We start from the raw sequence: 102,233 nt of genomic DNA on the forward strand, positions 1-102,233 counted from the left end.
ATCCAGCCAAGGTTGCAGCCGTTATGGAGTGGGGACAGCCTACCTCACCGACAGAGATTCGCAGTTTTCTGGGATTGGCGGGGTATTATCGCAGGTTCATCCAGGGATTTTCCAAAATTGCGGGTCCACTTACTCAACTGACTAAGAAGAATGTACCATTTGTATGGGATGATTCTTGTCAGGCTGCTTTTGCTGAATTGAAGAGTAAGTTAACTTCTGCACCTGTCTTAGCCACACCTCAGAGTGGAATCGAGTATTTAGTATTTACCGACGCTTCTCTGAAGGGTTTGGGTTGTGTGTTGATGCAAGAAGAGCGACCAGTTTCTTATGGGTCTAGGAAGCTTAAGCCTCATGAGCTTAATTACCCGACTCACGATCTAGAACTCGCAGCAGTGGTTTTTGCCTTGCGTATTTGGAGACATTATCTTTTGGGGGAGACTTTTCGATTATTTAGCGATCATAAGAGTCTACAGTATTTGTTCACACAGAGGGAACTGAATATGAGACAGCGCAGATGGTTGGAGTTCGTGAAAGACTATCATTTCTCTATTCAGTATCATCTAGGGAAGGCGAATGTTGTAGCAGACGCACTCAGTCGCCGACCCTATGTCAGCCTTTCAGCTTTGTTTGCAACAGAGTGGGATGCTTTGAAGACTGTTGATGAGTTAGCAGACGCTTTTATGGCATGTGTGGTAGTAACTCCTTCTATCATTCATCAGGTCATTCAAGCGCAACTCTCAGATCAACAGTGTATTGATCGGGTTTCGGAGTTAGCCTCCGGAGATGTTCCTTTTTATTCTATAGGGACTGATGGAGGATTGAGGTACAAGGGACGTTTAATTGTGCCTTCAGCTGACAATTTGAGAAATGTTGTGATGAGAGAGACACACACTTCTCAGTTCTCTGTACATCCAGGGGGAGATAAGATGTATCAGGACATGAAACGCCAGTTTTGGTGGGCCGGCATGAAAAGAGATATAGCTATCTTTGTCTCTAAATGTAGCACCTGTCAGATGATTAAGATTGATCATTAGAGACCGCCAGGATCGTTACAGCCACTTCCCATACCAGAGTGGAAATGGGAAAGTATTTCCATGGACTTTATAGAGGGATTACCTACTTCACAGCATAATCACAACTCTATTTGGGTCATTGTTGATAGATTGACCAAGTCCGCTCACTTTCTGCCTGTTCGTTCAAACTTTACGTCAGAACAGTATGCTAAGCTTTATATTGCAGAAATGGTGAAACTTCATGGTGTACCATTGTCCATCGTATCAGATAGAGATCCGAAGTTTGTATCAGGATTTTGGAGAAGCTTTCAGCAGGCTTTGGGTACAGAACTATATCTTAGCACTGCTTATCATCCTCAAACAGATGGACAGATTGAGCGAGTTAATCAGATTTTAGAAGACATGTTGCGGGCATGTGTTCTTGATTTTAAGGGCAATTGGGAGGAATATTTGCCGCTTTCAGAGTTTGCTTATAACAATAGTTATCAGAAAATTATTGGTATGGCACCATTTGAGGCTTTGTACGGTAGACCGTGTAGGTCTCCTGTCTGTTGGCTTGGAGTTGGTGAGAACAGCTTTTTGGGTCCTGAATTTATTAAGGACATGTCAGAAAAGATCGCTATCATTAGGGATCGGATGCGTACAGCTCAAAGCAGACAGAAAAGTTATGCTGACCGTCGAACTCGTGCTTTGGAGTTTAAGGTTGGTGATCAGGTTTTGCTTAAGGTTTCTCCTATGAAGGGAGTAATGCGGTTTGGGTCAAAGGGTAAGTTATCGCCTCGTTTTGTGGGTCCTTTTATGATTACAGATCGGATTGGGGCAGTAGCTTATCGTCTGGCTCTACCAGATAATCTTCATAGGGTACATAATGTTTTTCATGTATCTATGCTGCGAAAATTTCTACGGGAAGAAGATCGATATCAACACATTGATGTGGGTGAGATTGAGTTGCAACCCGATGCAACCTATTTGGAACAACCTTACTGTATTCTCGATCGTAGGAATCAGATACCGCGCACGAAGACTATTCCATTAGTACGTGTACAGTGGAGTCATCATAATGCTACAGAGTCTACTTGGGAACGGGAAGATATTATCCGTGCCAAGTATCCAGAACTTTTTAATACAGGTATGTAGTGAATTTCAGGGACGAAATTCCTTTATTAGGGGGGGAGAATGTAATACCCCGTAATTTTAAAGAATGTATTTAAATTAATTTTGTGTTAGGTTAATTAATTTTATTTATTTGTGCATACTACATTATTATATTAAGTTCATTTAATTGTGCATGTAAATTAATTGTATATGTTAAAATAGTAAATTTATTCATTTAATTATGCATGTATTATTATTAATAATTTTATTTGTTGGTTATGCTTATATTAATCATTATTAGTTAATTAAAGTATTATATTTGTGTTATATAGTATTATGATGTTATAATGTATTCTTTTGTAATAATAATAATTATATTAGTTTAATAATAATAATAATAATAATAATAATATAATCATATAATAATAAAAAAGTTTATTAATAATAATATTAGTAATAATAATAATAATAGTTATAATAATAATAATATTAAATCAATGTAATGATGGAAAATTAAATATTAGGATAGAATTTCATTTACTATGGTAGAATGGTGGATCAAATATCTTGATTAAGATTGCATTGTCTTAAAGCCATATAGGTAGGGATATGAGAAATGGGTGAGAAGTTAATATAAATTAGATATTTGTATTATATATATTATATAAGTTTGTATATATATATTAGTAGCCAACTTACTCTAAAGGCAACTTACTTAAGTTAGAAAGCTTAAACATTCTAGTGAACTATTTTATAAGAGTGAAAGGAAAAGAGAAAGAGAAAGAAGCTTGGACCGGTGTAGGCAATTTTACCCGACTACGCGCAGACCGGCGGATTTATTTTAAATCCAAAAAGGCAAGTTATTATCTACTTTTCCCCTTTGAATCCATAAATTATTCATTTAATTTATTTCGGGTTTCTTTTTGAGACTAGAAACCATGCTAGAAGTTTCAATAAATTATTTTAGTTTATTAAAATAATGTGTTTTAATTATTAAAGTGGTTAGTTATTTATTTATTTAGCCTATGTAATTAAAATATAGCTGAAAATAATTAAATAAGACTTTAGGGATTTTTCTAGATTTTTCTAGATTTTTCCGGGCATTTTCTGCAATTTCCGGCGAGTTTTCCGGTCGCCGGCAATGGGGGAGACGACCGGAGTGATCTGGTGTGATGCGGCGCACCATAGGAGGGTATGTGCGTGCATCTGGACCATTAAATAGCAGCGATTGATCCGGTGCACCGCGGTCCATGTTACCGCGGTACACCCAGATCCGTGAACGTTGGATGGAGGAGATGTAGGTGGATTGATCCGGTGTGGCGCGCATGTAGGAAAGCTGATGCAGCCAACCAACCGGAGGACGCCACGTCAGCAGGAAGCCATCAACGCGCGCGTGGGAGCGCGTGCGCGCGCGTGGAACGCTCCAGACGCGCGTGGGAGCGCGTGTGCGCGCGTGGCTGACGCCAGACGCGCGTGGAGGCGCGTGGGAGAGTGGGAAAGCTTGGCGGCGCGTGTGGGGAGCTCTGGGAGGCGCGTGGGGGCGCGTGAAGGGCCTCTGCGGCTGCTGAAAAAGTCCAGAATACCCCTAGGGACTGTTTTGTCATTACCAGGACCTTCACTATACATTTTGGGGCCTCGGGTTGGCATTTTTGGAATTAATGGGACATTATATTATTATTTTATTTCTCGTTAATTATTATAATTGTCCGATTAATATTTCTAAATATTAATTGTATCAGTTAAAGTGCGAATCGCTAGTAAACATATGTAATTGATTTAACGACTATTAATGGTATTATTTTAGTAAACTGTAATAACCATTAATGTTAAATTAATTAGTGCTTGGTTTTATTCATATAAATAACCCATTATATATTATGGAATATTTATACTGATAATCGTATATAAACCATGATGATTATGCTGTGTGCATTTCAGGGAATAAATGGACTGTTTATTATGTCGCATTTATATTATATGGATGTGTTGCCATATAGAACCATGTGAGCTGACTAATAAGTTTAGACTCATTTATACCTTATGCATTCGTTGCGATAGACAGATGTGTGGCTGTCGGGGTATGTGGTTTAATATTATTGGCATGTGTTGCCTAATTGACATACTCGGTATATTTATTAATATTATTGGCATGTGTTGCCTAATTGACATACTCGGTATATTTCTCAATATTGTTGGCATGTGTTGCCTAATTTATATGCTCAGTATATTCATTAGTACTTTGCGAGGTGTTATCACTGTGTAGTTCGTTATAGTCTGTGTTGTCAGTACCGTGCACCATGTATAATAGCTGATTTCCCGGGTAGGGAAAGGCGACACTTAACCACCTAGTGTGAGTCTAAGTGATCACCGTCTATTCTGGTTGAGGTCATGTTATATATCGGATAGTTCCCGTAGGATGTATACAGATATAGTACTCATCCGATTCATAATGATTAATTTATTTGATTCTCTGATTTGGGTCATAGTAGAGAGGACTTGCTCGTGGGGTTGACCCACCATTGTTGTTATTTCAGGATACGGTCAGTATCCGTTTCAAGGCTGAGGTTAGCAGTGTGGGACCATCATCCGAACTCATCTACTCTTACGATCCAGTGCAGGGTAGAAGTTTTATGTAATACTTCAGTTTCAGTTTTTATTTACTTTTGACGTTGAACTCTCAGGGTTATATTTAGGGATCCCTGACGTAGGATTTCCAAGTTGTAATGAAGTACTGTATTAAATAAAGGATGGATGGATGTTGTATTATTTAATGTTTCTTTCCTGTCTAAATTCTTTTATTTCCATCATTTTGTATTCCATGCTTGTATATTGCCAATTGTTTTTGATATCCCTCGTTTTTCGTGTATAAGCCTGATCAACTTATGTGTGGAAAATGTGGGGGTGTCACAACCATCCACCTGTAGTTCAAGCCACGTCACTACCCATGCAAATTTATCAAAAAAGGTGTCAACAATGCCCCCCAATTTTAAATGTCTTATCAGTTGTCGGCCGCCCAAGCTGATAAGATATTTGAAATTTAAAGTACATTAGAAGGAAATTTTGAACAAGGACTGCGCTAGTCACTTGGAATAAGATTGCAAATCAACGAGCTCCAAAATTTTATTTCTTCTGAATTACCCTTAAGATGATATTTTTTTCATATTAGCCAAATCTGCCGATTTAGGCTTCTCCCTAGATTCTCAGAAAGTTTGCCGATATCACTTGTCCATCAACCCAGGAAGGACTTGCCCACCATGCATTTTCTAACTCCATTAGCAAATCATAATCATGATCGGCAAAAATTAAATTATTGTGAAGCGTCATTCTAGCCGATCTATCTATTATCTTTATAACATTGTGGAAGGAGTTTTCTTAGCTGATTTCGTTTTAGCCGATTGTCTTTCAATTGATTTTGCTTTGGCCAATTTTGCCTTAGCCGATTTTACATTCAGCTCCATTGATAGGATTGCATTATGTCCAAAAGTCCTTTGATCGGCAAACATAACCTCATTATAATTGGCATGTTGAAGTAGAACATATGGATCAACTAACTTTTGTTGGGGGATTGCAATCACATGCCCCCCGACAGCCGCTAGTTTTTTAGCCGATTTTGCCTCAGCTGATTTTCTTAACCGAGCTCTAAGTAACTTTTTGAAATTAACATTGGCTAATCTTCTTCTTCTTTTTTTTTTTTTTATTTTTATTTTTATTTTTTAAATTGGGTTGAGGACAGCGAGTTAAAACAATTCTTTGAGCTGATGATTGTTTTTGCCGATTATTAGATATCACAATCAACAAAGAATTTTGGTACATAGGTCACGTTACTTTCAGCCGATTTGTACCCTTCCATTCATCAGTACTAGGCTGATAGCTTTTTCAACTTTGTTATTAATAAATCATTTGTTGTGACTGATTTACTATCTGCTGATAATTGGCTGCTGGAAATTGCCGATAATTGGCAGTTGGTGACTGATAATATTCTGGTAAACTTTGCTGCCGATTTTCTGATAAAATTCCTGCTGAGATCAACAAAACTGGCTAATTTTGATATTGGTTATCGGCAGCCCCTCATGTAATAGAGGTTATGATACATGGGTGACATGTTGATTTACTACCTGGTCAGGATAAGGTTTCCTGTACACAGACCGAGCACGTCTACGCCCTTGAGCTACCTCAGTCTTGATTAGGGCTAAAATCAATACCCTATCGATTTCTGCATTATAAATTGGAGAATCATCAGGCTGAAGTGGAGCACACGGATCAACCCATTCTTGTTGTGGGTTTGCAATCACGTGCACCCCAGCAGTCGTCGGTTGTACTTGTGAATTGTTTCTTGTGATACCCCTCGGATCCGAGACACGGGTTGATCAGGCTCAGGCCCAAACCCGAGGGAATATCAAACAATTAATATTTTATAACGAATACGGAATACAAAATGAATTAAGAAATGAAAGTTTAAAGCTGAAAAGAAAACTAAAAGATAATCCTTAAATAATTAAATACTTAAATTTGATAAACCAAATATCCATAATTTGAACAACTCGGGAATCCATCTCTAGTGGACCCCTAATAAAAATCTCACACTGAATGAAAGTAAAATGAAAGATAAAATCCAAATCCAAGATCTGGAAAGAAACCCTACATCGTCGGTAGAATGGAAGATCGTCTCTGCTCAGCACGAACAAGCTCAAGCCTGGAACTGACGTACACCTGAAAAATAGGAGTGGGTCAGGCCCACGAACAAGTTCTATCCTACTACAATCCAAGCAGAGACTCGATACGCATGTACATACTAAATAGTTCAACAATAACTAATAATCCGTACATAAATATATCCACACTACTGGACTCTCGCTAGGCCATGAAGGGGGTCTCAACCTGGATAGAAGGCATCACACAATACGCACCTGAGTGGGCATGAGTACCTAAACCTAAACAGGGTATACCTCAACCTTCACAGTCAGCTACACATCCAACTGCATATATGCACCCTAACCGTCGACACTGAGACTCAAGCTCATGACACGGTAACATAAAAATATATCTAAACTCCGTTTCTAACCATCCACAAGAAATCCAGTAAGTCACTCGGCGTATTCAACCGTACCGACTTATATATATAAGGAGGATTGTATTTTATAACCCGTGCCCTTACTCCAAAATAGGTAGGACTTAGCAATTTGAGCTAATCCAAACCTAGTATGTTACCGTCCCATACCGGTACATACAATCCAATCCGTCCAATAGTTGATAAAGCATATACAACTACATAACAATATTAACGAGTCCATATCAAGCATATCAGAATGTATTAACAACCGTTCTTGAATAGTCCCAACAAATTGATTAACATTGGAAACATAAATATCAATATTAATTACTCTATTCCACACATTTAAATAATTTATAAATGCCAAAACCAACAATTCCAACCTAACCATGTTAGAATAGATTAACCATCATGCTTTAATAAATCCAACCATTGATTAAGTACTAACAGTATCGGTGTCAAAACCCACAGTTCCAAACTAAGCACATTAAAGTATACTAGAAAAACATGCTTAATTAATCCAACAATAAGCCATTACCTGATCACCCACAGGACTGTGTCTGTAAATATAAGTTTATTCCCGGTATCCATAATTAACAGAGCTTAAACAAATGTTATAATATTTATTTCCATGGCATGCATAATAAATCTAGACAATTTATCATACTGTTAAGCTCCTATTCAACAAAATTGACGAATTAAATGTTAAGTTTAATCATCAATTAATCTTTAGCAAAAATACAGATTCCTTGTATGTATGTATATTCTAAGAATTTGCAATTAGCAGTGCACAAACTCTCACAAGAAATTTTACACTATAATCTAGAAGTTAGAAACTCCAAATCCACACAAGTCTACAAGACATTCATAATTAACTCCATGTAATCCTAATGATTAATGCTTTGTGTCCAATTCTATGTTAATCTGATCTTTGAATATTTATGTTTACTCTATACCACTCCTAAACCATCCATTACAGTATTCATTCTCCACTAAAACATATTAAAACAATCACTATGAAGCCTAATCACTGAAAAGTGGAAAAACAAACAACAGAACCAAAAACCCACGTAGAAAACAACCTGGAGTCGGCTCCAGAATATTGGAGCCGCCTCCAATGGCCTTGGAACCGGCTCCTAGACCATTGGAGCCGCCTCCAATCCAAGGAGAGCCGGCTCCAACCCAATAGGAGCCGGCTCTCTCCCTCATCTTCTTCGTGTTCTCCTCTCCAGTCATCGTTTACGCCTCCGACACTTCACAGTATAGGTTTTTAGAGAATTTAACTTAATCCCAGAAGATTCCAACCCTTAATTTAGTCCTTATTATGCTACTAATATGGATTAAACCAAGAATTAATAAGAAAGTTCAAAGTTAACCAGTTTAACAATTTTAAAACAAATTCAGTTTCAGTTAAACTCTAAACATGAAACAGATAACGTTTTTATTTTTAAACATGTAATTCATCCTGGAACTATTGAGTATGCAAAGAACACGAGTATAAGGGAGAGAGTAAGGTTAGAACTTGCCTTTGAGATCTTTGTCCAAAAATCTCTACGCCGTCTCTAAAGTTCCGACGAAAACCAACGTGAACACTCTCTGTTCTTCCTTTGTCTCCACAGTCGTATACTTGGTTTTGTTATGTTTCTCAAACCCTAACCAAACATCTAACATATATTTATAGGATTTTACTAAACCCTAAATTAATTCAAGCCCCAACTGAAATCCTAACCGGCCCATCCAACATACTGAGAAACCTACGACGGCTTACAAACTGATTAAAAGTAAAACCCTACTTATTAAATCAAGACAATTACCAATTTAATCCTAATTATTAAATCAAGACAATTACCAATTTAAATTTACAATAAAGAATTAAATATAACACCATTACAATTAAACACATAACTAAACAATTAACTTAAATAATCACAATTATCACAATTAATGTAAATAATTCAAATAATTAATTAAACCAAAGAAAACAAATAAACCAACTAATTAATTCAAATAACACAAATAAGTCAAGTAAATCAAATAATTAAAAAGTCAATTAAAACATAATTCAAAACAATTAATGAACCAAAAACAATTAATGAACAGAAAACAATTAAACAAAATACCGAGACTATCCTTTTGAAAATTAGGGGTATTACATTTCTTCCTCGGTTCTGATTACCCCCTATATCTTGCTGTTATCTCTGAGGGGGAATCGGCAGTACTGGCGAGTGTTGCTGATTCTGATTTTGTTGACGTAGTACCGATGGTTAAGGACGTCTACGCCCTTGAGCTACCTCGGCCTCAATAAGCTAAACCATCAATTCTTTAATCTCCCCCATTTCTTACTGTTCTCTCTGAGGGGGAATCCGCATAACTGGTGGGCATTGTAGAATAACCTTTACCGATTTTATATTCGGCTCAATCGGCATCAATGGTATTTCTGTTATTATCGATGGATTGCCGATGGGTATACCAATAGTTGTGTTCGGCGGGACAATTCCTGCCGTAGTTGTTTGTGGCTTTGAGAAATGTTTGTCAACAATAAAGAAATACATCGAAAAATTAATTCATGAGATGTCAAGATTTCGGCTTGATCATGGCGACTTTGGATAAACGATGTTTGGGCAAGTACCTCATGTTTAAATTATCCTATTATGAGATTTATTTGGGATCTTAGTTTTCCCATATGCTGATTTATTACCTGCCGATAATCGACTGCAGGTGACTAGTTTGTCACTTGCTGATAATCGACTGTTGGTCGCTGATAACTTTTAGGCCAACCATATGACTGATTGGCCATCGGCTGCCCCCCGAGTACCAGAGATTGTGATACGAGGGTGACATGCTAATTTATCACCTGCCGATAATTGACTGCTGGTGTCTGCTGATAATTAGCGACTATTAGCATCTGTCGACAATTAGCGACTGTTGGAACTTGCCGATAATCGACTGTTGGAACTGTGACGACCCTGGTTTTTAGGCCAGCGTGTCCTATGATGAACTGAAGGTTGACCCGATAACGGATCCGAATGCGGAAGCGAAAATAGAAAACAAGACTCTAAGAAGTCAAAATGACCTTCCATGAGGTCGTGGAACTCAATAAGAACTAATGCGGGAATGAATGATCAGAAAAAGACCGAACAGGCCCCCAAGGGCAAAATGGTCATTTCTGAAAATATAAAATCGGATGCTACTGAGCACACCACTAGAAAGACAACAAAAATTTAATCAAATTAGACCCAAGAATCACTTGATTTGGAGTCCGGATGAAGAAGATATGAAACTCCAAAGTTTCATAAAAATCACATTTTTGGGTTTGAAATCAATGCAGCAAGGGTACTTCGCAAGGGGTAAAAAGGTCTTTTCAGACAAAATTGGATGCAACTGAGCATACCGTTAGATAGACCGGGAAAAATTAATGAATCTAGACTCAAGAATCACTTGATTCGGAGTCCGGACGAAGAAGATATGAAACGTCAAAGTTTCATAAAAATCAACTTTTGGGTTTAAAATCAGTGCGGCAAGGGTAATTTACAAGGGGTAAAATGGTCTTTTAAGATATAATTTGATGCAACCGTGCAAACTGTTATATAGACTAATAAACTTAGACTCAAAAATCATTTAATTTGGAGTCCGGATGATTAAGATATGAAACCTCAAAGTTTCAAAAAATTAGACTTTCTGGGTTTCAAGTATGAGCAGGGCCTGCACACATTTTCCGAATTCAAATGGGATTTTGAGGGCTTAAATGACATTTTTTGGCAAAAAGTTGTGAACAAACCCCCCCCCCCCCAAAAAATCATGTTTTTCACATGACCATGCTAAGAGAAGATTTTATTTTACAAGTGAAATACCCGAAATGCCCCTTAGATCAGCACTTTTTCTGAAAAAAACCTGGAACGACCAGATTTTCCAGATCTACGAGTTGTTTTCGGCATCAAGATGATTTTTTTTTTTTGTAAAAATACGAAGAAGAAACCCCCCCTAAAATCACGTTTTCTACCAGGTTGACGGACGAAAACGAAAAAGAAATACTATGAAGTACCCAGAATGCCCCTAGATCAGGAAAGGGCAAGAAGTTATAAAAAAAGATGCTATAGCATAGTAGAAAAACTGAACTTTGCACGGGATTTCTGGTACCAAGACGACATTTTCTGGAAAAACACGAAGAAGAAACCCCCCTTAAAATCACGTTTTCTAAATGACCATGTCAAGAACGGAATTTATTTCCTGAAAGAAAACCCCAAAGTGCCCTAAAATCAGATTATGCAACAAAACTTCAAAATGAGTTCATAGGTAGCTCAAAACACAAACGATAAGGTTTTGCCCAGAAACGACCATGCACGCAAATGTAACTTACCTATTTGGACGTGCTACAATGGTCCACGACTTAAAAATACCACTGATGCAAAATCCGACCCCCCAACGGGCAAAAAGGCAAAAATGGAACTTGGAATAAAAACTCGGAATCCAAAAATGTAAAATGGAGTCAAATGACCATTTGGCCCTTGGCCACACTTCATACAAAATTAATAAGACCCTATGAAATAATGAGAATAGAATTCCCACACCCGATGCAACCATGGAAAAGCATTAACTTGCGATTTTTCAAGGTTTTCATAATATTTCATGAAGTTAAAACGTTGCATAGAATACAATATACATGTCATTGGCCTCCGGCCTCATCTCATACATATCAAATATATTGAAAGGAGTGTACTTAAGTACATATTACATACATGGAATCAAATATACATATTTTGACATATAAGCCTACAAAATGACATTTCATGCTAACATTTGTATGAAATGGAAACTTGAAAGCTACACGACATCCAAGGAATGTTAGGCTTCACGAACCAAGTCTTCATACCTGAAATATGTCCCAGTATCGTAGGGGTGAGTAACATAAAGCTACTCGTAGGAGATGAGCATGCATCGACCTAGCATTTTACAAATTTATCACCTTAAGGTGAAACATGTTAAAGGGGTTCATGTCACCTAATGTCTATATCGAAATGAGACTCAGGGAGCATCATAAGCTATCTTAGAGTGTTTCTAGCATAAATCACATCATCTATGCCATTTAAACAATATGGAAGCACGTTATACAAAGCAACAAGATATAGGTTCTTAAAGGTATTAACTTGCAATCTCGAATACGGAAACAACTAAAGTGATCATGTCACCTAACGTTTATATTCTAAATAAGTCTAACGAATCAACCTAGGCCATGCTAAACAATCAAAACTCAAATTTCAACTTCAATGCAGTCTAACCACATAAAAGCATATTATACAAGGCAACAAAATACAATTTCTTAAAGCTATCAGCTTGGAATCTAAAGCACGAAAACAACAGAAGTGGGTCATGCCACCTAACGTCTATGTTATAAATGAATCAATAGGATCAATCCTAAGTTTTGTTAGAACGTCAAAACACGATTTTCAATATCGATGCAATTTAACCAACATTGGAACTTCCAATACAATGCATAAACCACAATTTCGTAAAGTTAACATCCTGTAACTTAAAATGGAACGACAAATAAGAAACAACAAGTTACAACATCATCTAGTTATCAACTTGAAAATGAAATGCGAAATCAAACAAAGTGGATACTCGGACATCACGCAGGATCAAACCGACAACATAGTTACTTTAGGGTTACTAGCCCATGGGTAACTTCCCTATGTGCGCACTAGACTATATAGAGAAACTATCTCCCGTACTAGAACCACGCCCTAGCCATAGTCAAACAACGACATCCCCAAGTTTCCAAAATCAACAAGTTGTGCAACAACGCATATATCAATAGGAATATGCAAGATAATCAACTATCTACCAAGCACAACTAAATTTGGAAACCTATACAATACATGCTCTAAGTCCACAACTAATATGATGTGATGAATGTCGAATTTTCAGTGTGCGATTCGTTACACGCTATGCATGAATGATGTTAAATACGAAATATGCAAATCATTACACAAGGCAACAATATATTCAATAAAGAAAACATATTCTCATGAGTATAAACATATCAACTATGTTATCCAATACTCAAAACATAACCAAATGAATATACAACAAGTCCATGTTCAGGATTTTGATATAGAAACAACTTTCAAACACAATTAAATCCATGGCTCAATTCGATAGAATTTAATTAAATAAAAATAATTAAATTCCTTAGATTCTAATTCAATTCCAAATAACCTCAAATTAATACATATTAAAAAATATGGCATGGTCATCACCTATATCCATTCTAAAACTCAATTAGGTTATTGGAACAACAAAGTAGAACTCTAATTAAATCATGCTAATTTAATTACCAAGGTTCTAAAGCAACTTCAAATGGTCCACAATTAATATATACTAGTAAACAAGTCATGGCCAATACAAATATCAAGTTAAAATCTTAATTAAGCTAATGGGACCACAAAATAGATTTTAATTAATTCTTTTAATTAAAATCTCTAGATTTTCAAACTTAACCAAATGCTCTCAATTTAACATATCTTAGAGAACATGCCAACGACTAATGTAATATCACATTACAAGCTTATTTCATGCAAGTTATACCTATGTAAATTAAACTTTCACTAAAGTTAAATATAAAATAAAGGTTGCAATTAATCCCAATTTAATATATGTGAACAACCATACCAAAACTTAATTTTCTAGCATGCCACAATTCAATTCCAAATTGTATACCACCATGAGGATTAAATCTTAACCAAGGAAATTAATTAAATGAGAGGTTTCAAAACCTCACCAAATATTCTAAATCAAATATATGTGAAGCTATATGGCATGTAGATCAAGAATATCAAGTCGGAATTCAAATGGAGTGAATAGTGCACTCGGGGAAAATTAATTATCAAATTAATTAAAAATTACTAATTTTCAAAACACCTCCAATTACTTTCAAATTCAACTATGTTGGAGAGCATGTTAAGGCCTAATTTAATATGCAAACACATATTGATTTTTATCTAGTTAAGGCCACATGATTTAATATTTTATTCAAGATAAATATTAAATAAAATCTTTATTACTTGTTCAAATTCCCTCAATTTAATATATGCTAATAACCATATTATAGAGTATTATATTACCATACTACATGTTTAAAACAAGTAATAAGCAACCGGGAAAATCAAATCCAATACAAGAAAATTAAATAATAAAATCTCTAGATTTCATATTTAAGCATGCAATCAAGTTGTATAAATATCAATAGCATGTTATATAACAAGAATTAAACCTATAACACCTCCTACCTCAATTTGAGATGAAAATCCCAAATACCCACCGAATTGAAACGGTTCCGAATCCGACGAAACTCCTAGGTTTTGTCGTGGACAACACGATCTATATGAATCCCCAAGAAGCCCCATGAGAATCCAAACTTGACCTCAATCCTGAACTCAAAATTTGGTCAGAAATGGTTTCTAATAAGGGGTAATGGTAGAGCATGACTAGGCGAACAACAAATGTTAAGGCCGAAGGATTTCTACCAAGGAAATCAAGTGGAGGAGAAGAAAGAGTGAAGGCAGCCCCTTGGGCTCCCATGGCTGCCAGAAAAGAGGAGGAAGAAGGTCTGAAAATCTGATTTTAAAAATTTGGGCAACCTATTTATAGAAATCTCAAAAAGTGCCCCGAAAGAGCCCCGCCAGGTCTGGAAAAGTGGATTTTGAGCAAACGCGCTCAAACGGCAAAACTCCGTGAACAAAAAAGATTTAAAATAAGAAAATATGAATAACGGAAGAAATGGCGTCAAAAACTGAGTCCCGAGCAGAAAGTTATGCCCCGAACAAGTTAGGCGACAACCGGGTCCAGAAACTCTGAAACTGGAGAAAAACGACCAGAACAGAATTCTAAGAGTTCACGACTCGACGAAATGTGAAAATGAATCCCGTACGAGGATCCAGGCTCCAGACGAGGTATTTTGCAATAACTTTCATTAATTGCACAATGACCCCTACAAAAAGGGTTAACTGCGAAATTGCCCCAGAATGAAAATATATTCCAAAAGATATTTTCTTAGATACCCCTGAAATAAAATATCTTCAAAAGATATTTATGAAAAACACCCCAAGAAATGAAAAAGATTATGAAGAATTGTACATCCATGCCCCTATGGACACCAAGAGTAACCAGAGTACTTTCTTGCAAAAGTGAAGATACGTATTTCGAGGAAACCACTCAAGATGAAAACATGTGAAGTCAAAAACTAACTCTGAGCACGAAAAGTGAGGTTGTGCCAAAAATTGACAAACGGAGATAAGACGAAATAGGGAAAATGACAGAATAGTGAAAAGACGAAATAGCGCATAGTGTCCAAAAACAAAAAATGCGAAAATGATTCGGTCCTCAAAGGAGGTTGTCAATTCATTTGAAAGAGTCTCAGAAACCAATTCCGAGCACTCGAGATGACACTAAGCGACACAAAACAGAGCTCAGAAAGGAAAATTAAACGAAAAAAATTCATTCGTAAAATTTCAGGAAAAAGGAAAGGAAGGCAAATGACTCGGTCGTTACAGGAACTTACCGATAATCGACTGTTGGCGTCTGTCGATAATCGACTATTGGCGTCTGCCGATAATTAGCAACTGATTGCTGATAATTGTCTAGCTAACTATATGGCTGATTAGATTACTAGTACATCGGTTGATATAACTAATCAGAATATTCGTACGTCGGTTGAGAAACCGACTGCATATTTTTACTATAAATCACTCATTAAGTAGGGTCCCACCTGGCGTGCTAACAATGTTGATGCTAAAATCGGTTGGCTTAGCCGATTTAAAATTAATCTGTTGCGGGCGTGTTAGAGCAAACAATGTGGTTCGAATGTGTTTAGTCAATGCTAATCTATTTGAGAATTTTGACTTTCGGGCAATGCGAAGAGAAAGAGAACAAGTATACTCTTCTGTGAGTTCAGTATTGCCTTAATTAAAAGGACTTTAACAGTGAATAATTATAATAACAATTCGAGAATAGAAATGAGAGAAAATATAGATATAGAAAGAGATAAAGAAAAGGAAATAGAGATAGAGAGAACAAGATTGAGAGAATGACATAGAAATAGGTGCTATTCTGGGAAAAGGCTCGAGAAAGCAATAATGAAGTGATTTTGAGGGTATTAGACCTCTATCACAGCATGCCTCTACAATTATTTATAGAATAACGTAAAAACAAACTCATACATATACATATATATATATATATGAGATAACAAATATGACCAACTCCATCAACTAGCCAGTCTAGACATTTGTAATCCCACTAATAATCATATCAAAATAAATGAATTTCGTTACGTATTTTATTTATTTTTTAAGCAACTGATGCTATAGGTAGCTGAATGAAGTGATATTGATCAATTGGTGTTTTCTAATTGGGGCAAAAAAAAAAAAGAACAATATTAACGGTAAGATTATTAGTCTATGTTGAGAAGATTAACTAAGAGATTTCTCAATGTATTAAGTCATTGACAAAGATAATTTTGATTATGTTCCATAGATGAAAGAGAAATTATTATTTTTTTTCTAGTTGGTACTCACACACGCTTGTTTCTTCTGAGACTCAAACTCCTGACCTCCCTTTGGAAGATAAGAGTCTGATACCGCTAGGCCATTGGCCTGTTGGTGAAGATGGTCCTATTTTGTTGATACTTGGTGGAACAGTTAAATTCAGACTTTCGAATTGAAAAAATGATCTTGCAAGAGTATATTAATATATTACAAAAAAAATTGAACACCAGTTTTCATTGCATTAGCTCACCATGTGTCAAATGAATCAGAACCGTTTAATAATTCTCATACACCGTGCGTGTCAAATGTGCGTTTTAAATAAATCAGGAACTATTTAGGGTGTGTTCGATTACACAGAATTGAAGTTTTAAAATTAAAATTTATGAAATTTTAAAAAAGTAATTAAAAAAATTAAACTAAAATTTTATCAAATTGCACTAATTTCATACAACCGAAAACACCTTAATAATTTCTCAATTTCTCTCCAGGAAGGACTGCAAAATCCTTAGTTCGCCTTCTAGATTGGATTATTAGGTTCAAATAGCATGTCGGTTGGAATTTGGGATTGGGCCGAATTCGACTGGTTGGCCTACAGGCCCATTGTATCTGTCGGCTTGGTCTCAGACAAATCTAAATTAAATCCAACAATTATCGAGTACTCATAATAACATTAATTATTATTGGCAAATGATATTCTCTCTTTCAATTTTGTTTCAGATAAGACAAGAAGCTCAAAAAGCAAGTCCACCATTGTCTTCGCTCAGGTCTAGAAAAGTATTAACTCACTTTCTTTCACTTTTCCCCATCCAAAATCCAAATACACCCAACCAAAACTAAGAAAGAAAGAGAAATTATTTGCAATCGGTCTTTATGGTATCACTTTTCCGATTGATTTTCCGGTCAACCAAACAAGCTATAGAGAGACAGAGAAAGAGGTCGGCTGAGGCACTTGGCGGCTGACACCTAACTTTTAACAGTGAGAAAACCACCGTTATCACGTTAGATCTGTTTTTTTTCCCCTGTCTACTCACCTAACTTGTTTATTGAAATTCTTTGAACCTGATCAAGTAGCTTCTTCTTTCTTTCTTTTCCCTTCCATGTTCATGCAAATGGAGCCCTGATTTTTGTTCTTCTGATCTGGATGTATAGTTGAGTCTCGGAGGACTAAGAATTGGAGGTTTTGTTTTAATGGGGGCTTGCTGGAGCAATCGAATCAAGGCCGAGAATCCATCTTATGCAGGTACTCATACATACATGTATGTCTGTATATCTGCTGTGATTTGAGTTTATTTGCCTAAACACTTGGACTACGTAGTTTGGTAGCAGGGAAAAATGATAAAATGATGAGAAAACTAATTTTGGGTCTTGTCAAATATGTTGTTGGAAAATTGACAACTTAGCTCAATTAAACCTTGTGTAGGCGTATTGAATTTAATTCAATTGACTTCTCTTTAATTCCCTTTTAAATTATGAAAAGGCACAAGCTGGAAGAGGAAAAAGATTTGAGTTTTCTTTTTTTATTTTTTTGCTTTTTCGTTCTTTTTTTTTTTCCCCTTCTATCAATATATCAGCAACCAAGGGATCATTGTGTTTCTGCTGTACTGAATCTGTCATCCTGACCACACAACCCATTAATTTGTATATGAGTTTGATCCTTTATACACACACATTTATAATTCAAGTTCATTTAATGGAATTTGCTTCACTTAAAAATGTATTTCTCGCTATTATGGTTTTGTACAAACAAAACCATAATTACTAAATTTGCGGCATTATTTTATTTGAGATCTCTGAATCATTGTTTTAAATGCGTTTGGATTGAGATTTACCCACAATTTTATATAGTAGATTGATTTCCTGATATAAAATTTGTATGAGTTGGAACTTGTGATTCTCCATAAGGACTATTGAGAAAGTTTTATGATTAATTGTTATTTTTGTTTTGACTGTCATATAGATAGCATAACTACAACTTGATTTGGAATAATAATACTTGGAAATCACGTTTTGTATAGGAATGAATTCAAGGAGTAACAGCAGATATGGGAATGATCTAAGTAATTTGAGTGGCAAGGTATCATCAGCTTCCCTACCCGCGACTCCTCGTAGTGAGGGCGAAATCTTGCAGTCATCCAATTTAAAAAGCTTCACCTTCAACGAACTCAGAACGGCCACCAGAAACTTCCGACCTGATAGTGTATTGGGAGAAGGTGGGTTTGGTTCAGTTTTCAAGGGATGGGTTGACGAGCATTCACTTACAGCTGCAAAGCCTGGAACTGGGTTAGTGATTGCAGTGAAGAGGCTTAATCAAGAAGGTTTTCAGGGTCACAAGGAGTGGTTGGTTAGTATAAATTTTTTACCTTGTGAAGGCTCAATTTGGATTGAAGGATTTCAAATGAAGGGATTTAGGTTCAATTATTTAAGAAGTATAACTTAAATTTAGAATAAGTAATTTAAATTTGAACAATATGCATGAGTTGATCTAGAGAATTACATGTGAGGATTTCAAGTAACAAGTTACAAGAAGTTATTTAGATCTTGCTGGCATGGTTTTCAGTTGCGCAATAAAGTATCCCCATACCTCTAATTTAGCATCACCTTCTACTTCTGATCCAACTCTAATACTCAATTTTTTTAAAATAAATTCAAATTCATTGGTTTCAAATCTATTCGTGAATGAACTTTAAACTTCTATGAACTGTTGGAAACCGATTCATCTTCCTGCTTTAAGGTCTTATACTGGCTTGTAGGCCATAGTTGTAAATTTCTGTGCACAGTAGGGAGACTTGGTCATATGACGGTGTTTATTATGTGGTTATCCATAATTCAGCGGTCTGCAATGTCTTACTAAATTCTGCTATGGAAATTGATGAATCTAACCGATGTAGCAATTCGGGTTTTTGTAAATCTTAGGTAATTTCTGTTTGGGGAAAATATATCTTTCAGGCGCTTAGTTTCTAGAATATTTTAGATGAACCGGATAGCTAATTTTCTGTTGTACTTTTTAATATACAGGCAGAAATCAACTATCTTGGGCAGCTGCATCATCCCAATCTTGTGAAACTAATAGGTTACTGCTTGGAGGATGATCATAGGCTTTTGATATATGAGTTCATGCCCAAGGGCAGTATGGAGAATCATTTATTCAGGAGTCAGTTCCTCATATCCTCCTATTAGTTGACATTTCAAATTATTATATTACACTTCTTTCTTTTTAAAGCACATATTTTACAAACCTCAACGCTCCTAAACTCCTAATATAATTTGTAATTGACACATCAGAGTATTGTTGAAACAGGAGGGTCATACTTCCAGCCGCTTTCTTGGAGCACCCGTATGAAAGTTGCTCTTGGCGCTGCAAAGGGAGTTGCGTTTCTTCATAATGCTGAAACAAAAGTTATATATCGGGACTTCAAGACTTCTAATATCCTGCTTGATTCAGTATGTCACTCCCGAAGCACATATTAATCACACTTCAATATTATTGTTGAATTTGATGTGTTTAAGGGTTATCAGGACTTGTTTGATTTACTTTTCCATGCCCTTTGCTTAATTACACAGAATTTCAATGCGAAACTTTCTGATTTTGGGTTGGCCAGGGATGGGCCAACTGGTGATAAGAGCCATGTCTCCACTAGGGTCATGGGGACCTATGGATATGCTGCTCCAGAGTATTTATCAACAGGTATTTTTCCTTATGCTGTTTCTTCCATGATTTGCTACAATCCATGCAGACTTAAATACTTTTATGCATATTTTTCTACCTTACCAGATTGACAGATTACTGCTTCTCTATTTTTTGTTACGTTTCTTTTCCGCTTCTATTCCTAGGTTGATTTAATGTACTAATTAAATGTACATAGTGTCTGAAATAAAAGGTAATATGAAAAATTAATAATGCATGGATATGCTTATAGAGTTTTAGGTTTATTGCACTATCAATGTTGAAGTGTTTGGCAGGGCTTCATGGATGTGTTCGGATAACTTTGAGCCTTAGCAGCCCTTTTTTTTGGGTGAAAATTGACACTTTATAGGTCATTTGTCACTTTCAGAAGCTTATCAAATCTTTTGAATTCAAACTATCCATATGATCCTTCGTAAAACACCCAATTGTCTATTCGTGTATAAATTGCGATTCCAGCAAAAAGAGAAAAAAATGAACAAGAAGTAAAGCTAAGCAAATAATTCTCTCCATCAAATTGCGTCCCTTGAGTTGTGATGGCAAGGACAGCCTTGCATAGTTATTCTGTCTGTCTCTCCTTGTTGGGAGAAATGTCGGCTCTCATACCTCATATGCTCAATTTTCTGGATTAATTGGATTACCCTATAATTGGTTAAGATTCATAGCATTTTTTCCATTATTATTGATTCAATAAACAAAAAGGGAGGTAACCTATATTCTGATCACTGTCTGCACCCTCTTCTGGCAAGGTCATCTAACTGCAAGGAGTGATGTATACAGCTTTGGAGTTGTTCTCTTAGAAATGTTATCTGGTAAACGAGCAATAGACAAGAATCGGCCATCTGGAGAGCACAACCTGGTGGACTGGGCAAAACCATATCTGACCAACAAACGTAAAATTTTCCGTGTTCTTGATGTCCGTCTCGAAGGCCAGTATTCACTGGGACAGGCCCTGAAGGCAGCTAACCTTGCCTTTCAGTGCCTATATACAGAACCTAAGTTGAGGCCAAACATGGATGAGGTGGTAACAGTTTTAGAGCAGCTTCAGGATCCGAAGGATATGGTTAAAAATACACAAAAAGAGCGCCAATTAAACTGCGATGGGCATTCTAATGGTGGACCTAGGTCCTGCAGAAGCAGCGCAAAGGAAGATCCTAAAGCGCCTGCATACCCCCGGCCTTCAGCTTCTCCTCTCTATACTTAAAGGTTAGGTTCTTTTCGGGCAGTGATTTCTGGCCTCTAGGAAATCAGGCATATACATTAACTGTATTTTGGTAAAGCACTGTACAGTTCTATAATTTACCTTTGACATTTTTAATGATTATACTTGGAATCATGGAGCAAACATGAATTTCATCAGTGTTTTGGAGAATGTCTATGCTACATGGCAATCAAAGATTTTCTTAATTTGTTAGTTGTAAAGTTCGTTTTTTTTTTTTTCTTCCAAAATTTTCATATCTGGCCCCGGTACACCATATGGTAAAAGGTTGTGCAAAAGGCCTGCTTAATCTATTGGAACTGAAATAGAACTATATTTAAATATTTTCAAGTGGAAATATAAGAGGGTAATTAACGGGATAGTAGTGGTCGTATATCTTCGAATTGGAAGGTTAAATGGTGGCTACACAGATTTGCAAAAAATCGTATTGTGAGATTTTTTTTTTTTTTGTTCCATTACTTCACTCCTGGGAAAGAATCATATCCTTCCAGACCTGTAATTGGATTTTGGCAGAGAACTACTTAGCTCGTTCAGCTCATTCTGAGTATATTTTTGTTGGAGTGGATACAACTGTTTTTTGTTTGTATAATCTCTTGGTTGAGAACATTCTTGGATATCTAGGTTAAAGTCGAGTGATGAAAATGCTTAAACAATTAGATCATTTTTTTCTTTTTCATTTATATTTCCCTGATGTTGCATTATAGGTTTTATTTGATTATTTCTCTTAAAATGGTTTTCAAAATTGTAAAAACAGAAAATAACTTATTTTCTTATTATTTTTCTTCTGTGCAAATTTGTTCAGATAATGATATTTTAAACGATTTTGGAGACCATAAGTTTTACCTTTACTAAAGAGGGTGGAGGAAAAAAGAAAAAAAAGAAAAAGAAAAAGAAAAAGAAAAAATGATATCGTCACATGAACCTGAATCTTTGTGAGTTGCGCCGTAGGGAGTGAATTGATTCAACTGGCTTTTTTATCTGATTTTTGTTTAAACTAAATTTATCAAAATAAAGGTAAATTAAACAAGCAAAAATTAAGTGCAAATAAAATAGAGTAGAGTTTGAGAGATGGCACTGACTTTTTTAATGAGAAATCCTGATTGGCAGAAAAGATCAATGGTCTAGGAACTTCTGAGATTGTCACGCGGTCTAAGCGAAACAATCCACTGTGTTTGAAATAAAGTTATGTTTGAAGTACTCTGATTCAGGCTCACTCACACCCTATCGTTCTCCCAAAAATCAATTTCTAAGAATCTTTGGCTTTGTTACTCCCCCGTCCAACAACTCTCCACCTCATGCTTACTCTTGATCTCTGCAGAAGGATTATTGGTAGATCAAATAACACTTTACAAATGTTTTGATTCCTCTAAAGTGTAACGAATCACCTATTTTCTTCAAATTTGAAGTTGATGCAGAAAAGTAGAAACTCGATTTTTTCTGAACGGTATTAATGAATCTTCAATTATTTGAACTCCGATTAAATAAAAAAAACACCATCCTAAATCACTCGTGTGTATAATATGTGTGCCCTCAAGATGAAAAATATATACTTAAAATCTCACAATTTTGGCTCTCTAAAAATTGCAGAAACTTATATGTAAAACCCGTAAAAAAACCTAATTGAGGAAATATTTTTATGTAAGAGTTTTGAAGGCCTAAAAATACTTGGAATTCAAGTCAATTTCGTGCATGTATTGTTTTTAAAAAATCTAGCAAAAAATATAGAACCAAAACATATGGGAATTCAACTTACTATTTTGGTGTGCAAGAGTGCAACCGATCGGACGCGACCGGTTCCGCTTGACATTCCCAAAAACGTATTTTGAAAAACACGGGCGCAACCAGTTTTACTATGCCAAATTTTGAGTTACAAGAATCGCAACTGATTGTGTGACACGTTTCGCAACCGGTTTCGCTACGCCAATGAGTTTTTGTTGCAAACAAAATTTTGAGTTACAAGAACCGCAACTGATTGCGTGACAAGTTCTGTAGTGACAGTGCATTTATAAAAAATGAAACAGGAAAATTTCAACAATAATAAAAATAACATCGTGATGTTCTTAACCGAATTAAAATAAAACGCATATTGGTTGCACGTGTTGTTCCACTTCCGTCATCTACACACACAAAATTAAACAAAAATTACATCTCAATCTGAATGACACCGAAATTTGCCAATTAAATATTTAATATCTAACAAAGCTTGCATAAACAAATTGAAATTCTGCGAATTAAACAATTAATATCTCACAAAGCCTGCATAAATATATATTCAGTTACTTTCTTCTATGAAACATTCTTTAGTCAGACAAAATATATATTCAGTTACTTTCTTCTTTGATTTTTTTTTTTGTTTTGTGCGTGTGTGATGGCCAATAGAATCATACTTCGTACTTGATAAAAAAATAAAAAATAAATATTATTTATTCATATTAAAATTATTATAATGAAAATCTTTAATAAATTAAATTTATGTAGGTTATTGATCATTAAGGAATTGAACTTTGAAATTAAAAGATTAAATTATCAATTGTTGTAAATTAGATTTACTTACGAGCATCACATGTGCTCTTTTACCAGTATGTGTGTGTGTAAATACGGGAAAAAATTATACGAAATAATCAAGACAGAAATATCATGAATTGCCTCCACTCAACATGTGTTACCTTAAGGTGTAATTGAATTTAGATTAAAGAAACACAAGAAAGTCCCGTTAAAAAATTTATAAATATTTGTGAAGTGGAGATTGTTGAATAACACAAGCAATATGAGAGAGAGCAGAATATTAATAGACAGCTTGTAAATATTTACAGTGAATGACACACCCTCATATCATAAAGCTTGTGTTATTTTTCTCTCGAAAATTCATTTCATGCATGATGTAAGAGCTTTAGTCCCGGCAGCTCAGATATGATGTCCTATTTTCTTATACTCGACTATGGACCATAATTCCAATCAAGCAAAAAAACGAATCCAACATGACATCGAGTTACTGCCCATTTTCACTTTCACGGCGCCTCGCATAACGGGTTCGGTCATTCCTCATTCCTGTGAATGGCATAATGGTTCAGGGTCTACGGCTTCGCCTTCGGCTTCTGCAATTCGCCTTCGCCTTCGTCTGTCTCCTCGTCTTCGTCTGTCTCCAAGTTCCTCCTATAGAACAATTTTCTATATTTCTGGTATGCGTCCATTCTCTCTTGCCTCTCAGGAGACCTTTTAACTATCTCTCCATCCACAAACAGCTCCCCTGCAAACCATGAAATAACACACATATTCAGAATCATGGAACATAACATTTTTAACATCCCATTTTTTCAAGATATGGGTAAAGAAGTACTTAAGATATTGGATTGTCCGTAATCGGTTGTATTTTTTGATATTACACTGGTTCCAATGTGGACTAATACCTCTTTTGTACTAATATACTAGTTCAAAACATAGGCCAATAACCAATAATGATGACTTTAGACTATTACAGCTATTCTTTGGTAAAAATCATTAGGGGTATAGTTGGATAAGGTTTGGTGGGAAGCCGAACATCCTCCTTCCTTTTATACCGGAGACAAAATCCCGATACAACCTTGCACCCATGGCCCAGAAGTAAAAGCCTAGTATTAATCCAACAAACAAGTAAACAAACACTGCAATAAATGTTACCAATCTATATTGAGTGTGTGCAATCAAACATATTCCCTCCCAAAAAGCTTTAAAATTGAAATAGTCTGAGATAAAAGATTGTAGAATAGACATTCCCGACTATACTTGATTGAATTAACACCAGAAGAAGTATCTAGGAGGATATGGCCATTTGCTATAGCAGTATCATTGCCAGCTTTGGGCTTCAGAGACTAATATTTAGTCGGAATCTCGTCACAAGTTAGGCTAAAGTCATCATTCTAACTAAGATTCAAGTTTATGGCTTATAGTTTCTAAAATGTACAGTATGAAATTTCATGTTTCGACCACTCTCATTTTATGAATATTTTGTTTCTTAGTTGCCGCCAAACCCCAATACAATAACATATAGCTTGTTTAATAGTTACTTTGTACCCGTTTGGCTTTGCTATTAGAATGAAAAAAAAAAAAACGATCTTGTAGTAGAACTATCATCAAATTGCTACTGTATTAAAAAAAAAAAAAAAAAGAAAAAAGAAAAAAAAAAGAGGTTATGTGTTTGATAATAAATTATATAAAGTACATTTCACAATCAAAGTACTTTTTTAATTTGTTTCGTAACAGTATTTTTTAAAACATTCCTATTGCCAATTTTACAATAATATCCTTTAATAGAATGTTACTTATTTCATAAAAAAGTAATTTATAAAAGGGGTAAAAGTGTATTTATGAAAAAGAAAAAAGGATAAAAGTCTCCAAAGAAAAACAGCTAAATTTTAACTTCACTCAAAAGCTCTCCTGAACTAAAATTGGTAACCATTAGACACATCTAAAAGCAATTTTCTTAAAATAAAAGCGTTTTTAAGCGACAGAAAAGCAATCCCAAACAGGCTCTTTATAGAAAAGAATAATAAAATGAAATCTCAATAAACATTCAAATAGATTACAATCATGTAAGGATCCCAATACTGAAAATATAGTGTATAAAAGGAATGCTCCTAGTAGGAATGAAAAGGTAAACACCAAAAAATATATAGAGGAAACTGGTTAATCATTTTAAATTAAAAAGTGAACTCATAATTAATACAATAACTTTCTCTGTACTTTTACAATAAATTTGAATTGACACTGTTTTAAAATTTTCCCAATCCATAAAGATTACTTAGTTAGCTTCGTTCTGTGTTCCTTGTAGTGGAAAGTATAATGGACTGCTTATTCCCTTAATAGGGAGGCCTTCAGGCAAAAGCAAGAGTAGGCTGCGTTCTATTGATTTTTTTGTCTATAAGTTCTTTAGCATATAGAAATATTATATATAAATATACATATAATACAAATAATACTTAGGGTAAAAAAGAAGAAACATATATGACAATAAATACAAATACTATAGACATTATCATCAATGACATTCACATCACTTTTGACAAGCTAGTCCTAAGATAAGAATAACTTAATTCAGAAATGACAAAGCTTCTGAATTAAAAAATAACCTTTCAGACATGATGAAGTAATACAAACATGAAGAAATGTATTTGGCAAAAAACTATCTACACCAAACTCATGCATCAACAACGAATGGAAACATACTCTAAGATAGTTGGCATGTACATGATAATTGCACTCTTAACTGGAAATCTTAATGGAAATTTTAGATGGCATATAGATAGATTTTCAGGAGACTTACCACCATAATCCTTATTCTCTACAAGGACATAAGAATCAGGTACGACAAACAGAACACCGGGCAGACCTATAAAATTAGGAAAATGTTACCGACCATTCAAATTAAATCAATCATCTCACATAAATAATTACAACTAAGAAACCAACACAGCCTACAAAGCTCACACACCTTCAAGCTTTTTCGATGTCTCTTCATCAATCTCGCATCCAAACCCAAAATACTCCTCACAAGATACTTTGTAAATCTTCTTTTTTGCTTCCTCTTCGCTGATATATCATAACAAATACATTTTTTTTTACCATAATGATGAAACCCAAAAGTAAAAATGAGTTGTAATAGACAACATAACAAAACATATAATAAACTCTTTGTATTCTTCATTACCTAATTAGAAATAGAGATATCCATCAGTCCTAATACTAACCTACTAAAAAGCATAAACCCTAAAATTTAGTAATTAGGCAAAGTTAAAAAGCTAGGGCTAGGATCTCTCTAACATACAAGAAAACTCTCATACAGAACACCAAAATCCTCTCCCAAATAATTTATCTCAGGGAGAGACACACAAAAACCCTCTCTATTCAATCTCTATTTCTCTCTCCACAATCATTTCTCTCTATCTATAAAAATATATTCATATTTATAGTATATATGTGTGAGAAAATTTACCTTCCGAGAACCTTAGCAAGTGTTTGGATGTAACAATCGATCATCTGCCGCTTGTTGGCGTCTTCGCAGCCGGGCGTGTGCATGACAGTGAGCCAGTGTTCGTTATCCAAGCCTGGAAATGGCAGAGGGAATTCCATGGGAGGCCGTTTGCTGAAATTCACTATGCATCGTATCTGGTTAAACCGGACGGAGTGATAGAACAAGCTCGTGGATCCGATTGATCGAACAGGCCATAAAATGAAGGTGCTTTGGCTATGGAAGAAGAGGATGAGAAGAGGCGTTTGGAGAAGAATAGATACGACGACGATGATCGCACGGCCAAGATTCTTCCCGTCTCTGTGGCCGCCATGTGAAACAAAATGACTCGGTGGGCAGGCGTGTAAATACCAGAGGACTAGTGTGGGGGTGTTTTAGGTTTACGTACAGTCGATGACGTGTAAGTGGATGATTGGTTGTACTCTCAATAGAAAAGTGATACAAATTTTAGAATCGAATTGGAAAATATATCCCTCTGGACCTGTAAGTAGATTAAATTTTGGTAGAAAATTACTTAGGTGGTTCAGCTTATTTTGAGTATACCTTCGTTATTGGATTTGCAGTGGATGGATACAACTGTTTTTGCATGTATAGTCTCTTAGTTGAGAACATTTTTGGATATGTAGGTTAAAGTCAAGTGATGAAAATGCTTAAACAATTACATCATTTTTTTCCTTTAGATTTCCCCGATTCTAGCTTTGCATTGTAGGTTTTATTTGGTTATTTCTCTTTAAATGGTTTTTAGAACTGTATAAACAAAAAATAACTTATTTTAAATGGTTTTTAGAACTGTATAAACAAAAAATAACTTATTTTAAATTATCCTTTCTTGTTGTGATACAAGCACTTATTTATTTTTTTTCTGTGCAATTTTGTTAATAAAATGATATTTTGAAGGGATGAAGAAAAAAAGAAAAAAAGAAATAGTGAAAATCATAAACCACTCTACTATTATTTAAAAACTCCACTAATTTCAAAATATTAATTATAGCATCCTCATCCAGTGTGTTTGCCTATGCCCTAATTTTTAGCATTACTCCCGAAGTTGCAATGAACTCAAAATTTTTGAGGCTTAGTAGACACTTACGAAAACCATCCTGCAAGTTTTGGATTATTCGGTTCTAAACTTCAATCAATTTGGGTAATTAGTGGCAAGAATTGAAGAAAAAATAATTAAAACTCGGTTGAAATTTGCTTTTGCATCTAAAGTACAAAAACAAAAAAAAAAAATTTGAGATTAGTAAAATTGGTCTAAGCTTTCAAATAAATAAAAGGGAATGAAAATGAAAGTACACCACAATTTAAAATTACCAAGAAGGAGTTTCACATTTCAAAGTTAAAATCATCGCAATATCATGCATATTTATATACGAGTATATATTTTTTCACTTTCATAAATACTCTTAGTTATAGAATTGCTTGACAATAGTATATGGTAATATCATGAATTGCCTTTACCGTGGACTTGTGTTGGACGAAATTGAATTTGGATGTAGTGAAAAAGGGAATGATCGAATGTGGATGCCAATGGTGTCATTTGTACGACAAATTTTTATACCTTGTACGTTTGTACAACAATTAGTCAGAGTGCTTTGGCAAAACAAAAAAAACATCCTAAAACATATGCTGCTTCCTATCATCTAGTTATTGGATCATAGGACTAACCTGGTCGTACACTTCTAACCGGGGGGGGGGGGAAAGAGGTGAAAAATAATATGTATCATTCGGATAAAAATAAAAACATAGATAACATGATATAATTAAATATTTATGGTGAACGACACCAAGATAAGATATCCTCCTATTTTCTTATATTCAACTATAGACCATAATTCCAATCATGCAAAAAATGACACCAACATGACATGGAACAACCATTATGGTTTACTGCATATTTTAACGGCGCTTCTTCACTTCGTCTACTTCTTCACTTCTCGTCTAATCTTCGTCCGTCTCGAGCTCTTTCGGGCACATCATCCATCCAAGAACCCTTGGGGGGCCTTTCAACTATCTTTCCGTTCACAAACAGTTCTCCTGCAAATTATCAAATAACATACATATTCAGAATCATGGGACATTTGAACTTTCCTTTTTTCAAGATATGGGTAAATAAGACTTGAGCCGTAATTGGTTGTATTTGATATTACACTGGTTCCAATGTGGACTAAGAGCTCTGTTGTACTAATATAGTTCAAAATATAGGCCAATAACCGAGAATGATGACTTTAGACTATTACTGCTTTTCTTTGGTTAAAAACATAAGGTGTATAGTTGGTGATTAGTTGGATAAGGTTGGTTCGGTGGGAAGCCGAAAATCCTCCTTTTATACAGGGGACAACAAGATCCCGATACTACCTTGCACCCATGGGCCAGTAGTAAGCCTGGTATTAATCAAGTAAACAAACAGTGCAAAAAATGTTGCCATTCTATCTTGAGTGTGCAATGAAACATTTTCCCTCCCGAAAAGCTTTAAAATTGAAATAGTTTGTGATAAAAAATTGTAGAACAGACATTCCCAACCACACTTGATTGCTTATCCAGGGAATCAACATTAGAAGAAGTATCTAGGAGGCTACAGCCATTTGCTATAGAATGATGTAGATGCTAAGGAAACCCCCTTCTATTGATGGAAAACTTTTTTCTTACACCAAAACATTCTCCCTTTCCCTTCCTTTATTTCCTTATTTATATTACATTGCTTGCTACCCTAATCCCCTTTTTTGGACTCCAAGTTGGGAGTAAATAGGCCCGGTTCTCCCCTTGGGCCGTCCCATTTTAAGGGTCGGGCCTGATATGAAAGTGGTTGGACTGGGCGGTTGGATAGGGTCACTCCCAAATGGGCGAGCTAGGCCGCGTTCGGCCCAGTGAGGTTTCTGCCCCTTCATCTTGTCACGTGAACAACCTTCAATGGCAACCATGGTGGCCCTATGCATTTACACGGCTTCCTCCTCTTCTATTTGTATGTAACCTTGTGCTTTGACACCCAGGTCGCCCATATTCTTGGGGTTTTGCGAACCAATGCACCGTGAAAGATAGTTCCGAGAATGAGGGCCAACTTGAAAGCTTCAACTGCCGCTCTTTGATCACATTCCTCGACCATGCTCAGCTCGAGGTTAAATCTAGTGAGGAACACCCGCAACCTTTCTCCCTTCTATTGCTCCATGGTAAATAGACTTGATACGCTCTTCTAAATTTGCTGATTGCCGAAGCATAGCGCAATGAATACTTCGCACAATTGGCGAAAACTTCCAATAGTCCACTTTGGTAGGTGCTTGAACCACTTGAGAGCTATCCCGGCAAGACTTGTTGGGAACACTCGACACATTAGGGCATCGTCATCGTTATGCAGGGCCACCTTCAGCTGAACATGGTAAACTTGATCCATCGGATACCTTGACTCGTCAAATGATGCGAATGATCGAATGATGTACTTCTTCGGTTTGGGACATTTCAATATCTCCTCAGTAAAAGGTGAATCGACCATGTCAACAGAGGCCTTTGCAGCCATGTCAGCCGATGTCGGTGCCTTCAGGTCCTTAAGTCGTTCTCCCACTTCACGTTAAACTTGCATTTAGATATTTGCTTTGGACATTTCTTCGAACACCTGGGGTGTATCTGACCTCTGAGCAACTGTCTTGCTGGTGCTTTCTTGCTCGGCCGCTTGATCCTTTAGCTCGCCTTCAAACTCCTTTTGACAGGGGGTCAAGGTGCACGGATCCAGCTCAATCATTCTGAGGGTTTGCCTCGTTTGCCGCCACCTGATCTGTTAACGGTGGCAGTGGACGAGGCACCATCGCGCGCTCTAATCATGATCAGAGCTCGACGTTTTCTCAGCACAATATTTCCACAACCTCCGCGTTTTCCTGTCAATCGTTCCAGTCGTCCCATTAGCCTCCTGATGTTGCATGCTTTGTCCTCCGACCATATTCCCAGAACGCAGCTGTGTCATCAATCAGATCGGAAAGCAACAAGAAAATCACTCGTCGCTTCCCACAGACGGCGTCAGCGCCATATGTAGATGGTAAGAAAATCCCCTTCTATTGATGGAAAGCTTTTTTCTTACACTAAAACATTCTCCCTTTTCCTTCCTTTGTTTCCTTATTTATATTACACTACTTGCTACCCTAATCCCATTTTTTGGACTCCAAGTTGGGAGTAAATAAGCCCGGTTCTCTCCTTGGGCCATCCCATTTTAAGGGCCAGGCTCGATATGAACGTGGTTGGACAGGGCAACTCCCAAATGGGCGCGTTCGGCCCAATGAGGTTTCTGCCCCTTCACAGTATCCTTACGAGCTTTAAGCTTCAGAGACTAATATTTAGTCAGAATCTTGTCACAGGTTTGGCTCAAGTCATCATTCTAAATTTCTAACTTAGGTTCAAGCTTACGGCTTATAGTTTCTAAAATGTACAGTATGAAATTTCATGCTTCAATCACTCTCATTTTATGAATATTTTAGTGGCCGCCAAAACCCCAATCCAATAACATATAGCTCGTTTACTAGTTACTTTGTGCCCGTTTGGCATTGCTACTAGAATTAAAAAAAAAAAAAAAAAAAAAAAAAAGAAAAAAAAAAAGAAGAGATTTTGTCGCTATCAAAAAAATGTTGTTAGGAAAACAAAATAAAAAGAAAAAATAAACATGTTAGGCGATTGATAATAAAATATATAAAGTACATTTCACAATGAAAGTACCTTTTAATTTGTTTCCTAACAATATTTTTTAAAGCATTCCTATTACTAATTTTACAATATAATGATGACTTTTTTTTTTTTGATAAGTAATAATAAATTAAAAAGGGCATTCAATAGGGGAACGCGTCCCGTGGACAAAGGAACCGGGGTCCAAGGCCCCAAAGAATCCAGAAAAGAAATTACAATATAATGATGACTTTATAAAAAAGGGGGTAAAATTGTAATCATGAAAAATAAAAAAAGGATAAAATTGTCTAAGAAAAAACAATTACGTAAAATATACCACCTCTACTCAGCAACTAAATTTTAGCTTCACTCAAAAGCTTTACTAAACTAAAATCGGCAACCATTAAAAGTGTTTTTTTTTTTAATAAGTAACCATTAAAAGTTAAAAGTGTTTTTAATGGTTAACAAACACATCTAAAAGCAATTTAAAAAAATAATAATAAAAGTGCTTTAAGCGGTTGAAAAGCAATCCCAAACAGGCTCTTTCATTAAAAATGAAATCTCAATAAACATTCAAATATATTACAATCAACATGTAAGGATCCCAATATTGAAAATATAGTGTATAAAAGGAATGCTCCTAATAGGAATGAAAAGGTAAAACACTAAAAAATATATAGAGGAAACTGGTTAATCATTTTAAATAAATAATAATAATCTAATGATCTCATAATTGAGAATAATACATATAACTTTCTTTGTACCTATACCATGAATTTGACACTATTTTAAAATTTTCCCAATCCATAAACATTATTTGGTTATGATTACGTAGGGCATGTTCACTAACAGGAATTAAATCCTACTACTTTCTGCTGTCAATTCCTGAAAAGTTGCTTTCTTTGATTCCTCCACTTTGCATAGGAATTACTTTCCTTACTATAGCGCTACTTATCCCCCCATAAAAGTGATGCTAAAGCCACTCGTTTATATCACAAGATTTACAATTTTCTCACCCTAGAAGACAGCAATCCTAGAATCAACTAGCGACAACCAGTGATCGGCGACAGAGACGACACCAACGGCGGCCGATGGCTGGCAAGTGTGCAAGGTCTTCTTTCTATCTCTTCTCAGATTTCTTCTTTCTCTATCTATATTGGGGTCTGATGTTTTTTTCATCAAATTTGTTTTTGTTGAATTTTCTTTTCAGATGTTGGTTGCCCTTTTTCTGTTTAGGAAAATAAACATCATTGTTCTTTACTTGATTTGAATCATATACATATATGTGTGTGTGTGTGTATTATATTAACATATATGTGTGCCTATATATATACATACATATACATATATATAACCTTCGTAAATCTCAAATCTTTCAAGTCCTGTAAGGAATCGGCTATTTCTTGATGTTTATTGATCAAGAGTGAAGGCAAGTTCATCTTCTTCACATTCATTATGTGAATGTGGTCATTTTTTTTTTACTTGTCAAAAAAAAAAAAAAGAATGTGGCCATTTTAATCTAGAATTTAGGTTTTTTTTTTTTTGTTGGTATATTCATCTTTGAAATTGGGGTTGGTTTGGTAAACATTGCAACCACCTCATTCTTAGTCTCTCTAATAGCCCAATCCAGCCAATCCCTCTCCACTCTCTTTCCCTCTCTCCAGCACCCTTTGGTCGGTTGTGAACACAAAGAATTTTGATGAGCTTAATGTTGGTGGGTATATATACTTATAAGCTTATATATATACGATTTTCTATATGGGTTTCATTGGTTTTGTACTGTGCATGTATATAGTATTGTGTTTGTATATCAAATTTCTTTGGTTCTTGTCGCCTTCTATATAAATATTATATATATATGGTGTAACATTTACGATAATCTTTAAACAAAAAACTGATACATATTTAACACTGCTATATATGGATCCAAAATTGCATGCATGCTTATCAAAAAGAAGTCCAAATTTACAAACGGGTGGCCTGGCGGTATCAGCCTCTTACTTTCCAAAGGGAAGTCAGGGGTTCAAGTCTCGAAAGAGACAAATGTGTGTGAGTACCAACTAGGAAAAAAAAAGAAGTCCAAATTTACATCCTATACAAGCTTCAAATACTCATTTTCATGTTTGGTCTTGGGTCAGTTGAAAAGCAATTATGAAATATCAAAATGTTTAGAAGGGAATAACAATGCCTGATATTTTCCAAATTCAATATGTTAGAACTGAATTTCTTTTTTTGTTTCTATTTTGTTCCCTCTTGTATGAAGATTTCAGCTAATTTTCTTACCAGTTATAGTTTGTGTTGGTAGCACGAAATTTAACTTGACGTTCCGCCTAACTTGACAATTTTGTTCCCTGTTGTTTATGATGCATATATACAAATTTGAACTTATCCACCCCTGTAAAATAAATGTCAATGAGTTTGAGATTTTCACTGCCTTCCTTGACATAGTGTGTGTTTGTACGTGCCTATGAATTGTTCCCTGTTTTTGGATTTCATTAATGGATTAATTGCTAGAACCAATGCTGGCAGCTTTATTAATCCCTAACCTAACTTTACTGTGTGTTTCTGTGTGCCTATGAGTGGTCAATTTTGTTTGATAGTCAATTAACAACTGCCTAATGGTAATGGGATTCCTATTCCTTAGCCACTAGTATCTGTAACAAGATACAATATTTAATGTCATAGTAATGGATCAAAGTACTCAATTATTGGATGGGGATACGTGGCTGAGGATCAAAGTACTAAAGTTGTATGGAGTGACAAAAATGAAAAGATCTTCATAACTTTGATGGAAGAAGAAAGAGAGAATGGAAATTGGAAAGGCACCACCTTTTCTTTGATGGAAGAAGAAAGAAAAAATGGGAATTGGAAAGGCACCACCTTCTCAAAGTCGAGTAAATGTTACATAGGAGCAAATTCAAGAAATGAGTGGAACCCGTGAGCCAATTGCAAATGAGTTGTGAAACAACTATCATTATAGATGAATCACTTCTATTTGAATAATGTAAAATTGCCACTTTATTTGGATTAATTTTCTATTTGGATGCTATTTGGATTCATGTTATAATATGCTCCATGTTACTTCTATCATGCGATTCTATCGTATTGTTGTCCTTAGTTGTTCTTGCCAAGTCTTGCAATACAGTTATCATTATTCTTGTGAATTATTAACTTCAAATGTAATTGATATCTCACACCCCTTATCATATAAAGATCTAAAAACAATTATTTCATGAAGGTTGCATCATATAAAGATCATTTTTTTTTTTTTTTTTGAAAATTTCCAATTTCTAACAAATGCAATTTTAGTATTTTATGTCTCTAAACGCAACTTCGAAGTTTTAACTATTGTTCCAATTCAAGAACCAAAAGCAAAAACACATTTTTTTATTAAACACATTTTGTGTGTTTTGCTTTCAAAATTTGAAAATGAACATGATTTTAGTTTCTGTTTTAGTTCTAAGAAATCAAAATCATGATTTTACTTTTGAAGAAAATAAAAGTAGGAATTAATTCATGTTAGCGAACAGGTCCTTAGTGATAGCTTTGTTCTGTGTCCATTGTAGTGGAAAGCATAATGTACTGCTTATTGCCTTATTAGGGGAGGTCTCAAGGGAAAAGCGTAGGCTGCATGGGCAACCCTATTGATTTTTTTGTCTTAAGCTCTTTAGCATATAAAAATATTATATATAAATATACATATAATAAAAATAATACTTGGGGCAAAGAAGAAGAAACATGTACAACAATAAATACAAATACTATAGACAAGAGCATCAATGACATTCACATCACTTTTTAACAAGCTAGTCCTATGATAAAAGTAACTTAATTCAGACATGTCAAAGCTTCTGATTAAATAAAAAATAACCTTGCATAGATGATGATGTAACACAAACATGCAGAAATGTATTTGCCAAAAAAGTATATGTATCAACGAATGAAAACAGAATCTGAGATAGTTCGCATGTACATCATCATTGCACTCTTAACAGAAATCTTAATGAAATTTTACATAGCAGCTTGATATATTTTCAGAAGACTTACCACCATAATCCTTAGTCTCTTCGTCAACATAAGAATCAGGTAGGACATGCAGAACACCACCTATAAAATTTGGAAAATGTGATCACTCAAATTAAATCAATCATCTCACACAATTACAACTAAGAAACCAACACACCGCACAAACCTTCAAGCTTCTTCAATGTCTCTTCATCAATCTCGCACCCAAACCCAAAGTACTTCTTACAAGAACAAGATACATTGTAAATCTTCTTTTTTGCTTCCTCTTCGCTGATATACCATAACAAATACATTTTTACCATAATGATAAAACCCAAAACTACAAATGAGTTGTAATAGACAACATAAAGAAACATAACAAATCTTTGTACTCTTCATTACCTAATTAGAAATAGAGATCTCCATTAGTCCTAATACTAACCTACTAAAATGCATAAACCCTAAAATTTAGTAATTAGGCAGGGTTAGGGTTAGGGTTAAAATTAGAATCTCTCTCTAACATACAAGAGAACTCAGAACGGCAAAATCCTCCCCCAAATAATTTATCTCACGCAGAAACACACAAAAACCTTTCTCTCCGTTTTCGATCTCTATATCTGTATATTTCTCTCTCCACAATCATTTCTATATATGTATTTATATTCATATCTATACTATATATGCGTGAGAAAATTTACCTTCCGAGAACCTTAGCAAGTGTTTGGATGTAACAATCGATCATCTACTTCTTGGTGGATCTTTCGCCGGGCCCTGTCCATGATAATGAGCCAGTGTTCGAAATCGCAGCCCGGAAATAGCGAAAGTATCTCCGGGGTAGTCCGTTCGCCGATATTCGACCCGGAGTTGAGCGGCAAGTAGGTCAACCCGACGGAACTGTTCACTTCGCACCGTATCTGGTTAAACCGAATCGCCGCTTCAGCGGCGAACCGGTCGGTGTGAGAGAAAAAGCTCGTGGATCCGATTGATCGAACAAAGGCAGAAAATGAAGGTGCTTTGGCTATGGAAGAAGAGCATGAAAAGAGCAGTTTGGAAAAACATCGATAAGATGACGATGATCGCACGGGTAAGATTGATCGGGCTACTGTTGCCGCCACTGTCTGGGTCGGACTTGAATCCTTTAACTTAAAACTCCCCAAACTTTTCATACTTTTATTCATAAAGCGATTTTTAAATCATTTTAACTAATTTAATAAAGGTTAAGAAACTACACTGTTTGAAGATAGAAAACCTTTTTACTCCAAGGTGTCTCACAAAATATGTAATATGCTGAAGAGGAATATTTCTCAGTTTTGATGGAGTGGCAATTGAGAAACAAAAGATTCATTGGGCTAGCCGGAAGAAATTGACAGAGAATAAAGCAGATGGGGGGTTGGAGATTTAAAGATATGGAAGCTTTCAATACAGTTTTGTTAGCAAAACAAGCATAGAGCCTGCAAGTAGACCGGAAAGGTTTGTTTTTTCAAATTTATAAAGTAGATATTTCCCTCATTCTGATTTTCTCCGAACTAAAAAAAGGGTCAAATTCTTTATAAGCCTGGCAAAGTTTTCTCTCAGCTAGAAAAGTGATTGAGAATGGGCTAGTATGGAAGATTGCAAACGGTCAAAATGTTAGAATTTGGAAGGACAAGTGGATTCCTGATAAAAACAATTCCACTCTTTGTACTCCAGAACCTTCTAATTCTAGCATTTATAGAGTAGTTGAATTGGTGGATCAACATACAGGAGGATGGAATGAGTTCCGGATTAAACAAATTTTTAAAGAATAAGATTGGAAAAGAATTTTATAGATCCAATTGTTGGTTACAGAAGGAGTGGATAAACAATGGTGGCTTTTTTCAGCATATGGCTCTTTTAGTGTAAAATTTGCATATCAGGTTGCGCTTAAGTTAAAAAGAGGTGGGATGCGGCATGCCAACAGAGGTGAATGTGGAACAAGTGGGATAGTAGAACGTCAACAGCAGTGGAAACATCTATGGAAGTTGAAGGTTATGCCAAAAATTAAACATTTCATTTGGCATTGTTTAAATGAGGATGTGATTGTACTAGAAAGTTTGGGTAAGAGGAAGATGATGGATGATATTATATGTAAAGTATGTGGGTTGGAACCTCAATCAGTTAGTCATCTTCTCTATAGGTGTCCAAGAGCCAAGTTGGTTTGGAAGCTTTCTACGCTTAGATTAGATAGGGAGGAAGTTGGCCATGGACAATGGGATAGATGGGGGAGATCAAAAATGGAGAATTGGTCGGGCTTAAGTGAGGAGCACTCGATGAAGAGTATGGTTGCTTTTCTTTGTTGGTAGATTTGGAAGGCATGTAATGCTTGGGTGTTTGAGCAAAAATGGTATGATGCAATGGAGATAGTTAGAATTGGAGAAGCTTACTGTTTTGAATTTTTAAATTGTAATGTTGCTCCTTTTGCTACTATGAGATCACACTATTCAGAGCAAAATAGTTATGGGAATCCTGTTAGGTGGCAAGCTCCTCTAGTGGACGTGATTAAAGTTAATACTGATGCATCATTTTGCAAAGTATTATGTGAGGCTGGAGGTGGAATGGTTCTGTGTGATCATAAGGGAAAGGTGTTGCGATTGGCGTCTTTTTTCTTTCAAAGAGTTTCAGATCCATTAGTGGCTGAAGGTTTGGTGCTTCGAAAGGTTATGGACCAGGTTATTCGTTGGGGTTACAGCCGTATTGTGTTTAAGATTGATGCAGAGGTCATCGTCAAGGTTGCGATGTTGGATGGGTCTTCATCTCTTTTACTTAGCTCTCTAGTAGAAATATTTGTGAATGGCTTCATCATCACCCTGATTTTGATTTGGTGTATACGCCTAGAGCAGGGAATGAGTGTTGGGTTTATTTCCTTCTATATGGAGGAAAGCCCAAGTGGGTTTTATTAAAGCCCAAAGCCCAGCTCTTTAGGGTAAATAACCCTAAGGAAGTCAGAATAAAAAAAGAGAGAGACCAGCAGTAGCTTTCACAAGAAAGAGAAGAAAAACGCAGGTTTTTCCTAGTCTGCCTAGATTTCATCAAACATCCGATCCTGCTTCGTCCGTGGTCCAATCGAGCTGAAATTTAGAGGAAAGGTTCACGACTCAATTATTTAAAATCTGAACGGTGGAGATCGGATATTGAGCTTGGAAACAGTGATTCGTACTCGTGAACAGTAACCGGGTTTTGGTTTTTTCTATTCTGCCCAGATTTCATCAAACGTCCGATCCTGCTTCGTCCGTGGTCCGATTGAGCTGAAAATTGGAGGAGAGGTTCACGACTCAATGAGTTAAAATCTGAATGATGGAGATCGGATTTTGAGCTCAGGAACAGTGATTCGTACTCGTGAACAGTAACCAGGTTTTGGTATTTTTTTCTCTCCAATTCTCTTTATTTTTGCCAAGATTGTTGATATCTTGATGATATGTATTGTAGCCTCTAATTACAATTAGAGAAGACTTTGTGTACCCTTTATTTGGTTGATTGTGGAGATTTCAACTGGACTAGATCCTGTGGTTTTTGTTCCTCACACTGGGGAAATTTTGCACGTAAAAAATTGCTTGTGTTCTTGTGGGTTGGTGTGATGGATTTTCTTTTCTATTATTTTTAGCACATATAAAATTAGAGATACACTATATTTGCTTGCATATAGGGAGAAGAGTTATTCCGCTAATTTATTTATTGTTATCTCTCCAAACAATGAGGTTGCCCATGTAGTTGCTGCTTATGCCTTACAAGAGAAATTACATGTTTATGGGATGATAATTCCCATAGTTTGTTTTGCATAAAGCTAGTTTGGATGTAATTTCTGATTCTAATCAATAAATATGTTTTTTTGCTTGTGAAAAAAAAAAAAAAAAAAAAATAGAAAACTTTTAGGACTAATTTGGTGTGGTGAAATGAAATAAAAGAAAGTGGAATGGAATGATTTTTTTTTCATTCTCGTATTTGGTGCCAATTTTAAAGTTATAATCATCATTCCCCACTATTTTTAGAGAATTATCATTCCATCAAAATCATTCCACCTTCCAACAAAAGGAATGACCATTCCATTCCATTCTCATTCTATTCCCACCTTCATTCTCATTTCATTCCAATTTATTCCACCACCCCAAACTAACCATTAGAATACATTAGCAACATTAACTCTCTCTCTCTCTCCTCTTCTTTACAATAAGATTGTTTGATAATTCTGTTTATTTTAATAATTTATTAATAATAATAATAAATAAATAAATGAGCACCACATCCATGTATATGGTGTTCATTTATTAATTATTTTTTTGTAATGAAGAATCAACTCGCAAGGCATATATTTTAAATTTGTGGTTGGTTGGTAAATTTTGAATATTTTATGTGCAAAAACTTGCAAACCACACATAACTTTTAACCTTAGTTGTTTTTACGCTTTGTGAGAATCGAACCTAGTTTACCTAGAATGGTCTCCTTTTTTTTCTTTTTTTCTTTTTTTTTGTCCTTTACAAATAATAATAATAATAATAAATTACTAAAATAAATAGAGTTACCAGGCAATCTTATTGTAGAGAACAGGAGAGAGAGAATTAACATCCTTAAGGTATTCTAAAGGTTTTCTAAACTTTTATTAAATTTGTTGCAGTGATTTAACATAAGCCATAAATATATCTTAAATGACACATCATTTGGTAGAAAATTCAACTTATGATAACTTAAAGGAGTTTTAACTCAAAAGATCAAGTCCATCTGTGTCTTAGTGTCTGTCTAAACCGCTAGTGAATAGGCGTGTAAATACCAGAGGACTGGTGGATGGGTAAATCGATGACGTGTGAGTAGATAATTTAGGAAATTAAATATATTTGGTACATATATAATTATTTTTATTCATAAAAACACTCACATATCTACTTTTTACTTTCACACCACTAAACTCTCAACTTTTCATTTTAAAACGGGCTAGTGGACAAAAATTTTAGTATACATAAATCATCATTCTGCGCTAAGGCTATAGCCTTTGTCAAACCACATGTTATCATTTCTTACTAATTATACCCACGTTAACTTTATTTTTTCCCTTCCCCTAGCATTACCCTCAAAATGGACCATGTCACTTTCCTAACTGGTGCACTTAAAGGTCTTTTGTGCACATGTCCAAACCATCTTAACTGAATTTCTCTCATTCTTTTTATAAGTAAGATAATCATTAAAAAGTGAACAAACGGGGAACACATCCCGCAAAAGCTACACAAGGAACAAACAGGCCCCTTTTTGCTAGTCTAAAACAAAAATTATAATTTATATGAATAAGCAAATAAAATGGGTGCTTTAAGCTTTATTTTTATTTGAAGATGAACTATAAGACAATGCATAGCAAAGGGCAAATGGAACTTCCTTTTTCGTAATTAAAAAAAAAAAAAAAACTATTTGTGAGTTAATAAATCCTGCATAGCATAATTAGCAAGCATTTCAATTTTCCTCCTATGAATTTTAGAGTCCTTAAAATATTTTTATTTTTTTGTATTTTTGACAGACTATTTTACACGCCTTACCCCGATGGACTGGATCTTAACCTCGACTTAGACTTTAAAAAAAATATGTTTTTTATGTTGAAACAAACTAAACTTTAATACTGAGAATAAGTAGACAAATTTACCAACACATCCCTGTAATCTTTTAGTAGTAAACATTTCATTTCGATACTCCCGCCAATATTTCAAATTTACCCCCATTCCTCTCTTTTTCCTCTTGAACCAAAGCTCCTCTCTCTCTCTCTCCCTCTCCCATTTGGTAAATTCGTTTCACCACTCCAATGACAGGTTTTCTCTTTCTCTCTCTGTGACGGCCATGATTTTTCAAGTCATTGCGTCCTGTGATGAACCGAAGTTTGACCCGATAATGGATCCGAATGTGGAAGCAAAAATAGAAACCAAGTCTCTAGAGATGCAATGCAACTCTAATACGCCAAAGTGACCTTCCATCAGGCCATGGAACTCAACGAGAACCAACACGGAAGAAAAAGATCGAAAAAAGACCAAATAAGCCCTCAATAACAAAATAGTCTTTTTACATGGAAACGTCTCTAGAAATGTATATCATCCCTAAGATACAATCATGACTTCTCATGAAGCCACGGAAACAAAAGGAAAACAAGTGGAAGCGACATTTTAAAAAGGGACAAATTTAGCCCCAAGGGCAAAATGGTAATTTCCTGCAAGATTTAGGTACTACTGAGCACACCATTGGAAAGACGACGAAAAAAAAAATCAAGTTAGACTCCAAAATCACTTGATTCGGAGTTCGGATGGAAAAGAAAAGTCAAAACAAAGTTTTGACGTCGCCGCAGCCATGAATAGAGTTTTGACAGCAATGAACAGTGTTTTGACAGCAGTGAATAGTGACCTGGGCAAAATGCTGAAATTCGTGTGCCGTTTTGAGGCACTAAATGACGTTTTTTGAAAAACACGAAAAAGAAACCCACCTCAAAACAATTTTTCCAAGCTGACCATGTCAAAAGAAAAAATTATTTTTGACGTGAAATTTCTAAAATGCCCTTATAATAGACTTTTTCAAAAAATGTATATGCGCATAGAAAATCAGATTTGTCACAAGATTTTTGAGACCAAGACGGCATTTTTTGAAAAAAAATGTTATAAAGAAACCCCTCCTAAAAATTTGATTTTCTGTGCGCATATGCATTTTTTGAAAAAGTCTGTTATAAGGGATTTTGAAAATTTCACGTCAAAAATAAAATTTTCTTTTGATATAGTCAGCTTGGAAAAATTATTTTGAAGGGGTTTTTTTTCGTGCTTTTCCAAAAAACGTCGTTCAGTGCCTCAAAACGGCACACGAAGTCCAATATTTTGCCCAGGTCACTATTCACTGCTGTCAAAACACTGTTCATTGCTGTCAAAACACTATTCACGGCCGTGGCGACGTTTAAACTTTGTTTTGACTTTTTTCTTCCATCCGGACTCCGAATCAAGTGATTTTTGAGTTTAACTTGATTTTATTTTATTTTATTTATTTTTTTTGTCGTCTTTCCAATGATGTGCTCGGTAGCACCCAAATCTTGCTAAAAATTACCATTTTGCCCTTGGGGCAAAACTTGTCTGTTTTTAAAACGTCGCTTCCGCTTGTTTTCCTTTTGTTTCCGTGGCTTTATGAGAAGTCATGATTGTATCTTAGGGATGATATACATTTCTAGAGACGTTATTTCCAAGTAAAAAGACCATTTTGCCCTTGAGGGCTTATTTAGTCTTTTTCCGATCTTTTTCTTCCGTGTTGGTTCTCGATGAGTTCCGTGGCCTCATGGAAGGTCACTTTGGTGTCTTATAGATGCATTACATCTCTAGAGACTTGGTTTATATTTTCGCTTCCGCATTCGGATCCGTTATTGAGTCAAACTTTGGTTCATCACAGGACGCACTGACTTGAAAAACCAGTATCGTCACACTCTCACTCTTCTCTTTTCTTGTCATACAGAGCTCTGTCTTCCTTATTCACTCTCCATCTTACGTATCCTCTCTTCACTCATTTTCTTTTCTATTTTATTTCTTCTTATCAATGTAATTTTTTTTTTTTTTTTTGTGTGTGAATTATATCTATTGAATGGACTTGAGATGGTTTTGGAGTACAAAGTTGTTTGACAATTGAGACTTTTGTGGTCGCATAATATTACTTGTTAGGTTGATTTAATGTACTAATTAAATGTACATTGTGTCTGAAATAAAAGGTAATATGAAAAATTAATAATGCATGGATATGCTCATAGAGTTTTAGGTTTATTGCACTATCAAGAATGTATTAATATTGAAGTGTTTGGCAGGGCTTCATGTGTTCGGATAACTATGAGCCTTAGAAGCCCTATTTTTTTTTTTTTTTTTGGTGAAAATTGACACTTTGTAGGTCATTTGTTACTCTCAGAAGCTTATCAAATCTTTTGAATTAGAACTATCCATATGATCCTTCATAAAACACCAATTGTCTATTCGTGTATAAATTGCGATTCCAGCAAAAAGAGAAAAAAAGGAACAAGAAGCAAAGCTAAGCAAATAATTCTCTCCATCAAATTGCTTCCCTTGAGTTGTGATGGCAAGGACAGCCTTGCATAGTTATTCAGTCTGTCTCTCCTTGTTGGGAGAAATGTCGGCTCTCATACCTCATATGCTCAATTTTCTGGATTAATTGGATTACCCTATGATTGGTTAAGATTCGTAGCATTTTTTCCATTATTATTGATTCAATAAACAAAAAGGGAGGTAACCTATATTCTGAGCACTGGCTGCACCCTCTTCTGGCAAGGTCATCTAACTACAATGTATACAGCTTTGGAGTTGTTCTTTTAGAAATATTATCTGATAAACGAGCAATAGACAAGAATCGGCCATCTGGAGAGCACAACCTGGTGGACTGGGCAAAACCATATCTGACCAACAAACGTAAAATTTTCCATGTTCTTGATGTCTGTCTCGAAGGCCAGTATTCACTGGGACAGGCCCTGAAGGCAGTTAACCTTGCCTTTCAGTGCCTATATACAAAACCTAAGTTGAGGCCAAACATGGATGAGGTGGTAACAGTTTTAGAGCAGCTTCAGGATCTGAAGGATATGGTTAAAAATACACAAAAAGAGCGCCAATTAAACTGCAATGGGCATTCTAGTGGTGGACATAGGTCCTGCAGAAGCAGCGCAAAGGAAGATCCTACAGCGCCTGCATATCCCCGGCCTTCAGCTTCTCCTCTCTATACTTAAAAAAGGTTAGGTTCTTTTCGGGCAGTGATTTCTCTCCTCTAGGAAATCAGGCATATACATTAACTGTATTTTGGTAAAGCACTGTACAGTTCTATAATTTACCTTTGACATTTTTAATGATTATACTTGGAATCATGGAGCAAACATGAATATTGTCAGTGTTTTGGAGAATGTCAATGCTACATGGCAATCAAAGAAGCATATCCTTCTAGACTTGTAATTGGATTTTGGCAGAGAACTACTTAGCTCGTTCAGCTCATTCTGAGTATATTTTTTGTTGGAGTGGATGCAACTGTTTTTTGCATTTATAATCTCTTGGTTGAGAACATTCTTGGATATCTAGGTTAAAGTCAAGTGATGAAATTGCTTAAACAATTAGATCATTTTTTCTTTTTTCATTTATATTTCCCTGATGTTGCATTATAGGTTTTATTTGATTATTTCTCTTAAAATGGTTTTTAGAACTGTAAAAACATAAAATAACTGATTTTCAATTGGGTCTTTCTTGTTGTGCTACAAGCTCTTATTATTTATCTTCTGTGCAAATTTGTTCAGATAATGATATTTTAAACGATTTTGGAGACCATAAGTTTTACCTTTACTGAAGAGGATGGAGGAAAAACCAAAAAACAAAAAGGATATCATAACATGAACCTGAATCTTGTGAGTTGCGCTGAATGGTTGTGGAATATGATTAGCATGCCAGAGGGAGGCTTTTTTATTTATTTTTGCTTAAACTAAATTTATCAAAATAAAAGTAAATTAAATAACAACAAAGCAAAAATTAAGTACAAGTAAAGTAAAATAGAGTTTGAGAGATGACACTAGGATTTTTAATGAGGAAACCTCGATTGACAAAAAGACCAGTTATTGGGAGAACTTCTGAGACTGTCATGCGGTCTCGAGCGAAACGATCCACTAAGATTGAAGTAAGTTATGTTTGGAGTAAAGTACAGTCAGACTCGTACCTTATTGTTCTATAAAAAATCAATTGTCAGCAATCTTTGACTTTGCTACTCCCCGTCCAACAACTCTCGACCTCAGGCTCTCTTTTGATCTTTGTAGAAGGATTATTGGTAAATCAAATAACATTCTACGAATGTTTTGATTCCTTCAAAGTGTAATCTAATCACCCATTTTCTTCAAATTTGAAGTTGACGTAGAAAACTAGAAGCTCTGCTTTTTCTGAAATATCATGAATTGCCTCTACTGTCAACATGCGTTACCTCTTAGTGTATTAAAAAAGTACCTTGACTCGCATATTATTAATCAATACATGTTTTACGCATAATTCAAGGTATTTGTCCGGTGCCAAAAAAATGGGATCAATGTCAAGACAAATTTAAGGGCATAGCCACCCGGTCGCATTGAAATGCCATAAGTGATGACGCAACATGTTATTAAAACATGAAAAGAGAGTCAGAAGAGAATATACTCCTGTCAATTTCTCATTGATATTTCATCCCACTTTTACCATCATATGGGAAAAAGAAAACCAAATTTTATCCGATCGAAGCAACATGTAATTGAATTTAGATTAAAGAAACACAAGAAATTCCCGTTAAAAAATTTGTAAATATTTGTGAGGTCTATTGGAGAATAACAAAAGCAATATGAGAGGAGGTGAAAGATTCCAGAATATTAATAGACAGCTTGTAAATATTTACAGTCAATGACGCCCTCATATCATAGAGCTTGTATTATTTTTCTCTCGAAAATTCATTTCATGCATGATGTAAGAGCTTTAGTCCCAGCAGCTAAGATATGATGTCCTCCTATTTTTTTATACTCGACTATAGACCATAATTCCAATCAAGCAAACAAACGACACCAACATGACATCCAGTTACTGCCCATTTTCACTTTTACGGCGCAACTCTCGCAACTCATTATAACGGGTTCGGTAATAACTCATTCCTGTGAATAGCATACTGGGTTCGGGGTCTTCGTCTTCGTCTGTCTCCAAGTTCCTCCTCTGGCACCATTCGGTATATTTATGGTCTGCGTCCATTCTCTCTTGCCTCTCGGGAGACCTTTTAACTATCTCTCCGTCCACACACAGCTCCCCTGCAAATCATGAAATAACACACATATTTAGAATCATGGAACATAACATTTTTAACTTTCCATTTTTTCAAGATATGGGTAAAGAAGTACTTCAAGATATTGGATTGTCAGTAACCGGTAGTATTTTTTGATATTACACTGCTTCCAATGTGGACTAATACCTCTTTTGTACTAATATACTAGTTGAAAACATAGGCCAATAACCAATAATGACGACTTTAGACTATTACTGCTATTCTTTGGTAAAAATCATTAGGTGTATAGTTGGATAAGGTTTGGTGGAAGCCAAACATCCTCCTTCCTTTTATACCGGAGACAAGATCCCGATACAACCTTGCACCCATGGCCCAGTAGTAAGCCTGGTATTAATCAAACAAACAAGTAAACAAACACTGCAATAAATGTTACCAATCTATCTTGAGTGTGTGCAATCAAACATATTCCCTCCCGAAAAGCTTTAAAATTGAAATAGTCTGAGATAAAAGATTGTAGAATAGACATTCCTGACTATACTTGATTGAATTAACACCAGAAGAAGTATCGAGGAGGATATGGCCATTTGCTATAGCAGTATCATTGCCAGCTTTGGGATTCAGAGACTAATATTTAGTCAGAATCTTGTCACAGGTTAGGCTAAAGTCATCATTCTGACTAAGATTCAAGTTTATGGCTTATAGTTTCTAAAATGTACGGTATGAAATTTCATGTTTTGACCACTCTCATTTTATGAGAATTTTGCTTCTTAGTTGCCGCCAAACCCCAATAAAATAACATATAGCTCGTTCAATAGTTACTTTGTACCCGTTTGCCGTTCCTAAAAAAAAAAAAAAAAGGGACCTTGTAGTAGAACTATCATCAAATTGCTAACGTATTAAAAAAAAAAACAGGTTAAGTGTTTGATAATAAATTAAATAAAGTACAATTCACAATCAAAGTACTTTTTTAATTTGTTTCGTAACAGTATTTTTAAAGCATTCCTATTGCTAATTTTACAATAATATCCTTTAATAGAATGTTACTTATTTCATAAAAAAGTACTTTATAAAAGGGGTAAAATTGTATTTATGAAAAATATAAAAGGATAAAATTCTGTAAGGAAAAACAGCTAAATTTTAACTTCACCCAATACTGAAAATATAGTGTATAAAAGAAATGCTCCTAGTGGGAATGAAAAGCTAAAATACCAAAAAATTTATTGAGGAAACTGGTTAATCATTTTAAATTAAAAAGTGATCTCATAAATAAGAATAATACAATAACTTTCTCTGTACTTTTACCATGAATTTGACACTATTTTAAAATTTTGCCAATCCATAAAGATTACTTAGTGATAGCTTTGTTCTGTGTACATTGTAGTGGAAAGCATAATGGACTGCTTATTCCCTTAATAGGTGAGGCCTTCAGGCAAAAGCGAGAGTAGGCTGCGTTCTATTGATTTTTTTGTCTATAAGTTCTTTAGCATATAAAAATATTATATATAAATATACATATAATACAAATAATATTTAGGGTAAAAAAGAAAAAACATATATGACAATAAATACAAATACTATAGACATGAGCATCAATGACATTCACATCACTTTTGACAAGCTAGTCCTAAGATAAAAATAACTTAATTCAGAAATGACAAAGCTTCTGAATTAAAAATAACCTTTCACACGTGATGAAGTAATACAAACATGAAGAAATGTTTTTGGCGAAAAACTATCTATACCAAATTCATGTATCAACAATGAATGGAAACATAATCTAACATAGTTGGCATGTGCATGAATTGCACTCTTAACTGGAAATCTTAATGGAAATTTTAGATAGCATATAGATAGATTTTCAGGAGACTTACCACCATAATCCTTATACTCTACATCAACATAAGAATCAGGTATGACAAACAGAACACCGGGCAGACCTATAAAATTAGGAAAATGTTACCGACCATTCAAATTAAATCAATCATCTAACATAAATAATTACAACTAAGAAACCAACACAGGCTACACAGCTCACACACCTTCAAGCTTTTTCGATGTCTCTTCATCAATCTCGCATCCAAACCCAAAATACTCCTCACAAGATACTTTGTAAATCTTCTTTTTTGCTTCCTCTTCGCTGATATATCATAACAAATACATTTTTTACCATAATGATGAAACCCAAAATTAAAAATGAGTTGTAATAGACAACATAATAAAACATATAATAAACTCTTTGTAATCTTCATTACCTAATTAGAAATAGAGATATCCATTAGTTCTAATACTAACCTACTAAAATGCATAAACCCTAAAATTTAGTAATTAGGCAAAGTTAAAAAGCTAGGGTTAGGGTTAGGGTTAGGGTTAGGGTTAGGGCTAGGGCTAGAATCTCTCTAACATACAAAACTCTCATACAGAACACCAAAATCCTCCGCCAAATAATTATATATTCATATCTAGAGTATATATGTGTGAGAAAATTTACCTTCCCAGAACCTTAGCAAGTGTTTGGATGTAACAATCGATCATCTGCTGCTAATTGGCGTCTTTGCCACCGGGCGTGTACATGACAGTGAGCCAGTGCTCGTGATCCAAGCCTGGAAATGGAAATGGCAGAGGGAAATCCAAGGGAGGCCGTTTGCTGAAATTCACTATGCATCGTATCTGGTTAAACCGAATTGCCGCTGGAGCGGCGAACCGGACGGAGTGATAGAACAAGCTCGTGGATCCGATTGATCGAACGAAGCCATAAAATGAAGGTGCTTTGGCTATGGAAGAAGAGGATGAGAAGAGGCGTTTGGAGAAGAATAGATACGACGAGGATGATCACACGGCCAAGATTCTTCCCGCCATTGTGGCCGGCATGTGAAATAAAATGACTCGGTGCGTAGGCGTTTAACTAGCAGAGGACTGGTGTGGGGTGTTTTAGTTTACGTACAATCGATGACGTGTAAGTGGATGATTGGTTGTACCCTCAATAGAAAAGTGATACAAATTTTAGAATAAGGGTTAAGTGCATTAAAATGATATTTTAAAGGGATGAAGAAAAAAAGAAAACAAAAATAGTGAATATCATAAACCCCTCTACTATTATTTAAAAACTCCACAAATTTTAAAAAATTAGTATATCATCCTCATTCAGTGTGTTTGCCTATGCCCTAATTTTTAGGGTTACTCCCGAAGTTGCAATGAATGGTTAAGTGAATTGACATTTATTACGAGTTTAGTAGTACACCTACGAAAACCATCCTGCAAGTGTTGGATCATTCGGTTCTAAACTTCAATTAATTTGGGTAATTAGTAGTAAGAATTGAAGAAAAAATAATTAAAACTCGGTTGAAATTTGCTTTTGCATCTAAAGTACAAAAACAAAAAATAAAAATTTGAGATTAGTAAAATTGGTCAAAGCTTTCAAATAAATAAAAAGGAATGAAAATGAAAGTATATCACAATATAAAATTACCAAGAAGGAGTTTCACATTTCAAAGTTATAATCATCACAATATCATGCATAATCATATACAAGTATATATTTTTTCACTTTCGTAAATACTCTTTTTCACTATTCCAAAGCTAACAAACACCTCTTATAGTCAAGATCATCAGTCTTGCAAACTAAAGAAAAGGTGTCAACAGTAGAACAAAAACCACTACAACAAAAGAAAAAAAATAGTGCTACAGAAAGACCTCCCCATGACGTCAGTGATGAGCCTACTGAAAAAAAACCACCGGTGAGAAAACCAAACACACCAGTGCAGGCACCAGAGATGACAGACATCGGCAAAGGACGCAGATGCATCAGATCCACTCCCAGCGCAAAACACCAAAAAGCTCCAAAAAGGAGCGGACAAACAACCCAACTCCGGCAACCTAGCAACCATCAACCCTCAGAAACAGCGCATATCAGGAGGAACAAAAACTCACGATGAACATGAGTATATATTTTTTCAATTTCATAAATACTCTTAGTTATAGAATTGCTTGACAACAGCATATGGTAATATCATGAATTGCCTTTACCGTGGGCTTGTGTTAGACGAAATTGAATTTGGATGGAGTGAAAAAGGGGATGATCGAATGCGGATGCCTATGGTGTCATTTGTACGACAAATTTTTATACCTTGTACATTTGTACAACAATTAGTGAGAGTGCTTTGGCAAAACAAAAAAACATCCTAAAACATATATATGCTGCTTCCTATCATCTAGTTATTGGATCATAGGACTAACCTGGTCGTACACTTTTAAGGGAAAAAAAAAAAAAAATGTATCAACCGGATAAAAATAAATACATAGATAACATGATATAATTAAATATTTACGGTGAACGACACCCCGAGATCATAAAGCTTGTACTATTTCTCTCTCAAACTTTTTTTCATGCATATGATGTAACCAGCAGCTAAGATAAGATATCCTCCTATTTTCTTATACTCAACTATAGACCATAATTCCAATCATGCAAAAAATGACACCAACATGACATGGAACAACCATTATGGTTTACTGCATATTTTAACGGCGCTTCTTCACTTCGTCTACTTCTTCACTTCTCGCCTAATCTTCGTGCTTCTCGAGCTCTTTCAGGCACACGAGTCTCATCCATCCAAGAACGCTTGGGGGGCCTTTCAACTCTCTTTCCGTTCACAAACAGGTCCCCTGCAAATCATCAAATAACATATATATTCAGAATCATGGAACATTTTAACTTTCCTTTTTTCAAGATATGGGTAAATAAGACTTGAGCCGTAATTGGTTGTATTTGATATTACACTGGTTCCAATGTGGACTAAGAGCTCTGTGGTACTAATATAGTTGAAAACATAGGCCAATAACTGAGAATGATGACTTTAGACTATTACTGCTTTTCTTTTGTAAAAAACGTAAGGTGTATAGTTGGTGATTAGTTGGATAAGGTTGGTTCGGTGGGAAGACGAACATCCTCCTTTTATACCGGGGACAAGATCCCGATACTACCTTGCACCCATGGGCCAATAGTAAGCCTGGTATTAGTCAAGTAAACAAACAGTGCAAAAAATGTTGCCATTCTATCTTGAGTGTGCAATGAAACATTTTCCCTCCCGAAAAGTTCTAAAATTGAAATAGTTTGTGATAAAAAATTGCAGAACAGACATTCCCGACCACACTTGATTACTTATCCAGGGAATCAACATTAGAAGAAGTATCTAGGAGGCTACGGCCATTTGCTATAGCATATGTAGATGCGAAGGAAAGCCCCTTCTATTGATGGAAAACTTTTTTCTTACACCAAAACATTCTCCCTTTTCCTTCCTTTGTTTCCTCATTTATATTACATTGCTTGCTACCCTAATCCCCTTTTTTGGACCCCAAGTTGGGAGTAAATAGGCCCGGTTCTCCCCTTGGGCCGTACCATTTTAAGGGTCGGGCCCGATATGAATGTGGTTGGACTAGGCGGTTTGATAGGGTCACTCCCAAATGGGCGAGCTAGGCTGCATTCGGCCCAGTGAAGTTTCTGCCCCTTCATCTAGGGATGTCAATTTTTACCGCCCCGCCCCGTTAATAACGGATATGGGAATACTTTTTATACCATTGGGGCGGGCATGGATACAAATTTTGTACCCATCGCGGGTCACAAGGTGGGTAAGAGTTCAGTATACATATCCTAGGGGCCCCGCCCCGCTAAACATATAATTATATTTAATATATATATATATATATACATATATATATATATAAATATATATAATATTAATAACTTATTTTAGCAGCTTACCCAGTTACTCATCTCTTACAATCCTAATTTGAAATATAAACTTGGTATTAAATTTGTTTTTGTTTTAGTTATGGTGAAAGTTGGAGCTTAGAACTTCTTGTGATTTGGTTGTATTAAACTTTTATTTTTGTTTATTATGTTCTCTAAATTATGTTATGTGCATGTTATTTTTTTATTTTTGTTGGGATACATAATTTCATTTATGTTGTGACATTCCCAGACTTTCCACATTTAAATAGCAGGAGCTTAAGCTCCAAAAAGTGGGAGAAAAAAAATTGTTAACAGGACGGGCACGGGGGCGTAATATTTCCCTACGAGACGGGGCTGGATATGAAAATCCAACCCGTCGCGGGTCTCGGGGCGGGCATGGACTTGACAAAAATTAAAAAGGGCGGGGCAGGATTTAGGGAAACCCGCTCCAAACCCGTCCCGTTGCCATCCCTACCTTCATCTTGTCATGTGAACAACCCTCAATGGCAACCATGGTGGCCCTATGCATTTGCACGGCTTCCTCCTCTTCCATTTGTTATGTAACCTTGTGCTTTGACACCCAGGTTGCCCAAATTCTTTGGGGCTTTGCGAACCAATGCACCGTGAAAGATAGTTCCGAGAATGAGGACCAGCTTGAAAGCTTCAACTGCCGCTCTTTGATCACATTCCTCGACCATGCTCAGCTCGAGGTTAAATCTAGTGAGGAAAGCCCGCAACCTTTATCCCTTCTGTTGCTTCACAGTAAATAGACTCGATACGCTTTTCTGAATTTGTTGATTTCCGAAGTATTGTGCCATGAATACTTCGCACAATTGGCGAAAACTTCCAATAGTTCCCTTTGGTAGGTGTTTGAACCACTTGAGAGCTATCCGGCAAGACTTGTTGGGAACACTCGAAACATTAGGGCATCGCCATCGTTATGCAGGGCCACCTTCAGCTGAACATGGTAAACGTGATCAATCGGATCCCTTGACCCGTCAAATGACGTGAACGATGGAATAATGTACTTCTTCGGTTTGGGACATTTCAATATCTCCTTAGTAAAAGGGGAATCGACCATGTCAACATAGGCCTTTGCAGCCATGTCAGCCGATGTCGGTGCCTTCAGGTACTTAAGTCGCTCTCCCACTTCACGTTAAACTTGCATTCGAATATTTGCTTTGGACATTTCTTCGAACACCTGGGGTGTATTTGACCTCTGAGCAACTGTCTTGCTGGTGCTTTCTTGCTTGGCCGCTTGATCCTTTAGTTCGCCTTCAAACTCCTTTCGACGGGGGTCAAGGTGCACAGATCCAGCTCAATCATTCTGAGGGTCTGCCTCGTTTGCCGCCACCTGATCTGTTGGCGGTGGCGGTGGACGAGGCACCATCTCGCGCTCCAATCGTGATCAGAGCTCGGCATTTTCTCTGGGCAATATTTCCACAACCTCCGCGTTTTCTTATCGATCGTTCATGTCGTCTCATTAGCCTCCTGATGTTGCATGCTTTGTCCTCCGACCATAGTCCCAAAACGCAGTTGTGTCATCAATTAGATCGGAAAGCAACAAGAAAATCACTTGTCGCTTCCCACAGACGGTGTCGGCACCATATGTAGATGGTAAGAAAATCCCCTTCTATTGATGGAAAGCTTTTTTCTTACACCAAAACATTCTCCCTCTTCCTTCCTTTGTTTCCTTATTTATATTACACTGCTTGCTACCCTAATCCAATTTTTTGGACTCCAAGTTGGGAGTAAATAGGCCTGGTTCTCTCCTTGGGCCGTCCCATTTTAAGGGCAGGCTCGATATGAATGTGGTTGGACTTGACGGTTGGACGGGGCAACTCCCAAATGGGCAGGTTGGGCGCGTTCGGCCCAATGAGGTTTCTGTCCCTTCACAGTATCCTTACGAGCTTTGAGCTTCAGAGACTAATATTTAGTCAGAAACTTGTCACAGGTTAGGCTCAAGTCATCATTCTAAATTTCTAACTAAGGTTCAAGTTTACTGCTTATAGTTTCTAAAATGTACAGTATAAAATTTCATGTTTCAATCACTCGTTTTATGAATATTTTGTTTCTTAGTGGCCGCCAAACCCCAATCCAATAACATATAGCTCGTTTATTAGTTACTTTGTGCCCGTTTGGCATTGCTACTAGAATTATAAATAAAAAAAAGATTTTGTCGCTATCAAAAAAATGTTGTTAGGAGAACAAAATAAAAAGAAAAAATAAACATGTTAGGCGATTGATAATAAAATATATAAAGTACATTTCACAATGAAAGTACTTTTTAATTTGTTTCCCAACAATATTTTTAAAAGTATTCCTATTACTAATTTTACAATATAATGACGACTTTATAAAAAAAAGGGGGCAAAATTGTATTTATGAAAAATTAAAAAAAAAGGATAAAATTGTCTAAGAAAAAACAATTACATAAAATATACCACCTCTACTCAGCAACTAAATTTTAGCTTCACTCAAAAGCTTTACTGAACTAAAATCGGCAACCATTAAAAGTGTTGTTTTTTTTAATAAGTAACCATTAAAAGTTAAAAGTGTTTTTAATGGTTAACAAACAAATCTAAAAGAAATTTAAAAAATAATAATAAAAGTGCTTTAAGCGGTTGAAAAGCAATCCCAAACAGGCTCTTTCATAGAAAATGAAATCTCAATAAACATTCAAATATATTACAATCAACATGTAAGGATCCCAATATTGAAAATATAGTGTATAAAAGGAATGCACCTAATAGGAATGAAAAGGTAAAACACTAAAAAAATATATAGAGGAAACTGGTTAATCATTTTAAATAAATAATAATAATATAATGATCTCATAATTGAGAATAATACAAATAACTTTCTTTGTACATATACCATGAATTTGACACTATTTTAAAATTTTCCCAATCGATAAACATTATTTGGTTATGATTACTAAGGGCATGTTCACTAACAGGAATTAATTCCAACTACTTTCTGCTGTCAATTCCTGAAAAGTTGCTTTCTTTGATTCCTCCACTTTGCATAGGAATTACTTTCCTTACTATAGCGCTACTTATCTCCCCATAAAAGTGACGCTAAAGCCACTCGTTTATATCACAAGATTTACAATTTCCTCACCCTCACATTGTTACTAGAAGACAGCAATCCTAGAATCAACTAGTGACAACCAGTGATCGGCGACGGAGACGACACCAACGGCAGCCGATGGCTGGCAAGTGTGCAAGGTCTTCTTTCTATCTCTTCTCAGATTTCTTTTTTCTCTATCTATATTGGGGTCTGATGTTTTTTTCGTCAATTTTGTTTTTGTTGAATTTTCTTTTCAGATCTCGGTTGCCCTTTTTCTGTTTAGGAAAATAAACATCATTGTTCTTTACTTGATTTGAATCATATACATATGTGTGTGTGTGTGTATTATATTAACATATATGTGTGCCTATATATATACATACATAAACATATATATAACCTTCGTAAATCTCAAATCTTTTAAATCCTGTAAGGAATCGGCCATTTCTTGATATTTATCGATCAAGAGTGAAGGCAAGTTCATCTTCTTCACATTCATTATGTGAATGTGGTCATTTTTTTTTACTTGTCAAAAAAAAAAAAAAAAGAATGTGATCGTTTTAATCTAGAATTTAGGGTTTTTTTTTTTTTTGTTGGTATATTCATCTTTGAAATTGGGGCTGGTTTGGTAAACATTGCAACCACCTCATTCTTAGTCTCTCTAATAGCCCAATCCAGCCAATCCCTCTCCACTCTCTTTCCCTCTCTCCAGCACCCTTTTCGCTCCATCTAGGAAATTGTCAGTTGGTTGCGAACACAAGGAATTTTGATGAGCTTAATATTGGTGGGTATATATACTTATAAGCTTATATATATACGATTTTCTATGTGGGGTTCATTGGTTTTGTACTGTGCATGTATATAGTATTGTGTTTGTATATCAAATTTCTTTGGTTCTTGTTGCCTTCTATATATATATTATATATATATGGTGTAACATTTACGATAATCTTTAAACAAAAAACTGATACATATTTAACACTGCAACATATGGATCCAAAATTGCATGCATGCTTATCAGAAAGAAGTCCAAATTTACATCCTATACAAGCTTCAAATACTCATTTTCATGTTTGGTCTTGGGTAAGTTGAAAAGCAATTATGAAATATCAAAATGTTTAGAAGGGAATAACAATGCCTGATATTTTCCAAATCCAATATGTTAGAACTGAATTTCTTTTTCTCATTCTATTTTGTTCCCTCTTGTATGAAGATTTCAGCTAATTTCCTTACCAGTTATAGTTTGTGTTCGTAGCATGAAATTTAACTCAGCATTCCACCTAACTTGACAATTTTGTTCCCTGTTGTTTATGATGCATATATACAAATTTGAACTTATCCACCCCTGTAAAATAAATGTCAATGAGTTTCAGATTTTCATAGAAGAATTGCTCTGCCTTCCTTGACATAGTGTGTGTTTGTACGTGCCTATGAATTGTTCCCTGTTTTTGGATTTCATTGATGGATTAATTGCTAGAACCAATGCGGGCAGCTTTATTAATCCCTAACCTAACTTTACCGTGTGTTTCTGTGTGCCTATGAGTGGTTAATTTTGTTTGATAGTCAATTAACAACTGCCTAATGGGATTCCTATTCCTTAGCCACTAGTATCTGTAACAAGATACAATCTTTATTGTCATAGTGATGGATCAAAGTACTCAATTATTGGATGGGGACAACGTGGCTGAGGATCAAAGTACTAAAGTTGTATGGAGTGACAAAAATGAAAAGATCTTCATAACTTTGACGGAAGAAGAAAGAAAGAATGGAAATCGGAAAGGCACCACCTTTTCTTTGATGGAAGAAGAAAGAAAAAATGGGAATCGGAAAGGCACCACCTTCTCAAAGTCGAGTAAATGTTACATAGGAGCAAATTCAATAAATGGGTGGATCCCGTGAGCTAATTGCAAATGAGTTGTGAAACAACTATCGTTATAGATGAATCACTTCTATTTGAATTATGTAAAATTGCCACTTTATTTGGATTAATTTTCTATTTGGATGCTATTTGGATTCATGTTATAATATGCTCCATGTTACTTCTATCATGCGATTCTATCATATTGTTGTCCTTAGTTGTTCTTGCCAAGTCTTGCAATACAGTTATCATTATTCTTGTGAATTATTAAGTTCAAATGTAATTGATATCTCACAGCCCTAATCATATAAAGATCTAAAAACAATTATTTCGTGAAGGTTGCATCATATAAAGATCTTTTTTTTTTCTTTTTTTTTTTTAAAATTTCCAATTTCTAAAAAATGCAACTTTATTATATTATGTCTCTAAATGCAACTTCGAAGTTTTAACTATTGTTCCAATTCAAGAACCAAAAGCAAAAACACATTTTTTTATTAAACACATTTTGTGTGTTTTGCTTTCAAATTTTGAAAATGAACATGATTTTAGTTTCTGTTTTAGTTCTAAGAAATCAAAATCATAATTTTACTTTTCGAGAAAGCAAAAGTAGGAATTAATTCATGTTAGCTAACAGGCCCTTAGTGATAGCTTTGTTCTGTGTCCATTGTAGTGGAAAGCATAATGTACTGCTTATTGCCTTATTAGGGGAGGTCTCAAGGCAAAAGCGCAGGCTGCATGGGCAACCCTATTGATTTTTTTGTCTTAAGCTCTTTAGCATATAAAAATATTATATATAAATATACATATAATAAAAATAATATTGGGGCAAAGAAGAAGAAACATGTACAACAATAAATACAAATACTGTAGACAAGAGCGTCAACGACATTCACATCACTTTTTAACAAGCTAGTCCTATGATAAAAGTAACTTAATTCAGACATGTCAAAGCTTCTGATTAAAAATAAATAAAAAATAACCTTGCATACATGATGATGTAACACAAACATGAAGAAATGTATTTGCCAAAGAACTATATGTATCAACGAATGAAAACATAATCTAAGATAGTTCGCATGTACATCATCATTGCACTCTTAACAGAAATCTTAATGACATTTTAGATAGCAGCTTGATATATTTTCAGAAGACTTACCACCATAGTCCTTAGTCTCTTCATCAACATAAGAATCAGGTAGGACATGCAGAACACCGGGCAGACCTATAAAATTTGGAAAATGTGATCACTCAAATTAAATCAATTATCTCACACAATTACAACTAAGAAACCAACACACCACACAAACCTTCAAGCTTCTTCGATGTCTCTTCATCAATCTCGCACCCAAACCCAAAGTACTTCTTACAAGAACAAGATACATTGTAAATCTTCTTTTTTGCTTCCTCTTCGCTGATATGCCATAACAAGTACACTTTTACCATAATGATAAACCCAAAACTACACATGAATTGTAATAGACAACATAAAGAAACATAAAAAAATCTTTGGAGTCTTCATTACCTAATTAGAAATAGAGATCTCCATTAGGCCTAATACTAACCTACTAAAATGCATAAACCCTACAATTTAGTAATTAGACAAAGTAAAAGGTAGGGTTAGGGTTAAAATTAGAATCTCTCTCTAGGCAAAATCCTCCCCCAAATAATTTATCTCACGCAGAAACACACAAAAACCCTTTCTCTCCGTCTATATCTGTATATTTCTCTCTCCACAATCATTTCTATTTATGTATTTATATTCATAACTATACTATATGTGTGTGAGAAAATTTACCTTCCGAGAACCTTAGCAAGTGTTTGGATGTAACAATCGATCATCTGGTTCTTGGTGGATGTTTCGCCACCGGGCCTGTCCATGACAATGAGCCAGTGTTCGAAATCGCAGCCCGGAAATAGCGAAAGTATCTCCGGGGGAGGCCGTTCGACGATATTCGACCCGGAGTTAAGCGGCAAGTAGGTAGACCCGCCGGAACTGTTCACTTCACACCGTATCTGGTTAAACCGAATCGCCGCTGGAGCGGCGAACCGGACGGTGTGAGAGACCAAGCTCGTGGATCCGATTGATCGAACAAAGCCAGAAAATGAAGGTGCTTTGGCTATGGAAGAAGAGGATGAGAGGAGCCGTTTGGAGAAACACAGATAGGATGACGATGATCGCACGGCCAAGATTGATCGGGCTACTCTTGCCGCCATTGTCTGGGTGTGCTAAACCGGGGACTCGGTGAAAAGGCGTGTAAAATACCAGAGTACTGGTGAGGGTGTGTTTTAGGTTTTTACGTGAAATCGATGACGCGTGAGTAGATAATTTAGGAACTCGAATATATTTGGTACATAAATCATTTTTTTTAGGCAAAAAAACATAAAACCTCCCTCAAGTATTAAAAATTAGTATTTTACCCACCTAAACTACAAAATTGAGCAAGTCAATCTCTCAATTATCAGAAATGATCAGTTTCACCCCTAGACAATCCTTTCCGGCACAAATGGAGCGCGTGAGGATACTTTCTGATATAATTCCATAACTGCCCTTGCAATATGACCGTTGTAGCCCTGTCTATAAATTGAGTCCAAAATTCCTTTCTTTCTTCCTCCAACTGCAACTGCAACTGCTCCCCTCTCCGGGTGCAGAAAAAAAGACTCCATTAAAGTTGAAAAAGTTAAGGTCAGATGGGTGTATATATATGTGTGTGTGTATTTCTGTACTTTATATATATATATATATATATAATCTATATGTATATATGTTTTCCATTTTAGCAATTGTGTGGTGATATCTTTGTATAAGTAGAGGTTGTCCTTTGAGCAGTGTCATAAAAAATCTTGGGAGTAGCCTTGCCTCTCAATTCATTTGAATTTTTTTTGTTGGTTGCATTTTAGGATATTCATGGTTAAGGACCACCAATGGGCAGAGTATATTTTCAAATCTATAGGTAATCTGGTGGAACTTATATTTATATGTGTGAAAAAAAGTTCATTGTTAAAGAAGTATATCCAACAAAGGACGGACCCAATAATTGAATATTGCAAAAACCTAAAAGAACAAGTCTATCGGGTCATAAAGGTTGTGAAACAATATTTCCACACAGGATTATATTCCTGAGCATATAACACCATTGAGGAATGAACTTTAAACAATCATTCTTGAAACTAGTACTGTTTGTATCTTCAAAAGCTCCCAGAAACTGAAGAATACATATTTCCAAACAAGACCAAAAATGGGTAATACCCAAATGATATAACACCAAATGGGACATCATTTACTCGATTAAATCCAAATGAGATCAGTTTGAACAAATCAGAACCACTAAATCAATGCAAAAAAAAAAAAAAAAACCTTATATTAGAGGTGTGAACTTTAATCCCAAATTAGTAGCAAATAAATCAAATACTCTATCTACAACATTTGTAAATCAATCGTACTCAGAATATTCATGCTCATAAATAGAAAATAACAAGACTATAGCGATTCGAAGATGAGATTGATAAAGAACGAAAGACATGCCTGCTAATGATTCAAAATGTAGAGCCTCCTTTGTTCAAATTTCAAAGGATCATTATTCGATTATGCGTGCTTAGACATAAATATATGTATATACATATGGATATCTTTTTAGAGAGAGAAAGATGTGGAGTGAGAAACAATTTCACTAACCATACAACATCATTGGACAAAGAATCAACATTATACTAATGAGATACTTTGTAAGAGAGAGGGAGAAAGAACAGGGAGAGAGTGCACTTATTCAACTTTGGGTCAAACCAGTTGCATTGCCTTGGCTGAGTTTGATAGAATATCTTTGATACCACAAGCTCTCTTTCTTTCTCTTCTTCATGTTGACCCAAGTGACATTGGTGCACCCAATTAGTTTTTTCAGGTTTTTTATTCTTGCCAAAGTTTGTGTAGAGAACTAGGATTTTTTTACACCCTTTCTGTTTACCACTAACCATGACCGGCCTAGTCTTGCCGGCTTTGTGCCACCGAGTTTCTCCACCTTGCAAGTCACATTCGGTTTGAGAAGATTAATACCCAGAGGAAGGAGCTTGAAAGGTTGAATTTTGAGGGTATTGATACTAACAAGCCAAGCTGCCCAAGTTATCTTCTTCACCACCACCACCACGAGACATCCCTCCTTTACCCATTTTCTCTCTCTACTCTCTCTCTAAATTTTTCAAGTGAACTGTGGAGAGTGAGGTGATGTATTAACATGAGGGTATTGATGGTATTTCCCAATTTTAATTTTATTTGCTTTTTTTAAAATGTTAATTATAATGGGTATTTTTGTAAATGTATAATGACAGTGACCGAAAATGAGCCGGAAAGGACTGCCGGGGTGAAACTAATCATTTCTGATAGTTGAGGAACTGACTTGCTCGATTTTGTAGTTCGAGGGGATAAAATGCTGATTTTTAATACTTGAGAGGGGTTTTATACTTTTTTTGCCTTTTTTTTTTATTCATAAAAAGTTAAAAACACTCACGTACCGACATTTTACTTTCACATTGCTTAAGTCTCAACTTTTCATTTTAAAGAGTCAGGATGTATCACTAGTGGACAATAATTTTGATTTACATAAATCATATTAATATAAATCAATAATGAATATTTTTGAGGAACTTTTTCTTGGTCTAAAACAAAAATTATAATTTTATATGAATAAGCAAGTACAGTGGGTGCTTTAGTTTTACCTGAAGATGAACTACTATAAGATAGTGCATAACAAAGGGCAAATGGAACTTCTTTCTTAGTAATAAAAAACTATTTGTGGGCTAATAAAATCCTGCATAGCATAATTAGCAAGCATTTCAATTTTCGCCATAAAATTCTGTATTGTTGGGCGTAAATATTTTTCTGGTGTTTTATTGTTGTAAAATATTTACAAAGAAGAAATATATTTAAATCTAACAAAAATAATACATTCATCAATTTTAGCAGATTATTTTACACACTTTATTCTATAGATTCGACCTAAACTTTTACTAAATGAAAAAAAAAAAAATTTACATAGGGCCTGTTTACTAACAGGAAATAATTTTTGTTTTCCACCGTCAACTCTGAAAAAGTAAAAATAAAAGTAAAATTATGTTGAATAAAATTGATTATGATTTCTAAAAAGAGAAAGTGAAATCAGTTTTAATGAATAAAGTGAAAAGTGACTTTTTGATGCTTTCTATATTTTCTGGACTGTAGCGGGAAATTGATTCTTACACTATTACCACACGGGCCACTGTTTATCCCAAATAAGTTGTGCGTGAGTTGCTGTCTCGTTTGTAACGTCTTCTCTCTTCTCTCTATGCTCGCCCTCAATCTACCATGGACGACACAACCGAAGGCTTATCGTTGTTCTTCAAGGCTTCTCATTTTGAACCCACCATATCTCCATCTGCCCAAACTCTTCTACCCATCAAATTTAAGGGATTTATAGATCCTCGCTCTTCCGATTCGTACACCGCCAAAGACGGCGGCGTCGATTCGACAAGCACGCCATCGCCGACGAGCAATGACTCATTTTCCTTTCTTAAATCCCAATATTGTATAGGATCGGACGCTGTTTCGGTGCACCGCCGGCATATCCCAAGCCTCACAACCACCGAAATCCATTCGGAGCTTGTCGTTCCTTGCTGCCTGTGCGCATTTTAGACAGTGCTCGACATCTTCTTCACTGCCTAACAAACCCACGCCTGTTGCTGGAGCCTCTGCGTCTCTATTACTAATCACCATAATTGAACCCAGATCAGGGCAAGCCACTTCAGTAACACCCACAGTGGAATCTTCAATTTCTTTGATCACCTTCTTTGGTAATGTACTACCATTTGTGACCACCCAAATTGTGGATGCTTGGGAAGTATTTGAAACCACCCAACTTGAGGATAAGCGGGAAGAATTTGAAACCACCCCAATTGAATGCAATTTGAATTTGATTTGGTGGAATTCAATCTGGAAAGCTAATGTCAGAGTATAAAGAGAGTCTCTGTGTTTACCATCGGATGCGAAATTGGGGTTGGGGCTGATGGGTTGACTTTTCCTTTCATTGTAAAGGCTTGCGCAATGATGGGAGAATCTGAAATCTGCAGGAATGTTAATACTCATGTTTTGCGTTAGGGATTTGAACACCATCTTCATGTGATGAATGAACTGATGGGTATGAAGGAAGGTTATGGGTGAAATGGGTTCGCCGCGGTGGGGTTGGATATGGTGGTGGTCGGATGTGTGGTGCTCGCCGTCGCCGAACACAATTTCGTTGAAAGTCATCGCCGTTTCAATCCATCTCGTCGTGCTTTGTCTTCTTTGCGAGGATTGCAAAGGCTCGGCTAAGATTTCAGTTTTTTTTAGATTCAGAAATATAATAGGAAAGTAAAATTAAAACTAAAATTATTAAATTTACTTTTTATTTTTTACTTTCAAAATAATAAAAATAAAATTTTCTTATTAAACACTATTTTATTTTTTTTTTTATCTTAAAAAAAGTAAAATTATAATTTTTACTTTTGAAGAAAATGAAAGAAAAAAAGTAAAAATATTAATAAACGAGCTCATAAAAATATATATATATATCTTACGTCGAAACAAATTAAAATTTAGTAGGGAGAATAAGTAAGACATAATATTTTAGTAGTAAACATTTTACTTAGAAAAAGAAAAACATTTCATTTCGTTTCTTCCGCCAGCATTTCAAATTTACCCTCCTTCCTCTCTTTTTCCTCTTGAACCAAAGCTCCTCTCTCTCCCTCTCTCATTTGGTAAATTCTTTTCACCGCTCCAACGACAGGTTTTCTTTTCTCTCTCACTCTTCTCTTTTCTTCTCATGCAGAGGTCACTCTCTCTCTTCCTTCTTCACTCTCCATCTTACAGATCCTTTCTTCACTCATTTTCTTTTCTATTTTATTTCTTCTTATCAATGTATATATATATATATATATATATATATATATATTTTTTTTTTCCCTCTTTGTTTTGAATTATATTTATTGAATGGACCTGGTTGAAACACAATTTTGTGCGCATATTTGTGTTAAATTTGTTATTTTGAGATGGTTTTGGAGTACAAAGTTGTTTGACAATTGAGAATTTTTGTGGTTGCATGTTACTTGTTTGGTAAAAGACCAGAGAGAATTTAGCTGTCATTCTAGTTGGTTGGAATGTCTAGAGAATGACATGGGTATATGTAGGAGCTATTAATATAATTATTATAGTGTGTTAGATATGCTTTATTTGAACTTGGAAGTAATTTTGAATTACCAAAAAAAAAAAAAAAAAAAGGGAACTTGGAAGTAATTTTACTTGCAAAGAAGAAAAGAAGCTATAAACAACAATAATATATTGGAATTGGCTTTTAGTAAAAATCTGGAATAATTGGTTGTATCCAGTATATAGGACTTGTTCAATAATTATATTTGAATATTTTATGTGATAATGACAAATTAGTAACTTATTCCCATTCCCATTCTAATTGAGTTGATAAATTATAAAAGAGCATATTGTCTGGGAACCTTCAAGGATTGGATCGTGGTTTGCTTCATTGATTTTCAATTTTGTATTATCCTTACAATTATTAATAAAAAGTATTATCCTTATAAAATCAACAACATGATACTAGTGCCTAGTGGTACTACTACCATAAAAGAATAAAAAATTAAAAAATTAAAAATTAATTGTAAGGATAAAAAAAAGTAATTAAAAATACACTAGTACTGTATTTTAAAATTATTAATTATATATTTTTATTTGCTTCATTGAATAAATTATATAAATTTGAAGCATACTTTATAATGTTAATGGAAGAGGAAAAAACGAAGGGAAATCGGAAAACAACCACGTTTTACCCCAAAGGTTGGAAAGCCATCGAAGAGGGGATGAAAAGGTTGATCGGTAGGGAGTACACCAGACAACAATTAAGGAATAAATTCTACCAATTGAGAGACAGATACAAGTCCTATGAGATATTTTTATTCAATATTGGTTCGTCATGGGACTCTAAATCAGGGCAGGTGACACTCACCGAGGCCCAGTGGGAGAAGATGGACAAGGTTTGTTGGAATTTTAATATTTGTTATTGTGTCCATTTATTTATATAATTAACAATAAAATGTAATTGCAGAAAGTCAAGAATGCTCGGCGGCTTCGGAGAAAAGGATGCAAACATTACGACTTGCTCTCCGACTTGTTTGACGACACATCTGCCACTAGTGCCGGTGCCCACTCTTCGGCCAAAAGAACATCCACTAGTCTTGGGGATGATGATAAGGACAAAACTGGAATTAAAGCCTTAATGGCGGTGTTGAACGGCATGGAAGGCCTTGATAACGATCGTTATTTCAAGGCCGCACATATGTTCATTGAGGATGTGTTGTGGAGGAAAATGTTTCTTGGGCTTGATGATGACAGAAAGGGGGCCCTGATATGGAGTCTCTGATTTCATCGCTGTTTGCTTATGTGATGAACAATATTTTTGTATATGCTTATAACATTATGGTGGTCTTTTTTTGTATATGCTTAGTTTTAGACTTTTTATGGTGATATTATTGAATTATGATGAATAGAAGTGTTTTTTACTTGTGTTAATGATAGACATAGTATATGAAACAATGTATGAAGCCAAGACCATATAGAACTTCTAGGCTTCAAGGTTATGCCTATTTACTTGAGATATTGAATGGTCACCCTTTGGGCATATTCAGGATGAACAAGCATTTCACATGTTTATGAATCTATGTAAACTGTTGAAGGTGTTTGGATTGTCGGATTTCAGGTACTTGATTACACGAGCAAGTTTGAATGTTCTTGTATGCAAGAAGAGAGGCTGAGAGATTTCGAACTTGAAAGATTTGATTAGTTCTTTCTTCCCAGGATAGCAAACTTGAACTACTGTTTTTGGCTAAGCATACATTGATATTTCAGCACTTATGTCTCGTTCTTTTTATGAACAGTAGTATAATTTCAAAGTGGTAGTATGTAGTATCCAGAATAAAAAAGGAGCTTGTAGCTTCTGAGATGAAGCTTGTAAATGGTCCTCAAAAATACTAGTGAAATTAAACAGGAAACAATATCCACTGAACAAACTTATTCTCTAAATTGGTCTTTGTTTTCAACAGTTTTTCATACTACCAACTTTCAGAAAACGATACCGATTTTCAAATTAATATCACATTTAAACAATTTAATAAAGTGTTGTGTTCTCATTGCTGCAGCAATCATCAGTGCAAGCATTTCCATCATGGCCAGGAAATCTGCGGATATGGTAAAGGTAGGCACTGCCAACAAATGCAATGCCGTGAAGAGGCAAGAGAGCAGCCAGGAAGACAAGCGTTGAACCTAAATCCGCGATTTGATTTGCGACGCCAAAAAGCCAAAAATCATAACCGTGGATAAGAACCAAAAGGCAAATCTCAAGAAATCCTTCCCAAGTGATTTATTGTCTGGAGGCAATCTTCGATAATCCGACCATACGACAAGCAGAAAAACAAATATCGAAATGATAAAAGCAACCATGGAGTAGTCGCCACTACCGAGCAAGAAAATGAACGAGGACAAGGGAAGTTTGGAATGGACCACATTGATCACAGAGCAAATTTGACAGATTCTAGTGTCAACATATCACCTTCCTATTCAAATTCTTAATTTTTTTTTTTTAACTGTAATTATTTTTTATTTTTCCTGAAAATTTTATGATATGAAATATGAATCGTACATCTGGTTTTAAAAATGGTATAAACAACCACTTCTCATTCTCTAAGACCGGTGTGTGCTTGATGTTGGTACATTGAATTTTTTGTACAAATTGTATAATCTATTGAGCAAAATGTTTCTTGTCACTGATTTATTATGATATAGGTGTATATTTATGCGGAGTGAAACAATTATTAGTTTATGATTGACAACATTCATTAGATGAACTTAAGAACTTAAATGTTTAACAAAGAGGAATAAAAATGCTAATTCCAAAAAATTTCATTTGTGGTTGGAGTGGTAAATCACTCGAATATTGTTCCTAACTTTCTTATCAACTGTTTACTTAGCAACTGAGCAAAAATTTTTTTTACCCCATGGCAAGAATCACAAATTCAACAAAGAAACTAAACTTTTCTAAATAATCAGTCCATTTACTTCATGAACCTCCCATACTCTCATTGGAAAGAAACTGTGATATGCTTAAATTGAACAAACCAACTATGTAAGAATCTAGGGTTTGATCATGATCAAACCAACTATGTAAGAATCTAGGGTTCATACAACACTAAGTGATCAACTCAATGGGATGCAATTTGCACTTCCTGACTTTGTATTCCAATACCAACCCAAACACATAGAAAAGGGAAAAGAGATGTTATTGACACCATTTAACCCATAAAACATAAGATCCATAAACAAAGCCAACTGCACTTTAAACTCAATTGACACATAAACCAGAAACAGATCAACAACTACCCAGCATTGTAAATCTAGCCCATTTACATAGAAATATATATATACAAAGAGAGAGAAATACTAATGTCTACCAACCAATAACAATTTAAGAACAAAACTAAAGCAGATATATATTTTACTGTCTAAAAAAGTTGCCATGAGATCCTTATCATATTGCCGGCCAGCACCTGTCAGTCACCACCAGAAAAGAAGAGTGCCATGTTTTTCTGAATAAACAGTCCATCTACACTGTCTCGAACTGTCTTATCACTATCACGAATGCTCCTTGGAACTACTCCTTGCCATGTTAACTTTCTGCAATTTCCAACAACTTCTAAACTGTAACTGATTTTATTTTATTTTATTTATTTATTTATTTATTTTGCTTCATAATCATCACCCATAAAACAGTTGAATACCTGCACCAATAAAATAATCAAACACGTCTTTTAGTTATTTCATTATGATCGGAAAACACAGAGTTGTTTCAGAACAAAATGTATGAAAGAATGAGAAAACTATTTAGCAGGAATGAGACATAGAAATTGGACCAAGAATTCGATCTGATGGGGCTGTTCAGTAAACAAAGAAATACAGTTCCTCTATTTGCTGTCTTCTTTATAACTAATATATAAACATTGCAAGATTGGTTTTTATGTCAACAGTTAACTAGGCATCTGGTTTATTAGATTATTGTAAACTGTTTAGGTAATTGAACTACAGGTCTAGGAATCAAAGCTTCTCAGTTATAGGTATGAGGAAGGCACCATAATTCTTGTTGAGCATTGTGGACTTGAAAAAAACACTTACCCCACCAATGGCATGGACAATATTAACAGAGTTACTCACTGTCACTCCTAATAATCCATGGCTTTGATATTCCAAACAAAGAGCCTTAAAGAGAATTTTCATAATGGTTACTACTATATATTCACAATTTTTCATAATTTTTTAGTATTTTAAAATATTTTTTTTTCTATTTTTTATTAATTAAAAATATAGAATTATTAGTAATTTAATTCGGGTAAACCTGGAGGGCCGCCTTCCTCCTCCATGAAGTTTGGCCCCTTTTGCGACCAGCCACCTTCCAACCTCTATATATGACCATCCAAACGAGAACCCCAATCGCAACAAAATGTCAGGGCTTTGTTTGGGCATTCTCTAAACAATCCATAGATACAACAATGGCAGAAAACCATGCCCTATAATAATCAAACCAACTATGTAAAAATCTAGGGTTCACAACACCCCCAGAAGTAGCAAATTCCTTGCAATCCGCCCCAAAAAACACCTCAAATAAACCCAATCAAGTAAAATAAATGTTGTAAGAAACACTGAAAACACCAATCTAAATGATCATGCATTTAAACTACTAACAACCAAGATGATAAAATATAAAGAAAACACTACCTGGATATTCAATATAAAACCACATTAAAACCAGAACAATAAAGTGTTCTATCGTGATTGCAAGAGCAGTGAATATCATGACCAGGAAATCTGCAGATATGGAAAAGGTAGGCGCTGCCAACAGTTGCAAAGCCCAGGAGAGGGAAGATGAAAGCAGCCAGGAAGAAAAGCGAAGAAGCAGCAGCCATCATGAGCCGGAATGCAAAGCCAAACATGATCACTGTGGATGAGAACCAGAACCCAAATCTCAACAAATCTTTCCCATATGATTTCTTGGCTGGACTCAAGAATCTTCGATAATCTGAGAAATGGTATTCTGTGATCAACGAAACACAAAACATCAAAAGGATGAAAGCAGCCGCGTAAGAGGAGCCACCGGCATAAGCATTGTAGACGTTGATGGTACCACTCAATGAGAACATAAAGGTAGTAGGTGAAGGTATCAAGTATATGGTTTTGGTTTTGGTTTTGCGACTTTGTTGAAATGGTTTGGTAGCCATGGTCGATTGATTCTCTCTCTCTCTCAGTAATTTGCAGTAGAGTAGTAGTAGTAGTAGTAGTAGTAGTAACAAACAACGAGAGCATATGGTATAGTGCAACACAAACTCATCACAAAGCCTATTTTACCCTTTTTAAAATTAAATTTGTCATATAATTATACCATTTTTAAAATAATTATTATTTGTATCAATTTATCATAAAAATGAAAAAAGAAAAGAAAAAAGGAGTTGTAAGTATCATTTTTTAAGATAATTAATTTATTATTAAAACTTTACTATTTATAATAAAACTTATTAGACTCTATTTAAACTTATTTATCGTAAAATAATATATTATTTTTCATACAAAATATTCATGAAAATTTAATAAATTAGTTATATTGTTTTTTAAAAAATTACTTATTTTTATAAGGTAAAATACAATGACACCCTCTGAATTTTGGCATAAGGGACAACAAGATATAAATTAGTTTATTTTTGAACAATGACACACTTTCAAGTTTGATAAATTGACAAAGACACCGTAACAATGGTGAATTGACTTTATTACCCTTTGATATAAAATTGACAAATACAATTGATTTAAATACCATTGGATCAAATAGGTTTAAATGGGTTACCAGGTATAATCTATTTGAGAAACCCATTTTTTCTCTCAAACCACCATACACCCAGACCTGCCCCAAAGATTCGACCAACCATGACATCCACCACCAAGACCTATATATATATATATATATATATATATATATATGACTGTTCACCTGCTCACTGGTGTGTAAGGAATTTATGCACAAATTAAATCTTAACCGTTGGATATAAAAGAATAAACTATTTTTTTAACTGTCCAATGGAATCTAATCGTTAATACTCGAGGTGTGCATACATTTTCTTGCACACCAGGGAGCAAGTGAACAATTATGTATATATATATATATATATATAGGCATAATAAGTGTATAAGAGTAAAACCATCATTTAAGAGTTTTGATATTTTATAATTTAAATTAATAAAATATTAAAGGGCAATATTGGCTTTTAATCATTTTTAAGGGGTTGTTTGGATCAAATTTTTGACAAGAGGGTGTCATTGTCCAAAAATAGACCAATTTGTATCTAGTTGTCTTTATCCTAAACTTCAGGGGTGTCATTGTACTTTACCTTATTTTTATTTAAACAATTAATTTTAAGAATTAATGGTTAATTTATGCAAATTTAATGTAAAGTATATCATCAAATTATAATTAACTTTTTACACAATTTATAATAAGTAAAATGGATTAAGTGTAACCAATGAGAAACAGAATTATGGTCATATGAATGAAAAATATATCAGGTATGGGTCATTTTGTAACAAAATATGATAGTTTAGAAGGTATTATGCATAAAATATATTTAAAAGGGAGTTATTTGTAAATTTGAAGATAATTCAAGGTTTTTTATTATTATTATTTTTTTTATTTTTTTCACTTTATCCTATATATAAAACTTGAAGATTTATAATAATGATGAATGAGGTTGAGAAAATAAATGATGATAAGTTGCTTGGAAATTTAAATGGAAGAAGTTCATGAACCCAAGAAATTTCCAAGCAATTTCTTGTCATATATGTCCTTAACATCATTCAAGATCATAGTTTCTAGTGTCGGTTAAGGTCGTAATATCGATTGCGGTTGCAATATAAATGACTCGAACAAAATCAATGTAAACTGGCCGATACAAATCGCGTATCGCCATACTGCTAACCATGCCCAAGATTACTAAACAACCCTCTTTTATATCACTTTTTCTCAATGGCCTTCCTCTTCTTTTCCATCTATATATATATTTGCATACTCCCTGTTTTTTCACCATATTTTCTAGTCTATTGATTTCTACCATTGAAATGAATGGTAAAAAAATATACATTATTGAAAGGAAAATATATAAGGCATATGAGAAGAAAAATAGCATGTGGGGTCGAATTTTTAAACAAAAAAAGAAATTATATTCAAACATATCTGTATACATATATATTTTTTTATTTTCATTCTTTTATGCTAATTTGTTAATAGATTTTTATTTATGAAAAAAGCCAATTATAACCTGATTTTTTCATCATATTTTACTAACTATACGGAAGATACAAACATTTTTCCTTTCATATTTGGAAAAAATGAAAAAAAAACATATTCTTTTTTTATTTTTATTATATAATCTGCTCAAATGCGTTTTGTTGACTGTCAAATCCATTTAATATAAATTGGACCTAAGAGTTTTTCAGGAAAAAATTCTGAACAAGTAGGCCACTAGCAAGTATTTCCCGAATTCCCATATAAGTAGACAAAATTACCAACTTATCCCTTAAAAGTTGAAACTTGAATTATTTGAACATTTCATTTTGTCCCTCCCGCCAACATTTCATTTTTTACCCCCTCACTTTTCTTCCTCTGAACCAAAGCTCTTTATACATCTCTCTCTTTCCATCTCATCTAGTAACTCTTTTCACCACAACAACGATCGGGCTACAAAGGTAACTTTCTATCTTTCTCTCCTCTGACTTTACTGTTTATCTCCCTCTCTTTTTCCCATTTTCCTTTACTTATGGATCTGGTTGAAACACGATTTTGTGGATGCATTTGTGTTCATATTGTCAATTTGAGATGATCAGAGTCCAATGTTGTTTGACAAATTGAGAATTTTTGTGGGTGCATGTTACTTGTTTGGTAAAACACCGCAGAGAATTTAGTTGTCAATCTAATCAATTGGTAGGTCATTAGAATAATATGGGTATATGTAGGAGAGATTAGTATATAATTTCTACTGCGTTGCATATTCTTTATGAGAATTTGTAAATAATTTTACTTGCAACTATAGCGGAAGTAATACACGTGCAGATTTCCTAATTTATGTTCTCTCTTAATTAATTATGCTCTTGTTTATTAGCAAATGCATTATCTAATTTATTAATCTAACAGCACAAAGTATTGATGGATCCATATACTCAATTCATGGATGAGGACAGTAAGGTGGCCGAGACTGGATCTGATGATGGTAAAATATGGAACGATAAATTTGAAGAATACTTTATAATGTTAATGGAAGAGGAAAAAAAGAAAGGAAATCGAAAAACAACCACGTTTTATCCCAAAGGTTGGAAAGCCATAGAAGAGGGGATGAAAAGGTTGACGTGTAGGGATTACACGAGACAACAATTAAGGAATAAATTCTATCAATTGAGAGACAGATACAAGTCCTATAAGGAATTTTTATCCAACATTGGTTCATCATGGGACTCTAAATCTGGGCAGGTGACGCTCACTGAGGCTCAATGGGAGAAGATGTACAAGGTTAGTTGGAATTTTAATACTTGTAATAGTGTCCATTTATTTATATAATTAACAATAAAATGTAATTGCAGGAAGTCAAGAATGCTAAGCGGCTTCAGAGAAAAGGATGCAAACACTACGACTTGCTTTCCGATTTGTTTGATGGCACGTCTGCCTCTAATGCTCTTGATTCTCTTAGTACGGACAGTGAAGACGACTTCCTAGAGGCAATGTGTAATGTCATGAACGTATTTGGTGATTATTGGAGGAGGGCTGAAGCAATAGAGAAGGTTGTTGAATCTGATGTTTATGGAAGAACAAGTGGTGGTGTAGAAGTTGATGAGGACATGACTAGAGTTGAGGCCTTCGTGGCGGCGTTGGATAGCATGGAAGGCCTTGATAGCGATCGTTATTTCAAGGCCTTAACTATGTTTTGTGACGATGCCTTGTGGAGGAAAATGTTTCTTGGGCTTGATGATGAGAGAAAGAGGGGCTTGATATGGAGTCTGTGATTTCATTGCTGTTTGCTTATGTGATGAACAATATTTTTGTATATGCTTATAACATTATGGTGGTCTGTTTTTGTATATGCTTATAACATTATGGTGGTTTTAGACTTATTATGGTGATATTAATGAGTAGACATGTTTTTAACTCGTGTTAATGATGGACTGATTATATGAAACAATGTATGAAGCCAAGACCATATAGAAGGCTTGAAGGTTAATTGAGATATTGAATTGTCACCTTTTCCACATATTCAGGATGGACAAGCATTTCATCTGTTTATAAATCTATGTAAACCGTTGAAGGTGTTTGGATTGACGGCTTTCAGGTTCTAAATTACACGAGCAAGTTTGAATGTTCTTGTATACAAGAAGAGAGTTCGAATAATGGCCGAGATATTTCAAACTTGAAAGATTTCATTAGTTCTTTCTTGCCAGCATAGCAAACTTGAGCTACTGTTTTTGGCTAAGCATATACGGAGTATTCGTTGTCTCTCCTATTCATTTTGTTTTTCGTATGTGAACATTGATATTTCAGCACTTAATGATCATAATTTCAAAATGGTACAGTAAAAAAGAAATGTGTAGCTTCTGAAATGATCCTTGTAACATGGTCCTCAAATAGTACCTATTCGATGCTCCCAAACTCAACATACGGATTTTCAAACTAGCATCGTCACATTTACACAAAACACGAACTATATGTTCTCATTGCAAGCATTTCCAAATCTGCAGATATGGAAAAGGTAAACAACTGTCAACAATCAGATCAGCTTAAAAACTCAACAGCCATAAAGAGAGAAGTCAGCAGCCAGGAAAGGAAGCAGTGAACTAGCAACAGCCACATAGACAATGATGAATGAGACTGACTTTTGGTTCCCATGCACTGATCAACTCAATGGGATGCAATTTGCACTTCCTGACTTTGTATGCCATTACCAACCCAAACACATAGAAAAGGTAAAATAGATGTATTGTTTACCATTGAAGCCATAAAACATAAGATCCATAAACAAAGCCGGCCAACTGCACTTTTAACTCAATTGATCCATAAACCAGAAACAGATCAACAACAGATACTGTCTACTAACCTATAACAATTTAAGAACAAATCTAAAGCAGATATATATTTTACTATTTCAAAAAAAAACAAGAAAAAGGTTACCATGAGATCCTTATCATATTGCCGGCTTACAACTATTCTATCCATATTCGGCCAGCCGCATTGAGCTCCAGCTCCTGTCTATCAGCACCAGAAAATAAGAGTGCATTATGTTTTTCTGACCATGTAGACTGTCTCGAACTGTCTTGTGACTACCACGAATGCTCCTTGGAACTACTCCTTGCCATGCCATGTTAACTTTCTGCCATTTCCACCAACTTCTAAACTGTAAGTGAATTTTTTTTTTTTTTTGCTTCATAATCTCATCACCCATAAAACAGATGAATACCTGCACCAATAAAATAATCAAACACGTCTTTTAGTTACTTTATTATGATTGAAACACACAGAGTTGTTTCAGAACAAAATGTAAGAAAGAATGAGAAAATTCTTTTCCCGGAAAGAGAGAGAGCGCGCTAACAAAAAATTTGGACCAAGAATTCGATCTGATGGGCTGTTGCCTGTTATGTAAAAAAATAAATACATTTCCTCTGTTTGCCGTCTAGTCTGCTCTAAAACTAATAATAAATGCACATTGCAATATTGGTTTTAATGTCAACAGTTAACTACCATCTGGTTTATTAGAATGAAGAAATTAGTTCAATGGAAATATATCTACTTTGTCAATCACATCCAAGATCAACTTTTCTAATGAAGCACAACAACCATAAGCATGAACTTCCTACAATAAATAAATAAATCAGAAGGAAGCACCTATGCATTTTTAGTATTGTATTTCATAATTAGACCATGACAAAAGAAAAAAAGAAAAAAGATAAAAAAAAAAAAAATTCATTATCCAATGTGCTTCCCACAAATTGAGTAAAATGCCTTTAAGAGAACTACACAGTTCAAATTAAAGAATGTCGACTCATTAGATATAGGTAACTTTGTTAATACTACCTGGTGTGTTATCAAGTTAAAAATAATTTATAGTCCTGCCTAACAAGTCCTCTTTCTAGACTAATTAAATAGCTAATTAGCCTAAACATAACCTAAACCAAGTAAGTTAGTTGGGGTATATTCTGACCCCATAATGGTTAATACTATATATTCACAATTTTTCATAATTTTCTGATATTTTCTACATTTTTATTAATTAAAGATATAGAATTATTAAATTAATTCGGGTGAGCATAAAAATGCGTCCATTGCTCGGCGAGTGGGGTCCAGTGGACTCTAATTGAGACCAGAACCACCACCACCACCACCACGGGCCATCATCTTTCGCTCGTGGGCATCGTCGATTTGGCATGGAGAGCCTTCTTCCTCCTCCTTCATCAAGTTTCGACCCCTTCTGCAACCAGCCACCTTCCAACCTCAATGTGACCATCCAAACGAACCCCAATCGCAACGAAACATTAGGGCTTTGTTTGGCCATCCTCTAATCTATCCATAGATACAACAATGGCAGAAAACCATGTCCTATAATGAATGATCAAACCGACAATGTAAAAAATCTAGGGTTCATACACCCCCCAGAAGTCGCAAATTCCTTCCAATCCGCCCCAAAACACCTCAAATAAACCCAATCGAATATATAATAAATGTTGTAAGAAACACTGAAAACACCTATCTAAATGATCATGCATTTAAACGATTAACAACCAAGATCATGATTAAATATAAAGAAAACAGTAGTACCTGGATATTCAATATAAAATCAGATTAAAACCAGAAAAATAAATTGTTTTGTCGTCATTGCAGCTGCAGTTACGATGGTGATGACGAGCAGGGAATCTGCAGAGATGGAAAAGGTAGGAGCTGGCAACAGTAGGAAAGCCCAAGAGAGGGAAGATGAAAGCAGCCAGGAAGAAAAGCGATGAAGCAGCAGCAACCCCCATGAGCCAGAATGCGAAGCCAAACATGATGACTGTGGATGAGAACCAGAACCCAAACCTCAAGAAATCTTTCACAAATGATTTCTTGTTTGGAGGCAATCTTCGATAATCAGAGAGATGGTATTCCACCAGCAAGAGAGCAAAGAAGGCCAAAGTGATGAAAGCAGCCGCGTAAGAGGAGCCACTGGTATAAGCATTGTAGACCTGGAGAGTGCCGTTGATTGAGAACAAAAAGGTAGCAGGTGAAGGTATCAAGTATATGGTTTTCTGACTTCGTAGAGATGCTTCCGAAGCCATGGGGATTTGATTCTCTCTCTCTTCTCTCTCTCTCTCTGCAATTTGCAGTAGAGAAGACTAGTAGTAACAGACAAGAAGCGTACGTGAATGGCGTTTTGGGTTGGTGGTGATGTAAAAGAGGGTAAAGTGCAACCCAATACCAATTTAAAAGACTATTTTACCCTCTTTTATTATTATTATTATTATTATTTTTTATTACGTAATAATATTTACTTTAATTTTATTATTTGTAACAATTTATAATAAAAATGGATTAAGTGTATATAGTTGTCCATGTTGTTTGTGAGTTTGAAAATTTTATTGTGATAGAATGAGACTGAGCAATTACCTGGAACTACTAAACAACCATTATTGATTCTCTACATCACTTTTCATGAAAGAAAAGAAATGATGAGAAATTGCATAGAAATTTCTTGGCAAGTAAATGGATGAAGTTTTTGGACCCTTTTGCTAACCTGCCAACTATAATCCATTATCCGTGATACTCTGTGACATTAATTAAACAAACTGTGGGAAACCCAATACGTTAAGATAAAATCAAATTTTAATTTAGCTAAATTGCATTTACAACTCTTGAAGTTTGGATTAATGTGAAAGGGCAAAAGTTCTAGTTTACATTGACAACTTTGCGGTTTCAAAAGCCATATCTGCCCGAATCCGTTAATTGACAAAAATACCCCCTCAATATTCTGTAATCCCCTCTCACCTACCACCGGTCCACCGCCACAACCGCCGCACCGCCACATCAAACACAACACACGCCATACAAAGCCAAGGGTTTCCGAAACGACGACGAGTCGCAGTCGCTGTGGAAATTGTCGGGTACGATTGGTGGCGAGCGAGGGTATCGCCTGGAGGAGGAAGGCTACGTCACAGCCGTCTGCGACGGCGGAGGCTTGGGCCCACTGAAGGACTCGATGGTGCTATGTGGTTGATGAGGACACCGTTAGGGTTTTCTTGGAGAAGAGAATAGGGAGGGATGGGAAAGGAGGAGAGATCGGCGGTATCGTAGGCTCACGTCGCGTCCTCGGCGGAGTCAAAGGTGCCGAGCCCAACCATAGATGTCTCCGCTGCAAATCTGCCCCACGTTCTCTTTCTAACGCCACGAAACCTGATCTCCTTCACGGCAGCTGTCGGACTAAATCCGTTGGTTTCTCTGGCTGTCGCCGCCGTGGTTGCCCTGGCTCTACGCATAGTCGAAGATGACCTATTGACGCTTTAATCGAATGTTTTTCTTGCTTTATATTACTTTGTTTTTCTGATCTCCGTCGCGAATCGGTATTGCTTGCCACTGACCAGGTCGATAATCAATCCTTTGCTATGGAGAAAAGGAGAGACTTTTAGGGTGTGTTTGGATAGTATTAGTTAGGAGAGAAAAGAAAAGAAAAGAAAGGATAGTATTAGTAAGAAAAGAAAAGAAAAGAAAGGATAGTAATAATTTCTATTTGTGTTTGGATAGACAGGGGAGAAAAGAAAAGAAGTGATAGTTATTTTTGTTTGGATAAGATAGAGAAGAGAAAAGAAAAGAAAGGATAATAGACAAATTACTTTTTTATCCTTTCATAACCATGGGACTTGGATGGAATAATAAATCTGTGTATTGATTTGTGGAGGCTAATTTTGGTATTATCAAAATACCACTAAAATCACTATCCTTTCTCTCACTATCTCTCCCTATCTTCTCAATTTTGAGGAGAAAGCAAATAAGAGATAAGGAGGGATAGCTATCCCTCCCTATCTCTCCTTATCCCTCCCTATCCCTCCACTTAAGTTACCCAAACACAAACTTACACTATCCTCTCTTTTCTTTTCTCTCCCTATCCCTCCAAATCAACCCTACCAAACACGGAGGTTAGAGAGGGGAAGAAATACCAGTCAAAGGTTAGACAAAATGTAAAACGGAGGTTATTTTGATCCTTCAAAATTAAGTTTACATGATTATATTAGTAATTTATTACTTTTATGTATTTGTTGACCAAGTCAAAAGTTAAAATGATCATTTTTTTCGGTAGGGGACGTGTATGTAAACTTTTGAAACTTTACATAATTATGTTAGTAATTTATAATTTTTATGTATTTGTTGACCAAATCAAAAGGTTAAAATAATTATTTTTTCAGCTAGAGGGGTGTGTATGTAAATTTTTGAAATCTCAAGAGGTGTCAATGTAAACTGATGCATTGACTGTCCGTTAAGTGACGTTGACTCAAACCTCAAAGGGTGTGAATGCAAATTACACTTTTAATTTTTGTATATTTTTTAGGCTTTCTTTGATCAGATAGAAGTTGAGAAAAATAACTTAAAGTATAATGGTTCGTATTCTCTTTGAATATTCTAGTATATTAATTACTATTTAGATCTTATATTGCTTTTTATTCTTCAAAAAAAAGTCCGAAAATATTTATTTGGGAAAAAAATATATGTACACTTATTTACTTTCGATGACAATTCTTTTAAAAGGAACGCTAAGGACTGCCTATTCACGGTTGCTTTTTCCATTAATAAGTAAAACTATAATTAATACCTTCATTAATTATAAGTTTTCAACTTTTCACATATATTAAAATTATATTTTTTTTTTACAAAACAATCCTTTTAAACCTTTCATTCCTCAGCTCTCAATTCTCATATGATTCGCGTTTACGTATATAATGTATGAAAAATGATATTCACGTCGATGGATCTGGCCGATTTGCTAGGCAAAATCCTATGTGGAGTCTAGCTGGCAAAAAAATTTAAAAAATTACTCCGTAAAAAAAAAGGCGTGCAATCCATCTTCCCGTCTCTCCTCTCTCTCAAGAGCCGGTTTCACCATAGCGTTGGTCTGATCCAGCAAAGGCTGACGATGTGCAACGACCAACAAGGTATGGCGTCGCGGCAGCGGTGATGATCTGCGAAGGGTTAACAACACCGGAAATACATTGCTGAAGAAGGAGTGGGTGGGCGCGTTCTACGCGAGTTAGATATACTCGCAAGAGCGTGGGCTCGTGAGGCGCAAGTTAGACGACGGTGGTTTGTTTTGCAGACCGGTAAAGTTCAAGCCGGAGATGAACAAGAGGCGATGTTGTTGGCCTATGGGTTCGTTCAAAAGTTTAAAACAATGCGTCGACGAAGATACTCTCGCTGATGCAGAGCAAATTTTTTTTTTTTTTTTTTTCGCCGGCCGTCCGGTGGTGAGCATAGACTAGACCTAATGGCGAGCAAGGATTCAACAGAGAACCGGCACAGAAGAATAATAGGTCGCCGACAATGGTGACAAAGGGTGGATGATGTCATCGGCGTTGAGTTTGTTCACGGAGATCGGGCGAGAAGCGAAGATGATTCCAAATAACAAGGTCTGAACGGCGAGGATGAAACGCTTAGCCGTAGTGAGCACGAATGATTTTGCCGACGACAAAGAACGCTGTTCTCGCAAGGCGTGGACCAGTGACAGTCGTTCTGTTCGACGATGAGTTTGTATGCATGCCGATGATGACCGTTTGGCCGGTGGGATGAACGTTCCGGTTCCGACAAAGAGTTCCATCGGGTGGCTGGATGAAAAGACTCACGGCGATCATTTGAAATTTTCGGCTGAAGCAGGAATGATTGTCTGGCGCATGGCGGTGAGATGATTGAGCCGCCTCGACCAGCAGCTGTTGAGAAAGATTAAAGAGGATGACGGCGAGATGATTGAACAAGACCAGTGGGTCGTGGAAGCCCTCTTCCGATGATTACAGTTAAGCCGATGAAGCAGAGGAACGTGATGAGGACGACAGTGGGCCAAATATAATTAATTTTGGTGACGATGTCCACGCACTGAGCCAAAATATAATTAATTTTTGCCAGCTGGACCGTTACATCGTTTCTGCCTAGCAAATAGGTCAGAGGCTTCTGCCTGAGTATCACGACCCATATTTTGTGTACACACACATATATAAAGCATTACTTTCCTCTCCTTTTTCCCTCTCCTTGTTCGATCTGTATGCCAATATATGTATATATAGATACATGCATATATATATATATATATATATGTATATATAAAGCGTTACTTTTCTTTTCAACCATTAATTCATATGTAGAAAAATAGCTAACAATATGTTAGTGTATTCTTTCTTCCCTTTTATTTTTAATTGTCGTTTAACCTTTATATATATCTGTGTGTGTGCGTGCAATCCTTTCAACCATGAATTCATATAGAGAATATATATAAACTGGCATACTGATCTAAGGAAAAAGAAAATGAAAGTAACCCATACAGATCTAACAAGGAAAAAAAATAAAAAATAAAAGTAATGTTTTATATATATATGCATATACAAGGAGAGGAAAAAAAAAGAAGAGGAAAGTAATGCTTTATATATATGTGCATATACGCACTATATATGTAAACGTCATTAAGTAAGAACTAAGGAGATGGATGAAAGGCTTAAAAGGACTATTTTGTCAAAAAATAATAATTTTAATATTCTATAAAAAAATTGAAAACTTGTAATCAATGAATGCATTAATTACAATTCTACTCATCAATGAAAATAGCGACTGTGAATGAGAGGTGGCCTTAGTGACTGTCCTTAGCATTCCTCTTCTTTTAATGATGATATATATATATATAGTTAACCCGAGGTATCCGAGATGGTACGAACTCTTAGAGCCCCTCTGACTAATCCTCGAGGACCCGAAAAGGCATCTTCCCGTTCAGGCCGGGAACCCGAAAGGGCACCTCCCTACTCGGGCCAGGTAAGTCACTGCACAGCGGAGGTTAGTTACAAAAAACACCCAACGGAACTCAAATCCCATACCTTAACCTTACTAAGTTCCAAAGCCCAGCGAACAAATCGCTAAACCATATTTGAAGTGAATTTTTAATGATAATATTGGTAAATGATTCGGAATGGAATTTTTTATATATTTATTTATTTTTTGATAAGAACCTCACACATGAGGTTGAGATTATGTGAAAATCACTTACACAGTCACGGGCCTTTACGAGAATTTGAACCCACAAAGACATGTGAGTGTGTGAGTTGACAAGGGAAAAAGTCGTACCCTTCTGTCAAAAAATATGAAAGGAATCGCAATATATTACCGTTGGCTCATTGATTACTAAGAGCCAAGAAGAAGAGTCGTTCTTCGAGTAAGAAGAGGTTGTGAGGAGAGAGATGGAGTTTTAAGGAGAGACGGATCTTAAACTGAATCGAATGAAATTGAAAATTACCCAGACAGACGAATTGAAATTTCAAAAAAATAAGTGAGCAGTTGTTTATTTAATAGAAAAAAGAAAAGAAGAAAGGTGAGGAAGAGGAAGTGTGCATTCCGAATTGGGATTTTAGGATGGGATGGTCGCGGCTGAGACTGCTTTTATTTTAAAACTACATATTTTTCTTGTGCATCTCTCAATTAATAATATTGAATTGAAAGTGAAATCCAACTAATCAAAGCGTTTGCTTGAGTGGTTGTCCTTTAAGTCTCTCTCAAAGCAAGGTTGACTCTTGAAAATTGAGGATTCTAGTCTTAGTGGAAGTATTTGTTTGAATATTTTTATTACACAAAAAAAATAATAATAATAAAATAAAATAAAATACAACTACTCTATATAGAGAATTCAAATTTTGGATATCTGCCCTGCACAGGGTGAAAATTATCTCCACCTTCATTTTTGTACAGTGCCTACTTTATAACATCTCAATTGTAATATTAAACCTAATTAGTTAATCAACATAGGATAGTTAAAATTAGGGGTGACAATTTATACTTAAATCTATCCACTAAAATTAAATTATTTGGGCAATTAATTTAAATTAATGGGTAAAAAAAATGAATACTCATTATATTCATGAATAAATAATAAATAAAGGATATAATGCTTAAGTTACTCACCGTGAATAACTTACCCTAACCACCCATCGTGTCTCCCAATAACAATTTATCACATCAGCTTTATTCAATTAAAAAATTCGTGGGTTGTTTTATTATTAAAGTTGATGTGATAAATTAATATTGAAACACAGTAGAGATGAATAGGGTGTAGCTACTCACGGATGAGTTGCTGAATTGTATCCATAAATAAATAGTGAATATCCATTTCACTCATTGAAACAAAACCTGGTGACTTGCCGAGCATTATCCATAATTAAATACCGAACCATCTCTAACCTCACCTTCTCCATCAGAAAGCTAATCCTACTCTCTCTATTTTCTCTCTCTAACAGTACTCAGCTTCTCTCTATTGAGATTTACACATTTATATATATATATATTCAGAACTCAAACACCGTGTCAAACCCATACACAACCACCACCGATCCACCACCGCCAAAACAGAAAAAAATAGAGACAACGGACAACCACCATGGCAGCTCTAACCCTAACAAACCCAACACCAAACTCACGGCCTCTCCCTCAAACCCATCACCAAATCCCTAGCCCTCTCCGCCCCTAACTCCCTTACCACCGTTGCTGCCATAACCACCAAATAAGTCGTCGCCTTGAACTGTCTGATTTGGTCGCAGAGTGTTGCCGAAGACAGAGACGAGACCCAACTGTGATTTTTGAATCCTTCTCGAGCTTGGAGCGAAGGTTGTGATGGTGTCGGCGCCGCCTTGGAGACATACAGATAAAACCATTACTGAAATTCTTCTAGAGTGCGCAATTGAAATCCTTCCAGTGTGCAATCAAATTGAAATTTCCCTTCAAATGACACAAATATACAAATGGTTCCAACAATTGATTTGGTGGTATTCACTGAATATGAATACATATATATATATATATATATACTTACACAAATTTGGAGAGAGATCGAGAGTGTAGAGATATCCACATATATATTGCATACTATATACATGTATATATGCGAGAATTTAGTTAATATATGGTGTAGCATACATTCCATCACTGCCAATGTGTACCATACCTTCCATTGTAGCAATATAAATGGTGGATGACCTTCCGGAAAAATATATACTAAGTGTACGTATATAAACTGTGGATCAGAGGCAATTGATGGGTTTTAACTTCAATTATATATATATATATATATATATATATTATATGTAATTTCATTATTCAAATTGGTCAATTTATAAGTCAATGTCAATTCATTAGGTGTTAGGGGGGTGGCAAGTGACTCATGGAGCAAACCAATAGCTGCCCAAAAGCAGCAACCAAACTTGGTTGCTTTTCTGCAATCAATTATATATATATATATATATATATATATATTATATGTAATTTCATTATTCAAATTGGTCAATTTATAAGTCAATGTCAATTCATTAGGTGTTAGGGGGGTGGCAAGTGACTCATGGAGCAAACCAATAGCTGCCCAAAAGCTGAGTACTGCGACCAAAACCTGGTGACTTGCCGAGCATTATCCATAATTAAATACCGAACCATCTCTAACCTCACCTTCTCCATCAGAAAGCTAATCCTACTCTCTCTATTTTCTCTCTCTAACAGTACTCAGCTTCTCTCTATTGAGATTTACACATTTATATATATATATATTCAGAACTCAAACACCGTGTCAAACCCATACACAACCACCACCGATCCACCACCGCCAAAACAGAAAAAAATAGAGACAACGGACAACCACCATGGCAGCTCTAACCCTAACAAACCCAACACCAAACTCACGGCCTCTCCCTCAAACCCATCACCAAATCCCTAGCCCTCTCCGCCCCTAACTCCCTTACCACCGTTGCTGCCATAACCACCAAATAAGTCGTCGCCTTGAACTGTCTGATTTGGTCGCAGAGTGTTGCCGAAGACAGAGACGAGACCCAACTGTGATTTTTGAATCCTTCTCGAGCTTGGAGCGAAGGTTGTGATGGTGTCGGCGCCGCCTTGGAGACATACAGATAAAACCATTACTGAAATTCTTCTAGAGTGCGCAATTGAAATCCTTCCAGTGTGCAATCAAATTGAAATTTCCCTTCAAATGACACAAATATACAAATGGTTCCAACAATTGATTTGGTGGTATTCACTGAATATGAATACATATATATATATATATATATACTTACACAAATTTGGAGAGAGATCGAGAGTGTAGAGATATCCACATATATATTGCATACTATATACATGTATATATGCGAGAATTTAGTTAATATATGGTGTAGCATACATTCCATCACTGCCAATGTGTACCATACCTTCCATTGTAGCAATATAAATGGTGGATGACCTTCCGGAAAAATATATACTAAGTGTACGTATATAAACTGTGGATCAGAGGCAATTGATGGGTTTTAACTTCAATTATATATATATATATATATATATATATATTATATGTAATTTCATTATTCAAATTGGTCAATTTATAAGTCAATGTCAATTCATTAGGTGTTAGGGGGGTGGCAAGTGACTCATGGAGCAAACCAATAGCTGCCCAAAAGCAGCAACCAAACTTGGTTGCTTTTCTGCACAACCTTCTATCCAAAGCCTTATTAAGGGGCCTGTGGTCGTCGCCGTCCGTGGCACAACCCTGGGTTGCTTTTACGACCCCCACTTTCACTATGAACATGGTGGATACCCACCCCTTTGGCCATAGAGATCGACCTTAGATTTGGGTCAATTGCGACCCAGTAGTTGTTATGATTACTGGACCAATGGTCCAGAAACCGTCAATAATTGAAGCAATGAAGCTAAATTGTCACTACGCGTTTTCTAGCAATGAAGCGTAATTGTACTATTAAATTGTCGTAATTGTACTATTAAATTGAAACAGAAATTTTTTCAAACAGTTATATTAAATTATAACAAACGCCAACATCAGGAAATATAATTGGAAATAACACAAAAACTTAAAAGAGAAGACAATTTCTGTGATGAAGCTTGTAAATTAAACAGAAAACAATACACAACAACGGGTACATATTATTCTCTAAATTGGTCTCCTTCGTACAACAATTTTCAGAAGACACAAAGGGATTTCAAACTAATATAACATTTAATTTAAACCATATACTTTCCCTTGCAGCAGTGAATCCAGCGATGATCATGATGAGTGCAACCATTTCCGTTATGAGCAGGAAATCTGCAGAGATGGAAAAGGTAGGCACTGCCAACAATTGCGACGCCGTAGAGAGGGATGAAAGCAGCCAGCAAGACAAGGTCTGCTTCACCGGCGGCAACGTAGATCAACCTCACGATACGAAACGCAAAACCAAAAACCGTGGCTGTGGACAAGAACCAGAAGCCGAATTTCAAGAAATCTTTCCCGATTGATTTCTTGTTCGGAGCCAATTTTCGATAATCCGACACCGAGTATTCATTGAGGAACAGAACACAAAATACCAGAATGATGGCAGCAGCAAAGGAATAGTAGCCCCTGGCAACAGCGTTGTAGATTCCGACCGTACCATTCATTACAAATAAGTAGGTAGCCATTGAAGGTATCAAGACTATGCCAGAAGCCATGCCTTGGAATTGGGTATTTTCGAAAGAGCTAGATAGGAAGAAAAGATGGTGTTGGTGACCAATTAACTACTCGAAACTGCAAATCAACCACTTTGTATTCTTTTTATAGTATCACTTTTTCTATATATGCAGACAAAGAAATTGCTTAGAAGTTGCTAGGAAGAAGGTATGAAGCCTTCAATTTGGGGAAAATTTCATTCTATTTTACACCAAAAAGACAATCAAGTCCTAAATTTTTTTTGTTAGGACAAATAAGTCCTGCATTTACAATTTATTTTCATCCAAGTTTCTAAATCATAATACCTTATTTACCCCTGGAATGTTGGACGATGGTCAAGGAAGTCCAGTGTTTGATCCACTTTCTTTCCCCATTTTTATCTTCCCCTGTGAAGCAAAAATACTTTATTGTCAGACCAAAAAAAAAAAAAAGGAAGAAAAAATACTAGTTTGCAAACAAAATCAAAAGCAAAGCATAGCACGAAATTCTTCTAAGAGGATGCACAAAGTGTCACAGACAAAGGAATTGTTTCAAATCTCTCACACTAATTTTACATCATCATATACATATATAATAGTGTATATAATACCGTACTAACAAGGATATGTTTATCCGTCAAGCGATTAAAAGACTAAAGTGTTTTTTATATATTTATAAATAAAAAGTGAAAAGATCATTTAAAAAAAAAAAAAAAAATAGTGAACTTACAATTATGCCCTTGTTTAATTATCTTTCTAAATAAATTTTACTTTTTGGTGCGCACGGTTCAGTTTTGTGACGGTTCCTGTCGGAACCAAAACCGATCTTAACGATTCTTTAAAAATACAACCGGAACCGAACCATTATTGAGATTTAGAATCAGACCGAACCAAACCGACATTCACGGTTTGGTTCCAAGAAAACGTTGACTGTCTGAATCAATTTGCTCGTGAGCTTCGCCAATCTTTAGCCACCCCTCCTCCTTTTAAAAATAAAACAAGAATACACAAAATCAAGAATTACAGATAATACACAAAATCATTTTTATATGAAAGGTCATTCGCAAATATATATATATATATATATATATCAAGGTTTTGAATTTTTGATTATAAAACAAGAATTACAGACCTTGATATATATATATATATATATGCATACACAAAATCAAGAATTACAGATCTTGATTAGTTGATTTGGTAAAAAAAATTAAAACAAAACCCATACATACAAGTTAGCAGTTGCACAGAGAGAGGGGGGCAAGCTTGAGAGTTGAGAGACAGTGACTGAAGCTTGCAAACCCAAATTGGAACAACGGGCGATGGAAACTGAAAGATATGGGTTTTGATTTTTTGAACAATCTTGAAATGATATGCCGATATGGGTTTTGAACTTTTGATTCTTGCAAACAGATCTAAAATATATGGGTTTTGAATTACTGATTCTTATAGATTTTGTAGTTTGCAGTTGGAGAGAGAGACGGAGAGAGAGAGAGAGAGAGGGCAAGTTCAAAGTCGAGAAGGAGAATAGAGATGGAGGCACTTGGTGTTGGGGAGGCTGAAATGATTTGCCCTAAAAATATTTTGTTTTAAAGCTTTAGAAATTAGAGTTACTAATATTAATATATATATATATATATATATATATATGTATATATAATATACTCCCCGTCCTATAAAAAGTGTCACTTTTAGAGAACCGTAACTCTCACAAAATAAACTGTCACGATTCCCGAAACGTGACACTTTTTTGAGGATAGAGGTAATATATATTACGGTTCAGTTCCGCGAACCGTGAGATTGAAATTGAAATTGAACCGAATTTGTTGCAGTTCCTCATTTTAAGAACCGGAATCGGAACCGAAACTGTAAGAACTGAAATTTCGGTTCCAGTTCTCACGGTTCCGGTTCCGAATTTTTTTGTGCACCCCTACTTACTATTATGCCCTTGTTTAATTATCTTTCTAAATAAAGTTTGTTTAATTACAATTATGCCCTTATAAAATATTAATTATTTAGATTCTTGTATTGCTTTTATTCTTTACAAAGATCAAACCTATTTATTTGGAATAAAATCAATCAGGCCTCGTATCTTTTTTCTTTTTTACCTATTATGCTTTTCAATAATAACAAGGACAATTCTTTTAACTTTCATGGTATTCAAGCTTACATTTTTTATTAAAAAAATCATAATAATTAAATGCATATTAAAAAATTAATTTTTCTTTCATTCACTTTACTCTCTTTTAATTTTCTTTCCAACTAAACGGACCGTAAACCATAAACCTTGTTTGTTTTTTTTGTACCAAAGGCTTTGTGGACATGAAAGATAAGGTATAAATTCCATTCTTGTTTTTTCTCAAACGAGACTGGTTATATTCTTTTTGGGCTTGACCAGTCCGTTAATAGAACCTATCACCGGCCCACCATTACCTATTTCGTAAGCACCCCACATGTCATATACCAGCAATTTAGTTAACCAAATATGGTTTGAATTGAAAGTGAGATCCAACTAATCAAAGTCTGAGAGGGCAGTGGGCACAGTGAATTTGTCATCTCTAGGGTTTGAGGATTTAGTTCTAATGGATACGAGTAAATACTACCAAAAAAATTTATAAAGGTAGATGCAACTACCAGTCGAACCTAATTAGTTAACCAAAGGTATTTTAAAATAGATATATAAAAAAAAAAGTAGGCAATTTTGAAATTAAGACCTAACAAATCTATTTGAAAAATTACATTTTGACTGACTGGTCAAACTAACTAAAGCATATTGATGGAACACTCATTTTTTAATTGAGATATAGTGTTAGAAAATATAACCGCATTCAACTACATTTATGTGAGTAAGAAATGCCGTAATCATATTTAATGATGCTTCTTGATCGGACTGACTTATTATTTTTCTGCAGTCTTATACTTTAACTTCTTGTCAGATTAGTTTGTCAAACATGATAGTGTAAAATAACATGATAGTGTAAAATTCCATCATCATCCGATCATATTTCTCTAGGTGAGGCATTCAATTTTAATGCTCACCCTGGTCATTATAATCCAAAGTGAGTGGTTTTTAGTCCATAGAATTTTGAGATCAACTTTGGTAAAATATCTAGCTACTATGAGGAATAAGTAGGGAGATAATGATTCTCTTTGGCACAATCCATTTTGAAGGAAGAAGAAGTTCAGATTCTCTCCATTAAGAATGATACTCTATATGTCATAGTCCACTTCATTATATCTATATATGTTCATGTCAACTTTCAATGCCAAATTTAGCTTATTGTTAGAATAAAGTAGGAACAAAGATTTGAGGTTGCTATCAAATAAATGTCTTTTGATTCACGATTTCCTAAAAAAAATACATTTATTTTGGAATAGAAATAGTTTCTAATTTCAAGGTAAAATCTTTGATACCTTTTTGTCCGGACTTGAATCTTCCATTATTTTGAAGGAATGAGGAAGAACTAGTTGGACTAATGGTTAAAGTTTAAGGTGTTCTATTTAATTGAAGTGTTGTTAGACTATTAGATGCTTTACATAAATGTTGCTATTACATCCAGTTGTATCAACCTGTCAATTTTTTTCTGCATTTGGAATTGACCTTAACGAAATTAGATTGTATAAAGTTAAGAGCAATTGAAAGCATTTGAGAAATCTCACTTTTGGTTTGAAATAAATTGAAATTTAATATGCTGACTAAAAAGGAGTAAAGGCAAAAGGGCAAATTTTTACCATAGTAGATTTCAAGTACCATCAAATACAATCATTTTTTTACATAAGATTGCAAAACAAAACAAATTAAATATTGAATTCCCTTTAAATCCAATCACGTTTTGAATTCTAGTTTTGCCAAATAATAGATACTCAATTTTAAACTCAAATTCAAATCTCGTTTTGAATTCCATTTCCATTAAATTCCACAATAAGGTGAAACCGATATAACTCAAACCGGTATTTTCTATATAATTAAATTGTACCAAACAGCAATCATAAAAAAAACACACGCATATATATAAAGACAATTACAATTATATATTCTCATATATATATATATATATATAAAGTACTTAGTACTTTTGATGATATATAATTGGAGCTGCGGACTACATGTTTTTCTTTTTTTCTTGCAGTCGCTTCAGCTCCTACACTTTTTACCAATGCTGGTTCTTACTTTTACCAGCCCAACAACTAACAACAACAAACCCACCTTAAATTCAAAATTACATTAAAGTAAAAGTAAAAATAAAATATTACCACACCAACTTTTTCTAGCCTATCACTTTCTTGCTCCTTTTCTATTTTTACTACAACCCCCACTTAGCTTCAAATTTTCCCGGAAAAAAAACAAAGAAAACTGAAGGAGGGAAACTCGAAATTTTCCCATTCTTTTTTAGACCCGGAAATTCTTTCCCGTGAAAGTTTGACCGAACTGCCAATTAGGCGGTGCCACGTTCCAGGAGGTGGAGGTGCGACGGTCACTGCCTGTGACCCTGAATGACAGTGCCTGGCCCACAAGGACTGCATTGGATTGCCAGTTCTGTCCCCAGTTTCGGCTCATTGGCATCCACTGTGATTTAGACCCTTTGATGCTAACGCGCTGGATATCCCCTGCACCCGCGACGTTCGTCACCAAAACCAAGTTGAAGTAACGGAAGCCGTTGATTGTGTATCTGATCCCTCCCTGCTTTCGGCACGGAACACTATAAACAAAAACACAGGAATATTCATTAACGACGCCGCGTAACAATGCGCTTCTAGGCGGTTAAAAACCCTAGGTTGACCGGTAGTTGCCGGTGAATGAGTGGACCCACTGAGCAATTGACGCGTTTCACGTGACTGGTGGGTCACTTGACCCGACAACGCGTGAAATACCGTGAGACATGTCTCGGATTATCTGAATTTTATGCATGTGCCAATCCTGATTATCCGTGAATTGAAAAGTTTAAATTAATGAATACCCTAAAAGTTTTTCGGATTTACATTGTTACCCTAGTCCAACATGTTTGATGTATTTCAGTTAGAGAAATGACATGTTCGACCACATAGAGGTACACATTCAAAGGTGCAAGTAACCAATACCGAAAGGGTATTTTGGTCACACAAGAAAAAAAATTGGATCCAGAAAGTGTTTCTCGGTCCCCAATTAGCGCTCATGAATTAAAGTGAGTCAAAACAAACGAAAAAAAAAAAAAAAAGGTAGTGAGAAACAACTGACTACTCAGCTTTAGCACTCACCGGCGAAAAGCGACGGGGACGATTCCGGCACGGTACTCGGCGATCTTGAGGAACATAGGCATGGCGAGATCGAAGTGTGTCCGAGGTGGGTTGCACCACCCGCCATTGTCGCTGGGCTGGGCGAAGTTCGGCGGGCAGAAATTGGTGGCAGTGACAAAGATGGAGGGGCTGCCGGAGTGGCACCACTTGGGGTCATCGGCGCACTTGATCTCGAAACAGGCTCCGCAGCTCAGCCCATTGTTGAACAGGGCGGTGCTTAGCGCCGCCGTGTTCACACCGTAGCCTTGGCTGTACAGATTTCCATACCCACAAGCACCACCTGAAAAGACAGTTAAGCCACAAGAGCTATTTAGCTTTTGTATCAATAATGTAGCTCAAACCGAGTGACTAAGCCGTTTAAACACTTTTCTTAGTGTTTTTATGGAGTTAAATAGGTGATTTTAGATGGAAATTAAACAATGTAAAAGTTGGGTTTGTATGTTAGGCTGCAGAAATCAAGATTGTGAACTTCGTTTTGGAAGATTAGCTGTGAAACAGAGCTTTTCACTGTTTTGGGGAAAATGGCGGGAAATGTGAGATATGGCGGGTAAATTAAGAGGGAAATGTGAGGTTTGGCGGGTAAATTAAGAGCGAAATGGAGATTTTACAGTAAAGAAAGTGCGAATCTGAGATGGGGCTATATGCTTTATTCAGAGTAGATGGAAGAACACTGTAAAATATACTAGTACTTGTTAGGATTTATATACTCATTGATATGTCTATAGGTATAGATTCATATAAATTTTGGTTGACGATTTTACCCATGGTGCCAGAGGCGTCACTGCCACCGTAGAAGGTGGCGTGGGCGCTTTGCCAGGCTCCGCCGGTGAAGACGCCCGGGATCCGAGCGTTAACCACCGCCATCAACGAGAGCAGACTTGCAATGCAAAGCACTCTAGTCAGATCCATTTCACACTCACTCACAAACAGTACTAGAGAGAGTGTGTATGTGTGTGAGTGTGTGTGTTTTAGAGAGAGAAAGAGAAGAGCGAGAATGGGGTTTTGGGGCAACTGGAAAGCGGGAGGGAGGTGGGGGTACTTATGGAGGGAGTGGGAGCCAAGGGGACGGATCACATGGGCAGAGGCCTATAATTTTAACTCTGTAATTAATGCTCTTTTGCCTGCCCTGCATTACCCTTTCTCTTTCTCCCTTTTAATTTTTAAATTTTTTTTTTATTTATTATTTTAACCAAAAAATTTATCCTTACTTGATTCCAAATAGCTACATAAAGAAAAGAAAAGAAAAAAAACATTTATCTGCATGTGGCTGGCACGTGATATAAGGTACCCTCAAGGACAAAGAACATTAGCACATGTCATGAGGGAATTGTGGTTTGTATATTTAAAATTTTAAATTAATAAAAAGTGAAGATGGAAAAAGTATTATTGCTTACTATTGACTCTTTGAAGGACATTAGTTCACTAATCTTGCAGAATTAGTAAGTGGGGCACATGGTAATCAACTGCTTTGAGATAAATCTATACTTAACGTCATGTACACGATGAGCTGTGAAAGTAACTTATAAAATTTTGATTAATTTAATTTAAAATTCCACTACGCCAAAAAAAAAAAAAAAAAGTAAGCAATAAAAAAATATTACTATGACGACTAATCGCGTTATTCAATATGTTATTCTAGTTTTTCATGAAATCTAATTGGGCCTGAATTCCATTCATACAAAGGGACAAGACATCAACCCAACAATTTGTTACAAATAAAGTGACATTGCCAATTTGAGTATTTAAAGCTTATAGGGTGCAATAAAATGACAAGGAATTGAATAAAGGTAAGGAGATGATGATTAGGATGAATTGACTAGTAATATTAATAATTAGCACGAAGTAGAGGTAAAGGAAAAGTAGGGGTGGTGGCGTTGTTCAAATTATAAAGGGTTAGATTTTAGGCGACCTTTATTTTATGTTTTTAAGTTCGAGTCTTCTTTTCTTCTAATTCCTATTAACTTCTATATATATATATATTTTGTTAATATTATAAAGTGTATTGTTTACATAGGGTCGAGTGGTTGACCGGAGATATTAAGCGGGAATAATTTAAAGATGAATAGACTTTGTAGCATGTTAATGGGTATAAATATACTTATGCTTGTACCACATTCTGAGTTGAAAGAGTGTGAAAGTAACAAAATACAACTTGTAAGAACAACTCTATCCTCACTATATAATTCTGGTCAAATTGGTACTTTAATTAAGTGAACGTGAAGCTTGAACTGAACACACAAATAATCTAAATGACGTGGCCAATCATTCCATTCTAAGTATCAAACTCCTTATTCCCTAAATAAATAAATAAAGGTAAAAGTAATGATATTTGGATTTAATTATATTCTAATTATGTGTAAAGCTATTTCATTATGCCTTAAAATGGAAGAATGTGGCCGGAATTCAGTCTCAAAGAATAAACTCAAAGGAACCAACTTGAAACACCTTTGCTTCAATGGCAAGCAGGAAGCTTAAGGAGGGACACCCCTATGCCTTTGAAAGCGGGAAGCTTAAGAATGGTGAGCAGAGGTATTCAACTCACGAGAAGTAGATGACTGCAGTGATACACTGTCTTGACACACGGAAGCACTATTTGTTGGGAACCAAGTTTACAGTGGTGATCCCATTACAAACTGATTTAATTTAGTGACACTTAAAAGTTTAGCTCTGCTTTTTTTAGGTTGAGATTGAAAAGTATATAATTCAATCTAAGAAATTTTAAGTTTGGCTTGTTAAAGTGTATATTGAGTAAACTAATTAAGTGACTCTCAACTATGAACTAGTTAATAAGTTGGTCTTCAATTATATTAACAAGTTCGTGGTTGAGAGTCACTTATTCAACTAGGCTCAAATATTGAGACCTACATGCAAAAATGAGTGAACAATTAGATGAAATTTAAATTGGGGTACAAATTCGAATCCAATCCGACCATAATCCTAATAGTCTCTGTACACGAGTTTTGATTTTCTTTGATTTAGAGGTAAATCAGAATCAAAACAATTTTGATACAGTAGTAGGGTTGTGTCATGTGGCGGGATTATACCTCCACTCACAAGGACTAACCCAAATTCAAATGATGTATCGCTACTCTTTATTATTTGAATACTTTCACTGAAATACTATCACTGCCAAAAATAAAATTAAACATGTTTATTATATGAAATTATCCTTTTATCTGATGGTCAAGGTACAAAGTGAGTGCACATTGTTAATAATTTTTTCTTTAGAATGATGCAATTTTAGCTAATAAATTAGATTCAAAACACTAGTTTTTAACCCTAAATTCGGATTTAATAATAAAATGAATTGAGTAGATAGGATTGAAGATTAAATTCGGGTTGAGTTAGAATTGAAGAGTTGGGTTCCACTATAGAACAAGTCCAAACGACCCTAAGATTTGAAAGATACGCGCCACTCTTTCATGGATGGAAGTGATAATTCCGCGTAAAATGTGGGACCATATTCCAGCTGTAAGTGGGGAAAAAAACATATACAGTAAAGTTTTTGGCCCATGAGTCGACCAATCCCTTCCGTTTGCAGACAACTTATTAGGTTAGTTACTACAGTCTTATTTGGTATCTCACGTTCTCACCCATTTCCAAAGTTTTACCAACCCAAATTTCAATAGTAAAAATTGAAATTCAATTCCCAAATTTATGATTCTAATTTGCAATGTTTTATTATTTAATATTAACTATAATTTAATATAAACGTGAGAGGATTAGCACAACAAATTTAGTTTGACACAAATCATTGTGTAAATATGAGGAGAGGGGTTGGGACATGGATGTGGGTCGTGGAATGTCACGTCAATGAGGTCTGATGGCCATGTGCTCTCTCTCTCAGATCAGATGGTACGTAGGAGTCAAAAAGAAAACAAATGAGAAAGGTTTTTTTTTTTTTTAATTAAATGGGAGAGTTTTGATGATTAAAAAACACCATATTTTACATGAAAACACAACGTCAGCTACTTTGTTGCTGCCATGTGAATCGAATAATTGATTTGGTTTTGTTTCTCTTCCTTTCTTTCTTCTTCCAGTCCCATCCACACTCCACTCCCATGTGCCTTCACTAATTGCTTTCTTTTCTACTACTACTACTACTTATCAACTCTTTTCTACTAGTACGAACTAGTTTTTTTTTTTTTTTTTTTAATTTAATAATTTGGTCCAACTCTAATTGAAATTTTGTCACTATAATTGGATTTATTTAATTTACCAGTTCTTTATTATCATTTTCTTTTTTTAATAAAGATTTGTTTGACAATTATAATTACTTTGTGCTTTTACTTGGACCGAAACAAAAACAATGTTTCAATTTTAAAGTTTGTTCAATGTTAAACAAGAACATATACATATTGACCAGTCTTCTTCCTTATTGCTTGCTCAATAAATTAAATTTACAGAGGTGGTGTTGTAGTTAGTAGGATGATGCACTTTTAACACGTAAGCATAGGTAACACTAGAAAAGTGTATCACTGCTCGACCAACCAAATCTAGAAGATCGGCCACGTCATCAATTATTAAAGCTAATTAACTCTTTTTACAACAACACCATACCAACTATCCACACCATGCCAAGACATGTGAACGTGCCACCTAGATCTCTCTACCCCCTACCTTCATGTGTCATGTCCACGTGTGGGCATGTGAATACAAACCCTTTTCATCACCGTTGATTATTATTAATCTTGGCGGTGGCTATTTTAGGAGCCTTCATTTAACGGTTCTTATAGTGACATGTCACTAACTCAAATTAACATTATCCTATTAGGTTATAACATTGTATACTAAACAGATTGTTAGAAAAATGGTGCACACATAAACTTCATTCCTCCCAAATTAAATAATTTTTTTTCAAAAATCTAACTTTTTAATATGATGGGTTTTAATATATATTTTTTTATTATATTAAGTCTTTTTTTGGTAGTGTAGTGTCCCCTAAAAAGTTATTAACTTGTCCTTTTTAAGTTTTAAGTTTTAAATATTCAAGTTTAAAATTTTAAACTTCAAAGACATATGAAAAGATGTAAAATATATTGTTTGAAAAAAAAAAAAAATTATTTTGGAACAATCAATAAAGGAAAGATGGATATTCTTTTTAGAACAGATGGAATACTAAATATGTTCATAATAGTGCGATGATTTACTTAAATATATATATATATATGTATTTTGACTTTTTAAATATGACATTTATTTTGAGACAGCCAAAAATGAAAGGATAGACTAGGTGTGGGCAAATAATTTGTAAATTTGCAAATCCGATTAGATCCGGTCTAATCGAATTGGATTGTTACACCCACGGATCGGTGATGGATTAAAAAAAATCGAATTCGTAATTCATCGATTGCATCACGGATTGGGCTGTTAAAAATTTAATCCGATCCATGAAATTTATATATATTTTTTCAAATAATATTTTAGTTAATAATAATTTAATTAGTTAATAATTATTTAAATATTTGAATTAATATAAATAAATTAAAATTTTATCTAATGGTTAAAAGATAAATAAATAATAAATTATTATTATTATAAAAATAATAATAATGGATAATTTAGATAAAATTCAATCCGCAGATTTAATTTGATCCGATTTATTGGATAATAGATTGATGGCAGATTAAGATTTGTCTAATCTGTTGGGAGCGGATCGAATTAGGACCGATAAAATAGACATTAAATTTGAAATGAAGGGAAAAACTTTTAAGACATGAACTAATTAAGACACTCTTGTTTTTTTTTTTCACAATTAATTAAGACACACATCAAAGAATGATGTAAATCATTTTTTCTCCTTAGGAGCTACATGCGAGAAGGAAGTAAGCTGGAGTATTTATAATGTCGGAGTGGAACGTAAATCTTACCTTTCATGTGAAATAAGTAAAAACTCATCCCAAATGTGGCAAGAAAAGGAATTTAATCAAGGGTAATTAATATATATATAAATAAATAAATAAAAATAAAAATAAAACTCAACTTCTTAAGGTTTTTCACAATTAATTAAGACACGTCGAAGAATGATATAAATCATTTTTTCTCCTCACCAACTTCATGTGAGATTGAAGTAAACCATATATAATGTTGGAGTGGAACGTAAATTTTACCTTTCGTGTGAAATTAGTAAAAAATCATCCCAAATGTGCAAGAAAATGATTTTAATCAGGGGTAAATATATATAATAATAATAAATAAAAATAAAAACCTCAACTTTTTAAGGATTTTGACTTTTGGATATGAACATTTCTCGGGATCCAAACATACATGGAATTCTATGATTAAAAAATCGCTTAGATCTAGGGATTTGACTTAAAAGCACCCCACTTAGGAGCTCAAATAACGATTTCCTTTATAAACTAAGGGTGCATGCTAGTCATAATCCATGATAGTCTTGTTTAGTGGCCAACTTTTTGTCCTGCTTACATATCAAAATCCATGATTAACCATAATTAAATTGATAAGAGCAAAAGTTTCCTGCTCTAAAAGTTGGATTTGGGTGATCTAATTTCTTAAACATCAATCAATGAGTATTCCAAATATATTGTTCTACCCATTTTTCAAAGTAATATGTAAGTTATACAATAATATGCACACACACAAACACATCACACATACATTACAGACAAAACATATAACATAATTATATTATACGGCAACTTATTTGATCTTGTTTATTATAAGTTAATTATGATTTATTAAGGGTTACCAATAAACAAACAGATTACTCTGTGTGATTTTTTCATAATGTATAGAATCTAGATGAAGTTAAATACTAATCGACTTGAAATGATTTTGATTTTCTTTAAGAATTTTCTTTATCAGTGTAGATTAACTTTTAGAGATTTAAAGTGATAGCAGTGTTTAACGGAAAAAAAAAAAAAAAGAAGTGATATCAGTGTTTATTATTAATATGATTAGTAGGAAACTAGGAATATATACTACCAAATTTATAGTCTATTTCTGCCATAAGACTTTATATAATTTATACGGTTTTCACAGATCATCACTGCCGCACCGGAGCTTATGTCATCGATCAAGTACGTACTGAGCACTGTTACATACAATGTCGGTGTTCTTATATATATATATATATATGTGTTCAGCAGTTTGAGTAAATTTCTGAAATTATCTTTAAAAATTGGTGTCTATCTTAAAATGTCCATTACGTCTTTAACTAGCAATTATGCTTGTGTAGTTTCTATTGGCTTCACCTAACTTTGTCAATTGTAGTACTAAGCCCACTACCCCAACTTGATATAATCCATTCTTTCCAATGATACATTGAGAGTTTGAGTCCGCTAATGGCACGTTGTAATTGCATGCGTTTATTTACACGCACATGTTTTATATGTTTGTATATGAGAAGCGATAAATTTGTTCACTATACTTTGAATTCACAAAAGATAAATCTAGAAAAATTTGATAATTGAATATATAATTATCAGCCTTACATATATTTATAATTGAATATACCGCACATAAGGATAAGGATAGAGAGGAAAGAGAGAGAGAGGTGATGAAAGAGATAATAAAAGACGATAAAATAGTTATTTTGTGGAAGTTATATTTTTAATGTTGCAACAAGATCAGAGCAACATGCCAAAGTCTTTTAGTCTAGTACAATAAGGGTCATTTGTTCCATATTGAATTCGGATGGAAAAGTGATTGGGTATAATTAAGTAGGAATACAGTACTATCCAATAACTTGAGTTTTTGAGTAAATAAATAAACGTTTGCCCGTTACAGTTAGTATCAGACCCAAACCCAGTTAAGAATGACAAATTCTCCATCCCCGTCGGGTCCCCGCCCCGTTTATAGCGGGGATGTGAATGAGGGTAAAATTTGAAAACCCACCGGGGGAAGGGGCAGGGATGAGGTAAACCCGCCCCGATTAAATATTAAATTACTAATATATCCTTACATTTAATAATTTATTACTAAATTAGATTTATTATATATGTGAAAAATTACGTTTTTTTAAAAAAATAATATATGTTAATCAGGGCCAGTCGGGGATGGGGATAAGAGGTCGGGGGTGGGGGCAGGTATGGGGGCGGTGATGAAATTTTAAGCGGGGATGAGGATTGAAAAAATCCCAGCCCTTGATTCGATACCACACCAAACACTTGGCCTGAAAGACGTCCGAGTGACTCACCCAGGTGGGCAGGATAGCTCGACCACAACGAGAGTAATTGAGTATAAATGAATAGATATGCAACACTACCCAACAATTCAAGCTTTTAAATAAATGAACAAGCGTCCACCTGTTATACCTAGCTAGTAAAATGTCTCCTCTTAGCACCTCGAGGAATTTCAAAGTTCCATCATCCACAATTTTTTCCTCATAAACCACGTTATGGTGCTATGATGCTTTACATCACAGCTAGTCAATTGTATTTATATATATATTTTTAATTAAAATCATCAATTGTACATAATTAGTCTCCCATTTTAGGTGCATTATAAATTCATCATTAGTATTAATTAAAACTTGAAACTTTCTTCAAAAACTTAAAGAAGCCTCCCCAAATGTGCATTACATTACATATGAGTGTGTGTGTGTGTGTGAGAGAGAGAGAGAGAGAGAGGACAGAGGAGAGAGAGAGATGTGTCATGAAAAGGAGGAACAAGGATTGATGGGGATGAGAGGAAAGATGAAATAGGAGCATGTGAGTGGAACGTCCCAAAAGGAGACCATGAGACCACCAAATGCTGGACACTTCTCTGGACCACCCACCCACCACCACCTCTATGAATATGGCATATCTTCTCTCATCACTAATAAATGTACCCTAAATTTGTAGGGCACTACAGACAGTGCAATCTCACCAATTCAATATTATCTGATGGGAGGCCGGGGCTGAGAGGGACTAGGACTAGGACTCATTTAAAATGGATTGGTATTATATTGAATGGTCACCATCTAATTTGCTAACCAAATGATAACCCCATTCAACAAAAGGGGTTGAGTTGAACCACCATATTAATAAAAACACTTGTGTATGCAACAACTACTCTTTTATAACACATTACCAGCTTACACCAAAATAAATACTCCAATAAAACCGTATTTACCGCCAAAAATATAATAAATAATAAACACTTACAAATTCAGACATTTATGTTTCACAACATATTCCTCAGTATTTCATTTTGTCTGAGTCTAACCAAAAATAAAATTTAAAAATGAGTCACATTTAGTCAAGTTTTCTATTGAAAATCAGTTTTATTCTATTTAATTACATAATCCTTCCTCATTTTAGTATATATCATGTTACTTTCTTGGGCCAGGCCAGAGTTACCCAAGCACATCCTGAACTCGGTGGGCCGAAAACCTTCGCCAATTTCAGTTCGGCCCATGTGAAGCCCATTTTGAAAATCATTTTTTTCATTCACAACAAAAACACACACTCACAGACACATTTTGCCACTCGAACTCTCACCATCCATTTTGAAAAGTAGAGGAGATACCAATAGACCATAATACCCTTTGTAAATTTCGTTATGTTTTGAAGCATGAAATTTTACACTTTAATATTTAAATTAAATAAAAAAACAAGTTTAAAGTTTGAACTAGTGTGTATTTTAAATTCAATTTGAAGGTTCCTATTGCATGATGCCAAACAATAAACTGTATTCATGTTTGTTCCTGTGGATTTGCTCACTAAAACACAAACTATACTATGTATATATATTTTTAATAATCGACACATAATACACTATTGTTGCTATTAGTTCCAAGGCATTGGATATAAATCATCTTATGACACAAAATATTTGTTTTCCCAAGTTGAACTCAAGAGTCAACCAGATTTAGGGTCACCATAAAAGCTAGGTCTAAACTCATGGCAGAGCTCATCAAGTAGTTAGATTGGTGAACAAAACTTAAAAGGGTCAATAAATGATCTAAGAGTGAGCTGTTGTTTAGCATATCTGTTATCTGTTCCCCTACCTATAAAATCAATATTTTTTAAAAAAATCAGTTTCAATAGAAGTAGGTGGTTTGAACGATAGTCTAAGAGTTGCAAAAATATTGGTGTTCGGCTGCATGTAATCGGAGCATTGGAATTAAATTTTGTAACATTTAAAAAAAATATTAGTTTAATTTTCTTAGTTTTTTTTTTTTTTTTTTTTTTTCCAAAATTTACCAATTTCAATTCAAAAATTTCAATTCCATGCAACTGTTCGGCTACATGAAACTGGAATTTGAGAAAAATAACTAAAAAAATTGAACCAAATTTTTTTCAAATTCCACCAACTTCAATTCCAAAACTCTAATTCCATATAACCGAATACACCCTTAATAGAAACTAATAAATTAAAGAACACTTCATCTTTATGTTGGAGGATTTAGCTACACAAATTAATGAATCAGCATGGGTGTGAGAATGGTAGATGGAAACTCTAGTCCGGTGACAATAATCTTTTTCCGGAGGGGG

At 35.1% G+C, this 102,233-nt stretch overlaps 7 protein-coding genes, 1 long non-coding RNA gene and 1 pseudogene across 8 annotated transcripts; 3 read left to right on the forward strand and 6 right to left on the reverse strand.

The window, feature by feature from the left end:
- Positions 1-17,411: 17,411 nt before the first annotated feature.
- LOC132313163 (receptor-like cytoplasmic kinase 176) lies at positions 17,412-21,804 on the forward strand. Its single transcript, XM_059811843.1, has 7 exons — positions 17,412-17,676; positions 17,850-17,940; positions 18,716-19,041; positions 19,716-19,851; positions 19,999-20,141; positions 20,262-20,385; positions 21,132-21,804. Exons 2-7 carry the CDS (start codon positions 17,889-17,891, stop codon positions 21,584-21,586), a joined length of 1,236 nt encoding a protein of 411 aa, XP_059667826.1. The 5' UTR covers positions 17,412-17,676; positions 17,850-17,888; the 3' UTR covers positions 21,587-21,804.
- A 2,493-nt stretch (positions 21,805-24,297) lies between these two features.
- LOC132313166 (multiple organellar RNA editing factor 5, chloroplastic/mitochondrial-like) lies at positions 24,298-37,580 on the reverse strand (annotated as a pseudogene).
- LOC132314675 (multiple organellar RNA editing factor 5, chloroplastic/mitochondrial-like) lies at positions 36,177-37,414 on the reverse strand. The gene is made up of 4 exons (XM_059813507.1): positions 36,981-37,414; positions 36,436-36,539; positions 36,291-36,350; positions 36,177-36,196 (listed from the first exon to the last, which is right to left on the reverse strand). Exons 1-4 carry the CDS (start codon positions 37,412-37,414, stop codon positions 36,177-36,179), a joined length of 618 nt encoding a protein of 205 aa, XP_059669490.1.
- Positions 37,581-46,482: 8,902 nt separating the features above from the next.
- Positions 46,483-49,939, reverse strand: LOC132313167 (multiple organellar RNA editing factor 6, mitochondrial-like). The gene is made up of 4 exons (XM_059811845.1): positions 49,513-49,939; positions 49,064-49,161; positions 48,896-48,961; positions 46,483-47,049 (listed from the first exon to the last, which is right to left on the reverse strand). Exons 1-4 carry the CDS (start codon positions 49,554-49,556, stop codon positions 46,829-46,831), a joined length of 429 nt encoding a protein of 142 aa, XP_059667828.1. The 5' UTR covers positions 49,557-49,939; the 3' UTR covers positions 46,483-46,828.
- A 1,354-nt stretch (positions 49,940-51,293) lies between these two features.
- On the reverse strand, positions 51,294-60,015 carry LOC132313164 (multiple organellar RNA editing factor 5, chloroplastic/mitochondrial-like). The gene is made up of 4 exons (XM_059811844.1): positions 59,478-60,015; positions 58,990-59,093; positions 58,839-58,904; positions 51,294-51,686 (listed from the first exon to the last, which is right to left on the reverse strand). Exons 1-4 carry the CDS (start codon positions 59,894-59,896, stop codon positions 51,574-51,576), a joined length of 702 nt encoding a protein of 233 aa, XP_059667827.1. The 5' UTR covers positions 59,897-60,015; the 3' UTR covers positions 51,294-51,573.
- A 4,245-nt stretch (positions 60,016-64,260) lies between these two features.
- On the forward strand, positions 64,261-66,297 carry LOC132315051 (L10-interacting MYB domain-containing protein-like). Its single transcript, XM_059813812.1, has 2 exons — positions 64,261-65,728; positions 65,800-66,297. The coding sequence occupies exons 1-2, from the start codon at positions 65,471-65,473 to the stop codon at positions 66,112-66,114; spliced, it is 573 nt and encodes a 190-aa protein (XP_059669795.1). The 5' UTR covers positions 64,261-65,470; the 3' UTR covers positions 66,115-66,297.
- Positions 66,298-68,076: 1,779 nt separating this feature from the next.
- On the reverse strand, positions 68,077-70,065 carry LOC132315052 (uncharacterized). The gene is made up of 2 exons (XR_009483566.1): positions 69,516-70,065; positions 68,077-68,524 (listed from the first exon to the last, which is right to left on the reverse strand). It is a non-coding gene; the product is annotated as an uncharacterized LOC132315052 (long non-coding RNA).
- Positions 70,066-72,064: 1,999 nt separating this feature from the next.
- Positions 72,065-73,986, forward strand: LOC132315053 (L10-interacting MYB domain-containing protein-like). Its single transcript, XM_059813813.1, has 3 exons — positions 72,065-72,527; positions 72,973-73,344; positions 73,416-73,986. The coding sequence occupies exons 2-3, from the start codon at positions 72,985-72,987 to the stop codon at positions 73,833-73,835; spliced, it is 780 nt and encodes a 259-aa protein (XP_059669796.1). The 5' UTR covers positions 72,065-72,527; positions 72,973-72,984; the 3' UTR covers positions 73,836-73,986.
- Positions 73,987-90,526: 16,540 nt separating this feature from the next.
- LOC132313168 (expansin-A6-like) lies at positions 90,527-92,814 on the reverse strand. The gene is made up of 3 exons (XM_059811846.1): positions 92,553-92,814; positions 91,753-92,071; positions 90,527-91,217 (listed from the first exon to the last, which is right to left on the reverse strand). Exons 1-3 carry the CDS (start codon positions 92,698-92,700, stop codon positions 90,908-90,910), a joined length of 777 nt encoding a protein of 258 aa, XP_059667829.1. The 5' UTR covers positions 92,701-92,814; the 3' UTR covers positions 90,527-90,907.
- Positions 92,815-102,233: the final 9,419 nt, after the last annotated feature.

The sequence above is a fragment of the Cornus florida genome, unplaced genomic scaffold (assembly GCF_030987335.1).
Source record: "Cornus florida cultivar Cherokee Brave unplaced genomic scaffold, ASM3098733v1 CherokeeBrave_3.0.0_Hap2_Chr06, whole genome shotgun sequence".
NCBI lineage: Eukaryota > Viridiplantae > Streptophyta > Magnoliopsida > Cornales > Cornaceae > Cornus > Cornus florida.

Bases quoted from the DNA above. Each gene is read 5' to 3' on its own strand.
- LOC132315051 (XM_059813812.1), top strand. From the start codon at position 65,471: ATGTTAATGGAAGAGGAAAAAACGAAGGGAAATCGGAAAACAACCACG. The intron at 65,729-65,799 runs GTTTGTTGGAAT...ATGTAATTGCAG, and splicing joins AGTGGGAGAAGATGGACAAG to AAAGTCAAGAATGCTCGGCG.
- LOC132314675 (XM_059813507.1), bottom strand. From the start codon at position 37,414: ATGAAAAGTTTGGGGAGTTTTAAGTTAAAGGATTCAAGTCCGACCCAG. The intron at 36,540-36,980 runs GTTACATCCAAA...ATGGTATATCAG, and splicing joins CAAGAAGTAGATGATCGATT to CGAAGAGGAAGCAAAAAAGA. The intron at 36,197-36,290 runs GTAAGTCTTCTG...GAACTATCTCAG, and splicing joins AGAGACTAAGGATTATGGTG to ATTCTGTTTTCATTCGTTGA.
- LOC132313163 (XM_059811843.1), top strand. From the start codon at position 17,889: ATGGGGGCTTGCTGGAGCAATCGAATCAAGGCCGAGAATCCATCTTAT. The intron at 19,852-19,998 runs GTCAGTTCCTCA...TTGTTGAAACAG, and splicing joins GGAGAATCATTTATTCAGGA to GAGGGTCATACTTCCAGCCG. The intron at 20,386-21,131 runs GTATTTTTCCTT...TCTTCTGGCAAG, and splicing joins TCCAGAGTATTTATCAACAG to GTCATCTAACTGCAAGGAGT.
- LOC132313168 (XM_059811846.1), bottom strand. From the start codon at position 92,700: ATGGATCTGACTAGAGTGCTTTGCATTGCAAGTCTGCTCTCGTTGATG. The intron at 92,072-92,552 runs GTAAAATCGTCA...CTGTCTTTTCAG, and splicing joins TGACGCCTCTGGCACCATGG to GTGGTGCTTGTGGGTATGGA. The intron at 91,218-91,752 runs GTGAGTGCTAAA...TTTTGTTTATAG, and splicing joins GTCCCCGTCGCTTTTCGCCG to TGTTCCGTGCCGAAAGCAGG.
- LOC132315053 (XM_059813813.1), top strand. From the start codon at position 72,985: ATGGATCCATATACTCAATTCATGGATGAGGACAGTAAGGTGGCCGAG. The intron at 73,345-73,415 runs GTTAGTTGGAAT...ATGTAATTGCAG, and splicing joins AATGGGAGAAGATGTACAAG to GAAGTCAAGAATGCTAAGCG.
- LOC132313164 (XM_059811844.1), bottom strand. From the start codon at position 59,896: ATGGCGGCAAGAGTAGCCCGATCAATCTTGGCCGTGCGATCATCGTCA. The intron at 59,094-59,477 runs GTAAATTTTCTC...ATGGCATATCAG, and splicing joins CTTGCTAAGGTTCTCGGAAG to CGAAGAGGAAGCAAAAAAGA. The intron at 51,687-58,838 runs GTAAGTCTTCTG...GATGATTTGCAG, and splicing joins AGAGACTAAGGACTATGGTG to GGGACCTGTTTGTGAACGGA.
- LOC132313167 (XM_059811845.1), bottom strand. From the start codon at position 49,556: ATGATCGATTGTTACATCCAAACACTTGCTAAGGTTCTGGGAAG. The intron at 48,962-49,063 runs GTGTGTGAGCTG...CTAATTTTATAG, and splicing joins GACATCGAAAAAGCTTGAAG to GTCTGCCCGGTGTTCTGTTT. The intron at 47,050-48,895 runs GTAAGTCTCCTG...CATGATTTGCAG, and splicing joins AGAGTATAAGGATTATGGTG to GGGAGCTGTGTGTGGACGGA.